The 144,179-nt window shown below is 37.7% G+C and overlaps 1 protein-coding gene and 1 pseudogene across 2 annotated transcripts; one reads left to right on the top strand and one right to left on the bottom strand.

Moving 5' to 3' along the window:
* Positions 1-34,044: 34,044 nt before the first annotated feature.
* On the bottom strand, positions 34,045-34,824 carry LOC113624918 (40S ribosomal protein S4 pseudogene; annotated as a pseudogene).
* Positions 34,825-41,826: 7,002 nt separating this feature from the next.
* CSRNP3 (cysteine and serine rich nuclear protein 3) lies at positions 41,827-128,903 on the top strand. 2 transcript variants are annotated; one of them, XM_027115191.1, is made up of 5 exons: positions 41,827-42,079; positions 59,015-59,185; positions 109,818-110,077; positions 124,605-124,901; positions 126,922-128,903. In XM_027115191.1, exons 2-5 carry the CDS (start codon positions 59,038-59,040, stop codon positions 127,957-127,959), a joined length of 1,743 nt encoding a protein of 580 aa, XP_026970992.1. In that variant the 5' UTR covers positions 41,827-42,079; positions 59,015-59,037; the 3' UTR covers positions 127,960-128,903. The 2 variants fall into 2 exon arrangements, with proteins under 2 accessions (XP_026970992.1, XP_026970982.1); XM_027115181.1 differs by lacking the exon at positions 41,827-42,079 and having other exon boundaries at positions 58,995-59,185.
* The last annotated feature ends 15,276 nt before the right edge of the window (positions 128,904-144,179 follow it).

The following is a 144,179-nucleotide window of genomic DNA, read 5'->3' as shown; positions in this document are numbered from 1 at the left end:
ATGAGGAAATGAAGTTTTAACATGCATGCTTATAGTTTCCCAAAGGTACTTAAAATGCAACATTGTCTTAGACAAAAAGATCTATGAGGATTTATAAAAGCGAGCATAACTTTTCAAAGCTAATGAAATTTTGAGGATAGAGTGTGTTTGTGCATCCCAATTCTACAAGCGCAGAACTTGAAAGTCCTTTAAAAATTCCCTTTTCAAGGAGTTGCCCAGTTTACATATGCACTGGGATATCTGCCAATCAGTATTAATACTAATTGATAGAAGGACCAGAAGTCTAAACCCGAGAGAAAATTCCATTCAAATGTTTGATTACCCTATAGTGAATGACTCTCCTAATTTTAATAAAATCATATTTCTAGTTTTCTGTAATTCCAGACAAAGAATGTAGGGAAAATGTAAAGGAATGTCATCTTCCTGGTTTGTATAAGGACAAATGGTACACAAATGAATGAATAATAAAATATTTACAAGCTGTGTTTTTGTTTTTTTTTTTTTTGCGGTACGCGGGCCTCTCACTGCTGTGGCCTCTCCCGCCGTGGAGCACAGGCTCCGGACGCGCAGGCTCAGCGGCCACGGCTCACGGGCCCAGCCGCTCCGCGGCACGCGGGATCCTCCGGACCGGGGCACGAACCCGCGTCCCCCGCATCGGCAGGCGGGCGCTCAACCACTGCGCCACCAGGGAAGCCCACAAGCTGTGTTTTGGTGTTGTTTTCAGGGAAAATTTGAAAGTATATATCTAAATATAACATCAGATGTTGGAAAGGAATTTTTCTCTTCTAATTAGTTTTTAAAAAATCTTTATGAACATGATGAATAAGGAGGCCCTCTTGGATTTTTTTTTCTTACAAAATGTTATAACTTTATGTTTTCCTGCCCCTGCTTCATTTTAAGTAGAGCTGATCTAATTTAGTTGGTTTTTTAGGTTTTTAACATCAAGCCAAAAATAAACATCTAAAAATTTGTGTTACTCTTGGACAATTATGTCCCACTCTAAGGCATACATTTCCTGAAACTGTTATTTTTATCTCACTCATGATTACCTGTAAGAATCAAAAGAAATGAATATATGGTATGCGGTATTTCTCACATGGCCTCATATATTAAGAAAAAATTAAAACTAACAGATGGAACCTATTTCAGAACACCTAAAAAAATCCCTTCGTTTTAAAGTTCTTTTAGTCTCCAAAATGATTTTTCAGACCAGGATAATATGGTATATCTTGAAGACAAACATTTAGGGAATTTTCTTCAACACAGGTTTGATTTCCAGTTGTCAACATCATATAACTAGTTTCTTTTACAGCCAGCAGAGATGGTAGCTTCAGGCTTTCTGTTAAATATAAATGGGAAGTGTTGGAAAAATGGCTGCAATTTTATGCTTAATTTTATCTCTAGGTATTCTAGTTTCTAGATTTCTAAAGCAATAAATACAGCATAAGTAACAGTCAGAAACACAAAAGTGTAATTATAATGACATGAGTGTTTCCAAACTCTCCTTTTAATCAGCATCACCCTCATGTGAGACTGATTGGGAAACTCATTCTGCTTTGAAATCTACTTTTTGATTCATCCCGTAACAATGCGAATCCCTTATTTAGCCACGTCTACTTGAAAATCAGTAAGGTTAAAGGGCATAACAAAGTGCTAACAGAGGCCAAGCTGCCTCATGCTCACATTATGTGCTCTATGTTGAAACTTCCAGAGGTTTATTGATGCAGTGGGACTAGAAAAATGAGAGCAGAACCAATTTTCTCCCTGGCCTTCACCCTTTCCCACAGACCACAAGATAACCACCATTATCAAAAGGAAACTAAAATTTTCCTCTTCTGTTTTTTGTCAAAGTAAAATAATGGGATTTCTTTTTTCTTCTCAAGGATGTTTCACTAGGTCAAATATAAATCTTAGCAGAATATTGCTTATGTTCAGAACAAGTAGTGTATTTCCTTTTCTTTCCCTCTATTGCTGATATATGAATAATGAGTATTAAAATGAACATATGTAAATGTGAAAGCTTTACACCAAGTTGACAAGAATTTTTAAATTGTATTTATGAATGGGCAAAATATGCCTATGCTTTTTATTGTTTTCAACGTGTCTATTATGAAGATTTATGTTGATGAAGTCAATACCACATAAAATGAATCCTAGATCTAGGAGACAATTAATTCTTCTCATAACTGTAAAACTTGAAAAAAAATGTAAAGAAAGAAAATACAGTAAAAATAACGTGTGGTGAAATGATCTTATCACAAATTGTACTGGTTTCTTTAGTAAAGAACTATCTATGCTTTAAAAGTAAAGAATTAAAACAAACATATTCCATTAAGACAGGGCTGAAAACTGGCAGCCTGAAAACTGAAGATATATATTTTCTGGCTATCAGAGTTGGCTTTTTAAAACATTAAATTTGCTGAATTTCCACTACTTTCCATTTTCTTATTCTGTGCTATTTCACATATTTTGTTATCTCTCTGGCCCTGAAGTCATCTGGGTTTGTAACCCCAGCTTTAAAAAATTGTTTTTGCATGATTTTAAAAACATTAGCAAGTGTGCAGAACAGATTCTCTTATTTACTATCAGTAGACATGTAAATTCTTTACGGTGTTTTCTGAGGGTATTAGGTAATATTTACTAAAACATTAATTCCTTTGAATCTTCTATCTCGCTGAAGTTATTCTACAGAAACACTCATATCGGTGCGTAAAAGATGTTCACTGATAAATTGATGAAGCGTGAAAAATAGGAAACCTTCCAAATACCTGTCAATAATGTATTGGTTTAATAAATTATAGTAAATACATAATGGAATATTATATAGCTCTTTAATAAAAGAATGAGGTAGTTCTAATGGACGGGATATGGAAATATATCAAGCAAATATTATTAAGTAAAAAAAGAAAGTGGCAAAATATTTTTGTGTTTGTGTGAATAATTATCTCATATTATTAAAATGATAATACATGACTATATTGCTAATGTATGCCAAACTGGTAATTGTAGCTCTCTTTTATGGGGTGGGATCATGATGGGTTTCTTATATATTAAACCCATACTCCTGTAACATTTAAATAATTAGAGCAAGCATACATGACATATAATAAAAAGCTAAACTATAGACATCCAAAACACTGCAATTTTCTATAAAAAAATTATCAGTTAAGAAACAATTTTCCTGGGCTTCCCTGGTGGTGCAGTGGTTAAGAATCCGCCTACCAATGCAGGGGACATGGGTTCGAGCCCTGGTCCGGGAGGATCCCGCATGCCGTGGAGCAACTAAGACCGTGTGCCACAACTACTGAGCCTGCGCTCTAGAGCCCAGGAGCCACAACTACTGAGTCTGTGTGCCCCAACTACTGAGGCCTGCGTGCCTAGAGCTCGTGCTCCACAACAAGAGGGGCCACCAAGTTGAGAAGCCCGTGCACTGCAACGAAGACCCAACTCAGCCAAGGATAAATAAGTAAATTTAAAAAAAAAAAAAGAAACAATTTTCCTATATTTATACCTTAGGCATAGCTTAAGAACAGTGGTATATATATGGTCCAGATTGTAAACATTCATTTGATTATGTTTACAAGATTTTTGTTGCTTTTTTTCTTATTTAAATGAATAAAATGCATTGTTAGAGGTATAGATAAAATTGTTAAAATCTAACTCATTCTTAGGAAGAAGAAGAACAAATATTTAGGTACATATTTCTCATAGACTTAAGAGAAGCATATGTGGAGCTTCATGAAAACTTTTATGCTGTGGACCAGGTCTATTCTCAATGCGTTAGATATTTCTTCTTTGACTCACATTTTAAAATTCTGTAATAACCTGTTTTGGAAGGAAAGAAAAAGCATATTCCTCCTGCTGTTGAGATGAAAAATTTGTCATCTCTGTCTTAATCATGAACTAGGCAGTGGGTTACAAAATAAACTTGGCAAAATTTAGATGACCTGTCCTTGTAGACCATTTGGTCTACAAATGGACAGATGATATACAAGATGACCTTCTTGTCATCAAGGATAGGATCAAGAATGAGGCAAGCTTGCATGCAGAAGAAGGAATTTGTGTGCTAGCCTTGAAAAATGTTATGTCTGATCTGATCACAATGACAGGTTTATTGCCAAGATGAGAGGGAATTAAAACCTGGCTGGCCTAAGGGGAACTTGAGAATAAAGAGAGGATGGCAGTTTGGAAAATGAGATCATGGCTTGGACTATTGTCATCATTATCAATAGCAAACATATACTGAGAACCCACTAGATGAAAGACATTGAATTACGTGTGGTGAGGCTGTCGTTATAAAACCCACAGGAGAAGCTGACAGAATGATATATATTTACACAGTTGATTTAATGGTATAGTTAGTCATTCTTGACATCACCAGAATTGGTAACATTCGAAAGTTTCTGTTTCCCATGAAACTATGACTCTTCTCCTTATAAAAATGCACACAGAAGTTTACATGTGAAATCAGAGGTTCATTCATTCACAGATCCCTGATTTTCTTTCAAAAGGATTTTCTTAGGTTAACACTAAAGATGGAAAAGACAATCTGGTTTTGAACTCCAGGGTAATGTGCACATTTGTGAACCAATAATATGCTCTCAAATTTCATTTTAATTAGATATGCTGACACAAACTTTCTGTGCATTTGTCAGTTTAAATATAAAGTGTCGAATATTCTAGTTGCTTGACAAACAGTAGTAGTTTTGTTGTTGTTATTGTTTTAAAGTTAGTCCAGGACGTACAGACTCAAAGTTTTAAAATGTAGATTCATTTGACCTCAGATTTCTCTTGTTTATTTATTATTGATCATGATTAAACAGATTTCTTCAAAGTGAATCTGGGCATGCTTTTTACTTCTTCCCTAAGAATGAACTGACTAAGATTTCCTCAACGTCACCATAAATTTCAGCTGAATACGATTTCACATGATTCCCCCCATCAATGAACATGTCAATATCCAATGACCACATAAAAACCATGCTTTGTCATTTAAAGTATTGGTTTTGTTAGGTGTCGAATAGATAATAACTGTCTTTAAGGCTATATTATTCTGGGTGTTTACTGACCTCACCTTTACGAAATTACTCAGAATTTCTAGAGTGTGTGTTAAACATGTGTTAAACTCTTCAGTGCAACACACCAAACAGAAATGTATATAAGATTGTGCTCTGCTTCTGCCACAGAGACACTGGCACAGACATAGATTCTGGTGGAATCTGCTCATTCTTCCAAAAGTGATATTTAGTCATGATCCACTATAGGTAATTCTTTCCTGTGTGTCACTCATAGGACACATTAAATGTTATATCACAGGAGAACAAGATTTTGAACTGTGTTTTCAATTAGGTAGATGAATAAATAATATGCATTAATATTAATCAATATGTATTAATTAAGATCTGCAAAGAGACCATATGTTGCACTGAATATAGCCATTGTTTCCATATTGTATCAGATGTATGGTAGTCTCCAAAGGGAAATTGAAAAAAGGATCTATAAAACAAACAATCAAGCAGGAAGCTCTGCCTTCCCTTTCCTCTCTCTATCTCAATGGGTTCCCCAAAAGAACTATCCACAGCAGTCCAGATTTCTACTCTTCACATCACTTTATTGTCTTTGTTGCCCCAGGACAGAAGATAAATCAATGTCTTCAAGTGTCAGGAGACAAGGATGGTGGATAACAAACTCGACTGTTACTGACACATTGAGTGCCATGCTGCTTTTTCGTGTTTATGGCAAAGGGACAAAACAAGGGGGAAAGAAGCTACTTACTGAGTGCCAGTGGGTTTACCAGCCGTGACCTCGTGAATACTGAGCTTTTGGGATTTGTTGACCACATGGTAAAGATATTCAGAGACTGAACAACAGGGGATCCAAAGGCCCTTTACATCAGAAACCTCACCTTAAATTTTCCAAATGACAATATCCCTGGATCCTAGACATATAATGAATGATATTTATCTGCTCTTTCACAAAAATGTTACATGAGGAGTAGCTGAGTTTTTGTCATCAATGAATATCTTTTATCAGTATTATAAGTGTACATGTGAGAAAAAATTTATCACTAACTTAAAACTCATTTGTTATGAATTATTAGCAATTGTTCAGAATGTAACATCTCCTCTCAAAGAGCTCATAATTTTTTTTCACATTTCACTTATGGTAACTCAACGAAATATTATATTACTCACTCAGCACTTCCTTTTCTTTCTGTATCCTCTTAATGTTTCCTCACTTCTTTTGCTTGCTTTTCCTTTTTTCCATCCTCCCCTTTCTATTTTCTTCTCTTCTCATTGATCTTAGGGTTTCCTTCCCTCACCTTAATTAAATTTATGACCTAGAACTGCTGTTTGCCTTCCCTTTTTCTTTTTGATTTGTTCAGTTCAGGAAACATTTATTATCTACCACGTGCACAGGCACTGAGAATCCTAAGTGAAGAAGAAATAGCTTCTGCTTTGAGGAAACTATGGCGTTTTTTTCCCTTTGGCTCCTGAGGAGGGGTAAGAAAAACAAAACTAGATTGTTTGTGGATAAAGGGGAAGACAAACCCAGCCTTTATCTTTAGCATCATTAGCAAGAACCAGCTCTGCTTCAACCGGATCCCTTAGCAGTTCAGTAGTGACTACAATTCCTTAAAGGGGCAAAATCTTTCATTCTACACTATAGGAATGTCTATAAGTACAAATACCCCTGAGAGAAACCTAGTTAATTAAGCTCTTCCTATTTGAGATTCCCATGGTGCACTGTTTAATTTATTTTATTATTATTATTATCATTATATACTATCCTGCCTCTAACTGTGCTATTTCCCCCAAAACAGTAGGAGAAAAGTGGGACAGGCCATTTTAAGGCCCTGGGATTCTAATTTCCAGCGTTACCTTCATCCCTTCCCCTGGTATTCTTGCTTCTTTGAAGATTGTATTAGCTGCCTCTTCTTTCTCCTGTCTCCGTAAAGGAGTTAACTAATTCTGTGTTCTACACCACTTACCCATTGCCCCCACTTCCATTCCATCTCTTCCTCCATAACTCTTGGGGAAGACGGGAGCATGTCTAGTCTTCCACTATTTTCATATGGTCTTAAATAGCTATTTCATGGAATTGTTTTTGAAATGGATCATTGACATTTTCAATGACATCCTCCTTAGTATTTTGCCTTGACATTTCTCCCATTTTTTTCATAACCTCTCCAGGAATAGAAATAGTCTCTTGCTTCAGTTGAAGTGTCCCCCTCCCATTCATTAAAGAATAATGAAATGGCTTCTCTTTCACTGAATCTTGACATATTTTCTGGAATGTGACAATACATTTGTGAATGCTATTTTAGGGACACACACCTCATTTATGAAAGATCTAGCGTCTGTTGCCATTGCTAGGTACCTGCCTTAACCAATTTTCAAATAGCAAAAACCGTTATGTATAAATTTCTATCACTTCTTACTTCAAAATCACCCAAATATATTTAGAATTTTCCCCACATTTGGTGAAGAAATATTCTTAATGATGGATTTTAGGAAATATGAACTATCATGGGGTAGCAGGTTGGGAAGGTGAAGTGATATTTAAGCAACCAAGATAGGCTTAAATTTTCTTTGAGTTTTGTCCTTTATCTTTAAAATTCATGCAACTCTTTGTATGCAACTCCATGCTATCTTTATGTTTATTATAATACAGTGGGATGTTTTGATTACTTACAGCATTTTCTCTAAGTTTTTTCATTAAAACTGATAGATCAATATGCATTGTTTTTACTCTGTGCTTTTGTGTTAGGTCTACCATGCCTCCCTTAATAGAGAAACAGGAATAGACAATAATTTGCTTTTTCCTTCACCCTGCCCAACTAGGACACTGAATTTTTATGGTTAATCAACTTGATCTTCTTCCTTGTCATGTACAAACCCACTTTTCCCCTCACTCCTATGTGACGTTTCACCTGACATGATATAAAAGCCTCACTGATTTGTCCAATATTTGGTTATTTTTCCCAAATGAATGTGTATTTTTAACATTTTTACATAGATCCTTTGATCTCAAAGCTGTCTTTGAGAACTCCAAGAAGACAAAAGCTTTGTTTCTTAATCTAATTTATAGTGTGACTTGTACGGCTAATGGATAACAAGATATATAATAAATGCATTTTGATGATGATTTTTAAATTTCTTTTCCACAGCTTTCTTTATATAACCTTCTTGCTTGAATGAATGTAGATTTATATTTGCAATCAACTGGTTACCTTCTAGAGGTATGGTTAATAATAAGGAAGAAATCAGCAATAACAGGAGTGATTGTTGATATAAAAATGGCATAAATTTTAAAAATTAATTTAATACATGCTTGGGCTTCTTTTGTTTTCATGTGAGACTGATTCTTGGTTAAGGGTGTCTGTTAGTGGCTGTGCCAGAGCAAACTGTAAGGAAATTTCTTGACTTAAAACTAGAGGTTCTGGGAATCAGAATAAATCCACAGGTGACGCCTAATTCTTGAACTTGAGAGATCTCCAGAGTTGCTGGTAATATGCCAATAAACCTAAAAGATGAAATGCTAGAAGTAATTGACCTGTAGTCCATCCCCAATGAAACAACATGAAATTACAATACTCTCTGGCCCAAACCTCTAGCCTATTACTATTCCTGGAGAGCAGAGTGCATCGTCTCACTGAGGCAAGGTGCTGGCAGGCAACCAGTTCTCTCTCTTTTTCTGCTCTAAAATGCATTGAATAGGCTGTTGAACTTGTTTATATTATTTGCTTCAGTGGCTTGCCTTGGCAAATTACTCCCTGTCTTTATTGTTAAATTCAGTGTACTGCTAGTGTTTTAATTTTAGTTGGTAGCCCAGTGTTTAACATTTCTACTAGTGTAAACAGTGTTGGATAAGTTGATATTCTTTCTGAGAAAGAAGCTTATAAAATTTATCTCATCCTCTATTTGGCATTCTTTTACCCAGTACCAAGAAAGCCTCTATGTTTGAATTTAAAATTATGTTTATTCTGTGGGAAACATAATTAATACCTATGAACTTGTCCTTTGCTCTACTGCTGGGCAAGGCATTCTCTTCTTTAGCTCCTTCCAGTGCTTAACTGTGAAGTCAGCTTCTCTTCATCATTCTCTGCTCACTAAGCCCTGGAGACACATGTAGACTTTCCCCTCCTATTCCACAAGACACCTCATTGATCTTTCCAGTTTTATTGCACCAGTTCTTTGTTTTCCACAGGAATCCCTGCTGGCTTGTCCCTGCGGGATTCTGGCTGCATTCTGAATTACATACGTAGTCTAAATCTCTAAAGCCTGAACTCTGGATTCTGGTAAATTAGAGGGAGAATTTAGCTGCCTGGCCTGCCTGGAAAGGATAATCCATTTCTGTGGTTGGTAGTTTGTAGTCATTCTGTATTTATCTTTAACATAGTTTCTGTATAATTTGTATAATTTATGCATCTAGAAATAACATCACAGGAACATTTTGCATATATTTTAAAAAATCAAATATTTCTATATGGCAAGGTTTTCTCTGAAAAGCATGCCTTTCCAAAGAAAATGTTGCATTATAACATCTTGTATTGCTCTGACTGCTTGAATTTGGAGTCAGTATTTTATATTCCATCAAACAATCAACTTCTTTTACTTGAATATTCATCTGAAGGATCAGTTAATGTTCAGAGTTCAAATTTCGGCTCAGTCCCTGTCTAGAGCTTCTGGCCTCTTTCTACCTGATTACCTGCTACGTAATTACATCCTCTCTACCAAATGGATTTGTTTAGACCGTGAGAAAAGGTTGTCATGTTCTTTTACTTATTGTGTAATTCACATATTGGAGATTATAGACGTTCATAAAGGAAAAGCCCTTCTGCCTTATTCTCTACCAACGACTTTTCACGTATCTTCTAGAATGCAGGCTCTCAGTGGAAATCTGTTCACCACTCCAGTGTCCTTGCTGATAGTTTCCCAACATAGCTATCACAGCCTTGGAGCAGTGATTAGAATTTTCAAAGATACTTTTTAAATTGCCTATTCCTTTCCAGAACTTCTGATAACTTCATCCCAACACTCCTGACACTCTAGTTCCTCCCCTGGAAAATTAGTTTGCTGAATGCAGAATATCACTGATGGGACTGTTCTGTGCAAGTGAGTGACGTGGAGAAAGTAAAAGTGTTGACTACCAGACCTTTGAAAATTAGATGAAGCTTTCCGGGAAAAAATAAAAAGCCGATACACACAACTTTTTGCATATACTTTCCTAGGACTCATGAATCTCTTAAAACTCCCTATTACCATTTGGTGTTGATCTTGTCAGCATTAGTGAAAAAAAAATATATATATATTATATGTGTATATATATAATATATGTGAGATTTATATTGTGAAATATATATAGTGAAATACAGTATATGTATATGCATGTAAGTATATATGTATATAAACATGTAATACTTAAACAAAAATACTCAAGCAATTCATTATGTGTCATTAACTCCTTTTTTCAGTTGTCAATATATTATGAATCTCTTCTCATATCAGCAGTTATCCAATGACCTCATAATTTTAATGACTGAATAGTATTACACCATAGGTATATCAGATTACATAGTAATCTCTATCTCTATAGTAATCCTCTATTTCCAAACAGTGAGATTGCTTATATTTTTCCACTATTCATAGTGATCCTTAGAGTTAAGTGCTTAAATACATTTATGATTGTTCTCTCTGCATAAATTCTTAGAAATGAATTTTAGGACTTTTGATAAGAAATGCCAATCAGTGGACATTTATCTTGCATATTCTAATTCCAACTGATCATAGTATTCTCTCTTAGTAGTAAAGTTTTACGTTGGAATAAACATGATTATTCAGGAATATTCATAATCTTCAAGATTTCTGGTGACAAGTCTTTATGGAGTATCCAGGAGTAAATCTGAATGACATTTTTCTGAATTTACCGAGGATCTTTGCTTTTGTAAGCAGCAGTAGATTCTCAGACTCCTCTGAAACAGATCAAACAATTAGTTAGCTCTTACTAGTAGTTGAGATATGTTATGTGGTTGTGTCCCTCTCCTGAACACGCTGAGGGTGACAGTTATCTGGCTTCCTGAATTGGCTGAAACATCAATCGACTCACATTTAATTTGAGGCTTTGGGATTTTCTACCTTTACTAGACCAGGTTGTTTCATCCATCTTCCTTAACTATGCCCAGCATCTCCCTGGACTGAGAGCTAGAGCTGCCCTTGTCTCTAGCTGCCCTTATTCTTTTTACTACTGGAATTTTTATCTAACTGATTTGCTTTTTTTTTTAATAGAAGAAAATATTTGTAGCAAAGGGCATGCAACTTAAAAGTACATTTAGTTAGGAAAGATAGAAATAGAAGTTATTTGAAATGATTTAAGTAAAATATTGTGAACATTTCAATTATATTTTAATCAGAATTTGAAACTGGTATGTGACTATTACCACATCTCCATTATCATTTAGTTATAGCTTTAAAAGGTCAAATATGTTATTTTCTATCTGTTAATAAAAAAGCTGATTTACCACGGATAGAGGAGAAGACTTCTCAGTCATCAAGCTCAATTATTTCCTTCTTATTCAGGATTTGTTGATGTTCTAATGAAGGTAGAAGTTGATTAAAATAGTAGGATTTAACTTATTTTGAAGTTGCAATAAAATCAGTGGTTTTAAATCATTCGTTCAATAAATATTAAGTTTCTATTTTATGTGCAAGACACTATTCTAGGGCCTTGAACACATCAACAAACGAGATGAAGATACCTTCCTTACAAGAATTTACTTCCTAGCAACAGAAGATAGACAATTAGCAATTAATGTAATATTATGTTCTGTGTATATATCATGTAATATATATAATATATATATCATATATATGATAATCTATATATAATATAGATTCTGTATATGTAAACTATCCAGAATATCATATAGTAGGTTAGAAAGTGATAAGGAAAAAAGAAAAATAGAACTGGGGAAGTAAGATCTGAAGTGCAGAGTAGGAGGGTGGGCAGATTGTAGTATTAAATAAGGTGGACAGTTTACTGAGAGAAGGAAAGAATTGGAAGAAGTGGAGGAGGTAGTCAAGGGTTACCAGGGGCAATAGTGATCCAGGCAGAGGGGACAACCAGAATGGGGGCCCTTAGGTGGGAGTGACTCCACTTAAAAGACAGCAGTGAGGCCAGGGATGGCGTGAATGATTAAGAAGAATGACTAAGAAAAGAGTTGTAGGTGATAAAGTCAAAGAAGTAAAGGGGTCTTGTTTATACAGACCCTTTTCACTAGTGAAAAACTTTATTACTCTGAGTAAATGGAAGAGCCCTTGAAAGGTTTTGGGAAGAAGGTGCCATGATCTGACTTAGACATTTAAAAGGATCTGCCAGGCTGCTGTATTAAAAACTGTAAAAGAGAAAAAAGGCAGAAGGGAGACCTCTAATGAAGTTTGGACCAGGGTGATAGCAGTGGAGGTGTAAGAAGTGGTCTAATTTTGGATGTTTTGTAGGTAGTTGCAATGGGACTTACTGACAGGTTGTGAAGTGCTAGAAAAAGAGAGAAGACAAACATAACAGAGCAACTGGGATCAAAGTATGATCAGTGGAGATGGAGAAGGCCACGTATAACAGGACTGAGTAGGGGAAATCAGAAGTTCAGGTGAGGATAAAAAGTTTAAAATATCCATTATACATTCAAGCAGAGATAGTGAGGATGCAGGTAGGTATTGCAGCATGGAGTTAGGAGAACAGCCTGGACAAAATATATAGCTTCAGCAGGGAGATGATATGTGAAACCACGAGAGAGCATGAGATCACAAAGGCAGTAAATGTAAATAGAGAAAAGATCCAAAAATTGAGACCTGACCCTCTCCAATTTAATCAAGAGGTTGGGGAGAAGAGGACTACCAGAAAAGGAGACTGAGAAGGACTAAAACAGTGAAGTAGGAGAAAAGACAAAGGATGTGACATCATGGGTCACAAGAACGTGCATCAAGAGAAGGAAGTGATTGGTTGTGTCAACTGCTTCTGATAGGCCAAGAAAAGGCAGATTGCCTTTAATGATACGGAGATCACCGCTGGTCTTGATGAGAGCTGCTTTAGTGGGTCAGTGGAATTAAAGCCTGACTTAAGTGGATTTAAGAGAGTATGGGTGGAGAAGATTTAGTGTATGTGTAGATAGTTATTTCAAGGAGTTTTGCTACAAAGGGGAGCAAAGAAGGGGGGCAATAACTGGATGGGAAGTGGTGTTGGGAGAAGGTTGTCATTTTCTTAACTGGGAGAGACAACAGCATATTTATATGAGAAGGATCCAGTGGAAGGTGAACAATTAATGACACAATGACGTGGCAGAAGGAGAGAATTGCTGGCTCAGTGTCCTTGAGTAAACGAGACGGGGTAGGGTCTAATACATAAGGGAGGTGAGCATATTGGGAAAATTTTAATATACTGTTTTGACACTGCATGACAGTCTCATTATAAATAGTTCAGAGTCCAAGATTCAGAGTAGAAGTGGGTGGCATGTGGATAGGTATGTGGGCTTACTGTCACTTATTTCTAGGTTATTAATTCTTAACCAGGGACCATGAGGATAGTGACCATATCTATCTTATTTATTCTGTGTGCCTAGCACCTAGGATGGGTTCTGGCACATTAAAGAGGTGCTTAATAAATATTTTCTAATTGACTGATTAGGTGAAGGAGATGTTTTATTTTCTGTATTTCTTACATTTAGCATAATTTACCCTTATTACTTTTTTCTCGCAGTTTTATTGAGATATAATTGACATATAGCACTGTATAAGTTTAAAATGTATACCCTTATTACTTTTTAAATTAAAAAATGAACGTTATTAATCTTAAAGAAATGAATGGAACCAGGAATCTATAATTGGTGATTTCAAGTGAAAAGCAATATTTAAAAAATAAACTACCTTGGGCGACTTGCTAAATACTGTGTAATTCTGAACTGTTGACTGAAAAAAAAAAATGCACAATGAGAGTTGTGAGTTAAGTTTTATTTGGGGCAAAATGAGGACTGTAGCCCAGGAGACAGCCTCTCAGCTAGCTCTGAGGAACTGCTCCAGAGAAGTAAGGCAAAGGTCAGTGTTGTATATGATTTTAGTCAAGCACACATGTCAGCAGAGGCTTGTCACGAGGAGCAGATGTCTCCATTCATGATTTTAGTGCTTTTCTAGATATGAGGAGATACAAGAATTTGGGCTCATAAAATCTTCTCCTGAAAATATCTAAATATCTGAAGGCCTGTTCTGCCAGTTTTTCCCAGAGCACAGAGTGCCTCATTCCTGATCTCCACCCTGAATTCCTTCCAGGGTGTGTTGACGGTCAGAGGTTGCAGCAGCTAGTGACTTAATCCTTGCAGAGGCAGATGGCAATGCCAATTTTTAGATGGCAAAACCAAAATAAAAATAATATGTATTGGATGCCAATAATATGGTAGGCTTTTCCATTTACGTAGTAAGATATTACAACTAACCCCATTTTATAGATGAGGAAACCAAAGCTTAGAGATGTTAAGTATCTTGACATAACTCACAAGGTGAAGTGAAAGACATGGACTCAACCAAGGTCTGTCTGACTTCCTGCTCTTCCCTACTTCACAAGTCTGTGTTTTGCAATGCTGGTACCCTGCATAAAAATATTACGCAAAAACCTAATGCAACATTTTCTTTGTATCAGATTCATTCTAAGCAGTTTCTTCACCACATAAATTCAGAATTGTTTCCTAGCAGTATTATTTTGGCTTAAAATGTATTTTAAATTAGTAGCCTTTTAAGAAAGGTAGAAGCACATTTGAACGAGTTCAGAGGATTTTCCTCAAATAGCAAGGTGCAGCCGGATTGCTTTTTCTGATACATACCTGTCTTTCCTCCCAGGGGAAGGTGGGAGAAGAGAAGGAGCTTACAATACAGAAACCCATTTATAGTTTGAGACCCTGGAAAACATTACAAAGCAGAAAGTGAATTATTTGTCCTTTTGTCAAAGTTGGAATTCTAACTGACTTAAAGTACAGAATTCAATTCATTGGATAGGCATCTGGGATTACATTAGCCATATTCTGATTTTTTAAAAATTTGAAGTATATTAGTAAACACTGTGAAAATCTTTTCAAATAATATTAAATATATTAAGTAAAACTGAAAGTTTCTTCTTTATCTCCCTTCTCCTAATGGTAAGCATGGTCAAAGCTGACTATGTCTTTTTTCAAGACTTTTTCTGTGTACAGTAAAAACATTATCTTGGTGTTCTCTGCTTTGGAACATACGTAGGAGCCACACGCATTTTTACATCTGCAGAGCATCCCATGTTATGAATGTGTCAATACTCATTTAACTATTTCCCTATGGAAGGACATTTGAAATTCTTTTCAATTTTTCACTGTTACAAATAGTGCTACAATAAGCACCTATGTATTTCCAGAGAATATGTTCCTAGACATAGAATTACTGGTCAAAAGCATTGGGCATTCAAAAATTTTGACAGATAGTGCCAAATTACTGGGAAAAAAAACTGCTCCGCAACGAAGTAGGCCAAAGCTTGCTATCATAGCCCTTTGCCAACACTGAATATCATCAGTCTTGAAATCTGCCAATTTGAGGTGTGTGTGTGTGCTTTATTGGTGCCTCTGGATTTTAATTTGCATTTCCCTGATTATTAAAGAGGTTGAGCATCTTTTCATCTGTATATTGGCAGTTGGTATTTCTTTTTTCTATTAAGTATCTGCATAGAATTCAAAATATGCCCAGTTTCTCAATGATTTCTCCTTTTAGGTTTGACTGAAATATTCCAGAGAGTACCCAAGTTTTACCCAGGAAATAAGAGTACATGTGCAGATCATTATTTTCAAAATGGAAAGTATATTTCTTTTTGTGGATTTTTTTCTTGACTATAAAAGTAAGTCATGATAATGATAAGAAAAACAAGATCCAGGTGTGCAGAAAACCATTTTTAAAAAACTATTAAGAAGACAATTAAGAAAAATGTTAAAACCTGTTACAATAACAACCCAGAGGTACCCACTATCAACGTTTGGGTGGATCTATACACTTTATTTTTTAGCATACCATTTTACCAAAGTGATAAAAGATGGTAGTACACGTTGTTTTTAAACAATTTAAAGTATTTTAAATTGTAATTTATTTTGTTTTTATTGTGAAAATAATTCACACTCATGATGAAGCACACAAATACCTAGAAAAGTGTAATGTGGAACTCAAAACTTTCTGCTCAACCCTGCTCCTGCACAAGCTAACTTTTTGGTTTGCTAAATTATGTCCTCAACAATTGCCTTATTATTTTGGTGTTCAGACCCATGGAGAAAGCCTACTTAAGCAATAATGAAGTGAAAATTCCCTCAAAATATGCACTGGTATTAATTAATCACAGAATTTTGCTTTTCCTGAAGTATCATGGGTAAAACATAGTCATGGGGTATGAAGATGTGATTGGAGTCCCATTTCTGCCATTTATTAATAGTCTGACATTAAGAACTACTTCACTCCTCCTCAGATGCAAACTGGGATTAGTAACGCATACCCTTCAAGGTACTCTGAGGATTAAGTGACATTACTGCCTGACACATGGCAAAGTGCCCAATAAATACATTTGAATTTGAATTATCCAAACTATTCCATATAGCTATATTTATCTTATAACTAGATTTACACAGGAAATGTTATTTTCACATCATTTATTTATAACCAAGTGTCTTTGACTTACCACAAAGATGGCAAACAAGACTTTAAGTGTTGTGACATAAAACATAAGAGCTTCACTAGGTCATAACATTTATTATTTTCAAGCACAGGGCATCTAAATTGTTTGGAAATCATTACGTCCTGAAAATTGAGAAGCGTAAACACGAGCAAGCACATAAAACCTACTAGTAGCGTCATTTTTTTTTTTACGTGACATTAGAGTAGCATATTTAATCATGGTATCTCAATATTCCTATGAAGAATCTACTGTGGACAGGATAGTCTTTAAATAGAAGGTTTAGACAGAATTATGTCAAAAATTAATACAACCCATATTCATGGCATTTTTCAAAACTACTCCTTTAGGAATTTCTATTCCAGTCTAAATAAAAAGGGAATTAGCTTTTAAAAATATTTTCCCACTACTAACTTTCCTTATCCTTTCAACTTGTTTTGGTAATTGTTTTACTGAGGTTATATATATTTTACTGAGGAGATATATATATATATATATATATATATATATATATATACACACACACACTGTGTATATATAGTAGTGAAGAGTTTTATGGCTTACTTAAGGGAAACTTCTTTTGAATTCTTGAATTCTTTGACTCTGTCTACTTAATCTGCTCTTAGTTATACCGAGATTGCCTGAAGGAATAATTTTGAGCTGGTGTTTCATATTGTGAAGATGATTCTATTTATAATCTGAGCTAATAGACACTGCATTTTTATGAAGTCTTCATCTCAGAGCCCTATTAAATCGGGGAAGTACCAGAAATGGTTGTCACTTTTTCAATGTAAAAATATCAATATGAAAGAAGGCAAAATGTGCCTTTGATATTGTAGAATATTATTGTAAGTAAGGCCTTATTTTAGAGGGCAATTCAATACATCAGTGAGCCTATGGATGAATTATGATGTGATCCTGTGGGAAAAAGAAAAATCAAGGGGAACAGAGTGGACAATTTATTTTGAATAGAGTGGGAATGGTATTAACAGCTCAATTAAGTACCAATGGTTTAGAATTAGCTAAAAGTCATTGTCTTCCTGGGACAAATATATTCTAGCTTTTCTAACTTGCTTTATGTTTCACATAAATGCGAACTAAAATGTGTTTACATTTTTCCTGTTGACAACAGAGCAAGCCAAAAAAGGCTTCACTTGCTGAGTAGAAATGAAGATTCATCCATCTTTGCTTTCTAGAACACTGTCAGGGCACAAATTCTTTAAGTTTCTATATTTAGGCTAACGTAGATACATTTTCACTGGAGAAGTTTGGCCCAACTATTCTGAATCTTCCGCATTCCTCGCTGTCCTACTTTCTCTCTCCATCCCCAGCACACGTTCACCAACTATGTCTTAAGAGGCACCATCACTCCATAGGTGAATAATGTTTTCTCATCAGTCGCTCTGCACTGGATTCAGGCCTCTGACAAGAACAGCTATTTGATAAAATGACAGTGGTCAGCTTTTCCTCAAACATAGTTTCTCTGCATTTTTAGTTTTATCACATAATCTCACTTTCTCCACCTCACCTCCTGAAGAAGACTCCTTTTTTTTTTTTACCCCTGAAGTTGCTCTTTCAGATCCACCTTCTCCTACCTTTTTCTATCATCTGCTTCCAGAGCTAGACAGCTTTCACAGTCCCTTCCTGTGTTCTCATTCTTTGATTGCAAATCTGCCTGAGCTTTAAATGTAATTCCAAGGTCATTCCCCCACAGAGTGTTGAAGCTTCTGTTTCACACTCGCTAGATCAGGCTAATACCCCTAATCATTTCATCTCCACTCAGAACCCTAGGAAAGGCACACTGTTATGTGTTCTCCCTACCCAAGTGTGAACTCTGTAAAAGGATGTTGAAACAGACATTTAAAAAGTTCCCACTAAGAGAAAATGAAGGATCCATCACACCTTATTTCCATAATGCTTTATCTATTTCCCCCCAAATCTTTTAGTCTCCCCCAATACCCAAGTGAATGGTGGGAACTCCTGCTGTTTGTCTCGCTACCACTCAGCTTTCTCTTTCTCTGTTATCCCTGAGTGCTAAATCACAAGTGGAGATAGAGAAATTACACATTAAAAACTCTCATGTGTATCCAGCAATGGCAGAAGTCAGTTTCAAAAGCCCCTGCAGATCTTGATAATAACGATTTCTTTCTAATTCTGGTTGTTCATTGCTAAAATAGAAAAGCTGGGAGCAGGACAAAATTGTATTCCCAGAGAAATCTAAACAGTAGCTCTTCATAACAAAGTAAAAATAATGTTCACTGATCTTTATGGGTATATCATAAAATATTGGGTCACCACTCTGGATCTGGTAACAAAACAAAAATATGTAGATTATTCCAAAAAGAACAGCTCAGAACTCCAAGTTAAAGCCGTAATGTCAACCTGTTCTCAAATGAGACACATACATGGAAAGAAATCTTCAGAGGGCTTTTTAAGAGCTGCCAAAGAAATACAGAAATTCAATAAATAGAAAAAGTGTGGAAAAGCATTCACATTTATTTTCAATGAAGAATCTAGCCTATTCTCATGACATAATGATAAACAACAAGAGAGCCTACGTCCTTGATTTGTGAAGACTTTATGAGGACCATCCTCCAGAATACTGAGGACTCACATTGCTGGGAAGGCCAGTGTTCTGACACAGTCTCTGACCGATTCTCCTGCCCTACATTTTTCGTTTATAAGCATGTTGGGCAGAGTGGCTCAAATGGAAATTTAATTAAAAGAGAAAAAAGCTACCAGTTTTTCTTCAAATAGGTAAATCATGATTTTATGGAATTTCTGATTAATATAAGTGTATAATATACCCAAATCGTTTCATCACAGGAATTCTACTTCTGGTGCCCTTAAGCCCATTCCCTTCAGACTCCTGCAGCCGTCTCCAACAGTAATCTGGACAGAAAACCAAGCATCTGTTCTAGTGTAATACTCATCCTGCATCAGCCAGTGTTAAGGTGAGATATGCTTTGGTGTTTGCAACATAGTTGTCAGCTATGGACTTGGTAGGATAATGAAAGTTAATATTTATTGAGTTCACCATGGACTAGTACACTCATATCTTCTTTAATCCTCAGTAACCTGAAAGGTACAAATTATCATTATCTCTGTACACAGCCATCTACAACCCCCATATCACCCCCTCCTTCCCTGAAAATTTTAGCTTTTGTCTTACTGTTACTCTCCCTAACATCATACCTTCATAACCTAATTCTTGGTTATATCTATATCCATGTAAATAAGCCTTTCAGTGGTAGGTTTCTGACTACCTTCTCCAATAGCTTTATCTTTTACTTTCCTCCTGTGTACATACCATACAACTGTTCATAACCAATAATTGTAACCCTTCCGTGATCTCCATTCTCTAACTACCTCCTATCTTACTTGCTTCCTCCCCCTAGTAATATGATTCTTATAATCCTTCAACCCCATTGGGACCTACCATGCATGGATCCCACCACCTTTCCACTCATGTCTTCCTTTCTTCCCAAAATAAACTAGATTCCATGGCCCATCATTATAATCACTTCCTGAAATTTACCCTCAACTCCCTTTGCCCATCTCTCCTGCTTTATAATACATTCCTGGCATGACCCCACCTCAGGTTCAACCTTACATTGCCTATTTCAGACCGGTTTCCAGCTGAACATGACTGAAGAAAAATGTACAACTATACTGATTTATTTCTATTTAAATTCATAACCACTAATTTCAACTGAGTCTAGGTGGCAGTCACTAATCCTATCTTATTTTCCAGGTCCACTAAGTCCCTTCCCATCCAGAAGACATTCTTTTTCTTCTTATAACAAAACTCCAACACCTCCTCCCCCCATCTCTGTGGTCAGCTTATGATCTTGTTCACTATTTCACTGAGAAAATAGAAGCAGAAGAGAAATGTCGTAGGCGCTCCTCCATATCTCAACCTTCTATTTGTCACTATGGATGAACTGTTTGTGTTGCTATCGAGGCCAGACACTCAACTTGTACACAAGATCTCATTCTTTGTTGCCTATCCAAAGATATTGCTCTGGTATTTACTCTTCTCTCCTATATCATCAATATCTCCCTCTACTATATCACTTCTATCAGCTTGTAAGTATGCTTTTTTTCTTTAAAAGTGAAGTCTCTTTTCTCCCACGTCACCTTTCATCTATGCCTCATTTCTATCCACTCACTTAGCAAAACTCCTTGAGAGAGCTATTTACACTCTGTGGTCTGGCATTGCCCCTACCACTTCATCAAAGCTGCTCATCAAGGTCACAGTGCCCTTTGAGTTTCTAAATATGATTGTAATTCTCAGCCTTCCGCTTACCTGACCCATCACTAGCTTTGGAGAGAGTTGATTACTCCCTCCTGTGCGCCGCCCTATTTTATTTTATTTATTTTTTAAACTTTACTTTGCTGCCAAGAAACTACACTCCTCGTTTTCCTCTTGCCATGTTTGCTGGCTCTTCTCAGTTTCCTTTGTCAGTTATTCCTCATTTCCCCAGTCACTAAACATTGGGGTGCACAGGACTCAGTCCTCAGACTGCCTCTCTCCTTTATCTGCAATCTAGAGGCTTTGCATATTATTTGTTCACTGGAAAATGTTTATCTTTAGCTTAAAGTCCTTCCATAAATTTCAACTCATACATATAGATAGATAGGTAAAACTACCTATCTGACTTCTCCACTTAAATATATAATAGACATCTCAAAGTTAATTTGACCTAACCTAAACTCTTATTCTTATTTATCCCTTGGAAAACTTTTGCAGGCTTTCCAGGCATAAAACACTAACGCCCTCCTTATAATTGCACAGGTGAGAATCCTTGGAGTCCAGGTTGTCTCCTCTGTTTTCCCTAATCCCAAATCAAGCAAGTCTTTTCTGACTCTACTCCAAAATATATTCAGAATAAACCATGTCTTATCACCTTCACCTGATTCAGGTCCCCATCATTTTTCATCTGGTTTATTGTTAACAGCTTCCTAACTGGCCCCTCTTTCTACCCTTACTCTCACACAGTGTATTTTCAACACAGCAGCCAGAGTCATCTTTTTTTTTATTTTTTGCGGTACGCGGGCCTCTCACTGTTGTGGCCTCTCCCGTTGCGGAGCACAGGCTCCGGACGCGCAGGCTCAGCGGCCATAGCTCACGGGCCCAGCAGCTCCGCGGCACGTGGGATCCTCCCGGACTGGGGCACAAACCCGCGTCCCCTGCATCGGCAGGCGGACTCTCAACCACTGCGCCACTAGGGAAGCCCTCTTTTTTTTTTTTTTTCAGAGTCATCTTAACCTTATTCGTATTGTTCACTTTTCTGCTCAAGACCCTCCAGTGACTTTCTGTTTCACTCAAAGTCCTTACAAGGGGCTACAAATGACAGGACTATCTGGTGCTCTTCTTATGCCTCAATCACCTCACACATGTCTCTGCCCTCGTCTCCTCCTCTCTCCCTCCCTTGCTCACTCTTTTCCAACATTCTCACCTCCTTGTTATTTCTGGAACGGGCCATATCCTTTGTGTTTGCCATTTCTTTTTTTCTGGAATTCTCTTCACTGCAGATGCTCTCATGGCTCACTTCTTCACCTCCTTCAGGTCTTTGCTCAAAAATCACTTCTCAGTGAGGCTTTTTCTAACCACTCTCTAAAATTTGCCCACCTCCTTCTCCATCCTAGGACTTCACTCCCTATCCCTTGTGCACTTACCACATGATACAGTGTATATTTTATTTAGTTATTTTCTTGTTACCTATTTATTTTCTTTCTCCCCTTCTTCTCCTATGTCCACTAGAATGAAGTTCCTCGAAGGTGAGAATTTTTTCTGTGCCTAGAAAAGTGCCTGAAACATAGTCGATGTCCCCAAAGTATTTTTTCATGAATGGTTTCCCATTTTAAACAGGACGCTTAGAAAGTATAAGACCAAAACCATAGAGCAAGTAAGCTGTGCTGCTGAGTCTGGAACCCAGGCACTCTGAGTCCCATGCCTTGCCAAGTACTCTTCACCTAGACCTGTTTACCAGATGCTGGAGTAGGACCTGGAGTGGCAGTGACTCATCATCCCTTGCTTACTTATTAATGGTGAAGCTGGGATAGTTACAGGAGAGAAGTTGTACTTTCAATACAAATTGGAAAATAAAATGGAAACAATGAGGAAAGGCTCTTAGAGCAGTTTTATGAATTCAGAGGCTGAATCTTTTTTTTTTCATTCTAATTAAATTCATTTATTTTTAATTTTTTAATAGATCTTTATTGGATTATAATTGCTTCACAATACCATGTTAGTTTTTGTTGCACAACAAAGCGAATCAGCCATACTCATGCACATGTCCCCATATCCCCTCCCTCTTGAGCCTCCCTTCCACCCTCCCCATCCCACCCCTCTAGGTCATCACAAAGCACCGAGCTCATCTCCCTGTGCTATGCTGCTGCTTCCCACCAGCCAACTAGTTTACATTCGGTAGTGTATATGTATCCATGCTACTCTCACTTCGCCCCAGCTTCGCCCTCCCACCCCATGCCCAGAAGCTGAATCTTAACAGATGAGTAGGAATAGCCAGAGAAGAAAAGAGGAGGTATTTTAGGTGATAGAAATAGCATTGCAAATACATGGAGGTGTATAGTTGCATTTTATGTTCAGTGCCCTATTAGTGGGATGGAAAAAAAAAAAACATATAGCATTTGATAGAAGGTAAGACTGAGGCAGGAAGAAGAGTCCATATGGTGGAGACTCTTGGGACCATGCTAAGTATCCTGATAGTGAGTCATGCAGGAGTTTAGAGGGGTGTGGGGGGGGTGTTCCTTGATTACACTTCTGTTTGCGATTGCCCACCCAGTGCCAGTTGTAAAGAGGGAGACCAGGGACTAGACCAGCACAGTGGTCCAGCTCAGTGAAAATGCCTGGGCAAAGACAGCAGTAGTAGGGATGCAGCTAAATGGGCAGAACTAAGAAATATTTGGCGGAGGAGTCAGGGCTTAATTAGGTGGAATTAGGAGTAAGGGCAGGAAAGCACTGAGAGTGATTCCAAGTTTCTTGGCTTCTGCAACAGGGATGGTGTTGCTGGACTAAGATATGGAACATGCGAGAGAAGCAGGTCTGGTGGGGATGACTTCAGGTTCATTGTCTGACACAGTGACTTTGAGATGCCTCAGGGAAATCCAAGTAACAAAATTAGTCTGAAGTCTAAAGAGAGATCAAGGCTGGAGATGCAGACATAGAGGTCATCTGCATAAAAGTGAAAATCAAACCCTGAGAATGGATCAGACTGCCAAGGCAAGAACGGGGAACAGGGAGAAGTGGGTGGAGAATACTGGGGAACACCAGGTGGGAATGGCTGCAGGAAAGAGGGCTGGATGAAGAGGAACCTGCCATGGCAACCAAGAATCAAAAGTCGGAAAAGTGGAAGATGCCTAGGGGAGTTTGATGCAAGTGACAGAAATAGAACACTTAAAAAGGGCTGAAAAATTTTAAAGGGATAGTTTCTTCTGGAAAGGTCAGTTCTAAAGGAATGATGGAAGCAGATGCCTTATGGAAGAATAGATGAGAGATGACAAATTACAATAATTTTCCAAATTATTGGATATAAAGAGAGAAGTGGAGTAATATCAAGATGGCAGTGCAAAAAGTGCTTTGTTTCATTTTTCAAATGAAATGAGAAGGTGTGTTCTGGGTTGGTATTTATCCTATACACATTGCAATTATTCACTAGTTGCTTATGACTCCTACTAGATCCGATAGGCAGATTTACCTATTCTGATTCCATGGTGGAATCTATTCCGATCTATTCAGAATCTAGAGTCAGCAGTCAGGGTCATCGTTAAATATTTTTTATATTCTCCTTAGTGTGATTATAGGCTAAAGGGAAGAAGGTAGAAAAGGAATGGCTGAAGGTATGGAAAAATGGCAATTATTCTTAGCAAAGGTTAGCAAACTATGGCTGAGAGCCAAATGTGGCCTACTACTTCTTTTTGTATGACCCTCAAATAACGGTTTAACGTTTTTTAACGATTGAAAAAATAAAAAGAGCGTTTCATGACCCATAACGATTTCATGAAATTCAAATTTCAGCGCCCATACATAAAATTTTATTGGAACACAGACAAATCAATTTGTTTACATACCATCTACAGCTGCTTTTGCATTGCAACAACAGGGTTGAATAGTTGCAACAGAGACCATATGTCTTGCAAAAGCCTAAAATATGTATTATCTGGTTTATTACAGAAAAAACTTGTTGACCACTGATTTATAGTACAGTTCTTGAGAAGAGAGAGGGAGAAGATGGGATCAAGGGCACATGCAGAGGTATTGGCCTTGAACAGGAAAAAAGATGCTTCATCCTACAAAACGGGGAAAGGATGATAGGATTGTGCAAATATAAACAGTTTTGTAGGGGCTGGAGGAGAAAGAGGTGGGGGCTCGTCCTCACCACATACACCTCACACTCTAAGTGAAATGTGTTAGCTGCCATCGATCATGACATTCTAGAGGACAAAAACTGTGTCGTATTCATCTCTGTCTTCCCCACAGCTTTCAGCACAGAACCTTTCTTTCAGCCACTCTCACTAAATATTTAATTGAATCCCAGGTGAAACTCTATTGTAAGCGCATTCCTAGAAACCTCTGCCTTTAGGGCCTTGCATTTAATTCTCTTACTATCTGAGCCCACATTTATTCAAGTTTGATATGTTTAGAGGTGTAAAGAAAATGGAAGCTGACTTCTTATTCAGTTAATTTCCAGTTCACTAAATGGAGTCCATATAGTCAGAAAGAGTTAATATTCTTATTAAAATTGTTCTGTTTTTCCCTTTTTTCAGCTGGAATAGTTTTGTATATCAGTAAGGTGTTTTAAGAATAAATACAAGTATAAGTCATTAATACAGATTTTTTTTAAAGCTACTAACAATGTAAAAAGAAAATAGGAACCACAGGAAAGTTTAAAAGTTAAAGGGGAAAAATTATTATAGAGTAGCATATATGACAACCCTCAGTTATTTTATTTAGCCAGCATGGTGAGTTTTAAGAGCTTGAATTTTAACACGCTTGGGTATACACTACTCATTCACTGCCATTGTCACAGTTGCTACTGTCTTATACCTGCTCATACGAATATATTGCCAGCCCGGACCTGAAAAGTATTTAAATTTCTAATTGCTAATGAAGAGTTATCTGAAAGCACAGAACAGTACAGATGACCAACTTGAGGTTTATTTTCATCATGGCTTAAATATACATGCACACATATACATACAAGAATATTTACATGAATATACATAAATTCACCCCAATCAGCCGAATCGTCAGCTCTCCCTTGTTTACTTAAAAAGTAACAGCATGACAGTGGTAATCATATTACAATATATAAATATATCAAACCAACACGTTGTACACTTTAAACTTTCACAATGTTATGTGCCAATTATAAGTCAACAAATAAATAAGCACCAAAATAAAAAAAAGTAACAGCATGTTTGTGAAAGTGTCTATTTTACCTGTTAATCTATTGTGAAAATTAATTTTGCAAACACCCAGTTATCTAATGTTCTTTAGCCCCCCAATAAATCTTTCCATCTCCAAAGGGAGCTATACGTGTGATGACCTATAATGATATTCATCTTGGCATGATCATCGTTATAGTAATCTTCTAGTAAGGCATAGATTGCTGAAAAGAATACTCTGAAGTGACTGATGATAGCGTTACAATGCCCAGTGACAGAGAACATATCTATACATTCAAAGTAATAGTAACTAGGCACATTTACACACTCCCAGGCTGCCGCCTCTAATCTAGAAACTTGTCTAACAGATGTAAAGTACAGCACCAACTTGCAGTAAAATGATGTGTCAGGAGCTTTGGGGGAGAAAGAGAGAGAGAGAGAGAGAGGACATATGCAAAGGGAAAAAAAAAGCAAAATATTATGCCTATTAATCAATTCACGGGATATGAGAATTGGAAAATGGGAGTTTTTGTTTCTTCTTTCCAACTGCATTATTTTTCAACAAATACAAAATTTTGGTTCTTTGCCACTTTCTTCAATAAATCACTCTGGTACCAGAAAAAAAATCCCCAAACAAAGCAGTGCATGGTCTGTGAAGGTGACAGAAACATCAATAAAAATAGTCAGTTTAACTGTTGATCTCTATTGATAGAGGTGTACCTTTAAGATCACTTGTTCTAAATGGTATCAAACTCCTCATAGGTAAAGGCTAGGAGGAACAGGATATGGTTGCAGCTGAACATGCTTTTCATTAAGTATCTTACTTTAGGCTTTCTATCTGAACAACATTTAAATGCATTAGACCAGGATAAATGTTGGGAAGCTGACATTTTTTTAAAAAAATGAACAAAACATAATTTATTAGCAGACTGTTCTCTGGAAGGAGTCCCAGTTATTTACAAGTAAAGAAAAGGGATGTATAATAGAATTAATAGTTGTACTAATGAGCAAAATCAGGTTCTATTGTCACCATTTAGTTTTGACACATTAGAATTTAAGGGAATATAACTAAATTGAGATCTATAAGAATAGGAAAAATGTTAAATTTGCATTTTAAGCCATCTTTCTAGTCTCCTGTTTGTCCCATATTATGGAATTACTCTGCATGTGATACTTTTTCAAACCTAATATCATTTTTTATTCATCCTTATCCAAGGACAAAAGGTTAGGTCCTATTTCTTGTCTTAGAGAGCTCACAAACTATTATTTTATCTGAAAATTTCCTCTTGTTAAATGATGGGATCAATGGACTTCTCCCCTAAAAATATATTTTTAATAGGAATGTCAATTTTATATAGTATACATATACTCCCAGGAGCAGAGGAAGTTGCTTAGTGACTTCTGTAAAGCTTTTTTGAAAATGACCCATGGTACTGGTCTATGTAGTAAGAGAATCAGGGAGTTACAACTGCTTTTTAGCACTCACCTTAACCATACTTTTCATAATACCTGTGAACAATCCTTATATGCCCATCTCTTTTCCTGCATCTTCGGCTATCATGTTATTCTATAGCCAACCCAAGCTCTATGCTATCTTTTCTCTCTACCCTTAAGCCACGTGGTTCTCACTGAGTGATTCCATTCATGCCCCGCAGCCTCTGCATCTCCTGTGACAGTGTCTACCCAAACCACCGGAAGCCTGGCTACCATGCTGAGCTTGAGTTATTCAAATCACTCTGTTTTTGATAAGAAGAAAAGCAACACAGTAATCAGGTGATAAAGTACTATTTAAAAGCAAAGCTCAGCGCTTCCCTGGTGGCGCAGTAGTTGAGAGTCCACCTGCCGATGCAGGGGACACAGGATTGTGCCCCGGTCCAGGAAGATCACACATGCTGCAGAGCGGCTAGGCCTGTGAGCCATGGCCGCTGAGCCTGCGCATCCGGAGCCTGTGCTCCGCAACGGGAGAGGCCACAATAGTGAGAGGCCCACATACCGCAAAAGCAAAGCTCAAAATATCTGTGTATAATTTGGTTAACTACTTGATCAGATATGAAATGCAGGTCCGTATGGCAAACCAGACTTTTTCCCGTTATGTGCTTGGCTTGCAGATCTACTCTGTTAGTGATTTGCCTTTAATCTCTAAACTGTTTATTTCACTGGTGTTTATGATATGATTTGGCTCACTGAAGCTTAAACCTTTGAGGGGTAAAAAATGCTATTATTTTTATATTTAGTTATAGCTGTCCACTTTCACACAGTGCATTTAGGAACAGGAAACATCCCCTTAAACACTATCCATTTATCGAACATATAAAAGGAAAGACTTTAATTCCTTATAGTAGTTACTAAGGGCTACCACTTGTCAAATACATTTCTGCAGTTAAATAATAAAAAGCCAGAGTGTTTGATTGAAAAGAGCACTAGTCTAAGCTAAGAAAGTGGCTACTTGAAATATTTATGCCTTACTTTTCCCACCAGTAAAACTTCTTCCTTGCATGGCTACTTAAGGATGAAAAGTATATTTAAAACACCTCAGGAGAAAATTCAAGTCCATCAAAAGATTGAATAAATTCAAGTTACCCAGCAAAACCCTCCCAAAGGCCATATGAAATTGGACTCATAAAGGGAGAATGGTTGAAATGTTTTTTTCTTCCTCTCCAAGAATGATTTCTTACGTTTCCAATTCAGCAACGATTCTTCTGTTTATTCTGTGCTCTTGATATTCAACAAAAAGTCATTTCAATCTTGGCAATATATTCACCGAAACCGAAAATGAACTGTTCATTTGGGTTTCATTCTCTCTGCAAATATCATATAATTACATTTATTCTCTCTTCTATAAATTTAACACCAATATTTACAAAATTCTTGCAATACAGGCCACATTATATTCTCTTTTGTCCTATGAAATTCACCACAATTAAACTGAAATCTTACTATTTTCCATAGCACAGTATGTCCCTTGCCTCAAGAGGAAAGAATAGACAGTTGTGATAGACAAAAACTGAGTAAGAAATTTCTACTTTGTAAACCCTTTTTCCTTCTGGTCCATCTGCTGTAGATTTGATGCAGGAGGGTGTTCTCATCATCAATCAGTGTCTCGATAAGTATTTCTTATGTTAATGGCCATTAAAGTCTAGTGAACTTAATGCTGAAAAAATATAAATACAAAGCTCTTCTATATGTAATATTAGTGTGTGGACATTTTAGTCTATCTAGCATACTTTTATTTAACACATGTCATGAATTGGTAGAAAGCTTCTGTTTACAGAAATAGCATTCTTAAAATAGCTTACATATTGGCAGACATGTTGATCCAAAATGTGAAATGTTTGTGAAGGCCCATTAGCAAAGCCTGAATACCTCTTACGTGCAAGTGTCTGTACTCTAAAAGAAACCTACCTCTGACTTCAAAGAGACTATGTTAGACAAATAAGTACATGCAAAATCACAGGCACTGCTCTTGGACATGGGAACAGTTGAAGCACATCTCTTCTGTATTTGGAAGAAAAGGAGGAAAGGGAGAAAAGTTGTTGGCAAAGAGGGTAGTAATGATGATTGGTACTTGAGGAAAAGGTCCAAGACGTTTTATCAGTTGGAGGAATTTTTAACAAGGCTGAAAATGTGTTACCAGCTGTGGAACAGCTACAAGAGGAGAAAAATTGCAAGGTATCCTGTCTGATCCAATTCTCATAACCCTGTTGTGATGGGTGGGAGGAGGAAGTGTGTACAATATCTCCAGTTTTCATTTGTTTTTTATTGAGACGAGCTCAGAAAACACAAACTGGAAGCTGGTGTTAAACAATAATTCTGTCTTCTGAATAACAACCTGCATGTTGCCAGCATTATCAAACGTTATAAAGACAGCTATCTAAAAGCTGTGTACACCTTATGTCTATATTCTAAAAACATTTTTGCAAGAACTTGTGCAACAGCATTGAGCATATCTGGTGTGAAAGCCTTGTGGTAGGCACTAAAGGTATAAATATGAATAATGTGGAGGCTTTATCTTTGAGATCGCAGTTTATTGGTATCTTTCTAGAAATGTAGACACATTAATACAGTATGATGTTATAAAGTGGATAGTAGAGTACTAAACAAAGGCACATGAAAGAGAGAGAAAGGAATGGCCTTTTCTCTCCATGTGCAAAGGATATGGAGATAGGTTTTAAAGGGAGGGCAATTTTGAGCTAAGTCTTAAAGGGGAGGCAAGAGTTGTTTGATGGAGGAAATAAGAGTATAAGAAATCAGAGGACCATCTCACAGTTAATACTGGCCTGTGGACTGAGAATGGGCTTCTATTCCAGACTCTTCTATTTATAGCTAAAGATGTAGGGGTCATTACAGATTAAAAGTTGCCCCTCAAATTGTTGCCTGGGAAACACTCTCCAACTATGTTATGATTGGTTCTTTTCCAGTATACAATTAATAACTATAACAAAACTGACAATAGTATATTTAGGTTCAGAAGTTTCAGCATCATTTCTCTCTGGGATAGCAAGAAAACAAGAGTTCCACTCCTGGACATTTGCTTTGCAGGCACTCTCCAAGCATAAGGAAAATTTAGTATGAATGCATCAATATTTTCCCATTAGATGTTTTTACCTCAGGCTTTCCAATTTTTCTGCTGTTAAATTTCAACCGGAACTACATAATGCCCAGCTGTAGATTTTTTTTTTTAATTCTCAAGGTCTTCTTCCAGTTTAAACATGTATCTCTTAGCTCTAGTGCCCTTACCATTTTTTGTGAAAATACAATCTCTCTCTTCCAGGCAAGTAAAGTAATTTATCATAATGTAGGGCTCAGCAGCTGGGTCAGAAGTAGGGTTACTCTACTCACTGAGACCTTCTTGTGCCACCTCCAGTCACCCCTTCTCGTCCACTGCCACTGAGAGAAGGCATAGGAGTAGATATGTGAATCTCTTTGCAGAACCTCAAAAGTGAATTTAGAAAAGCAGTGCAGTATGTAGTTCCTTAAAGAAAATGTTGAAAAGGAATCTGTTCATCAATCAAAAGAAATCACATCTTTAACAAAGCTGGTAGACAGGATGGCATCGTGTCCAATCCAGCCTAAGGGTGGAGTGTGGAGGCAGAGTTCAATTTCCTTCATATCTAAAGGCTTAAACTTACAGCAGTTGAAATTGTTTGAACAATATCCTTATTTGAAGAACCTAGGGGCAAGACGGGAATAAAGATGCAGACCTACTAGAGAATGGACTTGAGGATACGGGGAGGGGGAAGGGTAAGCTGGGACAAAGTGAGAGAGTGGCATGGACATATATACACTACCAAACGTAAAATAGATAGCTAGTGGGAAGCAGCTGCATAGCACAGGGAGATCAGCTCCATGCTTTGTGACCACCTAGAGGGTTGGAATAGGGAAGGTGGGAGGGAGGGAGATGCAAGAGGGAAGAGATATGGGGACATATGTATATGTATAACTGATTCACTTTGTTATAAAGCAGAAACTAACACACCATTGTAAAGCTATTATACTCCAATAAAGATGTTAAAAATATATATATCCTTATTTTTAAATGCCTTTCTTACCATTAAATTAAGTTAGCATAATTAATTTTAATATAAAAGTTCTAATGTTATTAATTTTACATTGTATCAGTAACAGGAAACAGAACACTTGTAAAATATAGAAAAAGCCAAAGTCAAAAATCAAAATCACCTATTACCTAACGTCCAAAAGATAACTATTTTTTATGATTTTGATTCTACTTTTCTAATTATTTTATGCTTATAGATACTTAAAATATTGAGCCCGTAGTGTGTATATTGCTTTAAACTCACACATAGTCCCTTAATTCCTTTGATTCCTCTCCAGTCTTCTTCTATACATATTAGTTGTAATCATGTTTCTTTATATTTCTGGGAAATTTCTTCACTAATTATTTTTTAAGCATATGTATTGTTTTTACATAGTCAAAATACTGATTTCAATGGCTGATATTCTACTACATTGATAAATATATATTAAGTATATTTAGGTAATTTAAAGTTGGTTTTTTTGTTTGTTTGTTTTTTTGCGGTACACGGGCCTCTCACTGCTGTGGCCTCTCCCGTTGCGGAGCACAGGCTCCGGACGCGCAGGCTCAGCGGCCATGGCTCATGGGCCCAGCCACTCCGTGGCATGTGGGATCTTCCCGGACCGGGGCACGAACCCGTGTCCCCTGCATTGGCAGGCAGACTCTCAACCACTGTGGCACCAGGGAAGCCCCTAAAGTTTTAATTATTGTGTGATTTCTTGAAATAGCTTTGTATTTAAAAACCTCATTCTTCTTGTAGCCCATTAAACCATAAATTTATTGCTGCCACCTGGTTCCACAGTGGCCATGGAATATAGTAAATTAAAATAAAGGGAAAATGGAATAATGTAGCCATAGGTGTCCTAGGTCAAAGAAATACTGTATAAATAAAATGTAATAAGCATATGTAGACAACCTTAAAGTCACCTCACTGTGAATGGCTGGGAAACAGTAGCAATATAATGTCCAATTTTGTCTCAGCCGTCATAATTGCATGTTCCATAGATAACTATCAGTAATTAAAGAGGCAAAGATCCAAATCTTGCTTTGGCTTCGAAAGAGTAGCAATAGCTGTGGTATCCCCAGTTGTCGGCTAAAGTTATCAGGAGTTATAGTATTCAGATAAAATGTATTTACCGTTCTCTCTATTCTTAATCCCACATAAGAAATTCTTAGAATATCTAGAGTTTAAATGAGACTGTGATCAAAACTTGTTTTTACTGTTTATTTACAAGGCTAATGGCTTTTCTTCAATGGCATGTTGATGTTCTAAACTAAGACACATGTGACCAAGACAAGGTTCTTTAGCCTAACGACCGAATTAAATAACACCACCTTCCAATACGAAGGAACACATATGCACTATGATCGCATGTGTACATAACAATCATATACTAGTATTATAAGGGTGTATAATTTCCTTCCCTCCAGAGATAAAAATCAGAGCCAAACATGCTTGGATCATGGTTTCATGTAATAGTGCTCTTTGATAAAACAGACATGAATAGTGAATACTAAACAGGAAGCCGACTATATGAACAAGGAAGAAAATGCATGCTTCATTTCAAAGAAACCAGTCACTAGCATTAATAGCAAGCCACGGGATTAAGCTCATTAAAAAATTTGCCTAAAGGAGAAATCTCATTTGTTTCTTGTATTTCTTCATGTCGTATGTTTAATATAAAGCACAGAGGTGGATTTTGTGATCTGGATCATGATTTTAATCTGCATAGAACACTTTAATAATAGTTTCCTTATCTGAGTACCACAATTAAGTTCAATTGATGGTATTCCAGATTTGAAGTTTGATTGTGAAGTTGTTTTTCTTTCTTTACCTTTAATCAGGCCACTGAGAGAAATTCTGTTCTCTTAAAAGTTAGCTGTGATGGAGGGAATTGTTTATCTAGGTAATCGATTTTGTCTATGAGCTCCTCTGCCAGGCATTGGGCACTCAGAGGTCAAGAAGGAATCTTTGTGTTCTTAGAACCATGTACTCTTGCCAGGTGCATGGTAGGCATTCAATATTTACCACTGAGTGGCTCCATATCTGATATTCCTCTTGTATTTCTTTCTTTCTTTCTTTTTTTATTTTTATTCTTTTATTTTTTATTTATTTTTATTTTTTTTGCGGTACGCGGGCCTCGCACTGTTGTGGCCTCTCCCGTTGCGGAGCACAGGCTCCAGACGCGCAGGCTCAGCGGCCATGGCTCACGGGCCCAGCCGCTCCCGGACCGGGGCACGAACCCGTGTCCCCTGCATCGGTAGGCGGACTCTCAATCACTGCACCACCAGGGAAGCCCTCTTCCTTTCTTTTTTAATGTATTATTATCTTTGATTAAGTACAAAGACTTTCCCAATCATGTCACCTAGAGATCATTTTATCCAGTGCTCTGTTTGGCCGCCAGTCTCTTGTCTCTCTTCTCAGCAATGGTAAGGCAGATACCCCTTCCCTGGAGAGATCCATGGTTTGTTGTTTTTGCCAATAACAAAAATGTTGGAGAGCCAGATGGCAAAGCTGTTGCCATTGGCATCTTTCACATGAACTGTATCAAAAGAAACAGAATGTCTTTTCTGGTTGGTGATCACACCAATTCTTCCCAGGTTAGCATCTCCAGTCACCATGCTCAGGTTACCAGTGTCAAATTTGACAAAATCAGTAATCTTGCCAGTCTCCAAATCAATTTGAATGGTGTCATTTACCTTGACGAGGGGATCAGGGTAGCTGATGGTGCAAGCACCATGGGTCACCAGATGAGGGATTCCTTTTGTGCCCACAAAGATCTTTCTCATGTTGCACAACTTACACTTGGCCTCCTCAGGTGTAATATGATGAATAGCAAAGCGATCCTTGTTGTCATGGATCAGACGAAAATTCTCTCCAGTCTTGTCAATACTGATGACATCCATAAAACCATCAGGGTAGGTTATATCAGTGTGAACCTTGCCATCAATCTTAATGAAACCCTGCATGCAGATCTTCTTTACTTCATCTTCTGTTAAGGCATACTTATGTCTCTTCCTTAGGAAAATGATTAGGGGGAAACATTCCTTCAGCTTGTGGGGACTTGTAGATGGACAAGGAGCAAACACACTAGTCAGTTTATCCAATGCTTTGGAGTTTCTACACAATTCAGGTGCTCCTTGAGACCATGAGCCATAGCTGCACTAGGCACGAAAAGAGTTCCTCTTATATGTCTATCCATGGTTACTGGTATCTTCATCCATACTGTCTCCTAAATTAAAAATCCTAGATTCAGGGTTCCCCCTCACTCCCACTTAAGTATCTGTTGATTTATTTCCTTAATATCTTTCCTCTCCATCCCCAGGGCTGCCACTGTTTTCATTCAGAGCTTTATAACTTTTTTCTAGGATATTTCAACTGTCTCATTTGGTCTCCTTTCTTCTAGACCCTCTCTCTAATTCATTCTCCTGAGTTACCTAATAAAACACAGTTGTAGTCAAGCCACTTAAACATCCCCTATAAGTACAAATTGATTCTTAGTTGAACTCCAAACAACCCTGCATTACAAATGCACAATCCCATATCAAGATCGAATAACGTTACCATTTTCACAGTGAAATTTTTAGTTTCTTTCACATATACATTAGTCATGCCTCAGAATCTGTATGTATTATAGCTCTTCTTCCCAGAATACTCTTTTCCTTTTCCACAAAAGAACTCCTACTCATCCCTTAAGATTTATTTTCCATGTCACCTCCTCTATGAAGCCCACTGTGACTACCTTAAGTAACATGATACCAGTAGAGCCACACTGCATTAAAGCCATACTAGCTGGATTTGGATACTGACTCTGTCACCTTGGCAAGTCACTTAACCAGTCTATGCCTTAGTTGTCTCATCAATGAAATGGAGATAGTAAAAGTAATTACCTCATAGGCTTGTTGCAATGGTTATGTGAATCAATTAATACACGTAAAGTAAAACACTTCAGTCCTGCTTAAGTGTTTGATAACTGTTAGCTATTTTTATATAGTTTATTCACTCCCGTCTTTATGTTCTTATATAATTTTCAGTTAGAGAATGTATCCCATTATGCTGTATCTATCTCTTTATATAGGTCCCTACCTCTAGATGGAAAGCCACTTAGCTTGAAGACTGTGACTTATTCATCTCTTTAACCTGTCAGAGCACCAAACCAGATCCTGAGCATATAGTATTCAGTGAATGTAAAATGAATAAATGTGTGAGTGAATGAATGAATGAACAAACTCAGGTAAATAATATGCCAAAACTGTTTCTGTATGTGTCTGTTACACAAATCAAAGTAGATTCAATCTATTAGCCAAGTATCTATAGACTTGTATTGGTGAAATAAAATATAGGAAACTCTTTCTTGTGCCTTGAACCCCAAAGCAGTGTCATAGCCCTTCTAGTTATGATGTAACCTTCCCATTGACATGGAAAAGCCACTGGTCCTATTAAATTATTATTTTTTTCTTTTTTACCTGCTCAGTCCACGTTTGCTTTTGCATATGCTGTTTGACTCCATATTTTTGGTCTCTGGTTAGACATCTAATTCATTAATAAGAAGAAATCATTATAATCAGCTCTGATGGTCACTAAGAAATAAATGTATCCTTTGTGTTCTCAGAGAGGAAGTTTGCCTCATTTACTCTTTTCTCTTTATAAATGCTGTTTTCTGATGCCTTTGTGGTGATAAAGAGAATGAAGGTTGGGGGGGAACCTAGATACTTTCTTCTCTGGGTCACTTTGCATAAAGACTTCTTTACAGCCACGTTCAGATGATTTATGTACATATTGTATATGCAGCAGCAGCAGTTATAGAGCTATTCCTACCATTTAACCTGCATCATTCTGAGTGGCCGTTCACTAGCTGCTTAACTTAACATCTGCTACTTTGGTAGTCTAATATCCAGATAGAATGAAGAATCAGAAAAATAAAACTCCAATGGGCTTGTTTACTTCGATAGGTAATGGTGTGTGGTTTTGCGGGGTGGGGTGTGTTTTGTCTTAGTTTGCATTATCCAAAATTATCTATCTTTTTAATCTTTGCACAATTAAGACATGTTTGTCTTTTCCCAACTTAGGAATCAGACAGCAGAAAGAAATATAAATGGTCTCCTCTATGTACTGTATTTAAGGAAGGTCTTGTTGTTTTATAGTCTTTTGCAGCTTCCCAAACACAACATTAACAATATTTGATATTAACAAATTTTCACAATATTTGAAAGTAGACAAACTGAGGCCAGTACAAATCAAAATACCCGTACAATTACTAAATCTGTCTAACTAAACTAGTTAAATGCTCTCTAGTTGTCATATATAATTGGTAACTGAATCATAAAACCATTGACTTTTAAGGCTATAAATGAGATCAGAGCTTGGCTTATCCAACCAATATAAAATTCCTTCTTTCTTTTTGACGAATTCCTTTCTCCTCATTCCTCAATTGTCACCTTTAGTTCAGGCTTTCATCATATCTTCTTAACTCCTCTTCCTCAACCTCCGTGCTGCCTTGGTGCTCTACGAGTCTAGACACGCCTCAACTGCCAAAGTTGCTTTCTTTATTCATCACTTTGACTATACCGCTTTTCCTATGCCTTGGTCACTTCCCAACATCTCATATGTTGCAAAAATCTCCTCACTTCAAGCTTCATTGCACTCCAAGAAGGGGCACCAGACTTCCTTTTCTCCTTCAACCTCCCAACACATGCCTAAATCTCCTGTTACCCAAAACACTTCCTCAAAGTCCTCTCATTGTAGTTAGTAAAGCTCTTGCCCATGTTTCTGGGCTTTTCCCAAAGTACCATTACTGGGAATTCCCTTTTCTCCTGGCTAGTGAGGCAATCTCTTCCCTATTAGTTCAGAAACCCCATTCCTGCAATACAATCTTCTTAGATAAATCAGTCCTTATGTGCTTTGGACACACCCTGAATTTGTTTTTGCTTCTTTCTCTGCCCTCCTAAGTTGTACTTTCTTTTAATGCATCCATTAAATTCATCCATTTCACTGAATATATGTATCAGACAGTCCTTTCATGTACTTTTAGGTTTATTATGTTGTCTCTGTCATACACATGTAAATAGGTTCCAGTTATCAATTGCTGAGTAACTACCACAACACTTAGTGTCTAAAACAGCAACCATTTTATTACATCTTATGAATTCTGTAGGACAAGAATTTGAGAAAAACTCAGCTCAGCGCTTCTCCACATAGTGACAACTAGGGTCACTTCATGATATCCGTTTGGTGGATGGGTAGGTTTGGAGGGTCCAAGGTGGCTTTACATACATGTTAGGCATCAGGAATGGCCGGAACCCTGGGCTCGGTTTGGACTGTTTGAGCAAAGTGCTTATATGTGGCTTCTCCAAGGCAGTCTTAGGGTAATTAATCCTCTTACATGGCAACTCAAGGCTCCTGGAAGACTCAAGAGGCTCCAAGAGGCCCAAGTAGAAGCTTTAAAGTTTCTTAGGACCTAACCTTGGAATTTCTAAAACATCACCTCTGCAGCCTCTATTGGATTAAGCAAATCATTAAGACTAGCTTAGAGTAAAGGCAAGTGAAATTGGATTCAACCTCTTGATGAGAAGGATAGCATAGGAATATGTAGCCATTATATGTAATATATAGATATAGAGATTAAATAAATGATAAAGTCTTTTGATAAATGACTTTAATTATAGTAATGATTTTCTGACTTTAGGAAACAATATTGAAAAGAAATTGTATTGATTGTACCTATAATGCATGTTGTCAACAAAATATTCACTTTAGAAAACATTATCTCTACTTTACCATCCTCCCGTACCTTGCTCAGCACTTTTTTTTTTTTAACCTAGATAGACTACAATCTTCTTGGGTACAATGTATATTTCATTTTTTATATCCCTAGCAACTGTCTCAGAGCTTGGTACACAGTAAACTCTCAATAAATGTTTGCTGAATTGAATTGAATTAGTCCTGGATTTTGAGTCTGACATGGCCAACTTAATGACTTCTCTGAACATACCATAAAGAAAGATAAAGGTAGCAAGAAAATCCAGCCTTATCAAGGGTAAATCCAACAGGAGGTACTGATATATATATATTAATATATATATATATGCCAACTAATACAGTTCTAGAAAACACAGGTGATGGTATCAGTTAATCTTTTCCATCTTCCTTCATGCAGTAGAAATTTCAAGAGACCATCCATTTAGCATGTCTATGCCCAAATTACTGCAGGAGCTGGATAGCAAACATTCTGGATTACTTCTGACAAGCTTTAGTTATTTTGGAGAAAAGGGGGGCAGACAAAATGATTCTATTATGCCTCTTTGTCATTAGAGAAAAGCCAAGCTACTAAGAGTCAATAATAAGAATTGACATATCTTTTTGAATTCGCAGCTTTTAATATACAAAGTAAATTAAAACGTCCTTTTAATCTTGAATGGAATTTCCTTCTTTAAGCTGTGATCTTGTGTTTCTCTGTTGATTTCAAATTTAAAGAACTCTTGGGTGATGAAACTGTTGTATAAGCAGAGGCACTGTTGTTCATTGTGTAATGTGAGAATCAGAAACTCTATTGCAATTGTCTTGTCATGTCGCTGACAGAGTTCCAGAATTTTGATTGGAAGGATGGGTATATTTTATAATTTGTTTTAATTCTGAGGCAATTTTATGAGATTTGTTTCAAATTACTTACTAAATTCATTTCTATTTTTTTTCTGTATGTATTAGGAAAAAACTGCCTCTTGTTTCCAAAAGTCCTATCTACTTATTATACCTGTTTGTCTTGGCTATTAGGATAATGCATTTAAAAATTCTTTTAAATAATCATTAGAATTTTACATCATTTTTTCTCATTTTACTAATATTAGTGGACAATGCTTGAATAAAACCAATTTAGGGAACTGAAGTATAAAAATATTGCTATATATTTCCATGACATGCTTTCCAAAAATTTTTCTGTTCCTGTTTGGCAGACTTGACAAATAAGGCATAAGATGATAAAATAACTCACCAAGGTCATTTAAGATAATAGTAGACCTGGGAAGCTTACTACTGTTTCATGATCATTTTATCTCTTTCTAGGTCTTTCCAACTATGTTGTCCACCTTTAAATACCTTTTTCAACATTAATGAATTTAGTAAGCTTTTACATTTAATACATTGTTTACAGACTATAATCTTTCCATTGGAGACATTATTTTACTAATTTGTTTTAATTGCTAGCTATTTCTATATCCCTTGTATTTATTTATAGTTCTTTCTTACTGTAAATTATTTCTTCACATACATTCATACAAAATTCACATATATGGATTTTTATTTCTAATTTCACACCCATTGCCCCTCCCTATCCCAAGAATTTGGAAGTAACAGTTTTCTACTGATTCTTTCCTTCCATTTGGCAACCATTTTATTTCACTGTTTTTGAAGTGATGCAGTAAGAGAAAAATGGCTGCCTTTTGTTTATTTCCTTGTACATTAACATGATGACATCATCAAAGATATTAGCTAGAATGTACATATCTTTAAGAACCCAGAGGTACACTATAAGCCAGAAACACTCTGTTTTCCTTTTCCTCTTAATGCCCCAAGGTTTTGCAGCTTTAGTGTAGCTCTTGTGTGCAGGGGGAAAAAGGAACTTGAGCATTTTGGAACAAATGCATTAAAATGGTGGCATTTAAAACATATCTGAATATTTTTTCAATGTTAAGAAAAATCCATGAAAAGGCATTTATTTAAGTCATGAAACATTCTAAATCAATGCTACCACTACAAAAAATATTATAAAGCATGATGTTAAATCATTGTATTTAGAGACTGGCTAAAATATTTAGCCACATGTGCCTATTCTGGCTTTAAATTATTTTTAAAAATTTCCATTGACACAAAAAATTTTGTTACAATTATTTCCAAAAAATAACTTCTCATTAATGGAAGGTTTAAGCAGGTATACAGATTTACTATTTTTAAGATTACTGTATTACTTACAAACACTATTAAAATGTACTATATAACTGTACAGAAAATTTATTTTCTGATCTTCATTTATGATGCTTCTGACTTTTCTTTCTGTGCTCTTTGTTGCACATTGCATGTACTTGTCATAGGATTTCCATTGAGATTAACAAGCAACAAGCTTTCAGTTACAAATTCAATTTAGATTATTAAAGAGATAAGTTTATTTTTTTCATCAACTTCCAATTATTAAATAGCTTTTTCATTTGGAAATACACAATCCATTTTCAAATTTTGAGAAATAATTTTAGGTAATTATTTTTAAATGTATTTTAGAAAGATAATCTGACTATACCTATGTGTGTGTATGTATATGTATTAATTCAATATTTACATAGCAGAAAATTCCTGTAAATGTTGAGTACTCAGCTCTGAAACTACTTGTTAACACTGAAATCAGATAAGGTAAACCATATGCTTTATTGAGGTAAGCGGTCTAAAATAAGTTACTGAGATTTTAAGAATTAATATGAACCACATGTCCTTTAGATCTTTAAATTGAAATCTTCATTGTTCTTTTAAGTCAGCTGTTCTAGGGATGTGTCATCTTTTGAGAAGATAAATTAATCATCTACCTCACTAATATACATCAATAAAAGAGACTCACCCTCTCATCTACTTTATCAAAAATAATTAGAACATCCATATTTTTATTCATATATCTTATTTTTATTCATATATTGTATCTATTAGTGATTGAGATTTTCATTGAGGAGATTTTTAGGGAAACAGCCACTTATCCTTTTAGAGAGCAACCTCCTCCAATAAAAATAAACACCAGCAATCTAAAGGTTAAAACATACTGTCAAATCATTCAGTTAAGCAAGGCTCTTTAATAACATTTGTACAACAGTACTTTCAGAAAGCAGAAGGTAGGAAATAGCTCTTTGCTAGTTCCCCTTCCTTAAATTATTATCCAGCCTCTTATTAAAATAAAATCTAGTGAACTTCTTTTGAATGCCTGCTCAAACGCTTTCTATAATAAAAAAAAATCTTGAGAAGGGATTTCCATAAGTTGTGCTGCATTAATGACTTAGAGCAGCTTCCTAATCTGTTATTCCTTCCTCCTAGCAGACCTCAGCTGATAAAAATATCCATACACACAGTGAAGTCAGTGGCATGCCTGGCTTTCTCAGACAAAACTCCCATGTGATCACATATAGGCAGCCTCAGTGAGGCTGATGCCGTGCAGCAAGCAGTAGGTAATGAGTCTTTGTGCAGAGTGAAGCTCTTGTCGCTGAACAATAAAGCATACGGTACCAGCAATAAAACACAGGGCTGGCAAATTTCAGAAGATTCCGCTGAACCAGGAAGAACAGTGCCTTCGGTGATGCTGACACACATTATAAAATGATAATCAATTTATTTTGGATTCTAATGAATAAAGAGTGCAAGGACTAAGACTACAGCTATTTGAACAGGTCAGTGATTTTATAAATTACTCCTACACTTCCTTGTGTTTGATTGGATTTAAATTAGGATGGTCTGATGTGTGTTTTGCCTTAAACAAAAACTTTGCAAGATATTTACAGTGTGTAATATGAAGGATGCACTTGAATTGACCCAATTCAATTAAATGGCTGATGTAGTCAGATGTGATAGAGAAACGTTTATATGATTATAGTAAACTGAAAAGTTATTTATTCTATTTAAAAATTTATGGGTTAAAAATCATTCAATAATTTCTAATCTTCTATGATTCAGAAAGAACATAAAGCAGAATACTACTAACAAATAGCTCAAATAAAAAGCTTCACATTAATGTTTCCGGTATTAAAAAATCCTGTATTGCAATAGTTTGTGTCTTATGATTTGGATGATATAGCCTTCAAAATTTATTGATGTCTTTCAGTGCACTGCAAGAGGTTTAGTATATTTAATTATTTAAATAAAAAATTTTAAAACCAAGAAAATTTTGAAATGTTAATAATGCTATCTCCCAGAATAATGCATTTTATATTTAACTATAATATAGTATATATCTATAGTAATCTGTTGTGTGCCTTTTATTTTGCATGTTATATTTCTTTTGATAGATGGAAAATATTATTGCATTAAACCTTTTATTTCATAAATATTCACTCATTAGTGGAGAAAACAAATTAGCTTAATTTAAAAAAGAAGAATTGATTAATTATGTTATGATGCATATTTCCATTGACTCACCATTTAGAAAAGAAGAATATGTGCCTTCATGGGTATTTATAAAAATATGTACACACATGACCTTCTGTATCTAGAAAATAACCACTTCTTAGGTTTATGAGCAAGAGAGTTTATGTTTTAAATAGAGAGATTGCTGTGTGTAGGAAGACAAGGAAGAAGTAACTCTAGCAAATAATAGCACAACACTGAACATCTCTGTCAAAGACATACAAGCATTACTGCTGCATGAATCTTTACATTAAAACACATAGTTTAACTTTGCTCTGCATTTTTACTGCTGTATTGTTTTAAAGGCATCGTGGGACCTAAATTCTTTACAATTAATTTCTTGGACACCATTTAGGATGATCTTCTCTAAGGCACTAGAGTACATTTAACATTTTATAGAATTACCGGTGACTTCATGTATTTGTATAGTGACTCAAATAATTGTATGCCTGTAAGATGCTGTTTAAACCACAACAAAAAGAAATACCCTATGTCCCTGATTATGCGTGTACTATGTATTCGAAGGGGAAAAAAAATAGCTATGTTTCAAAAACAAGAGAAGTTAATGAAAATTTTAAATTGGCCTTCCACATGTATTTAAATGAAGTATTTGACTATTTGAGTTTCCTTGGTTACCACTGTCGCTGCTGACAGCTTCTTTTTGGTGGGGAGGGGGGAAAGCAGCACTCCAAAACAAAGAGTTAAAAAACACTTATCCATTAATAGACGCGGGGGTGGGGTGGGGAGGCGGGAGGGTGTGATGCGGACAGCCCGGCGCAGTTGGTGCCCACTCCCCATCGCGTATTCCAGCTCTCGGGCGATTCAGGTATTCTGGCAGAACCGCAGTTCCACAATTCCTTACCCAGCATTCCGTTTCAGCTGCTGGAGGGCTGCCTGAGCCTTATGCAAATGAGACCAGCTCCGAGGCTTTGACTGCAGAAGCGAGAGGAGGGGGGCAGAAGGGAGTTCAGAGGTCACAGGGCTGGTGGAAAGGCTGGATCGGTTGCCCGAAAAATAAATGCACTGGGCTCCTCTGCAGCAGTGTTTTGCAGCAGTTACATAAAGTGTGCTTTATTTCTCAGAGTGAAGATCTTAACAGCGTGTGTGCCGTAGTCGTTTAAAGTAAACGCAGGTACGGTGACAGATTTCATGATGCGCCTGATTTTATTTCTATAAAAGACACTGATGAGGATTGGCTATTTTAACTCATTGTGGAAATTGGAAGGGTGTTCGCGATTTTCAGCTTCCCTTAACTAGTTTATTAAATCTTCTTAATGTTGTCTCAATTTGAAACGTAGGTGTTTTGTTCCAATGGAATAATGTCATGAGAGAAAAAACTGGTTTGGGGCTTCTAAATAATTCCATTTTGAGGAAAGTTTTTGATTGCAGAGAGGTGTCTGGGTTGAAACATCTAGCTGAATATCAAGACTTTCAACTTTTTGAGGATTTTCACATTTTTAAGAAATGTATTTTAAATGAGGTATCTGGAACTAAATAATGGAGTTCTTTTGTTCATACCCCACATGATATCATAAGGACAGTTTTAATAAGTTATATTTTCATTTCATTTTAAGAGAGGGTTTCAGTTTTGAGATTCTTCTTTCTATATTTCATCGTTAAACATCTTATCAAAGAAATAATTTATTTGGGGGTCCCATCCTTTAAATACTTTAATTTTCATAATTGTTATTAATTTTCTTTGGAACTTTTTAGACAATGCTATTTTGAACTCAACATGTTCAACTTCCTATGACTTTTCCTTTCAGTTAAATCTGGATTGTGAAGTGATCCTCATAAATGTCACAGGCAGGACAAAAGTCTTCTTTTTCCATGCACGAAATTTCACACTTTTGTAAAATGTGTGATCACATCATAGAAAAGTCTGACCTGAACCAAACAAATGTGTACTCACTTTTATTGTTCATATTGCTTTTTTATTTCCAAAGCATATTTTTAAATAAACTTAACGCATCGTGATCAGACTGTTTGTCTATATCATTAAAATTTTAAAATATATCAATTCAGCAGTTACAATGCTGATGGGAAAAATGTTATTTTAATTTGCATCAAGTGTGCATCTGTCTACATTATAGGTTGTACGTGTATGAAAATAAATTGGAAAGATGAAGAGGCAAAATAATGTTTAGTCATGAAATAACTGCTTTATGCTTTCATATTTGCATAAGATATTTTGGAGTGAATTTTATGCAGCTTACGTACAAAGAGCTAGTACATGTTTAGATAAACTTTCTTTTGCATTGAAAAGGGGGTGTTTATTTTATTATAATGATTAAGGCTTGGCAGTTTGGCAACAATATCTTTTATTTTTAAATGGGGGGTGAGGGGGAGCATGGAAGGCAGACCAAAACAGGAGGATGGCCATTTAAAACAGTGATTTAAAACAGTGAAAGACAATTACTTGAAATATTTATGAAATCACTTCATAGTAGTCATCCAGGGCCAGATTCTCACCCTTTATCACTCTATGGGGACATTGTGACATTTATCCAGGATCCCGAGATTAATTTAGGAAAAGAAATTCATATTTTGGTATGAGTTTTTAAAAAACAAATAAACTGCCATTTTCTTCTAAATTCTCTTTTGAAACTTTCAGTAATGACTGAAGCTTAAGGGGGTATATTTTAAGTCAATTGTTTCCTTTTTATGTTGAATGGAAAATGCTGTCCTCTGTCCTCTGGTCCAAACAACGTATTTGTTTACTTTTGTTTTATACATATGTATATAATTTATATATATATATAAATTATATATAAATATATATACACATAGGTTATGAAATACCTATGTTTACATATATTTATATATGTATATATTGTTATGCATACTATAAATTATATATATTTTGTATGTATACATACACACATATATTTCAAACAGCCAAATAAAATCTTTCTTACGGTCAACCATATTTAATCCAACAATTTTGAAAAGCAAAAACTCTTTATTTCATTTTTAACTCAGGTAGTGCCCATAGTTTATACCTCCCAACCTCTGCGTGTGTCTAGGCAGGGCACAGGGAGGAGGAGAGAACTGGGTTTAAAATTCATTTAGCTTGTCCAATACTATTAACTTTGTAAATGCAACCGCTACCCGTTAGCACATTCTGAATATAGAAATAAAAACAGTGCGGGCAAAGAAGGAGAGCCTGTGAAGATTCTTGGAGAAAACGTGGTAATAGACAAATGTGAAATAAAGAGAATTGTTGTGCTTCCGTGAGCCACGAGAGAGCTATATATGTCCTGCAGCAAATTTATGGCTTTGAATATCCTGGAGAATTTATGTCTCTATGCAAATTCACTCAGAACTTTGAAGTCTTTTTTGCATTTGCTTGAGCCATACTGCTTCCATTCAAATCTCAGCAGCGTGTACCTAGTAAGTTCATGGTCTGGATAGTTGGGTGTATATAGAAAAATGCATTTGTGTAAATGCAATTCAAATTAAATTTAGAAAGTTAAAGAGTAAATAGAATAATGTAAAAACAAATCATTGAAGGAAGTGCAGTTAGTGTACTTGAAGAGGTGATGTTACATCAGACTTCAAAGGAATCTTTAAGGATTTTTCAAAAATTAATTTCCTGCTTTCTGATTACCAGTCTGTCTTTGTCATCACTTGAAACTAGAGACCATATTGTAAGCTTGGAAAAGATGTTAGGGCAAACATGTCGTACTCAGTCTAGCAGTATGGAACATAGTCTAAAATCTACAAATAACTGTTGTCATCTCAAAATCGCATGTGTAGGTTTTAGGTTGTATTATCACTATATGTGTCCTCCTGAACTTCTGGTGCCTATGAAATAGAAAAAAGAAGAAAATAACTTATAACATATAGCAGGAAAATATTCAAAATAATTGAGTATTCAAAACAATCACATTTCTTCATTTTAACCTGGCATTTCTTAGGAAACAAAACATATGATTGCATTTTTATCGCCTATTCTAAAATTTAAATAGAATTGTATCAGTTTTATTGAAGAGTATAAGGACGATAAAATTACAAAATGATTTTAAAGGTCTTATTTTTATTCCATAGTATTAGACACATGGCAACATTATAGTAATACTTTGTCTAGGACAGTTGGAAAATAATCTGTACTAAATTAACCAATTTTCCAAACAGGTAAAGTTTATGACTTAAATGGCCAGTTTTTTAAAATGTGTTAATTGCTTTCATGGAAGCAAAATACAGTGCATGCCATTCTGCCTTATTGAGCAAAGTAGAAATCCATTTAGCTTTTCTTCATGGCAAAAGAATCATTATTTCCATCGTTACATTGACTTATTGCAAATGATAACACTGTTCGCCAACTGTACACCAACACTAAATGGTGTTCCTATTGATATGCTTTTTGCATATAGTTTTATATGTTTTTTATATACTTTATATGCTTTTTATAAATTTACTCCTTCTTTTCTCATGTTAATATTTATTTTAATAGTTAACAATTATTCCTTATCTGAGAGTAATTCGAAAATCAAGTTTGTGCACTTTATTTTACATTAACTTCTCAATCATTTAGACTTCAGTGGGCAAAGAGAGAGAGATAACATCCCTCTATACTTCTCCTATGTACTGAACTTCTGACACGTACATGTATGTAGTATACTGAGCATAGAAACATAGAAAATAGAATTTGTTTTAGTTTTCTTATGTTCAGGATATTGAAAATCATGTTTGAGCTCTAGATAAATGAGAAATTGGTTCTTGTTGCTACAGTGAGAATCTGTCATAGTAAACCACCAACAGAAATTTGAAATTACTTTGTCTAATAAGGAAATGAGGAATCTCTAACAGGTATACCAAAGAAAACACGCAGACCAATTGTTTTGGTGGTGTTTGACTAAACATTGGTGTCATATACCTATTCTTGCCAATTTCAGGAATTGTGTCTATTTCATTCTTAAATCCTGGGGCTTTGTGATACACCATCACCATGCTAGTTAGGCAGAGTTGTTACTCAGGCAATCTCTTATTTCCATGCAAGCTTACGAATCCACATATTCATTTAGAAATGCATTTAGTCGTGTGTGTGTGTGTGCGCGTGTGTGTGCATGCATGCACGTACGTGTGTGCATGCATGCACGTACACGTGTGCACACCTAACATTCTCCCCAATCACATACAAGAAAAGTAAGACAACAGAGCCATCAATCCCCATTTCTTTTAAAATTCACTAGTATAATGCATGTGTAAAGATACACGAGGTGGCTAATACCATAACAGCTAATAGGTGGTCTCTTACACTTTGAAGACCTTTGAAAAGCTGAAGGAATATTGCTTCTCATTCTGTAAGAATTAGAATAGTCCAAACTATTGGGGAAAAGCTCCATATTCTGGTCTTTTTTTGCCCATTAATATTTAAAAAGGCCTGAGAACTACTTTAACAAACCTGGGTAACTTTGTTTAATACAATAAAACGTTGTAAACTTAGGGCAATTCATGAACAATTGAAAAACCAGGAAAGTATTGTATATTGTTTTCTTGATAAGTAAGTGCTTTTATTATGTAGTTTATTGAGTGTGTGAGTTCAAGCTATATCATGGAGTGTGAAAAGACTGAATAGGACAGTGGTTTGGAGCTTACCTTCATGTTCCAACCCTGGTGTCACTTCTAAGACATGGTCTGCAACTTACAATCCATGTGGCCTTGGACAGGGTACTTGAAAACTCTAAGCCTCATCTTCATCTGCAAAGTGGGGATAACTGTCTCTATATCAAAGGGTTTTTATGAAAATGAAATGGCATGATGCATGCCTGGCACAAAGTAAGATCATTTTAAGTGATAACTAATATTACTATTTTTCATCCCACAGGGGTTGATTCCCTGGTGCTGATAAGACAAGTTCAGCTTAAGCCTATAGTTACAGATAATCTTGATAAAACATCTTAGACTTCAATGGATGAGGAAAAGCCGTGTTTTCCAAAAATAGAAACCCACTAAGAGTTTATTGGAGGTCATACCTAGGAGGTACTAAGCAGCTGATATCTTATAATCAGATGGGACAAGTAGAGAAGGCAGTCACCAAATTCAAACTATATGTGGCTTCATAGATAGCTTAAATCTTACCAAACAGAAGCATAATAACCACAAAATCCTCACGTAGGATGTAGTAATATGTGATTTTCTGAGCTCTCTTGTTTTATATCACTTGTTGCTTTAAAATGTTTCATCTTTGGGCCTTTGCCTACTATTTTTTCTTTTCCATGTTGACTTTGTACAATTAAGGCATTAGTAGTTCATTCTATTCACCGCAGTTCCTATCTTATCCATAGACTATGGACCTTTCAATTACAGAGGGAGCCTGGCTCATGTTAGGTGCCCAAGCAATGTTTGCTGAGCCAGTGCTGTTGTGGAGCATGAGTCCAGTTCTACCTCATGACTTAAAAGTGCTAATTTGTTTGAATCATGAAACGATCTCTATTCATGGACGTACTGCTATTTTACACTTCCTTTGTATCAGAATGATGTCTAGAAATATTACATCAATTGATTTAGCCACAAGGTTTTTCAGAAGAAATTTAGAAAATATACCTACATTTTTTTACTTAAAAATTATTATAATAGTAGCATACCTAGAAGTGATAACTATACATTGGTAACAAGTGTCGGATAAATTGGTTGGGGAGGAATATCATGACTCTGCTTTTGTGAAACTTGTTTGAATGATGAAACTTTTCTAAATAGTGGGTTTCCAAGTTTTAAAAGATTGTATGAGCGTGGTGTGACTTTTTTCTATTGTGAACCAGTTTTAATTTATGCCAGTAGAACCTTCACTGAGACTTGACAATCCAAGTATTAATCTTACTCTCTAAATTATTTTTACTAATTGCTGCTTAATGTGATGTCAGCTGAAGGTTGAATAACTATTGTTCTCTGCCTTAGATAGTAGAAATCTATATCTTGCCTAAGGTAGTAATCATTTTAAAGAACATCCAAAGTACTTTCTTCTACTTACTCTAATTTTTAAAATCTTCTTTATTTTTTTGCACAGTATCTTTGGTAGGATCCCAGTGCTTAGATGGGTATAGTCCTAAAGCTTGACCATATTTTATTCTGATGTCCACTTTAGAGTACTTTATGAGGGAAGCGTTTTTAAATATCCTTTCACTTCAGACTATTCTAATGATTCTTCTGAATGAAAAGGATGTCATATTTCTTACATACCTTTTGAGCTACACTGACTATTATTTAGTCAGAAACTTTCTAAAAGACTGAAGAGAAACTTCTTAAGTGCTAAGGAGAAAAAAATACGTTATCTTCCAGTGCTGCAGTAGTAATTCTAAATTCTTCCATGTCTGTGTGGTCTTTTTTTTTCCTTAATGTGGTAAGTCTTGCCAATCTTCCAGGAAACTAGGCTAAATACTCCGCTTTAGTCGTAATAGCAAGCACATCAAATAAATTTTTCGTTGGTACTTTTGTCGTTGGGGTAGGAAAAATAGGCTGACAACAGACACTTGATCAATTTTCAACAGTTTTAAAAGCCTTATCATGTTCTTGGTTGGGTCTCTGTACTCTTGCTAACTGTAAACACGTCCTGAAAGTTAACGTTGGGGAAGGACTTTTGGCTTTCAGTTCACATGTATTCTGCTATATCATGTTGACAAATAACAAGTAATGAACAATGTTTAGGGTTAAGAGGCATTAAAAACCAAGTTCTGGGTATCTTATATGGATCCTAATCCCAATGACAGGTAATATGGAAAGCTTCTTGGGGTCTCCCCAGCCAGACATTCATAAAGAACCCCTTTACCATTAGTAAGTGGAGTAGCCTTCCATCCCTTTGTCAGCAGGGCATAAATCAATTTAGCCATTGCAGTTTGCACACAGTGAGGGAAGAGGTATGGACAGTTAGAGGCACCTACCTTTGATGGAGAATCCATGGGTAAATGACGTGCATTTGTGCACTGTTTTCAGGGATAAGCACTCATTTCTTTAATCAAATTCTCAAACTGCAAATCATCAAGCTGCAAAACTGTCGAAATCCAAAGCACATAAAGTAACTCAGACCTCTAACTCAAGGTCATGGGCAACTCCGGCACAAGGAATTCATACATAATTGGGGAACCCTACAATCATTTCTCCAAAAAAATATTCATTAGACAAGAGTGCTCCCAGCATTTTTGGCTTAAGCAGACACCTAGACAAGAGAAGTGTATTTGGCTAACTTGTACTTCTTGAATTGGCAAGCCACCAGTAGCATTTTTCACATTGGTGGTGCCCCATGGAAACACCTTGCAGGATTTTATCTTGTGAATTAATTGCCAAATCCCTATCTTCTTGGCGGCAGATAGGTTAATTTCTTGCCAAATGGGTTAAGGCAGAAATAGCCCTAGTATTGTGAAAGAAGTTATCCCTTTTTTCTTTTTTAAGAGAAATGCATAAGCATTCTGAGACCTGTGGCGTGATAAGTGTTCAAGGCATTGAAATCTGATGCCGACTTCTTAAGATAATGATTATCTTATTTAGCAGAAACTTTAGCCAATAGTCAGTGTTTGATTAACATAACAGTGTAAGGGCAGTAGCAGTGTGAGTGTTAGGGCAGAACAAAGATTACTCAAATTCATGGTGTAAAAAATTTGAGGAGGAAAAGGATTGAATATAAATTAACTCGTTTAAAATTGTATCCTGATAGTTAGGAACACATCTGGATAACTAATGATATCCCACCAGAAAATAAAAATAACACAGTATGATGTTTTTTTAGCCAAGCTCTCTTTTGTTGAGTATTGGAATAAAACCTACACACCACCAATTGAGCAACTGTCCTCTTCATCCTCTCTCTAGCCCTGTAGACAATCTGGTTGATGAAGTGTGACATTGTGAATAATCTTGCTTTTGCCAACTCAACTTCTCCCACCTGCTATCACAGATGAGCCACACACGAGTATTTTCATCAACTTGTTTGCAGTACTTCTCATCTCATCATTTGAATTTGGTGAAGCAACCAGAAGAAACATCAAAATTGTTTTCCATTCTGCATGAAAGTAAAGAAGAATAAGCTTCTTTTTCTATGCAACTTAATCCTGACACTGGTGTTTGCTGTTCAAGGCGAACAGCCTGAGCTTATCAAAGTCGTTGGGAGAGAACAGTCATGGTTTCTTAGCTTTTTGTGCTTGCTGGAAGAATTTGATGAAGATGTAAAATAGATGATTTTGTTCTTTGACAAATCATGAAAAAACGTCCTTCATGTCAGGTTATAATGCAGTTAACATGCTCCTTTGATGTATGCCATATCACCAAGGCAGAAGGGTGTTTGTTAATGACCTTTGCAGTTAAAGGTTGCTCTCATTTTGATCAACTACAAAACTAGCAAGCAAGCAATGCAAAGGATATACGCAGACTCCCAGGTAAAAGTGAACAGAGGGGCTCTAGACACCCCCCTTGTTCCTGAGAGAGGACCATGTAAAGCTCCCGGTTTAAGCAGCCTCCATTGGAACTAAGGACCTGCCAGGTCAAATGAACCAGGAACTCACAGCTCACCACCCTTTCTTTTATCAGGCCAGGGAAGAAACAGCATCTCACCAAAAAGACCTCCTCATTACCATATAAGGAAATTCTTGCCATGCCAGAATTACTTCCTTTTAAATTCATTTTTTCCTGTGTCAGTGACAGGCCATGCCTGCCCTAAGCCTATTAACCGTCTCCCACCCCCTCACCTTTTTTTCAATAGTTTGATAAACTCTTGATTCACCCTAATAACCTTACATATTTTATTTACTGGGTTTTGTCTGATTGGTAAAGGACAGGAATATTCACGTATGGTATTTCCAGTTGGTAGGTGGCATTTTTTTACGTAGATGTTTTGTTGATTTTATAGTCATTCTACTTTCTCACCAAGAGCACCAGTTAGGGTTGTGAGAAGAGATGCAGGCTGCCCAGTTAAATTTAAATTTCAGATAAGCAACAAATAATAAGTAAAATGATATCTCAAATGTTATTTATTTTTTTATCTAAAATTCAAATTTAACTGGGTGTCCTGTTTTAATTTGCTAAATATTTTAATTTGCTAAATCTGGCAACCCTAAAATGATTCTTCTCCAAATCAGACAACTTGCTCTTCAGAACTAGGAGATTGATGATGCTCTTAAGGCGTTTTTCCTGTGGTCATTTCCCTATAATGCAGAGCAAAACATTGGGAAATAGGGACAGAATGTAAGAAGAAAAAAGGATTAAACATTAGATGAATATAAATGTATAGTAAGAACTCAATGGGTTACCTGGGAAAGCTATGAAATGTTTAGGCAGTCAAAAGAGAGGGATATGAACCAGGTTCTAACAAATACCCAAAGTTTAGCTTCAGTAGTTCTTCCAGAGGCATTAAAATGTACATTTTTATCCAGTGTCTTACTTATCTTCACCCTGCAGCCTTCTGGTTTCCAACACTTCTTCCAGAAATATATTAAATAAAATAATTGTATTTACTTATAACCATAGAAAATCTAGTGTAGTTGATCAGTATCTTTTTGAGGAGAAATGGAAACATTTATACTTTTCTACTACTCTTTCTTTAAATGTGTCCAGAGACTTCTTACATCTAACACAAATATGAAATAAATAGTATATGATAATTAAGAATAACAGGTATCCAAAATTACAAGATGTTTATTAGAGTTTTAAAATAAAGTAGTTCAGGGCTTCCCTGGTGGCGCAGTGGTTGAGAGTCCGCCTGCCGATGCAGGGGACACGGGTTTGTGCCCCGGTCCGGGAGGATCCCACATGCCACGGAGCGGCTGGGCCCGTGAGCCACGGCCGCTGAGCCTGCACGTCCGGAGCCTGTGCTCCGCAACGGGAGAGGCCACAGCAGTGAGAGGCCCGCGTACCGCAAAATAAATAAATAAAAATAAATGAAAAATAAAATAAAGCGGTTCTTAATTGAATTTGGCAATAGAAAGGGCACTTAGGTGTAGGGAAAGAGGAATCCCAAACTGAGAAGCCGGCCAAGTGTTGAATTCATGGATGTTTTGCCGAAAGCCTTACTTTCGGTTTCAAGGTTTGTAGGATTCGCTCGCAAAATAACCTCTCTACACTCAGTTAAACAAGAATTTAGAGAGAGTTTATTGAATTAACAAATAACAGTATACTAATTAAGAAAAGAATAGTATAACTAAGAAAGAATAGTAAAGGCAGAGGTATATACAATCACCGAATTGGGGAAGCACCTACATCCAGGTCCAAGCAGCGCTGGGAAGTCCCTTGAACAGCAATCTGGAGTCCCAGCTGAGAAGGTCCCGGGCCGTGCGTCCACCCCTCGGGTGAGACTTCAGTTTGCCACTCGAAGGAGCCCAGCTTTTAGCACCAGGCCGCAGGCCGCTAACAATCAGCCTACTTGCAGGTTTGCAGCTCTGGTTGTTGTCATAAATGCCTTGGTCTTAACTCATAAGTTTTGGAATGTTCTTGATCCCCAGGGGCTGGCCAGACCCTCAAGGTGAAAGAAGTCCCATGACTTACGCTCTATCTTATCTAGGGGTTTATTATTGATTCTGGCCTGGGTGTAGCTCAGCAGTTAGGCATGCAGTCAGCTTTAGCATCATTATCCAGTCGCCTCTGAAGCCTGAACAAGACTACTTTACTAGCTTCCCCAACAACGGACTCTATTAATAAGTGAAAAAATTAGATAAATCAGTGTTAGACAAGGAAAGAATATTGGCTTTGAAATGCAATTGAACTTATTGAAGCCTCTGAGTGAGGTTCTCTGAGGTGATAGCAAATTGGCTGGCTCCTTGTCTACTGGCCACGTAGTCGAATGGTCGCAGGGCTGACACCTGACCCAAAATGGGCTAAAAGGTTGCTCATGCTTTGGAACATTAAACTTGAACTGTGAGACGTAGAAGTTGTTGGGCTTAAACCTGGTAACTGTGGTGCTCTAAAAAAAAGGATCATGGAATTTCTACAACCATAATCCCAGAAGCTGTCCTTATTCCTGCAGTTCCTCAATTTTTCATTTCAGCTCTATCTTAGATTGCATGAACTAGTTCAGTATTTTTCCAACAGATGTCTTTGTGCTTAAGTTAGCTAGAATTGGCTTTTGGGTTGCTTGCAAGCAAAAACAAAAAATTATATGACGCTTTGAGGTCAATTTCATCTCATTTTAATTCTCATCTAATCAAATATGCCAGATATTTTGATAGGAGAGATAGAGTGGTGAATGAGATGTACATGATTCTGCTTACGGAGCTTTTAGTCTATCAGAGAAAATAGACACTGACAAAATAATTAAAGTATGGAAATAGAAGGGTTTCATTCATTCATCAAACACATATTTACTGAGCCTCTATTAGATATAAAGCATTGTTCTAGACCCTTGGAACATCAGTTCAGAGATCCCTGCCCTGGTATCTTCCAGCAGTGAGAGGCCCGCGTACCACAAAAAAAATAATTAATAAAGCTAAAAATACATAAATAAATAATGTGGATTTAGGAGGTGATAAGTGCTGTGGGAAAAGAAATCAAAAAGTAGATCGGAAAGAATCATGCATACATCAAAAGGCTTAGAGTCCAGAGAGAAAAAGCAGGTTAGAGAAACTGAATTATTATTAGTGCTGAAATATTGGCAAAAAGGCCAATGGCTCAAAAAGAAGATGAAGTTAGCCAGAGTTAGCCAGAGTATATTGTTAAGGACTTTATAAGCCATTTTGAGGATTTTGAACTTTATCCTAAGGTAATCCAAAGCCACTTAAGAGTTTTAAGGGGCTGACCATGATCACATTTGCAATTTAAATTTATCATTGTTCCTCCAACCTGGAAAACCCATTGAAAGCAAAGAGTAGTGGATGGGAGAGAATAATTAGGATGTGGCTGTCCCAGTCCAAATGAGAAATGGTGATACCCTTGACTAACATGTGTTTCTTGAATTGGAAAATGGTAGCTGTGTTTAAATGGCTGATAACGAGACTTAGATTCTCAGCTTATCATATTTAGAGTAAATTAATGCCTGTTCAGGTTTATCTTCTGTTCTTTGAGCTTTGATGCTGTTTGCCAACTTGAAATGTTGACCACTTTTTCACTGGCTTCATACCTACCAAGTTTAGTTATGCCTCGTCTTTGGGAACAAAAATATATTATTAAATGACTATTTAAGGAGCTATGGCAGCCACAGGACAAGCATTGATTCTGCTCACTTGCATCTATACCTAGCTAGCCACCTATTGTCCTCAAATTCTGAGAGAACCAATACAGGGTACAAGCAAACCAAGTATATACAACTCCTTTATTAACAGGGTCTTTTCCCTAAATTCTTTTTTTTTTTTTTAGTATTTGTTTAAGGATCTCTTTGTTTTTCTTTTTTTTTTCTTTCTTTTATTTTTATTTTTTTTCCCTAAATTCTTGTATTCTTTTCTTTCCTAGTGAGCTAGTATAGATGCTGTAGGCGAAAACCACATGCTCCCATTACCATTCCACTATTAGGTCTTGATCAAGGTTTATATACTTGTAAGCAATAGGTCATTTGGCCCTCATAATTCGTTAGGACATCTTGTTATGCTCACTATGTTTTTTAAAGGCTGTGAAACTAGACAGGTGTTTCGCTTGGTTGCTGCACGAGCCATTTAGCACTTAACCAGTTTCATGGGTATAAGTTAAAGTTATGCCCACTTGTAATTATTTGAATGTTTAATTTCCAGCATAGATACTAATCCCACCTTAAACAGTCAGTTCCTTTGTCCCTTTGACCTGGGAATAGCTCAGGCTCTTTCAGTCTCAAAGATGTAGACAGAAATTACAGCCAACCTTCAACTCCATTGCTTCAAGTCTTGCCAGTACAAATGTAATAACAAAGGGCAAAGAGACTTTTGAATTCCCTCATCATCCCTCCAAAAATTTCCCCTCTCGTGCTTGAGGAGGTGAGAAAGGAAGAGAAGAGTACCACGTACCACATTTTGCCATGTTTGAATATAGTTTCCTTTGGGCCTGTTGGGTATCCTTGAGAAATCTGCCTTTCTTAAGGAAGCTGGGGGAGGTCAGATGGGAAAGTAGAGCTTAAGGACATGGTTTTTAACTGTTCCCATTGCAATATCTTATTATAAAAATGTACTTTTTAAACATGGATTTCCTTTTTGTATTATTTTGTCTTGGTGTCTCTCCCTCATGAATTACTTTGCATCTTGTTTGAAGTGAACAATTTTAAAATTTATATCCTGTCCTACTTTTCTTTCAGGAACTTTACTTAAAATATCTGTTTTTCTCTCCACCCTCTCAGATATGCATGAACATCTTATGCATTTCACACTCTTTAAGATGGAGAAAATAATAAGCTAATCTGAATAGTGGTGAAATCGGTCAGAGTAGAGATTTTATTCTCAAAAGAATAGACAGTGTAGTGTCGTCTTATTGCTATCAGTTATCTCTATTGTTAATATAAGTCGTGAAAAAGACATAAATTAGTAAAACAAGGCAGTAGAACATGAATTTGCAGGTTATTCTCAATTCCATGCAGCCCAGCATAGTGGATGCTTGCTCCTTGGGAGCAGGTAACACATTCTACTCCTTTTTGTATCCCCTACTCCGCCCAAGGAGGCAAGCATATGCATACCAGTTACTAAACACGTGAATAGATGAGTAGAGTAAGTTGAAATTAATGATACTTAACAGACATCTAATACTGTACTTATAGAATTCACACCAGTGACGGACCAAGAAGATTTTGACTAGGAATTGAGTGCTGGGTTATATAACTCTCTAGGGCTGGTGTGTGGACACACCCAAGGAAGGAAAAGTCCAAGGAAGGAGAAGTCCAAGGAAGGAGCTACTGGAGAACAGACTAGAAATTAGACAAATGGCCCTCCAATTTGAGGATGTATCAGAATCACCTGGAGGGCTTCATGAAGCAGAGTGCTAGGCCCTACCCTCTGGGAGTTTCTGATTCAGTAGATCTGGAACGAGGCTTGAGAATTTGCATTTAGGGGCTTACCTGGTGGTGCAGTGGTTGAGAGTCCGCCTGCCGATGCAGGGGACACGGGTTCGTGCCCCGGTTCTGGGAAGATCCCACGTGCCGCGGAGCGGCTGGGCCCGTGAGCCATGGCCGCTGAGCCTGCGCTCCGCAACGGTAGAGGCCACAGCAGTGAGAGGCCCGCGTACCGCAAAAAAAAAAAAAAGAAGAGAGAGAATTTGCATTTCCCTCCCAGGTGATGCTTATGCTGCTAACCCCAGTAGCAGACCTTGAAAACTACTGAATTAAAATTTGGAAAACTCGCCCAGCTAAGGGGACCTGGTCAGGCTGCCTGCTCTGTGATCTGCACAGAGAAGGGGTTATTACAGAGATTTCTGAGGGCAGTGCCTAGATAATGTAACTAAGAACTCAAAAGAGAGTTAAAATCAGCTGACATAATGAGATGGAAGATAGAATGCATGGAATCAATTTAGCAATACTTTCAGCTAAGTTAAATTAATTTAACAATGTAAGACCATCACATATATCTAAGCTAATTTATATATAAGTTATTCCTGAAAATATTCTTACACTGCAAGGAAAGTTTATGCCCTTCAGCTGACTGTGTATATGTCAAGGTAAATGGGGAAGGTAGAGAAAGGGCAGCTCAAGGAAAGGGGAAAACCCATTCATCCTAGAGAAAGGATTTAGGAGAAACCGTATCCACTACCCACACCTCACTCTTCCCACCCAACTAGTGCTACGTCCCAACTAACTAGCCTTAGGAGGTTTCCGAAACAGTAGCAGCAGCTTCAGCAACCAGGTGTCATAGGGACATACTTCACCTTATTGTAATATTTCAATGGAAACTACCTAAAATTTAGACCTGATTTCATATAGTGCTCAGCTAATTAGGTTTCTTACATTTTAAAACTTGAGTACGAAGTTTTTGCATATTTACATGTGTTCCTTCCAGCAATCATTTAGGACTTTGGGGAACATTGGCGTTTATTTTTCGATACAGAATCTTATGGACTTAGGTGGATTTTCTCAATTTGCCAACAAAAAGGAATAAAGGTATTGCATTAAAATGAACTATGTCTAAAAAAGTTGATACATTTTGGTAAGCAAATGGTCAACTGCTCATATTTAATTTAATTTTTGTTAATTTGAAAATGTTTTTTAAAAAATTGCTTAGTGATCCTTTCAAGGGAAAGCTCAGCTCATGTATAAAAAGCCACATAAAAATGACTCCGGGACCTTGGCTGCACATCCAGCGGTCAGATATTTCAATGCTTCGTTGCTCCCGTTCCTGCTACAGGTACATGTGACAGTGCTGCAGCGATGAGTGGAATTTTAAAGAGGAAGTTTGAAGAAGTTGACGGCTCCTCCCCCTGCTCCTCTGTGCGGGAATCAGATGATGAAGTTTCCAGCAGTGAAAGTGCTGACAGTGGGGACAGTGTCAATCCATCCACTTCTAATCATTTTCCCCGTGAGTATGGAAACTATACCTGAAACCGATTGTCTGCTTCTACAGTGAAAATAATTGTATCATCTTGGTCATTTTTTAACTTTTATTACTAGTTTGTTTTTGTTTTTACAGTTGAGCTAAAAACAAAACATGATTAAGTAAAAATGAAATATTTCTGAGGCATCAGTGGGTTCCTTTATTTAGAATGCTTTTGGGAGTGGATTATTTGATTGTGTTAACCAACTGATTCAATGGAAAAAATGACATTTTATTATTATTACTTTTCAAAGGAAGCACCCTACTCCAACAGTAGATGGGGAAGGACAAGTCCAGGCACAAAAATATGTATCCTCCCATAGCTGAAATGATATTCTAGGAGGAAAAAAAAAAGTGGGGAGGATGTATTTGGCAGTGGAAGTTCTAGGTTCAGTGGGAAAGAGCATAGCCAACCATGCGTTAAGAAATGAAAAAGCAGCAAAACTCTCCCAAGTGTGCGAGTGCAGTGTATACCTCTTTTCCACTCATCCCTTTATTCTCTTATCCTTAAGAATAATATTTAAAGCCCACAAAGAAAAAAAAGGTGTACGCTTTCTCTTTTTCCTTTTTCTGCCACACTGTAACATCACTCCTTCCTGTCAGACAAGGTGAGGTTTGAAGGACTGACAGGAAGATTTTGTAAGGAAATACAATCTACAGGCTAAAGGAAACTGACTATTAATAGCTAAATAATCTTGAATTTATATTTACAACAGGAAGATTTTAATATATTATGATATCATGATAGATAACTAGTCTTAGTTTTTTTATTTTTCAGTTAAGTAGCTGATTTTATTAATATGTGATTCCATAACATAAAATTTATTTTGGAAATGTGACAACGCGGAAAACCAAGAGAATTAACCATATTTTTAAGAGGTAATAAGGAACTCAGTAAAACTATTGAACACAAAACAAACATACAAAATAGACAGCATTCCTTTAAGCAAGCAAAATTAATAGAAAATATAATGAAAGGGCAACTACACTTATTATAACAGGAAAAAATCATCAAATATTCAGGGACAAGGTTATTGTGTGATGTAGGTGATCTTCAAATACATTTACATATATCATTATGATGTGAAATGAGCTTGTGTTTTGATTCAAAAGAAGATATATGTTTACCTATTTGGCCTTAATATTAACAGTGATAATAACAACAACATCATCATCTGACAGGGTTCTGTGAAGATCAAAGAGCAAGTGAGATAATACATATGAAGGAACTTTATAAAATGTCAAGTACTAAGCACATGTTATATTAAAAATTATTCTCATAGCTAACATTTACTGGGTACATGCTGTGATTCAGTAGTTTTATATACATTATTCCTATTCTTTATAGCAATCCTGGAAGTACCATTACTTTCAGTTTACGAAGGAAATGACTGAGGATCAAAGAGGCTAAACATCTTGCCCAAGATCACACAGGATTAAAGCCTAGACATACATATATACACACACACACACGTATATATATGTCCATATATTTATGTGTTCCACCCCATAGCTTTCACCTTTTCCATTATCTCACTCTGCCCTTTAGTTATGTAATATTGGACATATCTTTAAAATGTGATTTATTGTGAGTTAGAAAAGAATACTGGAATTAATGAAGAGACAGGTTATGTTTCTGGTAAACATTTATAAAGGTAAATCTGTTAAAGCTTTCCACATTAATTTATGAATATAAAAGGATAATCTCAATAAAACCCTCAACTGGATTTTCTTAGAAGGTGATGGAATAATAAAAATCCATTTGGAAAAATAAGCTAATGAGAATAAAGGGATATTTTTTAAAAGAAGCCATAAATGTTGAAAAGCCACTCCAGATATCAAATAATAGTAGAAAATTATATAGTTTAACATTTTCGGTACCATGTTAGATCTAGGAAAATAGAGAAAATCTCAACATAGTATAGATAAGAATTTTTTATATATATATGTATATATATATATATATATATACACACACACACAAGTGTATATGAATAGGGCATTATAAAACAATGGGAAAAGGAGTATTTAATAAATGGTTTTGGTATTAGAGTTTGAAAAAGAAAAATTTAGATAACACATCTCACAACATTGCCAAAATACATTTCAGATGGATTAAGTAGACAAATATTTTTAAAAATCAAATCACAGGGGAAGTTTCATATTTGGTAGGATTGTTATCTGAGTGTTGAAGTAACATAAAAAAGTTACACTGCAAAATACTTAACATATTTATATAAAAATATTAAACATACCTGATCCCCAAAAATCCCAAAGTAAAATAATCTATGTTGGAAAAAAAATATTTGCAGTTAATATGGTAAAGCGTTACTGTCTGAATAGCGAATAAAAAAACACATAAATTTTTATATTAAATTAAGATACACACCCCCAAACATAATCTACATGATAGGAAATATGATTAGCAAATATTTTGAAGCATTTAACACCAGTAGTAATAACAACACAGATTAAAATAATACTAATGAGATTTCATTAGTATGAAATCATGGAAATTTCATCTCCTTGAAATTAGTGTTCCTCCCTTCAACAGAAAATACTAATACCTAAGTGCTGGTGAAGGTCGCAGTACAAATTTTGCATACACCCATATTGCTTTTGATGGCAATGAAATTTATAAAAGTGTCTGTTTAGCACTTTGGAAATATAAGAGCCATAATGATATTCATATCTATAAGTCTGTACTTCAGAATTTATCTGAAGGGGGAAACATCAAAAACATGGGGAAAAGTGCATAACTGAAAATGTTGGTTCTTGAGGGAAATAACAAAAAATGGGAACTGGGGCAGGGAAGAGGAAGGTAACATGTCTAAGAGTGGGGAAATGATGCATTAAGTTATGGTAGCTTATACAATTAATTAATTTACATGATAGGTATGAAGACAGGAGATAATGTTAAGAAAAGCAGAACACAAAATTTTACCTACACTGTCAGGGAAAGTCTCTGTATCATAATGGCAAAGAATGGTAAGGTGCTTTAAAAACTGAAAACGATTTGATTTGTTGAAGTATTAGAATGATAGATTAATTTTCATATTTATTAATTTTTATTTCAGTTAATATTTATACATCCCACAACAAAGAAATTTTAAATTTAAACTAAAATGATAACTGTAGTTCTGATTGTGTTTATGTAAGCAAATGACATGATCAGCTAAATCATGCAATACTTCAGCTAACTAGTAAAGGGTTTTTATGAGTTATGTCCAACAGATGTTATTTTTCCTATTGAAGAAAATAGAAATATTTTGTGATGCCCAAGAATTTATTGAAATTTTCAACTCATTATTTATTATCAGTGGTAGTTGGCAATGGTTAGTTTATGAAATTGCTGATTTAACTTTGTATTAAATGAAATCTGGTGGAGATTTTTCATGATTTTTAAAGATAATTAAATGATTGATTTAATAAAAAGTGCCTTTTTGATTTAATAGTCTGTTTAGTTCACCATATTCACATTATAGAGAAGGAAAAAAAGAAAAAGAGAAAAAAACCCCAAAAATCAAAAAACAAAAATTCTCCCTCAAATATTTGCTGTATAAAAGATCTGAACATGTTAACCAATGTAAAAGAAATAGTTTAAAAGATTTCTTGTTTCTAGAAATGTATTTCAGATTATTTGCTAGCCCCAAATTGATGCACAAATTTTTATAAAATGTTTTATTTATTTTTTCAGCTAAAGTACAGTGATCTTATCTGCATATGAATCTATGAACATACATTTTTAGAAATATTGTTATTGATGAATCTTATTTCTTTAATATATTTTTCTGCTTTCAAGAAAAAAAGTAGTTACCTTAGAGTAAAAAAGGATTTTTGATGACTATCAAATTTGTATAGTATTAGGAAACCAAATTTAGCTTCACACTGAGATCTTTTAAGATACAGTTATTTAAATCTCACTCATCAAGAGCTCATCTTTCAAGTTTAAAATGTCAGATGCACTCAGTGCTTTATAAGCATTAACATATTGTATAACATAACATTTTGTTATCATTGCAAATATAGGAATTGATAAAACTGTGTGGTACAAGTCAGCAGCTATGGTAGTAGAAAATTCCATCTATCCTAAGCTTTCTATAAGCTAGCTTCGAAATATAAATCAGTAAAGGCATATGGCTTTTACCTTGGACTTTTGAGTTTTGCTAGGCAACTAGCATACTTACCAGCAATGAACCAAGGTCATATCTTATACTTCCCTTGAGATAGAAGTAGCTGGATTCTGTATTGCTGTGGAACACTTTGTTTCATCAAATCCCTGTGGCTCTATAGCCAATCAGCCTGTACTTGAGCGCTGTCAAAAGGAGAGCTACAGAGAAGCTGGAATGATTTTTTTTTTCTGCCCTCTCAAGGTTCCTGGCACTTCACACGAGTAATGAGAAGCTGTATGATGAAAGGAACACATTTTTCCTGAAACAGAGTGTTTCTACAGATAAATATATAGTATTTAGGAAGTGGAAATATCAAAAGGCAAAATGATAGGTATTCTAAATTGCACACGAAAACAGGTAGTGTATGTCTTATATAGGGATAAGAGTTTCTAATTTACACTTTCACATTCTTGGGTTCATTTGATATCCTAAAGTTGTTGTGTGATTAGGAGCCATTATTGTACCCATTTTATAAAAGTAGAAATTAACATTCAGAGATATATTATTAATTTATCCAATGGCTGAGATTTTAATCTGTTTTCCTCCCTCCTTCCTTCCTTTCTTTCTTACTTCCCTCTCTTTTCTCTCTGAATAAACAGGCATAAATACGCTGCCATGTACACCCAAGTCACAGTCTTCCTCCAATGTCATTTCCCTCACAATGACTGCACATTTCATAGTGGGATTAGAGACAAAAAATCAAAAGAAATCAGATCTTGACATGAAACTTTGTAGTGGAAGTATGACCGAAACATATCTATTCTCTTTACAGAGCAGTTAAAATGCATTGAAAATCTAGATTCAGTTTTGACAAATATAGTGTATCTTATGTTACAGTCTCTGTGGTAGGTGCTTTCAGACATGTCAAAATGATAGACTACAAGTAATAAATACAACTCAGAGATACAGTGACAGATCATGTCTACTCAGCATTGTGGTATTAATTTGAGAACTTACTATAGCAAAGACAAACATAGCAATCTATCCCTAGATCAGTGATTTTTCAAACAATGGAGGAGTGTTAAGGCAGAAACTGAACATAGAAATTTTAGGGAAGTCTTTGAGCAGGACTTAGGACCACATGACCCTCAAAAGCTCCTTACTACCCTGTAATAATATGGTTCTAAGAACAAGGATCAAAATAGCATCTTAAGTTAGAGCAGACACCAAGTGGGAAAAGATAAGCAGCGTAGGTCAAGGCACCTCTGATGAGCTATTAAATTAAGACATCTCCAGACTCTGACTCTGCAGCTCCTTATGTTGGAAAAGAACCAAATAGCCTGGCCTTGTGAGATCAGACCTGGAACCAGTTGCAGATCTATTATACTAGGTCATGTCCCTATCTGAACACCAGACATGGACCAGTTGAGTCATTAAGTATTAAGTTTAGTTTAGTGGAAATGTGGGAGTTTAAGTAGTTGGCACAATTACGAGTGGAGGAAATAGATACGAGTTAGTGGTCCATTTGGAAAATACTCACTTGAATGTACTATAAAAGCTGTTGGCTGATACAGTGGAATTATTTTCAGATCATTTCATCTTAGAGATGAGAGATCCAGTATGATAAATCAGAAATAGTCAACCATTGCTGCCTCTTCTGACCTTACTTAGACCATCCTTCAGGTTGAAATGTCTTCTACTCTGCCTCTCAATCTCTAACTATAAAGTTATGTACCTGCTACAAGGCTCATATCAAATATTTCTCCATGAACACTTTACCACGTCTCTCATGATACTCATCCTCTTTGCCTGAATCTCCTGGTATTTCACCAACATTCAAAACCTTTGGCAATGGTTTTCTAACTTCTTTCCATCTCAGTTTTGCCCACCAAGCCATGATGTCAGTAGCCATGTGATGGCTCATTGAACCATTAGCCTCATGTTTCCTTGACCACCTCTATTCTGGAGTCTTCCATTCCATTCACGTCCTTTACCTCCACTCCATATAGCTGCTTACATCCACAGCTTCACCCAGGATAGTTCTATAAACTAGTACAGCTCTATCACCGAAATATCAAATTTCAGTGTTCCAAACTCAGACCATAACCTGTTTTCCTTCCACTTCCTTTCTCCCCTACCCATTTTTTTTACCTCATCCTGTTTTCCCCCAACATAACACCCACGTCTTGTCTTTACATATCTTTCCACTCCACCCTTTACATTCGCTCCATTATTTCAGCTTTTTTTTTTTTTTGGAGTCTTGGACTCAACCATTTTCCTCCCATATCCTTCACTCCATATTTCCTTTTTATTCAAAACATCCGAACACTTTAAGGAAGTTTTGGAGAAAATGACGAAACTGTATGTTTTCAAACTCAGCTGCCTGTTACTGCCACAAAACATCCTCCTAAGGTGCCCACGGTCGTTTTCTTTTCTATCTCAAAGAGCAGAGTGTTCATCAGACTCATCAAGTCCCTCCACCTCCTACCTCATATTCAACAGATCACCTTGCCTTCACTGTGAATGCTACCTTCCTATTTGTCCTTATCTGCATGTCCTTACATTCTACCTTTAAGCAGAGCCGTCAAAATGAGTTTTAAAGGAATGAGTGTAAGCTCATCAAAGGCAGGAACTCAGTCTTTGTATGCCTAGTATCTAATAGGCACTTAATAAATATTGGATAACAGATTGAACTGAAGAGCCAGGTTTATATATATGTATACAACGTACGTGTGTGTGTGTGTGTGTGTGTGTATATATATATATATATATATATATATATACACTGTTGAGTGAAATACACAAGTTGCAAATAAGACAGTACTTACATAATTAAAACACACAGACAACACTCTATTTTATGGAAGTAAAAATATACATAGGAAGGGCTGATACACAACAATGTGGGGATTGGTTCCTCTAGAGAGAAAGGATATAAGAAGGGGTGGTGGCTGCTTTAGCTGTACTTTCTCACTTTCACTTATATTTTAAAAGGAGCAATCTAAAATAAGTATGCAAAATATTAACACTATACACTGTTACAGTGTATATACAGTAAATCCCACATAACATTTTTGCCTCTTCTATGGTGTTAATATAGAACATTGTTTCTTTATTTATCAGTAAAGTAGCTGCTTGTGTGTGGGAGCTATTGTAAAAGAAAAATATTTAGGTTTGCTATGATTTTGCTTTCCCTAGTGCATCAGGTGAATTTGTGAGAATGAGACTCTACTGCAAATTCCTTCAATTTGTTGTAACTGAAAAAGCCACAACCAAGGAGCCAGAAGATCCTCAATCTAGTTTTAGTTCTGTTACAAGTAGCTCTGACCGTGATTATAGCATGTTTTTTCATTTGAAAAATGTGAAAAATGTGAAAATTTTAAATTGCATAAGATTCAGATAATCCTTTTTCCCTCCAAATATAATATGCCTCTGGTAGTCTTTTTTGCTTGAGTTATTTATAGCATTGTATTTGAGGACATCTTTGTGTTTTCAGTGTTTGTGCTTGTGTACTATTAGTGTACCTATATACAAGTCCAATAGAACATTCCATCTGGTGCTTTTAGTTTGTAGGTTCCACCCCCCAAAAAGAAGACAATCATGTGGGTTATTTTAATTGATGACATTTTGGGCTGTCTTGATTAAACAGATAATGCACTCAAAGAATAGTACATTAGAACTGTAAAAAAGACAGTTTCATAAGGACTGAGTAAAATTAAGTAATGATGGTTGGAATAAGGAGTTGTGTATGTTGTTCTGTTGACAGTGAAATGTTGGAGAATAAATAGAATATTCATGTACTTACAATTTTAAAAATTATCTTCAAAGCTGTCTTTATCTGAGATGTATAAGTGAACACTCCAGAACATCTCATTACCACAAAGGAATATTCTAACTAAAAATTTCTAAAGAAAGCTGCAAAAGAATGATGCATTGGAAGGAATGATTTATCTGGAATATGTTTAAAATGCATAGTCATTTGAAGCCATGGAATGTTATTTATAAAACTAAATATCTACATTTGTCTCATTTATGTGCTAATTGTGTTTTAATATTGATAGGGTCAACCCTACTTGTCCACAGAATGTACAGGCATTTAGGCAGTATACTTTAAGAGGCTTTTCTGTCCTAAAATATCTTCTACCACATAATTGGAATTCCCACCATTAATGTAATCGCTTTGGGATGATTCCTTTGGAATGTCTATTGAAATCCACAGGGCTTCCCTGGTGGCGCAGTGGTTGAGAGTCCGCCTGCCAATGCAGGGGACACGGGTTCGTGCCCCGATCCGGGAAGATCCCACGTGCCACGGAGCGGCTGGGCCTGTGAGCCATGGGCGCGGAGCCTGTGCTCCGCAACGGGAGAGGTCATGGCAGTGAGAGGCCCGCGTACCGCAAAAAAAAAAAAAAAAAAAAATTCCACATATAGGTGGCCTATGTAGTCTATCTAGTAGTTAAAAATGTAATGTCTATACTCAAATTGCTTATATTCTCATCAAAGATTGTCTACTCAGGGGCAAGTAAGGTAGTATCTCTGATGCTTAGTTTCCTCATCTATAAATACCAATAAAAAATAGTATCTACATTATAAGTTTAATGGTGGCTTAAATGGGCGATATAGGCAAAATGCTTTACATTGTACTTCATATTTAGTAAGTGCCCAAGAAGTGTTAGCTATGATGATGATAATGGTTCCAATGAGGGACAACACAAATTTTATTAACAGTTATTTTGGAAAACTACCTATGCAGAGAATAACTCTCCAGAGGGAAGGAGACACATGATAGCTGTGGTTTTGGTAGGCTGGGAGAGAAGTCTGGAAAAGATATAGATTAGAGATGCAAATCCAAATATCTTCAGAACCAGGCAAGTCATAGAACTGTGAGAAAGCATCCAGGTGTATGACATGAAGGTATGGCGGATCTAGAGTATACCTCCCTAAAAGGAATTAGACTTAATGGTAACAATAATAACAATAAACCTGTCTAATCCAATGAAATTCTTCTTGAGGTTGTATTCAGTTTACTAACTACCTGTTTGCTACTCCTGGCCTAGGCATTGGAACATTATTCAGAGGATATCATGAGATTCAACACAACAGCTATGGAAGTAAGAATTTCCAAAGTATATTCTCCACTCTTGCTGGCATTAGTCCTAAAAAGTCATAAGGGTTCAGAATAATAGTCATAGCAGTACTAGCTGCCATTTATTGAACTTTCATTAAACACTCAGTGCGAGGGACTGCACTTACATTTTATGTATGTTATCTTAATTAGCATAACCTATGAAGCATCTGATGCTGATTTTAAGTAGCTGCTCAGAATCACAAAGCTAATATGTAGTGGGGCCAGCTTTTAGTCTTTATGTCAGTGTGACTCTGGAACCTGTACTTCTGTATTATTATATCATATTGTTTCCCATAATTATTGTTGAAAACAGCATTAACAGTCTTTCTCATTCGAGCATCACTTCTCAGACTTCTGAAAACATCTCCTGTTTAGGAAATATAGTATAATCTACTGTTAATTAATAAAATAGCACATAGATTCCATTTCAAATGAGAGACACTCAGTAAATATTACATGGGTTGGGTTCAAAGTAAATAAGCTGTATTGGCTGACTAACTCTTTCCTTTGTGTTTAAATTGCAGAGCAGATAGTCAGAATTTTGTCCTCTTAGGTTTTTCTGAAGCTGAAGCACTTAGTCTTTTTCTGAATGACATTTTCTTTTTAGAGTAAAAGGAACAGGGAAGAAGAGTTGCTGACGTTGTTATGACTGAGGGTGTAAGGCTGGGCATTGTGGCACCTCCCAGCCAGGCCCACTTCCCCGCACGAAGTGCTTCAGAGCTGCAGAGAAGAGGGTGTCTTGTCAGCTGCCTCCCCTTTGATTGACCACATCAGGCTTTAAAAATATCTATGATCTCATTAGCATCAGCCATTTGCAGAGCTCTCTTGTAGACCGTCTTAATGGAAACGTGAGAGCTTTTATGAGTGCACTCTAGGATAGGATTTACGGGAAATAGTCACAGCAGGTGTTTGATGTCTTTTGGACTTATTCTCCTGAATTCTAGATACCATCAGAACATCAAGAGAGTGTGACTTTTGTGTAAATACCAGGACAGAGAAATAAGTGTTGGCACAGGTATTTCTGGAAAATTTTCTATAACATTTATCAAGGACAATTTACTAGAAGAAATGGATAGTAACTTGAGGCTTAAAAGTCAGAGAGGGAAGGAAGGAGGGGAGAGGAAGGGAGGGAGAAAGAAGATAATGCAGCCGATTGCACTGAAAATGTATACTTATATACTCAGAATATGGGATTAGGAAAGGAAAAGGGTAGTAAGCAGGAAAAGCATCATAGGGTAGAGGCGTGTGCTTGGCTCAGGCCCAAAGCACAGACAGCAAACAAGTAATAAATAAGAATGTGTATTAAAAAACCAATTGCTACTGTTCCAGTTAGCATCTCTTAAAGTTTCCAGTTAAGAGGCAGAGTCCATTGCAACCTGGCAAGAAGGGTGGGTTTCCTTTCAAATGGTAAAAGAAATGCGAGATTAAAAAAAATGATGTTTACTGCTATACTTTACATGCATTTATACGGTTAATGCCTATTACTTTTAATCCTAATTTTTCACATGAAGGAACTGGAACTCAGAGAAGGTTAGTGACTTTTTTCAGGGTCCTGTTTTTTTCTTTTTTGTTTGTTTGTTTTTTTTTTTTTGGCGGTACACGGGCCTCTCACTGTTGTGGCCTCTCCCGTTGCGGAGCACAGGCTCTGGACGCGCAGGCTCAGTGGCCATGGCTCACGGGCCCAGCCGCTCCACGGCATGTGGGATCTTCCGGGACCAGGGCACGAACCCGTGTCCCCTGCATCGGCAGGCAGACTCTCAACCACTGCGCCACCAGGGAAGCCCTCAGGGTCCTGTTTTTAATAAGTGGCAGAACCACATTCAAACCCTGGCCAGCTTCCTTCCAGTGCCTCCACTCTTAACCATGCACCTTTCCCTTTCTATGGAAGCCTCAAAGGACCTGCTCAATGAAATCTTTTTCTTCTCTGATTTGCTTCTTAATCTAGGCTTGAATTTAACCCTTGCAGAAATCTATGTGGGTGTGATTTAATTTTCTAAGTATAAAATAAAACCATTAATTCAAGAAAGTCTTCATTGTACAGCTTTTATTAGTATTGCCTAAAAAGTAAAAACATTTATAATTTATCCTATATGCCCTTGCTTTTAATAAAGACTACCTTTATATTGTCTGTGTAATACTTAAAAACCACAAGATCCTTGCCAAAATATTAAATACAAATTTGCCACATGCAAAGATTTTTTAAATATTATTTTTGTGGTTATTCTTGGTAATCATTTAGTTCTCCAATTTTCAAATTTGTGTTTTGTATAGAGTAGCAAAATCAATTACCTTAGAATTCTTGAATAATAGAACTATGCATGTGTAAAGGAGTATATGTCAGAGTATTATATAAGCTGCATTCATTTGTCCAAAGTTTTGAGGACATATGGGTGAAAATATTGCTTGTAGTGGTAACCAAATTTTCAGAAACGGAGACCTGATTGAAATAAAGAGGAATTTATTTGGGGTTTGTTAAGACTGCAGCCTGGGAGACAACAGATTTAAGAAGCACTTGAATTGTGTTTGCTAGGACTACAAAATGGGGAAGGCTTACAACGGCAAAAAAACTACAAGGTTCCATAAGTTGTTTGTCAGTAATTAGGACTGGAGCTGGCAAGAACTAAGGGTGCTTGTTAAGCAAGGATTTGTTTGGGGTCTGAAATGATTACATAGTTGCAAAGGTGGAGGTGGGACTTTGAAACTACAAGGTTGCAGCTAGCAGCTGCTAGCAGATATTGTTTTGAAAATGGCTGGTGGTGTCCTTCAGTTTGATACAGTTTAGAGAAAATTCAAGTTCTCAGTGATGCAGGAATGGGTCTGAAACCACATCTACAATGGTAACCCGGCTCCATTTTGGATGCCTGAATCATAGTTACTCCATTTTGATTTTTAAATAATCTTAAAAATGTCACCATAATCATCAAAACAGTGAAATTCTAACAATACTGTTTTACACTGTTTTGATGGTTATCATGAGAGCTGTTTTGCTTTTGCTTGTATGTTTATTTTGTACTTTGAGTTATTCCCATAAATATTATATTGAAATAAAATTATATTTACTTGCCAGCCATGATGGAGTTATTTACTCCACAGAAATTGGCAAATACCACACATCAGGGCTATGCATTTATTGTTTTGTAGATTGTGCAATGGAAGAGCGATGGAAAAAATGTGAAAAATGCAAATTAAAATTATATCATTTCTGTACCTTTTACATTGTGAATAGCACAAAAACGTGAATATTCTTCTAGTCATCAAAAATTATTATTCTACTTAAGAGAGAAGTCATTCATGTCATTGATGAATGAGTGAAGTTTCAACATGTTTTTGATATTTCATTTTCCTTTTACCCATTTACTTAAATGAAAATATCAATCAGTATTCATATCTAACTACATTCATCTATCAATTGCAACCAGAAGTTGGTGATAGATACAAAAATTAGGCAAAAGTCAATTAATAATTGATTCTGTGAGAATCAATTGATTAAATAGAATTACAATAAAGAATATTTATATTTTATTATTTGCAAATCATGGGCTATGCATTCTTTATATAAATAAATGTATTTTTATGGAGAGCCAGTTGTTAACTACTTGGTTAGCTCTATGATTATTGTTAAACCCAGCAGTTTTTTGTGCATTTAAAAATTATTTTGCACTTTTCCTTTATCCTTTTGAATGCCCTGAGTATAAAATTTTAATGTTTCTTAACTGAAAAAATGGTATTTTGTTAATTTTCATAAATATTGACTCATTACAAATTCTTAAAACTGTAAGAAATAGAGGGGAAAGCCACTCATTACACTAAAATGAAAAAATAATCTGGGCAATAATTTATAGATATTTAAATATTAAAAAAAATAATCCGGCTTTTCTCTTATGTTTCTCAACCATTTCAGGTCTTTTTATGCTGTAAGCTTTTGTCTGATTTGTGGTCAGTTAGCTCAGTTAGAATTTGAGTGTGAATATCAGGCACAATTCCAGACTGACAACTGCATCAGCTTCCGTCTCCTCCGCTGACACAGGCTACCCCCAATTCTGATCATATAGCTACACTGTCTATTCTCCAATTCTACAGAAATGGGCTAGAGGACAAATAAATGAAAATGTTCCACAGCAACAGAAAAACAGAGTTCAAAGTGTGTGGTGCTCAATGATCTTTGTACACAGATCATAGTCCCATATGATATACCAACAAAAATGATCCATCTGTGAGTTTTCAGCACAGTTGTGATAGGTCATTTGCTATGCTATCTTTAAGCAGATGCTTGAAAAACTAAGAGTGTCTTTTTCCCCCTCTTGGAGATTGAAGTGTGTTATCTTATTAACATAGCTCTCATTGTCATCAGTGTTAGCGAATATTTACTAACAACACCTAAACAGTTCTTTCATTTCATTGGACTCTGAAATTCACAAAGTTAGGCACTTTTGTTATTTAGGGGCAATAGCAGCAGAAAGACAGTATGAACCAAGAACTAAACAAATTGACATTTACACAGATTACACCATTTCATATCATTGTGAAGCCAGCATCAGGACATGTTTGCTATCCATTCACCTCTTTGCCTTGTGTACAGCCCATGCAGAGAAAATTATATATGTGGAAGGATTATGGAGTGCTAGAAATAATAGCCTTCACAGGGATGGGAAATGCTCTGAGGTTAATTATAAAAGGTTTATTAGGAGACCCAAATTTTGAGTTGGGCTTAAAGAATGATTTGGTAATGTATTAGAGGTGGAAAAAGAAGTATCCAGTAGGATTATGGTGGATTATCCTTATGAATGTTGTTATTTATGTGGTATGAGTTTGGGAGGCTGTTCAAAAGTGCCATAATATGTTAGGAACACATTCCTTTTCATTTAGACCCACCCTTCACATTCTTTCTTTGGGGATGGTTAATATCAGGGCTTTAAAGCCATAAAGCTGTCAATCACAGCCAGCATAGTGAGTGACTTGGTTTCTAAGAGAAGGTTTGTGGGGCCCCAGTAGTGTTCTACGTATATGAATTAAAGAAGAGCGCCAATGAAATCAAGCAAAAGAGCAACAAAAAGAGAACTAGAGCCGAAGCTCTTCTAATTTATAATTTTACCTAAAATTATTCCTAAAAGAATGCAGAGTAGATGAGGGATTGTAGGAAAATCCCCTCTTCTGTGTCCTAATTTTCCACTTACTGAGTTGTGAAGTGAAAAATTACGAGGTATTTTTTTTCTACTTACCTAAACTCCTTTCAAGTCAGATTCACACAATCTGAAGATTACAACTGACCCTTTTTGCTACCACAAAATATTTCATTACATTAGGAGTGAGCCTAGGGAGTAAAGAGTGCTTCTTGGTGAGTTAGTTGGTTAGGGCCACATGTGATTTTCCCCCTATAGTGTACCTCATAGCTGCTGGCAAAATCAAGAAAGTGTCAAAAACAATGAGAGAACTTATCTTTTTAAAGCCATATGATCGGGCTTCCCTGGTGGTGCTGTGGTTGAGAGTCCGCCTGCTGATGCCGGGGACACAGGTTCGTGTCCTGGTCCGGGAAGATCCCACGTGCCGCGGAGCGGCTGGGCCCGTGAGCCATGGCCGCTGAGCCTGCGCATCCGTAGCCTGTGCTCCGCGACAGGAGAGGCCACAACGGTGAGAGGCCCGCGTACCGCAAAACAAAACAAAACAAAAACTCATATGATCATCTCAATAGATGCAGAAAAAGCTTTTGACAAAATTCAACACCGATTTATGATAAAAACTCTCCAGAAAGTAGGCATAGAGGGAACCTACCTCAACATAATAAAGGCCATATATGACAAACCCACAGCAAACATCATTCCCAATGGTGAAAAACTGAAAGCATTTCCTCTAAGATCAGGAACAAGATAAGGATGTCCACTCTCACCGCTATTATTCAACATAGTTTTGGAAGTCCTAGCCATGGCAGTTAGAGAAGAAAAAGAAATAAAAGGGATCTAAATTGGAAAAGAAGTAAAACGGTCACTGTTTGCAGATGACATGATACTATACATAGAAAATCCTAAAGATGCCACCAGAAAACTACTAGAGTTAATCAATGAATTTGGTAAAGTTTCAGGATACTAAATTAATGCACAGAAATCTCTTGCATTCCTATACACTAACAATGAAAGATCAGAAAGAGAAACTAAGGAAACAATCCCATTTACCATTGCAACAAAAAGAATAAAATACCTAGGAATAAACCTACCTAAGGAGGCAAAAGACCTGTACTGAGAAAACTATAAGATACTGATGAAAGAAATCAAAGATGACACAACAGATGGAGAGATATACCATGTTCTTGGATTGGAAGAATCAATATTTTGAAAATGACTATACTACCCAAAGTAATCTACAGATTCAGTGCAATCCCTATCAAATTACCATGGCATTTTTCACAGAATTAGAAGAAGAAAAATGTTTTAATTTGTATGGAAACACAAAAGACCCTGAATAGCCAAAGCAATCTTGAGACAGAAAAATAGAGCTGGAGGAATCAGGTTCCCTGACTTCAGACTATACTACAAAGCTGCAGTAGTCAAGACAGTATGGTACTGGCACAAAAACGGAAATATAGTTCAATGGAACAAGATAAAAGCCCAGAGATAAACCCACACACATATGGTCACCTAATCTATGACAAAGGAGGCAAGAATATACAATGGAGAAAAGACAGTCTCTTCAATAAGTGGTGCTGGGAAAACTGAACAGCTACATGTAAAAGAATGAAATTAGAACACTTCCTAACTCCATACATGAAAATAAACTCAAAGTGGATTAAAGACCTAAATTTAAGACCGGACAGTATAAAACTCTTAGAGGAAAACATAAGAAGAACACTCTTTGACATAAATCACAGCAAGATCTTTTTTGACCCACCTCCCAGAGTAATGAAAATAAAAAGAAAAATAAACAAATGGGACCTAATTAAACTTAAAAGCTTTTGCACAGCAAAGGAAACCATAGACAAGACGAAAAGACAACCCTCAGAATGGGAGAAAATATTTGCAAACAAAGCAACTGACAAGGGATTAATCTCCAAAATATACAAACAGATCATGCAGCTCAATATCAAATAAACAACCCAATCGAAAAATTGACAGAATACCTAAATAGACATTTCTCCAAGGAAGACATACAGATGGCCAAGAGGCACATGAAAAGATGCTCAACACCACTAATTATTAGAGAAATGCAAATCAAAACTACTATGAGGTATCTCCTTACACCAGTCAGAAGGGCCATCATCAGAAAGTCTACAAACAGTAAATGCTGGAGAAGGTGTGGAGAAAGGGAACCCTCTTGCCCTGTTGGTGGGAATGTAAATTGATACAGCCACTATGGAGAACAGTATGGAGTTTCCTTAAAAAACTAAAAATAGAACTACCATATGACCCAGCAATCCCACTACTGGGCATATACCCTGAGAAAACCATAATTCAAAAAGACTCATGCACCCAGTGTTCACTGCAGCACTATTTACAAAAGCCAGGATATGGAAGCAACCTAAATGTCCATCAACAGAGGAATGGATAAAGAAGATGTGGTGCATATACACAGTGGAATATTACTCAGCCATTAAAAGGAACGAAATTGGGTCATTTGTAGAGACACGGATGGACCTAGAGACTGTCATACAGAGTGAAGTAAGTCATAAAGAGAAAAACAAATATCATATATTAATGCATATATGTGAAATCTAGAAAAATAGTGCAGATGAACCTTTCTCTATTCCTGCTTTCTTGCAAAGCAGAAACAGAGACACAGATATAGAGAACAAATGTATGGACACCAAGGGGGAGAAGGGGGCATGAGATGAATTGGGAGATTGAGATTGACATGTATACACTGCTATGTATGGAATAGATAACTAGTGAGAGCCTGCTGTATAGCACGGGAACTCTACTCAATACTCTGTGGTGACCTAGATGGAATCCAGAAGGGAGAGGATATGTGTATACATATGGCTGATTCACTTTGCTGTACAGTAGAAAGTAGCACAACTCTGTGAAGCAACTCTACCCCAATAAGTTTTTTTACAAATCAGTTATAAAGTTCTGTACACACAATGTAAAGCATTATCAGAAAGAGGAGAGTTGGAGGCTCAGAAATGCTTGCCTTGTATCCTAGAGTTTATTCACTGGCAAATATGCTGGTGTAGGTAATTTTGACCTGTGCTGTTTCTCTACTCGCTCAATCTGATGAAGTTACTGAATTGCTTATACAACCATCTAAGTCAGAAGGACTTAGAAGTTCCAAGGAAAAAGAATTTAAAGAATTCTTTTAAACTTACTAGTGAAGTCATTCATTTGATTATTAATAAGACTAAACTTACTACTCTGGTTGGAGGAGTAGATGCTTAGTAAGAGCAAGGCTTGGAAATCAAAGAAAAATTCTCAGATGAAGGGCATGTATCTGAAGTGGGCACCCACAGGAAATGCAACCTTTTTTCTTCTCTTATTTTTAGAGATTTTATATATCACCTAAGCAAAAATATTTAATTGCAAAATTTTTAAAAAGTTGAATTAAAGCAGCTTTGTATTTAGTTAATAATTACTTGATACATCATTTTCTATAAATGTTATTGGATAAAGCATATAAGCACTTTAAATTTTTAGTTTTTCTTTTTGATCAATTTGATCCAGCCAGAGCTTATATAACCTTCTAAAAATTATCTAAGGTATCTGGTCATCTACTGTTCAAAAAAAGAAAAGAATGAAACCTTGTAAAGTTAATAAATATTTTTAATTTTCTTTGTTTTTTTTTGAAATCTATGCTGTCGTAGTTGAATGAAATGTATTCACTTAAACTGATTACAAGTACAAAGTGGCTTTTTTGGTGTGTATTTCGCAATTAAAAGATAATGTGGGGAATGGTAATATTGATATTAAAAGGGATCCTCAGTGTTGAAAACATTGAAAAAACATTATTCTAGATCCTCAAATATGATTTATTCAGAAATAAGGGTATGTCCAATGGGGTTGATAAGGTAGACCATTCAGCACTTATTAGTATCGCATAGTTGCCTCTGTTGCTTCCAAATAGATTACTCTGTTCAAATCAATACTACATAAATGTTTATTTTAAGAATTATTTAGAAGGATAATAAAGCAGAAAAGACTTTTATTTAAATATTGCTATAGAGGGTTTCCCTGGTGGCGCAGTGGTTGAGAGTCCGCCTGCCGATGCAGGGGACACGGGTTCGGGACACGGGTTCGTGCCCCGGTCTGGGAAGATCCCATATGCCGCGGAGCGGCTGGGCCCGTGAGCCATGGCCACTGAGCCTGTGCGTCCGGAGCCTGTGCTCCACAACGGGAGAGGCCACAGCAGTGAGAGGCCCGCGTATCGCAAAAAAAATAAAAATAAAAATAAAATAATAATATTGCTATAGAATTTGCAAAATACTGCAAGCACACCCATGATATATTGTGACTCATTTTCCATTATATTCTGTGATATATGCTCACAGTGGGTAGTATTGGTATCCCATAACTGTGGTGGCTGATATCTTACGTTTGGTATTTGTAAGGTGCTTTTTCATTCAGTGAATGCTCACATATTTTCATAGAAGGAGTTTACCTGAAGGATATTACATTATAATTCCTTTTCTACAACAAAATGTCAGTGTTGCCTATGGCTTAAATGGCCTCAAGCTTTGTTTACCATTCCTTAATTTTATCTTCTCTTTCATGTGTGTATGTGATATATATGTATATATATACATATATGTATATAAAATGATTCATATATAATGATATATAATGATTATATTATATAATTATAATTGTATTATATATAATTATGTATATTATATATATAGTATAATATATGTAATGATCAGTTCTTTAGCTGACCTCTTTCTAGTCTGCTTTTCTTCAAACTTACGCTTTTAGGAGAGCAATGACCACTATATAGTAACCTCAGTTTTCTTTCTTTATTTCCCCAATGTTTGAAAGAACGGAAGGGTATGGTCCCATTATGATACATCTTAAGCTGGAAATCAGAAGCCAAACTAAACAAATACCAGTCCTTGGTAAGCAATTGTGGATCATTGTAGTCCTGGGTGTTACGCTGAGTCTTTTCCAACCACAGCTGTTCTTGGCAGCTTTTACTGCAGGCGTCCTACCAAAATATTTTTATTTGTGTTCCGCTTGCCTTCTTCAATCCTTTTTTTGAAATACCATTGATGCCAGCTCTTTTCTGGCTTTTCATCTCCCTTTCCTCCCAGCAGGCAAAATTGTCCTCAAGTATTCTTTTATTCAATATGCTAAGAATGGAAGACACTAGGAAATAAAACATGGTTTGGCCCTCAAGGAACTCCCAGTTGTAGTGATGGGAAAAGAAGATGCAAGCAGTTTTCAGTAGAGCATAAAATGAATCGGTAAAAGTAAGGAAAAGTGTGTGAAGCAGCACAGAGCAGAATATTTCTGTTGAAAGGGGTATGGACCAAGAAGGTCTTACAGATGAGGGGATATTTGAGCTGTTTTGTTTTTATTTAGTTGAAAATAATAACATTTCTTTATTAAAGAGATTTTAACATATGTTCTCATCAAATTCTCTATCTTTTCTTGTTCTTAATAGTTTGTACCATTGAAAAACAATCTATTTTAAATAGTCTCAACACATTTTGTCTTTATGCATGCTTGAAAGTGTGCACACGTGCGCACACACACCCACACAGGATTTATCTTGCTTCCCTATTGCCTTAGCCTCATTTACTCCTTGCCTCTTCTTATTTTGACTTCTCACTTGATATTTCTACCTAGGTGTGCTATTAAATGTTCTCACAGGGGATTCGAATGTTTATTTTGCTCTTTGGAGACATCAGCTTTACCACGTAGGGAATTTTCTTCAGATCATTTAACATGCTCGCCTACTCTTACAGATCTTGAAGGTCAGGTAGAACTTTCCTCTTTGTGCTGGTCTTTCTATTGTATTCTGAAATGTCTCCTTTCTAATAGGCATCTTACTGTATATATTTCTGCCATATTTTCCACATTGAAAAATAATTTCTGAAGTTACTGTGGCAGTCAGAAAAGAGAGTATGTCTCAAATTGAATTCAAAAGGTTCTTTTTTCTTGGCAAATCAATATTTTTAATTCTAGTAGCCTATTTCCCTTCTTTCATGCGTGTATTTTCCACCATGTTATTATCCAGCTAAGCCTCCTTAATTCTCATCTGGCTTTATAGATCTTTGATGGGTTAGTTCTGGGTCTGTATATTTTTGTAAGAATCAAAATATGTATTTTAAAAATAGTATACTAAAGAGAGGCATATATTTAAATAGCTTTTCTTTAGTATCTATGTATTAGTTTGGCTGATGTAACAAAGTAATAGCTGCTTTAGCTACATTATAGAATATAGCTTATGATTAAGGTTATTATGTAGCTTAAAGAAAATAAAGTTTATCTCTAAACATAGGGTCTAAGCATAAGGAGCCCACTGCCCGTATGGCAGCTCCCTGGTTGTGGGAACTCAGGTTACTTCTATCTTGTTGACCTTTGATATTTCACATACAACTTCCAGGTTGGCTGTTTGGTCTCCTGCCACCATGTTCACATTCTCACTCGTGGGTAGCGGGTAAGAAAAGAATGGTGGGGAGAAAGACACTTCTCTTAAAAACAAGACCCGGAAATTGCACATATGATTTTTACTCATACCCATGGGTCAGAACCTAGTCACTTCATGACCCCACTTAACTGCCAGGGAGGCTGGGTGACTAGCTTGAAGATATTAGCAGAGAAAAAGTCAAGATATTGGCGAAAGAACTACCAGTCTCTATGCTAATCTACACCTGTACATCCCACTTTCTTCTCCTCCAACCCAGACCTACTGTCTTTAAATCCACTTGTCCCTCACTTTTCTGAAGAGTCTCCATGCCCAAGCCTTTTGACATACCAGGCTTTTGTATGATGTTTCATGTATTTGTTCTTTGACAACCCTGCCCAGCAGAGCCTTCAGCCGTCAGATATTGTGATGGTGTGCGGTCACTGATTGTCTCTCTCCCTCCCTTCTGATTCCTACTTTTGATTTCTCTTTCAGGTGGCTGTTGTCTTGGCTTTTTGTCTCCTACCATTACTTTTTCTAACACTCTTCCTTTCCGTTTTTAGAACAACCTCAAGTGAAGTGACTCTTCCTGTCTCCTTTTCTCCACAAACGCAATGTTCTCCTTCTCTGGCTTTTCCCGGGATTCCACAGGAAGCCTGTCAGCCTCATTTCTCCATTCCTCTCTGGAGCTTCCTCTTGCCAATCCCCAATCCTTACAAACAATAGCAGAAGAGTCCTAGCTACCCTGCACTCTTACTCCAGCCCAGTTATCTTGTTTCTTCTTTCATCCTGGACCCTAAAGATGATTCAGGAAAGCCATCCTGGAATTTGGGGGGTGGGGAATAGTTTCTATTTTATATAATTTTGGCTTTTTAATAAAGAAATTTTATTAAATATTTTATTTTTCTTAAGCTTTTCCATATATATTCAGAAGCTAAAGGGTACAATAATCTTTATCAAAACTGTATTGGGATTCTGAGTATATATGCCCCAGCCTGGTTCTGTGGGACCTCCTGAGGGAATGAACAAAGGCTTCCGTGCCAGCTCTGCAGAATCACATAGAGGGCTTCCGTCAAGCCAGTCCTTTCTTCTTCCTAAAACGGCCTCCAAAGGCAGTCTTTCTTGTTTTTTTTCCTTTGATGTAAGCTCACAATTTTCTCACTTTCAGGGATTTAAATTACTACAAATGTTCTGGGGGTTCACCCATTTTTTTTTTCTCCGTGTATTTTTTTTTTCCATTGAGGTGAAATTCACATAAAATAAAATCATCATGTTAAAGTATACATTCAATGTAGGATACATTTTTATTTTTATTTTTTTTTAATGAATTTATTCATTTTATTTATTTATTTTTGGCTGCGTTGGGTCTTTGTTGCTGTGTGCAGGCTTTCTCTAGTTGTGGCGAGCGGGGGCTACTCTCCCTTGCGTGGGCTTCTCATTGCCCTGGCTTCTCTTGTTGCAGAGCACAGGCTCTAGGCATGCAGGCTTCAGTAGTTGTGGCACGCAGGTTCACTAGTTGTGGCACATGGGCTTAGTTGCTCCGCGGCATGTGGGATCTTCCTGGACCAGGGCTTGAACCTGTGTCTCCTACATTGGCAGGTGGATTCTTAACCACTGCGCCACCAGGGAAACCCAGGATACATTTTTAAAATTTCACCTTGATTTTCTCGCTTTTCCCTTGAAGGGTCAAGATACACCTTTCATTTTGTTTTTTAAATTTTTAAATAAAAATTGTATATATGTAAGGTATATGACATGATCTTTTGGTATACATATATAGTGAAATGATCACTATAATGAAGCTAATTAACATTTCCATCTCCTCATATAGTTACCGTGTGTGTGTGTGTGTGTGTGTGTGTGTGGTTACAGCACCTAAAATCTACTCTTTTAACAAATTTCCAGTCTACAAGTACAGTATTATTAATAGAGTCATCATGCTGTACGTTAGCTCTCCAGACTTATTCATCCTGTATCACTGCAACTTTGTGAAGGTTCATCCATTCCGAGGTACCATAGTACCTACAGAGTCCCTTGCTGGCTAGCTGTTCTCATCCATTGTCAAGCTGGTGCCTCATACATTTCCCCTTAGAGGTCCTCCCTCTTCACAAATGCTGCCTGGTCTCCTCTTCTTTTTTTTTTTTGGAAGATGTTGGGGGTAGGAGTTTATTAATTAATTTATTTATTTTGGCTGTGTTGGGTCTTCGTTTCTGTGCGAGGGCTTTCTCTAGTTGTGGCGAGCGGGGGCCACTCTTCATCGCGGTGTGTGGGGCTCTCACTATCGCGGCCTCTCTTGTTGCAGAGCACAGGCTCCGGACGCGCAGGCTCAGTAGTTGTGGTTCACGGGCCCAATTGCTCCACAGCATGTGGGATCCTCCCAGACCAGGGCTCGAACCCGTGTCCCCTGCATTAGCAGGCGGACTCTCAACCACTGCGCCACCAGGGAAGCCCCTGGTTTCCTCTTCTTAACTAAGAAGCCTTCTTTCCATCCTACCGCCCTCAAGGAAAGCCAAACACACCAAGATTCTCACCTTTCCTCCCCCAGCCTCTCCCCATTTCCTCCTCCTTCCTAACATCTCATTCCTTTGTTTATTCTGTCCACTCCAGTTGTCTCACCTACCATTCACTAGGAATCGCTTAGGTGCCAGACGTTATACTTGTTAATCTCCACAACCCAGTGAGGTAGATATTCTCATTTTACAAAGAGGAAACAGGCAAGAGAGGTTATAAAGCTGGAAGAAGTTGGGAAACTAAATAGTGGCTGAGTTAGGATCGAAATCCCAGTCTGGCTCTGAAGCCAACACTGTGTCACACTGCCATTCAGACATACTTGTCACGTTCTGTTTTTAAAGAAGTCGCACAGAGTCATTGAAACAATGTGACAGTCCAAAAATCCAATTTCAAATCCTGACTCCACCATTTGGTTTGTGTCCTAGCCAAGTTACTAAACTTCTGAGTTCATTTTCTCACCTGTAACATGGGGCCAATGATCCTTTCTTTAATTCAAGAAATATTTACGGAGCACCTCCTACGTGCCGGCCACAGTTCTAGGCCATGAGGACACGGCCCTGACTAAGACAGACGTTACCCAGCTCTCAAGGAACCAACATTTTAGTGGGAAGGCAGATAATGAATATACATATCATGTAGTTGTAAGCACTCTAAAGAAAAATAAAACAGGGAAGAGGAGAGAGTGAGACAAAAGAGGGGAAGAAAAGACCATTCCAAGAATGTGAAACTTAAGCAGAGACTCATAATAAGAAAGGGAGGGAGCAACATGCATATCTGTTATAAGAATATTCCAGGCAAAAGGAAAGGGCAAAGGACCAAAGGCAGGATTCAGTAGTAACTAACTCAAAAGCTTGTTAATGATTAAGTTAATCCTTACAGTGTGTACGGATTGGTATATTTCAGGCACATAAATGTCATCTTTTCCCCTTCAAAGTTTTCACGTATTACCAACACTCGATATTTCTTGTCCAAATCATATGTGAGAGCTGCACACGTCTAAAGACTTCCTGTTTTGCTCCACTGCTATGGTGTGCACTTTCTTTGTGCCTTCTGCCACCACCTTCCACTACCCCTGGTCTCTCCTCTTTGTACCCAGTGGCCAAGTGGCTTCACCCCAGTGTGGACCAATCTCTCCCAGTGTGAAAGCTCTTGATTCTGCCATGCTTTTAAACATAAGATTAAAGTTACTTATATTTGTCCCCAAACCAGAGAAAATCCCTACTCCTGCCTCTAGTTTTCCATACCCCCCGTCACATCCCACTTCCCCACGAACACAACGAACTGATTCTTTTTTTCTTTCTCCAGTGGCACTCCCCTCACCATTGTACAGGCTGCCTCTCTGGCTTCCTTGTTTCTGGTGTGATATGTGTTGCTTATTCTGGCTTTAGGCTTTCACGCACTTTAGAGAAGAGGTTCTTCATGGCTTCCTTTGAACCCCTTCACCCCTTATTTGACTCTTCTCTTTTACTCCCTGCTGGTTATCTCAAATATTCTCTTAAAGACTCTTCTTCTCATCCACTAGTTGACAACATTGAGAGCTTGTGGGAGCCATTTAACTAGGCTGGATGTTCCCCTCCATCGTCTCCTTCTACCCTGAGAAGACCTCTACCTCTGATGTAAGCCTACCCATCGCCTCTCTTCAGCCGGTGCAATCATTTCCCTTTCATTTTCTTGATTTCTCTATTGTCCAAGCCGGCCTAGTTTGTTTTGCTTTCCATTGCCTGAAATCCTCTGCCATTTCCCCTGCAAGCCCTTTTGCACTAGCTGCTCTTTCTATGCTATGATAGCCACAGGTAGCTTCCCTGAGTTCTATTCTCTTTCATTCCAGACCCTTGAAGTAGGCCTAGCCTACCTTTACTGAGAAATGATTTGTGGCCATCTGCAAGAAATAGCATTTTCTCCCTCTTTTAAAAGAATTCACTGATAGTCTCTCCTTTTGGAACCCCTTTTCTCCCTTCACGTTGTACTGATTGCTTGAACCACATGCAAACCATGCTTTTGGTGCCCTTTCTTGGAGCCATTGTAGAATTCTTGAAAAAGAGAATGGGTAGTTTTTAGCCTCAACCTGTTCAACTTGATGAATACACATTAGAGTTTGATACGCATTAAAGCCTGAGAACATTTTCACAGATCACATGTGACCCTGCTAGAGGCATAGTCTGCTCCTTCAGGCCCTCACCAAGTTGTTCTGACATCCCTCCCTCCTTCCTGCTTGGGGGCCCAGGGACAGATAGAGGACTACCGTGTGTGCTCACTGTTTGCCTCCTGCTGACTCATTAAATAACATGCAACAACAGCAGATTCCATGACCCTGGAACGCTCCCATATCCATTTCACTTGGAGTAGCTATGCTTTCTCTTTCCCCGGTTCGTACATCTCATTCACAGAGGTAAAGCTCCCATGACTTTTCTCCAAAATGCTTTGAATTCAGGAGTGTGCTTATGATCTGTCTATCTCTGTGAAGCGGTTGAAGCATCATAAGGCCATTTGGTTACCTGTCAAGTCAGGAGAAGGCAGAGTCAGAGGTAGGGTGTAATCTTCTCCCTCCAGATCGCCGTGATTTAGTCTACCAAGTGAGAAATGAAGCTGTCTCTACCTGTTTGATTTAGAAACCAAATCAGTAAGCTCCAGAACCATCAGATTTCTGTGCTTGTGAAAACCTGAAGCATCAGCTGAGCATTAATCCTATTCAGTCGCCCTCTCTTTCTTCCGTTTAAAAGTTTTCATCTTTATTTATCTTCATTTTGCACTCTACCATTCATTGATTCCCTCTTTTAATCCCGGACGCCCTGCCTGGTGTATTCAGCAAACTCTTCCTTCTCTCAGATCTAGAGGACGCTGAGCTGATTTCCTGTGGTTCGGTTCTCAACCACTTAAAAGAAAGGTTGCAGCGTTTTCTTTTGTACGCAGGTGAGTTTGATTGTTTGAAACAAGCTTTCTTTCAAAGAGTCTCAACAGACTGTACAAAAGCTTAATCATCGTATCTGTATATAGACTAAAATAAGACCTGGGGGGGCACCATCTGAGGGTTCCTGTTCTTTGATTTTTGAAGAAATTTTTGAAAGCTCCTTTTTGTTTCCTTTTCTGCCTGAAAAATTAAATTCTAGTGAACAATGTATTAATCATGCATACATATTTTGGATTGGTCTTTTCTTTTTTTACTAAGATGACATTTAGAATTGCGAGTTTTATTTCTTCTGGTGCTTTATCTGACTCCTTTTCCTTCAGTGTTGATTCACCCGGCTTTGTTGCCTTTCTTGCTTTACCCATTTGTAATTCCTCCTCCTTAATCACTTTGAAATCCACCATATTTTCTCCTGTTCGTTAGCCCACAATCTCCCCGGGGCATTAACTGTAGTGAGTGGTGGACACGTTTCAGGTACCTGTGAGAGCCTGCCATGGGGCGTTGTCCCTTCAGCTAGATGCCAACAGTTTCTGCAGCCTGGGTCTCCAGTATCCTCTCCAAAACTGCTCTCACACTGCATCTCTTTTTTTTCCCAGATATCAGATGAAAGACAAGGTAGACATTTTATATTTACCTTGTACATGGATATCTCCCTCATGGTGAATTTCAGCACCATTTCAGGAAACATTGACTTTGTACAGCTATCCTCTAGTGGGAATTTTATCAGAAATTCTTTTATTTCTCTTATCATAAAATTGCTAATATTCAACATGTTCAGAGTCAGCTCTTCAGTTCTTCAAAACTGGTGGAGCAAAGGCCTATTGCCTTCATTCATTCAACAAACATTTATTGAAAGCCTACCCCAGGACACACAGGAACAGGTGGATGCCCCAGGGAGGCTAATCGTTTGTTCCACATTCTCTTACTAGGGCCAGGGTTTTCAATTATTTGTATACCTTTTTCATTATGTTCAAAATGAGAGATTTATTACCTGTACTAAACATTTTGTAACATTATAACTTAAACGTAATTGCCTTGCTGCTGCAATTTTCTGAACTAGATAACTTCTGAGGAGGCATATAAGAGAGTTTGAAATTTAAATGATAAAATAAATCACGTGTTCCTGGTAAACAATAGTTATGCCATGCATCAGGTGCTTTCAGAATTTCATCTCCCGGTGACCATGACTTCAGGTAACTGACTAGGTGCTGGGCAGCACGCATGCAGGGATGTGGCTCATTCCTGTCCTTGCAAGGAGAAGCTTGGTGTGTGTGCCATGCATATCCTCAACAAGGATGACTGGTGACAGTGAAGGCTTTTTTATATACTTTGTTGGGAACGAGACCAATTTACAAGTTGCCAGTCTCCTTTGGAAATCCAGCTATATTGGCACATATATTTTATTTATTCCAGTGATATTCTAATATCCCGTTACGGACGCCCTAATAGGAACGCTTGGCAACTGCCCAGCTGTCCTGCCCTTAATATATCAGGGATATTAAGGAAAAGCTAGATGCACTCCATGCTCTGAAATACCTCAATCCAATAGAAGGAGCAGAATTGGAAACAGATAAGTTACACAAACTGGTAATTAGACAATCAGAATATGTCTTGTTTTAAATGATATTTTTACAGCAATAATCTATTTTATAATTCAGAGTTCAGCAAACTACAGCCATTGCAAGCCAAGCCTCTCCTGTCACCAGGTTTCGTAAGTAAAGTTTTACTGGCATACAACCGTCCTGGTCCATTTACACATTGCACATTGTCTGTGGCTGCCTTCGCACTGTAATGGCGAGTGGAATAGTTGCAGGGGATGGAATGGCCCACAAAACCAAAATGTTTACTATCTGGCCCTTTACAGAAAAAGGTTTGTTGACCCCTGCAATAAAATATGCATGAACCTATTTCAAAGTGTTGGGTTCAAATACTATTGGCATTTAAAGCATTTGACTCAAGAATTGTTTGCAATATTTTCACACTTTCTGTGCTGTGTGGCCAAACCTAGAAACAATAATGAAATATGACCATCCTCACACTAATGTTGATAGAAAACCATTAAGCATTGTATAAGTGCTTAGAATACTGCCTAGGTACTAATTCTGAATTTAGTGAGAAAATGTTCTTTTTATTTTCTTATCAATGTCACAAGTCTGACATCCTATTAAGAAAAAAAAAAAGTGAAATAAGAAGAACCAAATGTTGTTTTCACTCTCTTCAACAGTCTCTCCCTGCAATGGGAGTTTAGAGTCTTACATTTACATTTTAAAAATCTAAATCTAGGAAATCAACAAATCAAACCCATTTGTGTTTTAATAAATTCTCCAGCAGAATATTTCATTGTGATTCATAAAAAAACCTTGGATTAAATGAATATCTCCTCATGGCATAGTTCCAATAAATATAATTGTGGCATACCCCGTGATTCGCCCACATTTTTACTTTGCTTCTGTGTTTACCAGAATTTGCACTCTCCAGTCTAGCTGAACCACATGGACCAAGCGACTTAGCGGCTGTCAATTTCCATTTCCTATCTGCAGAGTAGAAGCCCTTTATCTTATCTGTAGGGCTGTGCCGAGAATTAATGATATAAAACCTGAAAAACATTGAGCACTGTGGTAGATGTGTGAAAAATGTTATTTTCCTTCCCTTTTTTTGATACATTCTGTGATATTTGACCATTCTTTCATGTCATACTTAATGCAAATGTTCCTGTCACCTTAAACTTAGCAAAAGGACCACCCAAGTGAACCAAATGCTGACGGAATGGTGAAGCTGGTTTCTTGTCTCTGAAAGCCTTCATCTCCGTCGTTACCTGATAAATACCATTTCAATTGATTGAAACCTAGGGATGCTCAACTCCAAAGGACTAATAATGCAATAATATTGTTGAAAAGAAGGCAGCCAGGACTGTCTTTTATTGTTTCTTTCTATCACTTAAATCACCTGTAACTATGTTGGAATATAGATCATTAACCTCCCAGAGTCAGCAGGTTTTGAGTTTCTATTTTTTTTAATAAATTTATTTTATTTTTGGCTGTGTTGGGTCTTTGTTGCTCTGCGCTGGCTTTCTCTAGTTGTGGCGAGTGGGGGCTACTCTTCATTGTGGTGCGCGGGCTTCTCATTGCAGTGGCTCCTCTTGTTGCCAGCACAGGCTCTAGGCACACGGGCTTCAGTAGTTGTGGCACGCAGGCTCAGTAGTTGTGGCTCACGGGCTTTAGAGCACAGGCTCAGTAGTTGTGGTGCACAGACTTAGTTGCTCTGCAGCATGTGAGATCTTCCCAGACCAGGGCTCGAACACACATCCCCTGCATTGGCAGGTGGATTCTTAACCACTGTACCACCAGGGAAGTCCTTGAGTTTCTATCTTTAAGGAAGAATGTAATGGTCTGTCATCAAGCCTCAGCTTTCTGGCATTGACTGTATTTTGATCTTGTTATTTTTCTAAGATTTCTTATGAAATTGACCAGGAAATATTTACTTTTTAATTACAAAAAGAAAGAAATCTCTTCTGATAATTGAAGCTTCTTTAGTCTTGCTTTATTCAACATTCTAATGCCTTTCTTTGTTTTCCACATAATAACTTCAATCCCCCAGCTTACAAGCTTTCCAAGACTCCCCACTGGGAACAGACTAAAATCCGGTCTCCTGATCACAAGATTTGAGTTTAAAACCAAGCTGGTCTATTCTATTGTATGTTGGATTCTAGGGCTTGTGTCTAATTCCTCTGTTCATTTCTTCAGTGCTGAGAATAGTGCCTGGCACATAGTAAGGTGCTCAGTAAATATCTGTTAAATTTAACTAGTAACTGAAGTATGAACAGAACTGCAACCATCCACTCTTTGTGGATCCCTGAATGTGTTCTGTCCCTGGCACCCTTGGGGTTCTTTTCAGTACCGTTGAAATCCTACCCACACTTTCAAGGCCCTGCTCCATTAAACCTTTCCTGATCCTTCAGCAGCCAAGATTAATTTCTCCATCGAGTTTTCATAGCATTCCCTACATCTGGTACAGTATTAAAGCAATTCGTTCATTCTACAAGTATTTATTTGTTGTGAAATATTATTTATAAAATATGTATTGAGCACCTATTCTGCAATGTTCCAGGCACTGAAGATACAGTGGGGAAAAGTCTGATAAGGGCCTTGTAAGTTTATATTCTGATGGTCATAATGAAAACAAACAGACAAATGTATCACATCAGGCGGTGATGTGGACTCTGACAAAAAATAAAGGAGGGAAAGGAATGGAGAATGAGGGATGGGCCTCTCTGAGGAAAAGGCACGTGAGCAGAGACCTAGATTACACAAGGAAGTGTGCAAGGCTCTGTGCTAGAGGCTGAGAAGATAAAGACTGTGAAGCATGCTCCTTGCTCTCAACAACATGAAGAAACTTACCTGTTAGGTGATAATAATTGCACTCTAGTGTCTGGAAACAATGCCAACACAACCTGTAGACGAAAGCCATTCTAGCACCGATGTGTTTGCCTTGCTATTTTAGATGCTTCTGTGTTCCTTATTATATTGTCCTTTTGTCTAGGAAGAAATCATGGGTTGTTCATCTTGGTGTCCCCCAGCATGTTCACAGTGCCTGGTGCCTTCCCGGCCCAGCAGACTGGTGGGTTTGGCCAGTGCAGTCCTGAGCAGAGCCTTCCCGGCACTGAGGCTGGAACTGAGGGAGGAGCTGCCTGGAGCTCCGTCTGGGTGTTCTCCACAGAGGGAGCTGATTGCTCTCCCCTATGAATTACCGTCCACATTGAGAAGCCCTCGGCAGCGGATCTGATGAGTGGGAGAGCTGCCAAAGCAGTGCAGCCAGGCTGGGCCCCCGGGGCACCTGTGAGGTCATCCTCTTGCTTTCTGTTTGAAAAGCTTACTGTGATCACAGTGGAGGTGAGTGGGTGGAACTGGGAGAAACTCTTACTCTTTTCTCTCTATATATAGATATCAAAAATGTACCCCAGTACCACACAGGGTAATTTGATTCATCCAGGTTGGTAAAAGCCTGCCTCTATTTTCCTCCCAGGAAAAGAAGGAATTTTAAATAGAAACTAAATTCCAAAGTCTTCAGAAACCCTAACCCTCATTCTCAGAGGCACATCTGAGACTTTACTCTCTGGGATAATTGTTGGCTTTCACAAGGAGGTTGGCGTTCATTGAAGCAGAAAGAAAGAGAGCAAGTGAGAAAGTGCAAGTGAGTGATTTGTACGCAGGTAGAAACATGGCATCATAGAATGTTGGTACACCCAGGACAGGATTTTGAATCCTTAATCTTATTTATTATACTATTTATTATACTATACTATATATATTATACTATTTACATATGAGACAGTATTATCTTGTCTGCACACAGTATCTCAATGGTGAGACTGGTCGGGACTGGTCTAGATTTTGTGACAGATGACAGTAGTCATCTCGATGTTGTGGCCATGGTCCAGTGCAGTTCACCAGGATTGCAGATGAGAATGACATGATTCTGTAGAAATGAAAATCTGTTTCAGAGTCATAGGTAATCATTGCATAACAAAATGCGTAACCTTGCTCCTCTCCCTGGCTCTACTCTTCCTCACTCCATACTCTCTTTTCCCCCTGAATTGCTCCCCTGAGAGCTGCAAGGCACATCCTTTCATTATGCAGAACCATTTAGCTCCCTCCAGTTTCTGCTCCCAAACATTCAAACACAGCATGGGAGTGGCAGACTAAAGAGTAAAGAAACCTGGTTTTTGTTGTAACTCAGTTTCCTGAATCTGTGTAAACACCTGACACTGTTTTAATAGTATTCCTATAGACATTAAGAAAAACAATGTCTTCCATTGGGTCAAATGAACTTCCTTGTCTTTATCGGCTGTGGCCAGTGGCACACTCGTTTTGTCAGCAGATTGGCAATTTATGCAGAAGCCACTTAGAAATTGCCTGGGTTATAGGTGCTTAATATATGTTTCTTCAGTGAATGAGTATGAATGCATGCCTACATAATTGCGTGCATAAATTAGGAGCGTATATGTGAGGAACTCCTTGAAGGAGTGAATAACATAAGAAGATGATCTGTGTGTTTTTAGAGATCAGTGTATGAGGAAAACCATTCTAAGTTCATTGATAAGACATGTCTTGAGATGCTTTCCCAGTAATGTTGATGTATTTTCCTTACTCAAGTTCATCTCTTCCATTTAGTTCTCATAACTGACAGCATTGATGTACAAGACAGGACAGGTGATTACTGTTACCATGTACAACCTTGGCTTCGCTAGAATCAAATTAGCAAATCAACCAGATACTAATCACAAATGGATATATGACTATAAAAACATATATCTATGTTACTTGTATTGGGTTAGCCAAAAAGTTTGTTTGGGTTTTCCATAAGACGTTACAGACAACGCCGAACAAACTTTTTGGCCAAACCAATATACGTAAGTCACATGTATATATGAATTCTAGCAAAACTTAGACTCTTTGGATATTTTTTCCACCCATTCCAAAATTCCATCATGCTAATTCTCCTACACTTGTATTATTTTTTAAATAATTAGAGAATTAAGCATTAGTTGACTCATTACCTACAAATTCTTCTGGTTTTTACCAGTGCTGGAGCAGAGCACACAGAGATGTGGTTTATGATTGGTAGATTGGGATTGAGGGCAGTGACTGGGCAGTAGGGTTGACCCCTATGTAAGAAAATCAGCAGTCCTGTTCACGATACCACAGGTATCATGGCATATGGTTCTGGTCTAGGCCAATTTTTTGTTTTTAGCTAAAACGTCTGATATGGTGAAAAGAAGTATGGCAGAAGATATTGTGGGATCAAGGAAATAGGCAGGTCACAGAGCTAAGATTCTAAGTAGATTCAACAAGGCCATATAGCACTAACTCATAAAATAACTTGGAATTGAAGGAATAAGACCAAGTCCTGAGTAGGAGGAAAGAACTAAAAGAGACCAGGGCTCTGATAGGAAAGCTTCAGCTCTAACAGGGAAATGGAATGTGAATTCAGAACCAAGAATGAGGCTGCTTTAAACTGTCTGGGTCTTTATATAGAGATCTGGCAGAAACGCTACTCTCCAGTGGATGTCGGTATGCCCTGTGAGGAAGAACAGACTAATTGTATACCTGGCATGCTAATGGAGATGAAGTTATTAATATATTTCCAGGCTCATCCTCACTGGCTCCAAATTAGTACTCACAGCTGGTTGTGATGAGACAGGCAAGGAATAACATATTCATAACCATTATGGAGTAGTTTAGGCTCTTAAACATGCTATATGGAATTCTATGTATAAGTACTTGTGCTTATATTTAATGGAATTTAGAAAATGTGAAACATATGGTCATGAGTGCTGGGGTATAAGATGACTCATTTATAGTAATGCCACTTCATGAAGGCACTAAACAATTTTATTGTCTTATGTTCAGAAAGCTATAGAAGTGTTTTTAAAGGGCACAATGGAGATTTTACAGTCTAAGTTTTCAGCTTTTTGTGATGTTCATTGTAGAAGAGTTGGAAAATTCAAAACAGCATAAAGAAATGGATTTTTAAAAACTATAACCCTATCACTCCAAAATGATCAATATTAGCATTGTGGTATATTTTCCCAGTATTTCTTTCATGTATTATTATATAGCTGCTCTGTATTGTTAAGCATTTTTTTCTAATCTGCTACTGTTTTTTACTGGACACTATATCAGGCATTTTCTAGTATTATTAAAACATCTGCACAATCTTATTAATCTTGTTGGCTACAGAACTATCCCTTCATATGGACAGAGGCTTGTTTTAACTCAACCGTTTCCATAGTGTTGAGCATTTAGGGGTTTTTAGTTTGGCAGTATGCATAACTTGAACATGTTTGGACATAAATAATTTTTAAAATTTCTTAATTTTTTAAGATCAATTTCTAGATTCAGAATTATTTTTATTCAAAACAAGATGAAGATTTTCTAAGGTTCTTGGTATACATTGAGAAATTGCTTTCTGAAAATGTTGCGATAATTTATATACCAATCAGTAGTATAGAAAAGTGCTCATCTCTTTGTACTGTTGCCACAATTTAAGATTATTAGAATTTTGTATTATTTGCTAATTAAATGGGAGAAAATTGGATTTTGTTATTGTTTTGATTTTTACTTATTTGATTATTAGTTTGAACACTTTTTATATATTTTAATCATTTAAATACCATTTTTGTCACTTTTCTATTTATTAACTTTGCTCAGCTGTCAATTGTTAGAAAATGGCCCATGAACAAAGAAGAAGTACAGCTGATTCTCATTATTCATGGTAGTTGTGTTCTATAAAGTTGCAGCAAACACCAAATGAGCAAATACTGAACCACTGCTCCTAGGAGAAATACAGGGCTAGGTTTCTAGGAGCCTCTAGTCCTAAGATTTTCATTCACTGATCAATACACACCTTGTTTAGTGTGTTTCTATTTCAAAACACCTTATTTAATATTTATTGTTGATTGATTAACATTAAACTCATGGCCAAAAGCACTGTGACTCACGCCCGAACAAAGCTCATCTAACACGTGTATATTTTCTCTGTAAGGCACATCACAGCCTTGCACTTAGGAATACTAGAGAACATTTCAGCACTACGCTTTGGGGCCATTTTAAACAGCAAAATGACCAACAAGAAGCCCCAAAGTGCAAATCCTGTGGCACTAAACGTACTACGTGAAGGATGCATGTTTACACTAGGAGAGCTGAAACAGAGAGGCAGGCAGTCCCCTCGTTCAATCTCAGCTGAGAACATGAGGCTACTCAAACTTTTCACTGCTCTGGGCATGTCTGTGAATGACCACGAACGTGCCATGAGTATTGATTGGAGGTTACAAATAAGTTTCAACAAGTAGGCAAATTCACAAATACAGAATCCATGAATAATGAGGACTGACTGTATCTTCATATCTTCGTGATCTGGCCACAGATAAATGGTGATAAATATGGGTGAGTAAAGAAATGAATAGACGGATAAATGTAAATCAATTCATGTTGAAGGGAACAAGTAAAAAGAAAAGTGTTCTTTAAATCCTATAATTTTGAAGTATAGACAGGAGTTGCAATACCCACAGCAAGGAAAGAGCAAAACTGAGAATGGCAAAGCGGGTATGTTGACACCTGAGGAGAAAGAGCAGAACAGGGCAATGCAAAGGGCACCAGCGAGAAGCCAGATGGAGCTGAACGTGAGGCTCATTTGCCAGCTTGTGACCTTGGATGAAAACCACTCTGAGCCTCCATTGTCTCCTCCACGAAATCAAGATTAAAATATCCTCCTTAGACTAAATGTCCCTTAGGGGTACCTTTTGTCTTTTATTCAGTTACAGCCCTAGGACTTTGCATAATTCCCAAAATATGTATGTCAGCTATGTCAGATATATGTATGTCAGATACTCAATGGCCAAAATGTACCAGAAATGAAAAGAAATATGTTTAAAGTTCAGAATATTCTACATTTAAAGTACAGAACAAAGCATTTTCATTGTAAAACACTTGTCATACAGGACTAGTCCCTAACAATGAATAGTTAACAAACATCGATCACTCCATTTCAGACGCTCTACTGCTCTATATAAATGATTTATGTGAATTCAAATTATATGAATGATTTATTAATTTCTTTATTTTTATTTAACAAACATATAGTACTTACCATGCGCCAAGCTTTGTTTAATGCTTGACAAATGTTAATTTGTTTAATCCTTGTAACAACACTATGCAGTAGGTTTTATTATTAAAACTATTTTATACATGAGTCATAGAGGGAGTAACTCGTCCAAGGTCACACAGCCAGTAAATGGCAGACCCAGGATTTGAACTAAGTGCTTTGGCTCCAGAGTTCATGGTTATAACCTCTACTTTGTCACAGTGGCCCTGGGAGATTCGAGATAAGGAAACAGGGGTTAAGTAACTGACCTAAGTTAGCAATGAACCTGCTGGTGTGTCTGACTCTAAAGCCTGTGTCATTAGGATTTATAGCTCAAGGCCACTAGCATTCTGGTGATAAAACAGCAGAGGCTTACAATGGTTTACTACCTATGTTGCTTCTAACGGCTTCTAAAACACAAACAACTTGCTTTCTCTCTTCCTGGTTTCTTAATAATGCGGCTAGATTATCATTGCCCTAATTCTAGATTTTTTCTGAGTCCTGAGAGCAGGTGTTCATGGAATATAAGAAGGAAAAAAAAAGAGTATTAGCCCATTCCGGAACTAAGGAAGGGAGGCAGGATATTGTCAAGATTAACAGCTTGAGCTATGGACTGACACTGTCTGAATTCAGATCAGGCTTCCCTGCTACCAGCTGTGAGGTTTTCGTAAACCACTTCACCTCTCCGGACCTCAGTTTCAGCCACAAAATTGAACAGTTCTACCTATTCAAACCATGCTTGTATTGGTGTGAGGATTCAATGAATTACTACCTATAAAGCAATAAGAAAGGTCCTTGGCACACGGTGAATACACAAATAAAACTTCAATAATAGAAGCAACATTTTAAAATTATCCAAGTTTGTCTTTTCCAATTTCACCTCTTATGTACTAGTAAGTTTCCAAACTTTGTGATTACACACCTTTATCATTAAAATTGGCATATGTACAAACATCCTTACTTTATGTATAGATTATCGAAATGTGTAGCAATAGATTGTAGTAACAGATTGCATGAAATTTTAAACTAGATAACAGCAACAGTTCACCAAGTCCTGGTTTATCTTTTCCTAATATGCCTAAGCTGCCCTGGGGCACCCTGGATCCTTGTACCCAGACCTCCCCTCCCCAAAGAGTTCTTTGCTCAAAGCTACCTATGGCCTCCTCTAGTCTTTCTTAATTTCAATGACTTGTAAAAGAAAAAGGGGTAACTTCTTCTGTTGATGGGAAGTAATTATATCCATTACCATCTGGGAACAATAATAGTCCCTTAACTCTTCCAAGATTATTCACATACTCAAAAAACATCCTACGTTATCCCTACTGAATTCTTGATCAAAGGCCAGAAGTCTGGGGGTCAAGGCAGGGTCTGCCTCAAATTGATTCTGCTTCTCACATTTTTCCTTTTGCCAACTCCCAGCACCAGCTCCCTTTGGTGAATGAATTGGTCTGTGGCAGGGGTTGGAGATGAGTATTTTGCTTGTGAAAGTCACTTAAAACTTGGACTTAGCGACATTGAAGACCACATATACATGAGAGGGAGGTCAGGGAACCGGTTAGTGGAAGATGCTGAGAACCAAGATTCCAAGTTTGAGTTCACGCCAGACAATAAAAGAAACATAGAAATCATTGAGAAGTGGTGTGCTCTTGAAGATAGAAGAGGCTGAATCCTGCTTTTATTAAACACAGTATACTCATTCCGCTCATTTTTTCTCTTCCATCCCAAGGAATATAAAATCCTAAAATGTAGAAGGAAAAGAAACCTTTTTACACCTTTGCTTCTCCCTTACATAGCCCGAACCTGAGGTCACATTTAGCTTTGGAAAAAATATTTCTTGTAACAACCCATATGTCATAAGAGTAGCATAGGAAAGGGAAAACATAGATCCCAAAAGGAGGACTGTTTCTATACCTCCAGAGGTACCTGAGAATATATATGGATACACACAGTTGGCCCCCCCATATCCATGGATTCTGCATCTGCGGATTAAACCAATGAATGATCAAAAATATTCAGAAAAAATTCCAGAAAGTTTCAAAAAGAGAAACACGAATTTGCCATGCTCTGGCAACTATCTATATAATATTTACATTGTATTTGCAATAATCTACATAGCATTTACATTGTATTAGCTATTATAAGTAAGCTTGAGATGATTTAAAGTATACAGGAGGATGTACATAGGTTATGTGCAAATATTATACTAATTTATATAAGGGACTTGAGTATCCATGGGCTTTGTTTCCATGGGGGGTCCTAGGACCAATTTCCCATGGATACTGAGGGACACCTGTATTCCCTTACATGCCCCATAGATGTGATAGCAAATCGTAACTGGTACCACTCCTGGGGGCTGCCAAAATCATTCCCAAGAACTTTGGACTTATTCTCTCCTTTGGCAAGATGTTTGCAAAGGGAGGTATCTGTGAGCTATGAAGAGACCGAGAGGAACAATGCTATACTTTACAGGAATAAAAATACCTCACGAAGCATTCTCTAGGAAACTCTTTAGTTCATAGACTCTTTATAGGGAAAATTGTTTCTTTCTGTGTTTTGAATATTGCTTTCACATACTAAGTAATAAATAGTTATGATGTAGGTGCTTATGAAATTTTTATTTTGCAAGAATTACAGAGTTTAATAAAAGTAGAACCCTATCAATAAATTCCACTCATTCATTAAAAAACTGTGTATTAAATATATCCCCACACTATTCTAGGTGCTTGGGATATATGAATGAACAAAATAAATAAAAAATCTGTCGGGAGACCCTTGCCAAGAATGCACTGCGCTGTCCCCTCTATACCTGGGCCATTTCTCAGTGTTGCATTTGTAGCAAGCAGCCCTGAAGGATGAAGTAATGTCTCCTTCCTTCCAGACGAAGAGCAGGCTTGCTTACTGCTTACTAAAAAAACAGTGGGTTCCCAAACTTACTATGCTTTTGGTACAATGCAAACCTACTATGCATGTAGCATCTATTTGACACCTCCACATTGCCCCCATAGAATCTGGGGGACAAGGAGTACCAACAAGAACAAGATGCTCATGCTGCTTGCTGTACTGTGAACAATGCAGTAGTTTGTTTCTGATCCAGAAACTCATGTTTTTGCCCCCATCTGCAAAACGTTAACAAGATAACTCTTTAGTGTCAAGGTAAAATCGTCCCAGAGAAGACAAATCTCTGCCTTCATTCAATTTACATTCTAGCCCATATCGTATCAATTCTATCTTGCTTTCATATTTCAATAAAAATTTAAATCCAGCCTTCCCTGGTGGTGCAGTGGTTGAGAGTCCGCCTGCCGATGCAGGGGACACAGGTTCGTGCCCCGATCCGGGAAGATCCCACATGCCATGGAGCAGCTGGGCCCGTGAGCCATGGTCACTGGGCCTGCGCGTCCGGGGCCTGTGCTCCGCAATGGGAGAGGCCACAACAGTGAGAGGCCCGCGTACCGCAAAAAAAAAAAAAAAAATTTAAATCCTCCTTGCTTGCTTCTGCAACTTTTCTCAGGAGCTCATCAACCATGGTTTTTACTTATGTTTAATCACCACTATCAACAAAAAGAGAAAAATTAGATGACTTAGAATATGGATGTTATTATAAAATTTCATAGGAAATTATAAATCTTGTGCAATATGATATTTTAAGGTAAGTAACTACTTTAAGGTGAAGATAACAATTTAAATACTAAGAGACAGAATTGTTTTGTAGATCTATCACTAATGAACTGCTAAAGGCACGAATTTCAATCCTGTTTTTGCCAGAGGTCAATATCAATTAGTGATATATATATATATGTACATATGTGTATATATATATATATATTTTTTTTTTTTTTTTGGTACGTGGGCCTCTCACTGTTGTGGCCTCTCCCGTTGCGGAGCACAGTCTCCGGATGCACAGGCTCAGCGGCCATGGCTCATGGGCCCAGCTGCTCCGCGGCATATGGGATCTTCCCAGACCGGGGCACGAACCCGTGTCCCCTGCATCGGCAGGCGGACTCTCAACCGCTGCGCCACCAGGGAAGCCCCGTCCAATTAGTGATATTTTATCAACAGGATTTCTCTTTCAAAACCATTTTATAATATTCAGATAACTCTTTCCCTGGCCAGCTACTTGCTTTTTAGAGATGGGTTTACCAACTCATTATTAATGGATTATTTAGACGTTTATTATGGTGCCAGGGTTTGTTTTTTTATGTTAGGTCTAGTGAAATGTAAAATATAGCATATTTCAAATGGTTTGTTAATACAAAAGTTATGTGTACCCTCAAGCCATGAGGGCGATGTGTCCCCTCTTCAGTATATAATGGTTTTTATTGAAAGGTGTCTCTAGAAAATAAAGTGAATAGAAATTAGTGAGGAAGGAAGACACTGACCATGAGGCTTTAGGGGAAAACTGTCAAATGTCATCTTATCATTTAAAATTAAGGAAAATATATTTAGGAAATGTATATGTTTACTTATTTAGCCCATAGTTCAGTTATTCATTCATCGAATTTAGTGACGCAGACATTTATCAAGTGAGTCCTCGGTGCCCAGCTCTGTGCTGTACGCTGAGGGTTCCCCAGGGAGCAAAATGCAGTCGTTGCCCCCTAGGTCCTTACCAGGCAGTGGAGGAGAAACGCATACTCATCTGTATCAAGGCAGCGATGTTCTGGAAATGTGTAGAAAGAGCATTTACCTCATCTTAAGGATTCTATGAAAGTCTTCCTGAAGTTGACATTTGAGCTGAGTCTCAATTTATTTTTCTGGTATTGTTAGGTATTGGGTAGTAATTTTATGCCAGACGTGATACTTCAGAGATTTCCTTATTCGAAGTTTTAAAAAGTGTTAAAACAGACAAGGAGGAGATTATGAGAACTTGAAGAATATGCTCAATCAAAAAATATGTATGTTTGTAGAAAAATCATAAAGTTTTTCTTTTCTTTTCTTTTCTTTTTTGACGTTTACAAGCCTCCCAAATCACTCATTGACAACCAGGAAACAGAAGGCACCTCAGTAACCCCAGCTGCCCCCCTCCCAGCTGCCTTCCCAGCCTCTGCTTTAATCCCAACTCTGCAGCCCTGGATCTCTTTTTGAAATTTAGCATTTCTAACATATGGAGCCAATAATACAGCATTGATGAATTCCTTCCTTTTATGTTTTTAACGATTTGGATTTTTATTGGGGGTAAGTATAATAAAGACTTTTTAGGCCTAAAGGTAAAAAAGAAAAAGGTGATTCCAGATTTCATCCTTCCTGGGAAAGTTCAAAGTTCAAGTGTACTATCTTTGACCGGGTGTTGTTCTGCAGAATGACTTGCTCTTAGAAGAGTTTTGTTGCTCTTGTTGTTTTAGAGGATTTTGCTTTGTTTGTTGTCATTATTGTTCAGTGATGTTCTGACCTGGATTGTCGAGATATGTGAGGCTTGATGGGGCTATATTGTTGGATCAGATGAGATACTGTGTGGGAAAGTCATTGAGCAGGTGGGAAGTGCTGTTTAATCCTTCTAACAGGAGAGGCTCATGGTGGTACTGAGAAAATGTAAAAAGCAGCAAAACAGGTTAGTAGAGCCAAAGAATAGCAAATGTCTCCTTCTGTCACCGTGTGAGCATTTTAATCAAATGACCTGCCTCATGCAGCTTTATTTTGCATCGAGATATTCTATATCCTCAAAATATTTCTCCAATGGTGGTAATGAATTGCATTGCCCTCTCCGTTGTAAGAGCGTGGGTATTCTGCTGCGGAGCCATATGGTTCCCATTTATTTTAATGTGTCTTTGACATCAGGAGAATTGCTGAGACAGCAGAGGAAAGTGCTTACAACTTGGACTGCAGCCAGAACTGCGAATATTTATGTTTAGTAATGACTACCTTTTTTTCCCAATTAAAGAAACGGTATAGTCTTAAGATGGTATCCATGTTGAGATTTTAATAAAGTGAGAGTTTAAGTTTATATATTTTGGAAATAGCTGTTACTTTAGTAGCAGAGAAATGTATTTCTTAAGCATGAAGTTTTAGGGTTTAATTGCACATATGAGAGATTAAAGGAACAAGCTGGGAAGTAGGTGGTACTTATTTTCTCACTGATAATAAAGAAACACACTTTTTGCTTGGTTTAACAGCAATACCAAGATAGTAGTCTGCATATGTAATGCTTTCCATCTGTGATTCCTAAGGCTTTTAACAAAGATAATTATTTCTGATAATACTCCTGTGAGGTAGATAAACATAATTCTGAAAATACTAATGACTGAGAAATGAAGGTGCCCATTAATCTAATCTGTATAATGGAGATCAGCAAGTTTAGAATTCAGATTTTGATTTAAGTACATTATCTAACAATTTACTATTTTCCAGGTATCAGGATAGGATAATATTTTCTCTAATTCATTAGTAATACTGTATGCTTATAATAAAGAAGCATTCTTTAAAAATGAGAAGACAGTAAAGACCTCAGTAATAATGAATGTTCCATATGTAAATGTTAATATCAGCTCTGTTGAAATCTTAGGTTCCTTGTAAAATTTTAATGTTATCTAAAAGAATATACATAGTGTGAACAGAGAAAAGAGGTGATAATAATGTTGATCACAATTCTGTGAAATTGTTCTCACTAGTAATAAGGTCAGATGGCGAGTTGAATATATGGAACAGGAAAGAAATTTCCCAACTTCCAGTCTGTTTGGGGCAGAACTGAACAGAATGCAGGGCCCAGATTTAGCAGAACACTTTAATATTATACTGTCTTTCGAATATTTTGCTTAAGGATTTTAATGTGCAAACTTTAAGTGATGTATCATATAAACACACAATTTATCATATAAAGACCAGAAGGAAGACTTCATGTCAAATATAGAATTAAAACCCCAAGATTCGTGATGCCTAGTACTATTTGATGGATGAATTGATGAAAAAGGAAAATTAGAATGAAACTTGGTAGATCGCTCAGTTAGTGGTGCTATTTTAATCTACGGTTTAATCTAAATTTCTTTTAGTTTAACAATTCACCATCCCCAGTATTAACTGCATTTGATGTTGATGGCTAGCGCTTTCTAAGTCACATCACATTTTCAGTGGAACAGCAGTTTAATGTAAGCAGGAGAGGGTCAGTGCTAAGTCAACTATATATTAAGATTATATAAAAGAGAGAACATGATTTCTTTTTAAAATTTTGTTCTTTCCATTTTTAAAACAATTTTATTGGAGTATAGTTGATTTACAATGTTGTATTAGTTTCAGGAATACAGCAAAGTGAATCAGTTATACATATACATATATCCATTCTTTTTCCATATAGGTTATTACAGAATATTGAGTAGAGTTCCCTGTGCTATACACTAGGTCCTTACTAGTTTCTCCCAATTTTTTAATTTCAAGTTTATAACTCCAAACTATTGTATTTATCCCTTTTGTCCTAACAAGTATGAGAACAAAATGACCTCCTCCCTATTCTTTTAGATCACTCACAAGAATTAGGGGGAAAGTGCAGGGGGCACCTTTAATAAATAAAAATGTGTGAATGAAAAACAGCTAGTTCTGAGAAATGACCAACCACTCCTTGTGAGTTAATCATCTTAATTATTTATGACATCAAAGCTGGAAAGTCGAAGCTTGCACTTAATTTTTATATGCCGCTTTCTGAATTTACATCAAAATCCTGGGCAATAAACCTTATTTTTTTTCAAGCTGAGGACTGTAAGTAGATGATTACACTATTAAACCACCCCTATAATTGCAGTGTGCTGAGTGGCCTGGGCTGTAGCTGTCAGGAGAGACTCAGGAGAGAGCTGGTTCCCTCCACGCAGATCTCGTGCTTGCTTGTGTGGACGTAGCTGACAGACTCAGTGGATGACGACGTGACATGAATGTTCATCATCCAAAACAAAGCTTTAGCCTCAAGGGTCATCTTTTTATATTATTTCTCTTCTTGTTAATTTTTTTTTGCTTAAATGCATATACAATATTTTTACATATCTTGATAGAAAATGTATTATCACACAGTCTTATGTGAGAGGGTTTTTTGTTTTGTTTTTGTAAACTAAGGATTTAACCCAAAGGGTCTCATCTTGAATTATTTCACTCAGAAGCTGCAATGAACAAAAGACATTATTGGTCTCAAAAGTAATCCATTGGTGAATATTTTCATCTTGTTATAGGATGGAAAATACTTATGGTTAAACTACCTAATCTTGTCTACAAATTATAAACCTAGTCCTCTACAGAAGGACTGACATCAGAATGAAGACGACTGGTTCTTATGTATGTCTATCATATTTTATATTCTCCAGTCTATTTGCTGCTTTACTAATACATAAATTGGTTGGTTGGTTCGAGATGGGGAAGAATGGCATTTAGGAGCTGGAGAGACAGATGCGCTACAATTTGAAAAGCATTTAGAGCTATCATTCACACTGTAGGAAACCAAATACAAATTGAGACTTGATAACTTGAGCATCGCTTCAAGTCGGAGGTACTCTTCCTTGATTTTTGCTTTTGAATGCTGCTTTCATAGAAATAAAGTCAGTAGTAAAAGAAAAACAAGCCGCTGGTTTGCTCTTTGATGGATTCTGACATTTTCTTACACTTACTGACTGTCTCAGTTCTGATGAAATTTTGGGAAATGCAAAGCACTTCAATTCCAAAATATTGGGAATACCCCAATATTGTCTCTAACATGTTCAGTGTTTGGGAAAGTCTCTTTCTTTCCTTTGTGATTGTTTTTGCCTGCGTTATATCCTTCATAACTGAGTATAAAGTAACATACTGAGTATAAAATACCATAACATTGATTTGGCCATCACTTTATGTTACATACTTAGGGTAATTTGGATTTTGTTCATGATTGGAAGGAAAATATTCCCAATTAGTCTTTACTTTCATTTTGCCTGTCATCTACCCATGCCTTAAGATATTTCCTTCTTATCAGTCTTTTGGAATTGCTCCCACTAAAATGATTTACTGCGGCCCTAAGTACTTTACTTGAGCAAAGTAACAAAATAAACACAACTGGGGCAAATATATTTGAGAAACTTGAGAATGTGACCTAAAGGAATAAAAGGGGACCATTAGAACAAGGAGGGATTGCTTTTGATAGCAAAATTGCCTTCATATTCAAAGGAACTACTCGTATGTTTCTTGGTTACTAGATCCATTTTCACTCCTTACTTGTGGTTAAGATTTGAGACCGTGTGTGTGACACCATGATCAAGAGGGGCCAACCTTGACGATCACGTCAAGCTGGAGAAGATGTGAAAATATGATCACAGGAAATTTTCAGAAGTCACTTGTGAAGACTGAGGACATTTTTTTTTAGTCTTAATAATTTTAAACATTGGAAATTGATTTAATATCTAAGCTGTTATGCTAATTTCTATGCAAAATATTTTCTGATGAAACTGGATTTTCTGTTTGAAAGCTAGTTTTCATGCATGATTTCGTAACTGATTTGATCTTGATTTGTTCTTCAAAAGGTAAGAAACAACATGCATACTTTCAGAGCCCCTGACTAATTTGGTCTGTATGATGCAAAAACACAAGTTTTTATTGCCCAGGATTTACCAAGATAAACAAATTAATTTCAGCAATCTTACTTTGCTTCTACGGAATTTCCTCCAAATAAATGAAAAATAGACTCAAAATATTGACTTACAAATCACCTGGTATTTTCCTTTTGAGCATAGCGCATAGAAGTATGCTATTAACTTCAGACCCAAATGGTAGAGTTAATATTTTCCACAATTTACCCCTTGTTTAGCATCAGACTGGACCATAAACTCTCAACCTCCACGTGCCAACTTTAGTGCCAAAATACATAGTTCTGTTTACTGCTTTCTGCCTTTCCAGCTATACCAGGGCTTTGCTGATAGCTGTTGACACTAAATGAGCCAGGTGTGCCTTAGGAGGGTAACTAGATTGCTGCTCAAGCATTGGCCCCAGAGTGGCTGCACTATGGCTTCCATTTTTTCTTAAGTTATTTTATTGAAGTGTAGTTGATTTACAATGCTGTGTTAATTTCTGCTATACAACAAAGTGGTTCAGTTATACATATATATATATATATATTCCTTTTCATATTCTTTTCCATTATGGTTTATCGCAGGATACTGAATATAGTTCCCTGTGTTCTACAGTAGGACCTTGTTGTTTATCCATTCTATATATAGTAGTTTGCATCTGCTAATCCCAAGTGGCTTCCATTTTTAATCCACTCTGATCATGAACTCTTTATTATAATATATGGTACAGCTTACTTTATTTTATCTACTTACATTCTGACCCTGCCATTGTGAATTAGTCAGTTTCTCAACTCTCTTCTTCACTTATTTTTAAAAGCATTTTTTAAGGTTGGGTAGCTTCTTCAGATGGCTAATGTCAGTTACTCTGTGCTTTTTATTCCTTTAATTTACAAGGGTCAATATTATCTCCATAATATGTGATCATTTTACAGCAACACCAGTATGCCCTGTTGGACCACCATAATGGTGGTCCCAAAAGCTGTGTCCTGGGCAGGATATATAGTACTGTTGCATTTAGACACTTCTGCTTCAGGATGGTAATGGTGAATGGGATAAAAGAAGAGGAGCTGAGAGGCAACAAAAACTTAGCCTTGTGTATGAAAACAGACTAGTTCTTTTTCAAAGCAGTAATGAAAGCCACCTTCTTCTTCTTTCTTCTTGCTCTTGACCTCACGGTAGTAAAATGAACCCCTGAACTCTGTAGAGACACAAAGTTGAGTTCAATCATTCTGTAAAGGGCACAAATTACTAGGTAGATATATCAGGGAGGTTCGGGATTCCCTAAGGCAGTTGTGCTGAGTGAATTTAATCTGTTTTTCCCAGGCTTGAAGAACACAGACTCCTTTTTGATAACTTCATTCTGTGATGTTAGTTAAATCGGGGCCTGGAGACAGGAGATAGCCCACAAGAGCCCATTCTGGGACTCCAATTCAATCATCAGAAGAGAGACGTGAGTGGCTCCTAAGTTTAGGAAAGCCACACTTAAAATATCCTTCATGGGCTTCCCGGGTGGCGCAGCGGTTGAGAGTCCGCCTGCGGATGCGGGGGACGCGGGTTTGTGCCCCGGTCCGGGAAGATCCCACGTGCCGAGGAGCGGCTGGGCCCGTGAGCCATGGCCGCTGAGCCTGCGCGTCCGGAGCCTGTGCTCCGCAGCGGGAGAGGCCACAATAGTGAGAGGCCCGTGTACCACAAAAAAAAAATATATATATATATCCTTCATAAGGCTGATCTTGTGGCATTTCAAAGCCTTCCTCTTAAATATATCCCATAGGCTTTTTGATCATTGTTTCTACAGTGCTATTTATAACATGCAAGTGCTAAAACAAGTATAAGCACATGTTTGAATTATAAACCCTAGTGGATAGGAGGAAGCACTAATCCTAGTGCACTTTGACAGTGTTAGAAATGCCAAGAGCCCAGGTAAAGGGCTTCTGCTCTCTGCAACTATTGTCTTCTTCCAAGCCTTGGAAAAACATCTCTTAACTGTCTTTTGGGGAAAGTGTAATCTGGCTTTTTGTGAAAGGATGGTACAATAGATTCATCCAGAAGGTTGAAGAATTTTTTTTTTTAAATAAATTTATTTTTGGCTGCGTTGGGTCTTCGTTGCTGCACACAGGCTTTCTCTAGTTGCGGTGAGCCGGGGCTACTCTTCAGTTCGGTGCACAGGCTTCTCATTGTGGTGGCTTCTCTTGTTGTGGAGCATGGGCTCTAGGTGTGCAGACTTCATAAGCTGTGGCATGTGGGCTCAGTAGTTGTGGCGCCCAGCCTTATTTGCTCCGTGGCAGTGGGATCTTCCTGGACCAGGGCTTAAACCCATGTCCCCTGCATTGGTAGGCAGATTCTTAATCACTGCTCCACCAGGGAAGTCCATGAAGAATTCTTATAATCTAAAAATACAGGTACAAAATCTAAGTAAATTTTTTTAAAAGGAAATTTGTCTAGAGTACTATGAATTGTCTAAAAAATAAGTAATAAAATTATCAGAGGTGTTTATAGTAATTATTTTAAATGAGTACATTAAAATGTTTTTATTTCATTTGTAAATTATGGCCTTGAAAGATAATGTCTTCAGGGCATCATTTGTATGATACTAAGAGTAAATTAGGTTGAAAGTTATCACCCAAAAAGCAGAGTCTCTAGCCTGCTGTAAGGTGGTGACGGATGAGGCTGTCAGATAGGGTAGCAGATTACTGGGCAGATTATAGAATTTTGCTTTTTACAGTGATCTTTTACATTTTGACAAATTCTTCTCTGTTTTGAGATGATTTAAACATACAGTTATGAAGCAGATCAGAGCTTCTAAATCTAAGTTGAAAATTGTCACTGCTGCCAGGAGTACAAGTATTTTGCCGTGAACGTGTACATAAATAAATGGGAGAACTACGTACATGCTTGAAAGCATTTGCTTCCTGGCAATCTCTTCTGGAGAGGTAAAGCAATAAAGAGGAGAGAAAGTTGGGAAAGCTAAATTCTTGCCCAAATGTCCTCCTTCTCTTGCTCTGTAATCTTTGAGTCTGTTTCTTCTGTCTGAGTTTCTCATCACTGGAAGTGGAAGTTCCATACAGGCAGGGATCACCATCTGTTTTTTCCACCAGTATGTCCAATCATTTAGAAAGTGCCTGGCATATAGTAGGCCCTTGGTTTATATTTATCGAATAAGTAAATCCTTGAAATGAGATGTATCATAGCACCACTCTGTATTTGGCTTGAGAGAAAATGAGATAAATGAAAATAAATATGAGATAAATGAACTTGAACCCCTTGAAAGAATATTCTTATATAAATCCAAAGTGATGCTGTATTCACTTTTCCTTCATTGCTTATACAGCCTTCCAAACAGAAATCATCTTTGGTCTACAAATAACAAATTTTGGGAGGATGTGGAGAAAAGGGAACCCTTGTACACTTTTGGTGGGAATGTAAATTGGTGCAGCTACTATGGAAAACAGTACGGAAGTTTCTCAAAAAAAAAAAACTAAAAATAGAACTACCATATGAACTGGGTATATATCCAAAAAAACCAAAAACACTAATTCGTAAAGATACATGCACCCCAATGTTTATAGCAGCTTTATTTATAATAGCCATGGTATGGAAACATCCTAAGTGTCCATCAACAGATGAATGGATAAAGAAGCTGTGGTATATATGTATGATGGAATACTAGTCAGCCATAAAAAAGAACAAAATGTTGCCATTTGCAGCAACATGGATGGACTTGGAGGGCATTATGCTAAGTGAAATAAATCAGACAGAGAAAGATAAATACCATATGATATCACTTGTATGTGGGATCTAAAAAATACAGCAAATTAGTGAATATAATATAAAAGAAGCAGGCTCACAAATATAGAGAACAAACCAGTGGTTGCCAGTGGGGAAGCAGGGAGAGACAATAAAAGGATGGGAGAGTGGGAGGTATAAACTATTGAGTGTAAAATGGGTGCAAGGATGTATTGTACAACGCGGGGAATATAGCCAATATTTTGAAATAACTGTAAATGGGAAGAAACCTTTAAAAAGTGTATAAAAATAAAACATTTTTTAAAAAGAGATATACACCCCCCCCCAAAAAAAGTCATCTTTGGAGTCTGCAGCAGTTGACATCTACCAGAAGCAATGTGACACCAAATCTCAGCCTTGTTCAGCTCCCTTAGCATGACCTCAGCTCTACTGTGAAATGATGGTTAAAAGACTGGGCTCTTGAATACTGAATCCCAGTTTCACCACTACTTATGTGACCTTGGCCATGTTATTTAACCTTTGGTGGATTGGTTTCCTCAAATGGAGACATGGGTAATTTCAACACAAGGAGTTATATAAGGATAAGATGAGATAATTCATGTAAAGTTCTCTGCATAGTCCATAAATGTTAGCTCATATGTGTATTTTTTTATGTCCAAGGAGTCCATTATTTCTTTCTGTCTGTTTCATTCATTTCTTTCTTCATGAAAGAAATAGCTCCAATTCTGTAAGACTGGGTTACTTCACTACAAAAGAAAAAGACTGGGCTAGATGATGTCTAGCATGTCTTCCAACTCCAAAAGGTCAGGATTATAACGTGTAGCTCTCTTTTCCCTCAAATACAGTGTGTATCTCAACGTTCCATCGTGCTCTGTGCATCTTGATTTCCCTGTAACTAGTAATAAAAGTTCTGATATATCTCATGACGTTTTCAATTTTCTCAGTGTATACTTGGATTAAAATCCCACTGTCTGTAATGTTATTTATTGGAGTTTTCATCAAATGAAAGCTTGGTTAGATTTAGGTTATAAAAATACCTAAATGGTGCCTTTGAGCCTTTTTTGGTGTACATTTTTACTGCTTTTTGGAATTTTCTAAAATTTAGAAACAGACATGTTTTTCATGCCAGATGCCTTCCATATCAAAATAAGAGCCAAAGCGTTTGTAGTATATGTCTTTTCTGATTATAGTATGCTACGGCTCATGTGAAAACCATAAAAGTAAAACTTAAAAGGTTAGGGGAAATGAGAAATTAAATTGTGCCACTGATCCACAGACTACTGGCAACTTTCCTAAAAGTTTGCTTAGACTACCATTATAGAAGGACTTAAAAGTCTACTCTGCCACAGCTGGAAGAAAATAGAGGAAAGGAAAGAGAAATCGGTGCCAACTCTGAGAGACCACATTTTTAGTGTCTCCCAGCCAGAAAAGGTTGACCATAGATTGAAGATCATCGAGTGACACTTTCTAATTCTTCGCCTCTTCTGAAGACTGCTGCCCTGGCTGTTCACTGAACTGTCTCTTTCCCTTTCAGCTTCCTCCATCCTTAAAAGGGAGAAGCGGCTGAGGACGAAGAATGTACATTTCAGTTGTGTCACCGTGTACTACTTCACCAGGAGGCAGGGCTTCACGAGCGTGCCCAGCCAAGGCGGCAGCACCCTGGGCATGTCTAGCCGTCACAACAGCGTGCGCCAGTACACCCTGGGCGAATTTGCCAGAGAGCAGGAGAGGCTCCACCGCGAGATGCTGAGAGAACACCTCAGGGAGGAAAAACTGAATTCTTTAAAGCTAAAGGTAAAAAAACCTTAGACGCTCACTTTTTTTTTTTGCCAAACCCCCATCCTTACCTCACTTTGGTTGCATTAACCATTTTCATATTTAGATCCACAGATTAAACTGGGCATTTTCCACAACAGACTGTCTGCTGAAGCTTTTTAAAAGCAAAAACAGTATGGTCGCCTGAAAACAGGGTGGAAAACTTACCTGACATTGTTTACTTATTCATCCTATGAATATTTCTTTAGATCCTAGACCCTGTGCTTGGGCTGGGACTATGTAGTATGAAACATAGATGTGATTCCTTTTCTCCTGGGACTTACGTATCAATAGGAAAGATAAATATTAATCATGTAGACAAAATAAAACCACATCTTCGTGAAGTGCTGTGAAGGGGAGTTGCAAGGTGCTATGAAAGTAAGTAACAGGGAATTGATGTGGTCCAGAGGTCAAGGAAGGTTTCCTCAAGGAAGTGATGGTTGAACTGAAATCTGCACAGATAGACAGGAAGTGTTGGCGAGAGTGGTTCAGGCGGCAGGGAGAGCTGGAGCTGCCTCATGGCAGGAGGAATCACGGTGAGCACACAGAGCTAGCATGGCTGGAGCAGAGTTGAAGAAAGTAGAATAATGCGGGGGGTGGTGGTGGTGGTTGGGCTTTGTAAGTCTGGTTGAGGCATTTGTTTCCTCTTCATCCTGATGCCATCAGAAGTCATACAGGAGTCCTAAGCATGGGGTTGGGGGTGGCAGGGTAATGTGATTCAGTTCATGCTATGATGTGAGGATAGTTTCGGGGCAGGGGCAGCCATGCTGGGGGAGCTTATGGAGTCAGACCAGGTAAGAGGCTATTACAGTGGTCCAGGAGAGAGATGATGGTAGGTTAGATTAGACTGATGGTAGAGAGAGGAAGAGAGATGGACAGAGGGAGTAATTTAGGAAATAAAATCGACAGTCCTTGATGATGGGTTGGATTAGGAAGGGAAAGAGGGGGACTGTCAAGAATGACTCCTGAATTTCTGGCTTGCAAAACTAAATGGGTTGTGGGTGATATTACTTTTCTCAATAACGAGGATACGACAAGGAATCCAGGAAGAGAAGCAGGTTCAGGCCGGGGGGTGCGGGCGGGCAGTGCCGTGGTGGTTATATAATGAGATCATTTTTGGAGATACTGCTTTTGAGAGGCTTTTGAGTTATCAAAGTGATGTCTGGGAGAGGTCCAGGTGGAGATAACTATTGTTGTGCCACCTTAGAGATTAAGTGGAGAGAAACACAGCTCAGAAAACCTTTTCCTCAACCGGAGACACTCTTTATGTTTGTATTGAGCCATCAGCCTATCAACATGTAGAAAGTGCTCTCCCATCATTATCTAATGAAAAAGGAAATCTTTCTTAGGAAATCCAGAGTGCTAAACATAAGGGATCACTGGTTAAATAGCAGAAGCACCATAAGCACATCTGTGTTACCTGTACCTTTAGTTTCCAGTATGAAGTCAGTTGGCAGAGGTGTGATGTGTGTTTCAAAACACCTTGTTTTTATGTATTTTGCAACGTATGCATGTGCTTTGTTCCCAATTTACAAGAAGGCAGTTGCTTAAATGAAGCTAGACACAACCTAGCCTAAAGTGTGCCTTATATTTTCTTTGGTGGTATTTTTGACAGATTTCAATGAAAGTCTCTTCAGATTTTTTGGTAGCCAGACACTGTTACTGTTGTTCTCCATGATTGCTTTGCATGTAGCCTAATTTAATGATAATGCTCAGATTTGCTTCTGAAATCCACCCTCTGCCTTTCTAACCCGCTGCAAACCAACTCTGCCCCCTACCCAAAGGGTGAAGTCATTCTCCAGATTCAAATATTGGCAGAACAATAGTGATGGCTGCTCTTCATTAAGTGATTTTTATTTGCCAGGCATTTTATAAACATTATTTAACCCTAACAAAACCCCACTGGTAGGTAAATTATGAGACCATGTGTACAGCCAAAGAAGAAGAAGCACAAAGATGTTAAGTAACTGGCTCACTCAATAGAAAACTGGTTTTGTTATCCTGTTCCTTACTATTCTAAAATTAATTGATTATTCCCTATAGGCATTGGGAAAGACAATCTCTGTACCTATAGGGAGTTGTCCCTTTCTGGGGTTTGGTACTGTGTGCAGTGGTTTTTTAACAGCTGGGGGACTGTAATTCTATCTGAGAGAAGATTTATTGTGGTGACCTTTGAAGCACATTGTACATTCCATGACTATTAGGGGGAGCTACACACCTGCAGGGTCCTTCCTCCATACCAGGCAATGATATATTCTAATACTATAATTTGTATTCAGTTACTTCTACCCTTTTATTTTTAACAAGCTAAAGAAGAAGCAAAAAAGAGGCTTCTATTATTGATTTACTTTTGTCATTGTGCTTAGTTTTGGAAGTTGGGAAGACATTCATCCGAGTGGGTGTCATGTCTTGGTTTGTCATTGATAACCGAAAACATGCAGCTTTCCCTTTTGGTGAAGATATAAACAAAAGGCATTAGGACATCATCACTCCTTCCAAATGAATATCAAGCAAAAAGATAATGGGATTCTAAGGTGATCTGATCTAAGCCTCCCTATACTGAAAGTATTCAAAAACTCGGAAACACATGTCACATAAAACGAATGAAAGATCACGGCAATGTGGACTCACTGGCTAAAAAAAGCTGAGGGAAATTAATGAAGGAAAACATATATTTTAATTGTGATTCCTCTAGTGTATTAACTTTTATGAGTTTTTAAATATCATTGACTATGCTTGTCTAAGGTTTAACTACCCCAAATCTAACATTAGCTATCCAAAAACATTACCTATCCAAAAATTTCACTCTGATACTTGAAATTTCACTTTTAATGTGACGTTTGTTTTGAAATATACCTCTGGCATAAGCAACGAAATGTGACTAAATTGATTCCATTTTTTGGCTGGAGCAGCAAGAGAGGGTCAGTAGCTGAGAGAGGGGTCCAAAGAGGAAAGGGAGGATTATTAAAGACAAACTTTGCCACTTTGGTTTTGCCTGGAGGTGGCCCTCTGTGGGTGACAGCGAGCTGCCCATTGAGTAAGGAAAGAGAAGGCAGCATCTGACAAAAAACACTTTCCAAAGCTCTCAGCACCAAACTTTTTCCTAAGCCCTTGCTAGGAAACTCATTGGACTTGGAACTGGGTAGTTTCCTTCCTACTTACTTCAGAATCAACAGCCCCAGAAGAGTAAGAAGTTTCTCTTTCCATTCTATCTGTGTGTCTTTCCAGGGTGTCTCTCTAGGTTCTAAATAGTGAGCCCATTTATACAACACCACCTCCTCCCATGGGGCCCTCATAGTGAAAGGTTAGTAAAAAGAACACAGACACGCATCTTGATGTTTCTTGATGTTTCTTTGGAAACAAAATAAGATAGAAATTTAGCTCTTCATTGTAAAATGTCTTCTTATTTAGTGATTCATCTCTTAATCAAATTATGAGTTAAATATATTAAGAAATAATATATGCAATTAGATTTGTAGAACAAATCCAATTTTATTTGGGGGGTTCAAGTGTGTCTTTTTTGTTGTTGGCATTGGTGTTCCAAACATTGCCTAGAAACAATTAATAGAGAAAGCTTATTGAATAAAGTGCATGTTTCTAGAAGAAATAACTAGCTTTAGATTTCTAAATTACAGCGCACAGTACTTTTTCCCTGTCAAGCCCATTCAGACATGTTGTACTCTTCACAGTAATCAATGCAGTCATCTTAATTCTATACTTTTTTCCAAATTAAGTACTTAGATTTCATCATCTGCACCACATTGTTGAACAATTACATTAGACTTTATTCCCATTTCACATGGGTCTGTAAAATGCATTAGGGGGCTATTTATATGTTTCAAAAGAGCCTTGGCATTCGAATTGCCTCTGGGGTTATATCTTACTGGATTCTACTACCTTGGTGTAGGAAATGTACCTTAGTTTTCACAGCTTTCACTGGACTCCCTTTCTCAATGTTTTTTCAACATTGATTGTTTTTCCTCTCCTTTCTAAGATCAAGCCTTTCTCTACTCTTGTACCATTTCCAGAGGCTTTCCAAAGTTATACAGTTTTCTCATGGGTCCCTTGACTAATGCTTGGTTGTTTGCTGTCTTTCTTCATAAAAAAATTTACCAGATGGTGACTCTTCCTTTAAGGAGCAACCTTGAAAATATCTCTATCTAAATCTCCTTCGCCCCAAATCTTAGTTTTATGACTGTGTGTTATTCATTTAGAAATTTACCTGTACAATATTATAATTCTTCCTCTTCACCCCCAGCCCTGCCCCTTGTATCCTCTTAAGAGTCTTGTGATTTAACTAACCTACAGGTAAAGTTCTTAAATACCTAGAAGATAGGTGGGATTAGAGATTTGTGAGAGGTGGTTGACACCGAATATCTCTAACCTATAGTTTCAAAATTTGGGGATGTGGTTTTAACTATTTCCTTATACCACAGTTCTTATCAGACGGGTCAGAATCTGCTGATCTTGGTAGTCTTAAGCTCCACTTATTCCTACAGAACTTCTTTGTCAGCCTCTGTAGAGATTACTCAGGAGCATACGTAGTACCAGTGCTTCCAGAATGCAACCCTCAGTGGAGGCCTGCTCCAACACTGAATGCAAAACTTTGATTTCCATTTGCCATGTCACATGTACAGCCTATTTTGACAAGAACAGAGAAGACACACCTAACCAAAGTGATGCATCCTGAGAGACTGGGCTTCAGCCCTGAGCAGATGCAATATATTTAAGAATAGGTTCTTTCAAAATATTGCTGGCATTTTCATTTAAATGGAAAACTTAAGCATATGTAATCACATCTCTTCATTCTTCCTGTACAGTAAACATTGATCTTCTCATTGAGGAGAAATCTGTTGAACTGATTCTCCTGGTTAAAATATGGGGTTCATGCAGCGGTGTGCTGTAGCCAGCTTGTAAAAATTCTTCACTAAAGAGGATTGTCTCATCTCTTCCCCATGGTAGCTCAAAATCACCCACGATGGGAGTATTCACACCGTGCGACTTGCCAAACACAAAACTAACAGCACAATTAGACAAACAAATTCGACAACAAATTAGAAACACCCCTCCCTTTTTTTTTCAGAGACCCAGTTGTTAAATATTTATCAGCCACACTCTTGGATTCATTTAGCTTATTAGCTGCTGCTAAAAGAGACAAAGTTTGTCTGAACCAGAAGGGAGGATAAAGGAATGTATGAAAAATTTATATGTCTTATTGTTGATATTATCATCTTTTCTGGTGACTTTTGGGGTGATATGTAAACCAAAGACTCATTGTAAATTCAGGTTGTTGAAATATTTATTAGCTGACAAAACAACCTAACATTTCAAGGACATGATTAATCTGGTTCCAATTTGCCACCTGCAATTAACAACTAATGAGCCAAAGAATTATACTATAAGATTTGACTGAATGTCAAAATGATATGAATGTTTTACTTCAGTTTGCCAGAGACCTTAATGACCAGGTTATCTATCCAGCTCGTAGCATGTAACCAGGAATTCCTTTCATCAAATACATATGCAGATTTGTATATCCAGCCCCTTACTATACATCTCTGGCAACCCAAAGCACACTGATTTTTAAAAAATTTTATTGTAGCATAGTTGATTATGGTTACCAAAGAGGAAAAGGGGGGAGGGATAAATTAGGAGGTTGGGATTAACATATATACACTACTATATATAAAAGCACACTGCTTTTTGAGAAAGCCAATTCCATTTTGTAGCTGTAAATTGTTAGAAAGCTCTTCTTTCTGTTGATCAAACTGCTATCATCTAATTGTACCTTTTGACCCTAATTCTGGCCTCTAAGGACATAGAATAAATCTTGTCCCAGTTCTCCAAACTCCAAGTGTTTGAAAGCAGTGTTGATGGACACGCAAATATTTGATAATAGGCTATATGGATGGGCTCCATGTGTCTCTGTTCTATAAGATTAAACATCCTTAGTTCTTTTCACTAATCCTGCTGTTTTTCAGACACTTTATGGCCTTGGTTACCTTCTTCTGGATATAATGCTATTTATTTATGTCCACCTCACAATATGGTACTCGATCTGGACATTGTACTCCTAGTGAGATTTGTTCAGTATGTTACATTACATTCTCCCAAGTCGTGGATACTCTATCCACAGTATACACTAAAGGTACAGTAGCTTTCTGGACCTTAATCAATTTTTTTGTTCATATTATGCTGGTGGTAAGTAAAACAACAACAACAAACAAAAAACAAGCAAGCAAACACACAAAACCCAGGTAAATCAGGTCTGCATCATTACATAAATGAAAACATTTTAACATCTCCTGGGCAAGAATCCTCTTCAGCGCTAGACATGGTGTACAGAGAAGGATCAATAAAGTTTTGTTTTCTATTTTAATGAACCTAATCTTGTCATCTGAAGATGTGATTAGCCTGCCTTTTAGTTATCCATCCAATATATTATTTAAAAACTATATTTAACAAGACAGGGCCAAGTTCAGGATACCCTCTCAGAGTAGTGGCCCTCAAGAGGAAAAGGGGGAGACTTTCCTGTCACCACCCCACAGCGACCTCCCTGGAGATTCCTTGCCAGGTGGGTCACTGCTGCCGATAGGATGTGTGGGTGCCACATCCCTCATTGGTGGTGCAAAGGAGCCGAGCATCGCTGTTCTTTGAAACATTTTCAACGTTTCAACTAACTAAAAATCCATGCATTCAACCATACCCTTATTAATCATCTTGTATTCCATCCTTCCATGTACAGAACATAAGAAATTTTGCCAGAGAATCTCAAGACTAGATCACTGGTTTTCTAATTATGTTCCATGGGGTCGGGGCTCTGGGTGCCTCACTCTTGCTTTTGTCTGTTTTATATGTTAAGATTCTTCACGGGCTTTAATTTGACAAATGGACATTTTCTCCCTAGTGAGCCCAGGCAACAGTCACTGTTCCCTCTTTTCACATGTACAGACCATCTGTTTAAATCATCTTTTCTGGAATTTTATCTAGAATTAGCACTTTTTATTTTTATTTATTTATTTTTTTTAGTTTTCTTTTTTTTTTTGCGATACACGGGCCTCTCACTGTTGTGGCCTCTCCCATTGCGGAGCACAGGCTCCGGACGCACAGGCTCAGCAGCCATGGCTCACGGGCCCAGCCGCTCCGTGGCATGTGGGATCTTCCCGCACCGGGGCACGAACCCGTGACCCCTGCATCGGCAGGCAGACTCTCAACCACTGCACCACCAGGGAAGCCCTAGAATTAGCACTTTTTAAAATAATAATTCACTTGCATTTTGATTACCTTTTAATTCCTTTCCCTATGACTCTTCACAGATATTTGACTGAGCAATCATAACTTTAAGCTTTTTCATTGCTCTAAAACATGAATACCCTGGGCCTGGGTATTCTTACATAAAACAGCTGAGTACTCTTTCACTCTCTCCCACCTCTTGTTTTTACATGAAATCCTTCCTAGCTGTTTTCCCATTTCTTGTTTAAAGGTTTTTCTCCTTGATAGAGACTGTGGAATCAGAATAAGAAGTAAATAATTCTACTTTGTGTCTTTGTACCTCCCCTCCCATTTTATTTGTCAATCATTTCCTCCTTCCCACTGCTTCTATAACTTGCTCATATATTTTATTGAACTTACCACACTGTATCATATTTGTTACATGGTCATCTCCCCAGCAGACTAGAAGCTACTTAGATGGAAGCACTGTTATACATGTGTAAACCCTGATACCTAATACAGCGGCTGGCAGCATAGCATAGTGATTAAGGATATTCATTCATTCATTCAAAAATATTTATTCATCAATTAGTATGAGGTTGCAGTTAACACAGTGCTGGAGACAGAATTATGAGCAAGACAGATATGGTCCTTGTTCTCAATGTATTCACAGTAGAATGAATGAGGGAGGTATACATAAAACCAATTACCAACACTAATATATTACTACAAAACTAGGCAGCATACTATGCTGATTAAACGCAGGCCAGGGTAAAAGAGTTAAAAGTCAGCTGAGGAAATCAAAAGTAACATTATTTCAACAGTGGTAGCTGTCACTTGGACCAGCTTCTTTTGCTGGCATATCTATTAGAAAGAACACCTCCGCAAGCCCACAAAATAAAAACTCAAAGGAAATGCTAACTGGTGAGAATGTCATATCTTCAGCTGGCTTCCTGTCTTCTTTTTTGAGCTCCTGTTCTCTGTATATGAGTCATATATTTTTTTATTTCTGAATGAGCTAATTATAAGGAAGCTTGTCTGCTCTTTGCCTCCTGCCCTGCAGTGCTGAGATCAGCTCTTAGAGCGTGGCTGCAACCATATCCTTTTCTTCCATACAGGTTTCCTGTTACTCTAAGAATTTTCACTCCAAACTGGTCTCGTGAGCCTGGCTCAAGCTTTGGAGTCAAATAGACCTGAGTTTGATTCTCAGTGCAATCACTAATTATCTATGTAACTAGACTTTGGCAAATTATCTTCTCAAGGCTCCAGTTTTCTCCAAATACCATATTCTAAGGCATATAGAGAATGGACTTGAGGACACGGGGTGGGAGGGGGAAGCTGGGGCCAAGTGACAGTAGCATCGACATATATACACTACCGAATGTAAAATAGTTAGCTAGTGGGAAGCAGCAGCATAGCACAGGGAGGTCAGCTCCATGCTTTGCCATGGCCTAGGGGTGTCGGATAGGGAGAATGGGAGGGAGGCTCAAAGGGGAGGGGATATGGGGACATATGTATGCACGTGGCTGATTCACTTTGGTGTACAACAGAAACTAACACGGTATTGTGAGGCAATTATACTCCAATAAAGATCAATTTTAAAAAAAAGAAAAAAGCACTGTTGCAAAACAAAACCAAAAACAAAAGCTCCAGTTTTCTCAACTGTAAAAATACTTCCTAAGATTGTTTGCAAATCAGGTGAGATAATTTATATAAAGTATGGAGGGAATTCAGTACCTGGTTTTCAGTATATGATAGCTTGGCCCACTCATTATACATATCATCATCATTATAATAGGCAGGAATCAGTGTTTGTGGAATTGAATTATTCTTTCACATTCTTGTTTCCACTGTCATTGTTACATGTGTTAAGAACTTTGTAATAACCAGGAGATTTTATTACTAAGAACACCTTTTAACCACTGAAGGGAAGTGTTTTTATTTCTGTGGGTTTTATTTTGTTTTGTTTTGTTTTCAGCATTATAGTCCATCCACATTTTCAGTGTTTCCCTCTCCATAATCATTTTGCACTAAATTAGTTTCTTCAAGCACTTAATTCATCAAAAAGTTCATCTTGTAGGAATTTACAGTGGAATATATCCACTACATGCTATAGCCAAAAAAACCCACAAAAGATTGAATGCTGAGTTGATAATCCCCTCCCCCCCCCACTCACTCACTCCCCCGCCTGACCTGGTACTTGATTCAGGATAGTCTGAGAATCACTCCGCCGATTCTGACAGTAATGTGTAATGTGTCCCATCCCGCAAATGTATTTAGATGGGCAAAGGTTTTACTCTGTTGCGCTTTGGGAACTGTTTACTCATACGTAACAGTACATATCAGACAGATTTGCAAAAGTAAGATGTTTCAATTCTGTTTAAGAAAAGTTATAGTCCTTTCATTTGTAGAGTGAGTCTGGACAAGTTTACACAGTGGCTCAAGAACTAAGTCCTATCTTAAGTAGCATCGTTGGAACAAAGCAAGTACACACACACACACACACACACCCCCCTTAAGATACTTCCAATACAGTATAAATAAATGCACATATATGTGAGATAAATATAAAATAAGATAAGGATCACTAAATCAAATTATGAGTTAAGTCATTACTTTTCACCTGTAAAATGGCTAAGGCAGGGGAAGGGAGATGCTACTTTCTGAAAACCTAATCTTTATTTACTTTTTTGTTTTTTGCTTATGGATCAAGACAGGAAGGGATGCCACAAAAGTTCAACCAGTCTGGCCAATTTGCAAACCAATGAATGCATGCTCTGTCCCATCTCAGGCCTTTGAAGCTGTTGTTGCTCAGTGGGGAATACCTTCTGCCTCCACCTGTTCAGCTAACTGCTACTCCACCTTCAGATTCAAGCTTAGGTGTGAAAGTCTACCCTCCTCACCCCATCACCAGCCCCACCTCAAGGTGGCCCTCCTGCATGGTTTCAATGCCTTGTGTTCAAGCTCAGCTAGGAAATCCTTACAAATTGGATTGAAATTACTAGATTCCTCTTCTCTTTACTCTAATCCATTGATTTCAAGACCCATGTCTTGTGCACCAACACACTTAGAGCCTAGTGTAAAATAAGCACAAAAGATTACTGAATATATATTCAATATATAAAAAGTATGTCTATATAATTATCAAGACAGTTAAGAACCCAAGCTGTAGAGTTAAATATTTAGGATTCTGATGTGGTACACACCTCACTGCTTATGATCTTGGACAAGTTATTTAGCATTCCTGTGCCTCAGTTTCCCCATCAGTTAAATGGATAGAATGCTAATATCTACTTCATGAGATTTTTGTGATGGTCAATGAGTAAACACAGGTAAAGTGCTTGCAGCAGTGACACACAGATTCAGAACTGTTACTATTATCATCTCATGTCTGATTCTCTCACCTTTCTTTCACCTCCAATCTCTCTTCTTTTCTCTCTCTCTCTCTCTCTCTCTCTCTCTCTCTCTCTCTCACACACACACACACACACACACACACACACACACACACACAAGCAGGCTTGAAGGTCAGGATCCTTTGGTGGTCTCCTTAAACCACATTTTTGGCAAGATTTGTTTGAGCTCTTGGAAAGGCAGTGTTCTTTGGGGAAAAGAACACTGAGATAGAAATGGTCCAAATCCCAGACTGGCTTCTAAGGAATCTACTTCAAAAGAGAGCATTCCTTTGAATATGCTGGTTACTCTGTATGTATTTATTTTGTAAACAAAGTAGCTTGTTAGACACATTGAGGTTTAACTCCACATTACAGTCCCTGTACTGCATTAGGTACCATTGAAAACTTGGAATCTATCTGTTTTACACAGGGAAAAGCATGCTAAAATAGGGGTCAGGGAATTAGGTTCTATAAGCATGTCTTGGAGGGGACACAATTAATCTGAGCCTCAGTAATGCATAAAATAAGGAGGCTGTATTTGATGAACTAACATCTGAAAATTCAATGATTCTATTTTGAGATAGGAAGAAGACATTTATAGGTATCACTCATGTCAAAGAGACAAAATGTACAAAATAAATATTCTTGTGAAGATGGGCCAATGGGGTAAAGGAGTCAGCAAAAACAGATGAGGAAATCATGGAAGACTCCCTAGAGTTTGTTGTACAAGATCTTGAAAGCATGATGAACATGAGTTGATGGACAGAAATAGAGAGCTCATTGACTTATTGCCCCGTTGCTCTAATATAGAAAAATGCATTTGAAAATAATGTATGTAATACTCTGATTTAAAGGAGCATTTAAACTCGATAGGTTTGGTCTGCGTTTTAAAGGGGCAAAGGGGCATATCCTGGAGGAGAAGGCTGGGGAAGGACTTCCAAGGGGACAGCAGAGAATAGTATCTGTCAGTGGTTACATAACCAAACCAGGAACCGTGAGGACAAAGAGATAAGCCAATTAACCGGGTTGAACTAGAATATTTCCAGTCTTCACTAGAAATGGTAGAGATGATATTGGATAGATGAGGAGAAAACCTTGCCAGATCACTTCAATGATAATGTGAGATTTTTTTGAAAATCTAAATTAGGGCCCTTGTGGGTTCTTGAACAAGAGTAAGAACAGTATGTAGCTAGCTGTGTATCAAGGACTTTTAGATTCTTAATTGAATTTTTATTTAAAAATGAAACTGTTTATTGTAATTTAAGTGTGGGAATAAGAAATGCAAATTTTATTTCTAAGGGCTCTTATATTTGTTTTTTTATGAGTGAAGAATTGTTTTATTGTATTTTTTTAATTTTTATTGAAATATGGTTAATTTACAATGTGTTAGTTTCAGGTATACAGCAAAGTGATTCAGTTTTTATATATATATATATATATATACATATATATATATATGTAACTGAATATGTATATATATCTTCATATATATATGTATATATAGATATATCTTTTTCAGATTCTTTTCCATTATAGGTTATTACAAGATATTGAGTATAGTTCCCTGTGCTATATAGTAGGTCCTTGTTGGTTATCTATTTTGTATATAGTAGTGTGTATATTTTAATCCCAAACTCCTAATTTATCCCTCCCCTCCCCTTTCCCCTTTGGTAATCATAAATTTCCTTTCTGTCTGTGAGTCTGTTTCTCTTTTGTAAATAAGTTCATTTGTATCATGTTTTAGATTCCACATATAAGCAATTTCATATGATGTTTGTCTTTGTCTGACTTCACTTAGTATGATAATCTCTAGGTCTATCCACATTGCTACAAATGGCATTATTTCATCCTTTTTCATGGCTGAGTAATATTTCATCACATATATGTGTATGTATATATATGTGTGTGTGTGTGTGTGTGTGTGTGTTTATATATATCTTCTTTATCAATTCATCTGTCGATGACACTTAGGTCGCTTCCATGTCTTGGCTATTGTAAATAGTGCTGCTGTGAACACTGGGGTGCATGTATCTTTTCGAATTAGAGTTTTCTCCAGATATATGCCCAGGAGTGGGATCATACGGTATTGGAATAAGCATCATCTGTAGTTTATTTGAGATACAGTTGTTTCTTTTTCATTCTTAGATACCATTTGGTTAGTCATGTTGCCTTAAAAATTGTCATGTTTTTAAATGTTTGCTGAAGTCTTACTTTTTGTTGATTTTTAGATTTCATGTATTATATGACAGCAACCATTATTTTTTAAAAAATCAAACCCTGTTGATATGAAATGAAGTTTTTTGTTGTTTTTGTGATGTTACCAGTTACTGTTGGTGGACATCACAGAAAAATGAAAACAGCTTAACCAATACATTTATAAAGAAATTCCAAGGAAGGAAATAAATTACAGATCACACCAAGAAACAAAACCCAATAAAAGGAAATGCCCAACTCTATAGGAACACAGATTTAAGCTCCGAAATATAAAAAAATACATAAATTAGTAGCTTTTGACAATGCATTTCAGGGACCCTTTGCAATATATTTTAATATACACTTGCTACTGTGTTGTTTCCTCTACCTGAGGGCAAAAATCAGTCTTCTGTTTGTTTTTCAATACATTCAGAGTTGTCCAGGTTGGGATTTTTGGTCAGTAATAAATATTCTTATCTAAATATAGGATTTTTCCTAGGAAGATAAGAAACTGATGTCTGGTGTCACCAGGGTATTTTAACTGTGTAATAACTGAATTGTTATTAAGATCAAAAGGCATAGTAATAATTGCAGTTAATGAAGTTCATGAAGTGATACATATAAAACTTAAAGAATCAAAAAAGCTTCCCTATCTAGAACTTCCTTGAATAATCTCTGAGTTTCTTCATTTATTCCTGTGCTGCTTCCCAGAATATAGTTCTTGCTTATATTCAGAGGAAATGTCTCTTTCTAAATGTTTTTTAATGAAGAAAATATATTATGTGGTGATATGGCAGTAAGAAGTGAAATACTGACTCAGGGTTTCCCGATGGGTGAAATTAATTTAGAAGAGAAATATACACAGAAGCAGAAAAGTTATGGGTATGAGACACAGTCGTCCACAGGTGCTATTATGTGGAAGGTATTGCTCTGGGCAGTTTCCTATGAACTCCTTCGAGGGAGGAGTTCATTGTTTGGGTTGCCTGTTGGCAAGAGCCTGCCACGCTGCCCTCTGCTCCTTGTCTTATTGAGAGCACAGTGACCTAAGTGCGTCATATCAAGCTCTCGTTCATGGAACATTCTGTAGGGAAACCGTGTTTGTAATCCCAACAGCACAGGACAGCAAAACTTTACTTCCTAGTACATAGTTTCTCTGGAGCCCAAAAGACAGGGTTGTTATTTCAAGGACGTGTTTGCTTATTTAGGTGGCAGTAGCTTCCGCTGAGATGCTATCACCTCTGAACAAGGACACATTTATTCCAACATCAAATCTGTCCATCACAAACTGAGTCTAACAATAGCTTTCACTGATGGGCATCTGTAACCTCTGGCCTTTTTCACATCGCGCAGGCTGAAAGCTCCAGCAACTATACCTCCTAACATTAAGAGGTTAAGAGTTCCAATTAACAAGTCTTGTGTCCATTTAAAAGCCTATCATTTTGATGCATTCATTTTCCTTCCTGTAATTTCTCTAAAGAGAAAAGTAAAAGGAAATGATTTGACTCACAAACATGTTCTTCATCCCTATGAATCATTTATTTTGTAACTGGAAGTTTATACCTCTTAATCTCCCACACCTATCCACAAACACTTATGGATTATGGGGACATAATGTTATATAATAGCTTCATTCTTACCAAGTGCAGAAGTAGGGATTTTAGACCCTGTCCATGCTAAGTCTCTTTTTTGCTGCTTTGTATTTCTAGATGACGAAGAATGGCACCGTGGAATCTGAAGAAGCTAGCACTCTTACAGTGGATGACATTTCTGATGATGATATCGATTTAGACAACACCGAGGTAGACGAGTACTTCTTTCTCCAACCCCTGCCAACAAAAAAACGGAGAGCACTGCTGCGGGCCTCTGGGGTGAAAAAGATTGATGTGGAGGAAAAGCATGAGCTACGAGCCATCCGCCTATCTCGAGAGGACTGTGGCTGTGACTGCCGGGTGTTCTGTGATCCAGAAACGTGTACCTGCAGCCTGGCAGGCATTAAGTGTCAGGTAAGGATTGGGGTTTCAAGGAATCCGAAGGCATGACATTATACACCAACCCCTAAAGAGGCAGTTGTGTTCCATGTAATGAAGTTTCCCACACGTGGAAGAAAATTCTGGGGTAAGGCAAGACACATGATTCAAGAAGAGAGAAATACTAATTCAATGACATTTAGGGGTATATGTAATATTTATATATATATGGTATAGTGTGAAAGGCAATCCAAGCTGCAGTTGTCAGTTGAAATTGTTTGCTCTTGGATTCATTTATTATGCAAACTTATTTTGTCTTCTTACAAGCATTCAGGGAGATCATGACATCCCTAACATTTAAAGTTTGTATTCTCTGATCCATCCATGGGGTATAAAATGATGATTGCTTAGAGGTAGTGTAGATTAGTGGGAAAATTACTAGACTGGGACTTAAGAAAACTGAGTTTTCCTCCTGGCTTTGCCTTTTGCCACGATGTGAAATTGGCAAGTCAGGTAAACTTACTGGGTTCAGTTTTCCCACTTCTAAAATGAATGGGCTGGGCTGGATCAGGGGTTGGGAAACGATAACTCACAGGTCAGATCTAGCCTGCCGCCCTGTTTTTGTAAGTAAAGTTTTATTGAAGCACAGCCATGTATTTTTTGTGTGTGTTTACATGTTGCCTATAACTGCTTTCATACTTCTACAGCAGAGCTTGAGTAGTTGTCGCAGAGACTGTATGGCCCACAAAGGCTAAAATAATTATTCTCTGGCCTTTTTACAAAAAAAGAGCTTACCAACCCCTGAACTAGATGCCTCTCAGGTTCCTATCCATCTATATCATTGGTGCGCCATGATTAGTTAGGGGTTTTTATTGTATGCAGAAACTCAACTTTTTCAATAAGAGCCTCTCAGGCAGACAAAAGGAGAGGACAGTTCTTATCAGCTGAACAGTTGCTTGAGGTAGATTCACAGAAAGTGGAATCACAGGTAAGAAAGTAGCTATAGATTCTGGCTCGACATCTGCTACTACTTTTTGTGGGGACCGGGATGACTGTGCTAGAACCCACTTTCTCCTCTCTTGCATGGGAAATACCCCATGCTTGGATAAGGTGGAAAGAAGGGCAAGTTCTTTCTGGTTGCCTGTGCTCTGGTCTGCATAAAAGTGGAATCTAAGCCAGCAAGTATCTTCGGAGTCCCTTAGATTGCCCAGAATTCCACTCATCACCTGAGTGAAGAGCTCAGTCCAACAACACTTGCTGAACCTAATCACTCTATCTACAGAGTCCAAACACTCGAATAATCATGGGATATTGATTAAATGAACATCTTCTTCTCTCCAGAAGCTTGTAGTCTAAGGGAGGGGTAGGGAAGGCCGGGGAGCCAGCAACTAAACAGAAATCCACCAGTCACCGTCATGAATGTGCGTACGCATCGCAGCCTGCAGTTGCATACGTGCGTCACCTACCAAGGATCCAAAAGAATGAGAAGGTACACCAATGAGAGTGAGTTATCACACTGCTTGATACTAAGGTGGTGTCAATCTGGACACTTTGGGCAGAGAAGTTCATTTTATAATAAGCAAAAAAAAACTCCTGGCTAGAATGAGAAATGTCATGTCATTTAGACTAAAAATAGCAGGTGGGGATGAGGGCAGTAAGTTTGTTTCAAACTGAGCCTGTGAGCTGGCATGCAGCAGAAAAAAAGGGAGCTTGGGGAAAGGACAGAAGCATTGAAAAAAATGGGAGCAAAATTAATGGGATGGAGAGAAGAGGGAAACGGAGAATGGCGACAGAAGTAAAGAAAGCACAGGAGGGATAAAGGAACAAAACTACACACCATAACTCATTTTTATTTTGAGTATGGGTTTAAAATTAGGTTAACTCATGTTCTAAGCCTTCACTTCCCTTTTTGTTTCTGTCTGCAGTTTGATTGTCGTTTGTTCTGGCATAAGTGGGTTTAAGTCATCCCAGATTTCAAAGGCTTTGCCCTGAGGTACTGGATTTTTATTTGATTTGTAAGAGTTCCAGGGGGCTAATCTGTGTTCTTCCCTCCAAGGTGGATCGAATGTCTTTCCCATGTGGCTGCACTAAAGAAGGATGTAGTAACACAGCAGGTAGAATTGAATTTAATCCTATCCGTGTCCGGACTCACTTTTTGCACACAATAATGAAACTTGAACTGGAGAAAAACCGAGAGCAGCAAATCCCCACGCTGAACGGCTGCCACGGGGAGATAAGTGCCCACAGTAGTTCCATGGGCCCTGTGGCTCACTCCGTCGGATATTCCATCGCAGACAATTTTGAGATTGAAACGGAACCCCAGGCTGCAGTGCTGCACCTGCAGTCGGCGGAGGAATTAGATTGCCAAGGAGAGGAAGAGGAGGACGGTAGCAGCTTCTGCAGCGGAGTCACGGACTCCAGCACCCAAAGCTTGGCCCCCAGCGAGTCAGACGAGGAGGAAGACGAGGACGACGAGGAGGAAGAGGAGGACGACGACGAGAAAGGGGACAGTTTCGTGGAAGCTTTGGGTCCCCATGCCGAAGGGGTCCCTCTTCCTTCCGTCCTTTGTTACTCCGATGGCACGGCCGTCCACGAAAGCCACGCGAAAAGCGCTCCCTTTTATGCCAACTCTTCTACCCTCTATTACCAAATAGACAGCCACATTCCAGGAACTCCCAACCAGATCCCCGAGAACTACTCGGAAAGAGAGACTGTGAAAAGCGGTGCCCTCTCGCTGGTGCCTTACACCATGACCCCGGAGCAATTCGTGGACTATGCCCGACAAGCGGAAGAGGCGTACGGCGCCTCCCACTACCCAGCTGCCAACCCCTCTGTCATCGTTTGCTGCTCCTCTTCGGAAAACGACAGCGGTGTGCCCTGCAATAGCTTATATCCCGAACACAGGTCCAATCATCCTCAAGTGGAATTTCACTCATACTTGAAAGGCCCCTCCCAGGAAGGGTTTGGCTCTGCATTGAATGGGGACAGTCACATTTCAGAGCATCCTGCTGAAGATTCTTTGAGCCTCGCAGAAAAGAGCAGATTGCACGAAGAGTGCATCAAATCGCCCGTGGTGGAGACTGTCCCTGTTTAGTAGCTTAAGTTATTCTTGGACCAACTCTTCTCCTGTGTAAAGCACTGTATTTAATTGGATTTCCTGGGCTCATCGTGGTTTCAGCTGAGGACCAAGAAAACTTGGACCGTGGTGAATCTTCCAGACTGTATTTTGTTTTCTCCCTTCTAGCTACGTGACTGTGCCGTTGCACAAATGCAGTCTCTATGAGGGTTTTAAACGATTTCAGACTGTTTTGATAGAAAATGCTAATTTTAAAAAAGCATATCTCACAGTTGCCTACCTGTGAAACTGTGTGAAGCCTGCCAAGCTGTGTAGATCAGAGCTCCAAGTTTTGGATTATCGGGCCTGTGCAAGATTGTTAACTAAGACTGGGAAATAATAAGATTTAGAGTCCTAATTTTCGATATATCTGAAGATGATGGTGACTTTTTAATGTAAAAGTAATTATTGTAAGAAAAAGATTTAATTGTTCCATGCGTATTTTATTTATGGTAGTTAGAAGTCATGTTTTGATGAAAACGAACAGCAGCATGTTCTTTTAAGCTGAAGACACATAGTTAGTACCACCGAGCATGCCCACATGGATTGCCTCTGGAATCCATTCACATTTTTATGATCGTGTCTGATCAAATTTGCAAATACTTTCTTAAGGGTGAAATAGGCCTATTTTTGCTATTTTGGACAAATAAATGAGTCTATATGTGCAGGTCCTTACACAGTTTTCTCTAAAGTTAACAGTTAGGACAATCCTCTGGTGAGGGTCTAGTTCATTGCCCTCCCTCAGTTGACTCCAGAGATGGAGGTAGAAGGAATTGCCTTTCTTTTTTAAACAGCATCATCTTGGTTCTTAGCTTGGACAGCACCTTCAAACTCTACTCCCCTGCATCAAAATGCACTTTAGTGCCCCTTCATGGTACCTTGTGAGGGGTGGGGACTAAGAACTCTTTGAGATGAAAAATTTTAAAAAAACATTTTTTAATCTGTAACTATTATAAGGTTCATATAATTAAATAGAGGAATCACCCAGTGATACTTTATGAAGGAAAAATGACCTGTTTTCCTTCACCACTCTCAAGACCTAACTCGGTAAAAGCAGAGGAGGCCGAGAAAACACGGAAGAGACAGAACCTCAGCAACCAGCCTTTTTCTACAGCGCGATCAATCCATCTCTACACAATGAGCGTATAATGAAATTTCCATTTAGTGACTAGCTGATTGAAGGGGGGGCCTCTACCCAAATACTCAACTAGGCCTTACTTTTCTGAAGAATTTTGATTTCTCTTGCCTGGGACAATTAGCAGAACAGTCCAGAATGCATTGAATACTTTCTAATTACCTCATGTTCTCTTATTAAAGGGGACAGATAGAAATAAAACATGCACTCCCCACCTTTAGATTATCTGCGCTTGGTTCGTCGGAGGACTTCTAAGATCCCGTTTTCCTGTAAATTAATTTAGGTAACTAAATAGTGTGTTCTACTTTTTTTTTTTTTCCAATGCAATATGACTATGCTAAATCTGTTTCATATTTTTGACCTTCTATTATATCATTTCACATTTTATGCCTCTTTGAAATGTGGACATGCCTTGCTATTCAGTGACTGCATCGCTACTTCTTTTTTATGTCTTTTAGACTTGGATGTTTGGATATATGGATATAAATATATTGTAGATCTCAAGTCCTTAAAAAATACTATTTTATTTCACTGAACTTAAAAAATGTTTGATCTAGAGAAAGTCCTCCAATGGAAAAGTTTCTACTAAGACTTGATTTGGGGAAAACATGTTTACTTGGCAGCTCTTCCACTGTGCAGTTGGTTCCTGCCCCTACTCTACCCCACCACTGGGCCAAACGAGAACCATTAGTATTAACAGTACAGCAGCTTTGGGTTGGTCCTTATGGAGGTAGCAGTAATGAGGGCAGGGATGTTCCTTTTGAATGACAAGCCCTTTGGACTAATCAGATTGGGGTTTTGCTCAAATCTTGATAGTATATCCCATGTTGTCTCCAAAGTTACAGTTTTTAGTGCTTGATCTCCAAATTTTTCCCCCTATTATATAATCTAAAGAGCACAGGCCCAAAAAGAAAATGACAGGAGGCTATGGTTCCTTCATTTGAGCACGTGAAAGAATCACGTGTGCCATATTGGCTGGGCCATTACAAGCCTTGGAAGCAGCTACGTGTGAAGTATTCAGCTTATTCTTGGAACACAGTGTGGCAGAGTGGGGCAGAGGTGACTCTGGCTGGGCAGAGTTGAAGGGTAGAATGCCAGTCCAGATTCTGAAATGATAGATATTTAATTTAGTTTAGCTTTATTTTCACGAGAAGGTTGACACCTACTTGTTTATGTTTGGCTGGGTCTCTGTTTTGTAGCTTCATTTCCAAAAAGATGTTTAACCTAGAAACAGGCAAACAAGCAAACAAAAACAGAGCTTTTGCCCCTATCTGTCCAACTGGGGTGGAAAGTCACTGCTACACAGAAGGATTAACCTTCCAGCCACAACAGCTTCTATTCCAAATGTTCATATACATAACCTAACCCCTAAACGTCTCCCACAAACTACACACACAGATTACCTATTAAATCACCCCGGGACGTTGCACATGCATGCACACACACACACACACACACGTACACACACACACATACATAGTAGGTGTATACCACACATTGGAGAATGACAGATTTTAGGCAATGGCCAGTAATGAGTACTGAATTTTTCCCACCCTAGCATCTGGTTGGGTTTTATGATCTAAAAATGTGGTTTAAAAATAAAGATAATTTTTAAAGCTTTGGTTTAAAAATATTGGTTCAAAGTTGCAAGTAATACTAATGAGGGAATCATTTCATTGTCACTTCCTTTCCCAGAAAAGCTGAGAGAGCAGTGTGTGCCAATGGACTTTTTTTTTTCCATTAATAGACCTTCTATTCAACAAAAACTGCCCACATGCCAGGAAAGCGCTACAGTTTTTCTAAGGTTTTTAAATGGGGATCAAGCTGGATGCAGCCAGTGGATTCTTCAGATCTTTATACCAAGACACAGTAACCTGACCTGCAGCTGTTGTATTGCCCCCGTAGTATAGCTAACCAAATTATAGTCTTTTTTGACACACAGCTTTTTAGTCATTCACTGTCAATGGCAAAGCTTCGTGCTTTGGTCCCTGTTGTTTTAGCATCAGCCCTCTACTTTTTATTAGGGCTTAATTTCCAGTTTATAATCCAGGCCAAATTGATTTGCAAGTCAAGTGGCTGGAGCAGCTTGCATTTCCTTTGTCATTTTAGGTTTCTTCTGGGAGATAGAAGTCAATGAAAGAGAATTACTTAAGTTTTTCCCATCTCTTGATCATTGATTATAAAGACGTTAGTAAAATCCATTTGTCTCATGTCTTTTGGTTAATTGAAGAATATGGTTACTTTTTGAAAGCCAGTCTTTTCTTTGTGATGAAACTATATTTTTCCCAGAGTGCCAATCACATATAAAATGTGAAATTAACACTTACTAATTAAATTTTATTATTAAAATCTTCACAATCGTATATGGCCCAGCAATACCTCCCCCAATAAAAGCTGAATTACAGAAACACTGGCCGCAAATTAATCAAGAAAAAAGAGGATTATAAGTGATTGTGCTCTTTAAATTTTTATACTCCAACAGATGACTTCTAGGCAACATTCTGGTTTGGTTATCATTCAACAGGAAAATATATGATTTATTTTCTATAAACATATATCACTGATTCTTTGTTTAAACTTCTGAGATTGTTGTACAAGTTAAAATCCTTTGTTCTTGATCTTTAGAATGTACTAAGTATCACTTCTTTCTTTTAACAAATATTTATTGAACACCTACTATGTTAGAGGAACTGTCCCAGGTGGTTAAAAAAGAGGGGGAAAACACTACAAATTCTAAGGGATTATGATAATGATGAAAAATGGAATGAAATAATCAAGCCCCATTCTAATCGTTTTAATCTGTGATTTTATAAAGTGATATTAGAAATAATGACATCAATTCTTGTCTAATTACATTCAAACTGCGACTAAAGAGAGAACTTCTTTTGCCTAAATTAATGGAACTCAATGGACCCTCCTTCTCCCCTCTCTCCCCATCTGAAATTTATGAATTAAATCTGGATTCAGCTAGAAGAACTGTAATCCAATGAAAAAGAGATTGTCAGATAATTGCTTCTTCCCTGTTAGACCTATGTAAGTGATGCTAAATTTATACCAACAAACTCCTACCCGACAGTTTCAAAGGCAGGTTGACTCACACATAACCCAGGAAACATTTCAGGAAACCTTTGAAACAACAATGTAGAACACCATCACTCTTCCTTCTGTTTATAAACAGCCTATCAAAATAGCTAAGCCTGAGTTCCTAGTTCCAAAGGCATTGCCTTGCAGCTTGTAGAAAACACATTGGTCATTCAGCGCCCTCACTTTTAGCCAGGGATACAAACCATTGAATTAGTAGGTAGAAAATTAACATCCTCAGAAGTTGAGACAGCCTTTTTAAAAGGTGCCATGAGCCTTCCATTTCTCCAAATACAGACTTAATCTTTCTCTTTAAAATGGCATCTGCTCCTTGTCTCCAAGACAGTTTAGAGTATATTATTGTAGTCAGTGTATGAAATACCAACCTTAAATGGGAAGTACCTTCATGCTTTCTTAGGCAAGACTTAACTGTAATTCAAAACTGGAACAAATCTATGTATTCTTACCACAACCAACACCAAAAGCTTAAAGCCTTGATCACTCTTAGTTCTAACACAAATTTGCAACTACTGATTACATTATTCTTTCTGAGATCTGCTAACTTGAGTGACTTAAATGCCTAAGCCAAATGCCACAGCTTTGCACAGACAGCGCAGCTCATCAGATGTTTTCCGTAGCATTAAAGAATGTAATTGACAATTTAACTGAATATCAGCAATTTGAAAACTCACTAGAATTATAGACATGTCGGGGGGTTGAGGATGGAATATAAGCTTAGTAAGTGGTGGTGTTTCCTAGGAACCATAAAGTTTCAACAGAGCTGACAAACGAGAATTTTATTATACTGGAAAAACTAGATTCATAAATGGCAGCCCAAAACCTAGAAGGGTCAATTACAATGTGGACACTCACAGCCCAGTTGGTGTTCCCATCTGTGACCTACTATCCCCATCAATTTCACCTTCCGATCTAAAAATCATTTGATGCTTAAAAAAAATAAAAACACAGAGCTACAGCATGCTAAAGAAACTGTTTTAAAGATTTAAACACATTTTATATTAAAAAGACTGATAGACTCTCGTCAAAAGTAATGAATATGGAAATAAAAGAGCTCTTTAATATTTTACCTGCCAAATCTGTATATTCAATGTGACTGTTTAAAACAGTCACTTCTAAGTTTTATTTCAACTCCTCTCATAGAAAGGGGAGCATGAGGCTCCCCTCCCCCTTTCTAACCAATGCAAGTGTTTTGGTTTTTTTCTTTCTTACCAGAAATTCAAATTCAAAAGTTTGATATGAACTGGGTTTTACCTGGTGAGCAGTCCTGGTGTTAGTCTAACTTTGTGCTGTCTGGATAGTAAGTGTAATAATGCCTTGATTTCTGTATCCTGACAGTGGTGATTCAGACCGAATGATGGGAAGCAGGAAGGTCTATACAACCAGATTTAAAGCCTAAACCAGTTCATCTATTATATGCAATTTTTGTAATCTAACTTATAGCCTGGGATTTTAGTAAATACAGGTACTTGTTACATTCATGGAAAATGAATCTCGAAGATTTAAGTCAGGTTGTTGACTACTTTCTTTCACTTGTGATAAATATACCACTATACAAGGTAGTTGTTTTCACTTGATACTTGACACTTGCTTATAATTCAAGAAAAGCCAACTCTGGTGTGTCATTTTATTTCATCTCATAAAAGTTTCTGGCAGAAGTGAAGTTTCAAAAGAGTATGATAGAATGTATTTTGGACAGTATTTGTATTCAACATGCTAATGGTGGCATTCCTTTCTTTGCATTTCTTGTTACCATGGTGATAGTCAAGTCAGTTCAATGACTCTCATTTTAGTGACATGTGTGAGGCCACTTAAATATTTTTAAGATAATGTATATTGATTAGAAGCATTTAGGAAAAGACAAATTTATGGTAGAAATTAGCCTTGCCTTTGTCTAAGTTAATTTATGTGACCTTGTTTGAATGGTTTTAGTTGCAATTTTGGAATACTTCTTTGCTAGGTATTCCTCTCCTTTCTCTTGTGGCTTTCTCCCAATATTTTTATCTGGCTTAGCAGTATCTTAAAAGTTATTTATTGATGATCATTAGGAAGGAAATTGATATAGAAAATATCTCTTTAAAAATTGTCTGGGAGCTTCTATCACCAGAGATCTTCATCAAGCCCTCCTGCCACACTGGGTAAGACCTGAAACAACCTTGTCAGGGATGTGGCCTCCTAATATGATTTTGCTGTTGTCTCTAAATAGGGAACCTATAAAAAATACGGTTGAGGGGCTTCCCTGGTGACACAGTGGTTAAGAATCTGCCTGCCAATGCCAGGGACACGGGTTCAAGCCCTGGTCTGGGAAGATCCCACATGACGTGGAGCAACTAAGCCCGTGCACCACAACTACTGAGCCTGCACTCTAGAGCCCGCGAGCCACAACTACTGAGCCCACGTGCCACAACTACTGAAGCCCGCATGCCTAGAGCCTGTGCTCTGCAACAAGAGAAGCCACCACAGTGAGAAGCCCGCACACCACAGTGAAGAGTGGCCCCTGCTGGCTGCAACTAGAGAAAGCCCGCATGCAGCAACGAAGACCCAACACAGCCAAAAGTAAACAAATAAAATAAATTTATTTTAAAAAAAATAAGGTTGAAATTTCTAACTTTGTAGCATAATTTATCCAATTTTGTTTTGCTCTTCCTTTTTATGTTGGCCACCAAGCTTTCCTCCTTAGCCATATATAAAGTGCCCATCTTTTAAAAAGAAATCAAAGATCTATATACCATTTTGAAATGATACTTAAATATGAAAGAGAAGGAAGAAATAAAATAAAATCCAAATCTGAATTCTCCTGAAGAGGAAAAATCTAAATACTTAAACCTAGAAAATAAATTGCCTGCGATTTGTTGGTTTTGTTTTTAATCTAGTGTTGATCCTTGGATGGTTTAACGATACCCAAATTATATCTGAATATAATGGATTTTAAATTTTAGTAGTTGGCAAAGTCATTTCCTTTGTACCATAATCAAATAGGGTCCACTGCCAAAGGTTACTGTCTGAATCTTGATTCATTAGGCACTAGTCATGCCAAACGGGTATCTCAGAATAGTTTCATCTTTTCAAAGATACTCACAATGGCCAACTGTGTGTGAATAATGGAAAGTTTGAGATTCTTCTGTATTCTTCAAATTTTATAGCCCTGAGACTAGAAGAGATCTCCAGAGGTCATCTGGCTCATCCATCTACCTCCAGGGAGGACAGTCACTCAGGCATGCTCTACAGGATAGACACCCATCTATTCTTAACATCTCTAGGGAAGGCAGTTTCCTTGGCAACACAATCCAGTCCTCCTAGGTTTTTCTCACAGTACGAAAATATCTTGGCCAGTCTTTGTGAGTTAGGCACCTGGCAACAGTTGTGGTGATTTGGGCCATTGTACTGGGAGAATCGGAAAGTTAGGTTTCCCCTACCTTTGATGTTTGTTACATTTGATGATTCCATAAGTCTCCTAAGAAATCAGAGTTTTAAAAATAAAGATGTGGGTATTGGGACAGTGTTCAGTAACGTGACCTGCTCTCAACAAATATGGCTGTAGTTTTTGTTCGTTCGTTTTTATTTTCTCTTTTGTTTTACCATTGCTATGATGTCAGGGAAAGTGACTGTTTCAGATCCCCGGTGACAGACATCAACACTAGGATCGAGTGACTCAACTTTTTAACTGTTCAATTTTCTGAGAAGTTACAATTACAAAAAGTGAGCATTTTCCACCTTCTTGCTTCTAAATAAGTACCTTCTTATTCATCTTTCTATACCCTAAAAATGACAAATGAGAATCTCAAATTTTTCCACTTTTTCTGGGGAAGTGACTGGTTGTGGCGAGTCTGGTGTGGAATGAAACGACTCCAGAGAATTACTCAGCTACCATTTGATCCCAGCCTTTGTCCCCATGTTGTTAAAACAGTGGCTGCTTGCCTTCTCAGGGATCAGCAAAATGATTTAAATATTTGTCATCTTGACAAGGCCTGAAAACGAAAGGAATCCGGGAGGGTGGTGATTTTTTCCTGATTACATCACTCGACCCAAGCACCCCCTGCAGAGAGCTTCTTCTGTTTGTTCAGAGTTGCCTCCAACTCAGAGTCAGAACTAACCGGAAAATGAAGAACACCCTCAAAATCGATGTTTCCTTTCTCCATGGGATTTTTTCCAATCTAGGTACAGCTGCTTATGCCCCCCAACTCAGATGCTCTTGTGAAATGACAGCCACATCAGTGCGTGGTTGCTCCCCACAAATAACATTAGGGGAAATAACCTTTTTTGCTTTAAAAAAAAAAAAAAAGCTATAGAATGCTTATGTAAAGAATGTTGAATCATTTGGCCCATGTTTTAATTGACTCTAGACACCTCTTTGGAAATAAGTCCGAGGCGTAGTTTGTGAAACATGTTTCAAAAGTGTTTGATGTAAAATAAACGCTAGACATTTACAGTACAGAAATAGTTTAAAAAAAAAAAAAAACCTGTAGATTACAACTCCGTTCCTGAGAACCTCAGCCTTTATCGTGTCTTAGTAAAGTTGATCTGCTTTCATTTTAGTTTATTGCATTTCTGGTGTAATAGCCTCTTAAGATAGAACTATTAATACATATGTACTGGTTAATGCCTGTTAATGCAGAAAATGCACTTTGTTATTTCAATGTGTTTCCCTCAATGTCACAGGGTATAACAATTTGATAGGAAAAGGTCATTTGACATTGGTCAAAAATGCATTCTCCCCATTTAAAATGTATATGTATAATTGGTTGCATAGACAAATGTCACCTTTTGCAGTATCTTTATCTCCATCATAGTCTTAGACATCAACTGTGTGCCCACTTTCCAGCTGCCGTAGAAATTTGGTACATTTGCAAATTCTGGTGAAATCTAGTGAGCTGAATGTAATGGTAGATCAAATGATCCAAAGCACTTGGGTGTTATCTTTCAGTCTACATTGAACCATTCGGACATTGGGAATGGTTTTTACACAAGGGAAGTCTTTTGAGAGTATTTGTGGGGGGGAGGGGGTTGTTTTGTTTTGTTTTGTGTCTTTTGGATTTCGCTGGCCAAAAAAAAGTAATCTAAAACCAGTGAGATCAATCCGCCGTAACATTTTCAACATTGTGATTGGTTTTATCTTTTAGTTGATTCCTATTATGAGTTTTACTCAATTTCAACAGTATTTCAATAGATGTTTTATTACTGTTATGTTCAATATAATCATTTAGAAAGGTTGAAAGGGAAGAGAATCAAACTACAATTCATACATAACTTCACTTTACACTAAGTTGTCATGTTCTACGTCACGCAGTTTCTAGATTGATTTCTCTTGTGTATAAGTTACAACATCAAAGATGCCAAAGGGTATATAAAATAAGCTACAATAGTATTCAACAGAACTTAACCTGGACCTTATGTTGTAATAATTTATTCATATTAGCTGTAGTCTTCTGTATTTATATTTTCAGTATTTATTATGAATGACATGGAAATTCGTGTATTTATTGTGGCTTTTTATTGCAGTGTGTATATATATATATATATCTATTACAAATAAGCATTTTTAAGTCTGATCCTTAAGTTTCTTTTATTAGTGGCACTTGTATTATGCTGTACTTTTTATTATATATTGTACAATATCTTGTCCATTTGTTTGCAGCAGAGTAAAACCGGTTTCTAAGTTGTATCTACTGTTGCATTTTTGTTGCATTTTGTGTAAATCCTTTGTTTTTACCTTCTGAGCCATCACACACACACAAGAATACCTCCCTCCCCTGGTGCAAAAGATACATTCCTGAAAAGTTGTGTGTGAAGCCAGTTCCTGTGAAATGGCTCATTACCTTATCATCTCAAAGATGTGCTAACTTTATTATGATTCATCTCTAAGTGGACATGCTTAATAAAATGTTTCCTCCTCAACTCTTCAACCCTGTCATCAAGTAATGACATGTAAACAAAGATGAGGGCCAGAGAGGAGCATCTTATCCCAAGGAAACTGGGGAGGATATTTTTACCAAGACAAATCCAATCCTTTGCAAGTAGTATCCTGCAATTCACCTGTTCAGTAGTATTTGTGTTTTGCTTTGCTTAAAGCAGAATCTGTGTGATTTGGGGTTTAGAATATATATGTACACATAAGTACATATATATGCCTACCTATTTGATAATGCCGACTTGAGGTAACCGAACTTCTTTTTATTGGCAGTAGAATGAAGAGAAAAGAAAATGGATCCTTCCTAATCTCCTACTATGTGCAGGTCACTGTCTTCAAACAACTTGTTTTTCTTAACATCTGGACACTGGTCTACATTTTTGAAAGTTAAATAATAATATGTGATTGTGTGATCATCCCCAAAGGCAAATTTGATCGTGTTGCTCACTTAACAACTCTTCTGTACGCTTCCTTCCTCATTGCCAACAAGATAAAACCCAAACTCTTTGGAATGCCCCCACGAGATCACTTAAGATCTGGGTACAGCAAACCCCCCCAGCCATTTTGCTCATCAGGCTCTCTCTTTGCTTCGCTTGCCCACAGACAGACCACTTAGACTTTGCCTACGACCCTATTTTTTTTCTGCCTCCCTTTTTGCCCAGAGTATACACTCCACACCCCATCCTGACAACACAACTATAATGACTTCTTATTTTTCAAGAGAAAACACAAATGCCCCTTCCTTTATGTTGCCTTTCTGATTTTCCTGAGGATTGATTACCTGCTCTTTTATGCCTAATGCAGACGTTTATTAGCGCCCCTCCCTTCAAGTCTCACTGCACTTATTTAGGTACCTAATCCCTCTACAGAACTCCCTGAGAACAGAAAATGTGTCTTCTTACTCGCCATGTCCTTGGCATCCAGCTTAGCGCCCAGACCATAGTAGATGCTTAAACTATGTTTACTGACGTATGTGCAGTACAAAACTGAGTGGTGCATTTGTAGGAGTTCAGATGAGGGAAGGATGGGTGGCTGAAAGTGTGGAGAGGGTGTCAGATTCAGGAGGAGGAAGAAATTCAGCTGGTAGGGGACATTCTAGGTTCCACGTTGTGGAACAGCTTGAGGAAGGGCTGAGTCAGGACCAAATCACCCACTTCTGTGTAGGGTGGAAGGAAGTTGCTAAGAGCAGATGATTTACATTCAGGAACAAATGAGCATCAGGTGAGGAGAATCGATTCAGATATTGCAAAGCTTTGAAGACCAGTCTAGAGAGTCTGACTTGTATCCTTAGGGAAACAGGGAAATCTTGAAGGGATTAGAAGAGGAAGATTAGATTAGATTAGAAGGAACCAAAGAAGAGTGATGTTTAGCAGAGTGGAATCACTGTGATTGCAGGACACAGACAGTTTGGGAAGATGGGAACACCAGAGTAAAAATCGTCCTTGTAGGTATTGCAGTCATTACTCATTCAGAAAATCATTGTCAAGGACCTACTCTGTTTAGGACACTTTGCTAGATTACAAGGGGGCAGAGCTGAGCAAGACAGGCAGATCCCCTCCAGACAAACAAAGATAGGGGTCCTGATGATGATGACAAAGAAATGTTGCTTATTTGAAAGCCTACTTAGGTGTGAGAAATTAAGAGCAGCAAAAAGATGATGAGCTTAAAATACGACAGGTGGAGTACAGGGAAGGACTTAAGAGAATGGCTATATCGTTAACAGAAATGACGATGTTACAAGGAGGAAGAGGTGTGTTCATTTTGGACATTGAATTGTGGCTGGAATACTCAGTGAAAATACCAAATGGACAGAAGGAAATATGAATCTAGAGCTTAGATGAAGATGTGAGATTGGGAATGAATGAGTGTTTTAAGAGGAAACCAGAGAGGGAGAATGAGAAATGTACAGAGGAGAGGACTGAACCTTTCAAAGGCTGGGGTTGCAGGTTGTGCTCTCAGGCAGCGGTGCTGAGACGGAGTTTAGCAAGCAGGATTTTCGTCAGGGACCAATACTCATGGAAGCTGGAGGAGGACGCAGGTGAGGAAGAGGGAGAACTCAAGCTACAAAACAGATGCAACAAAGCCCCGACCAGCCATTCCCACCTGGGTGCTCTGAAGCATAAAGGGCTCCTCCAAGCCTGGGGGCTGAAAATGGCTGGGCTTTTATAGTCACCCCACAGTCAGTTACTGGATATGGTCCCCTGGGATGGGAGTGCTCTGGGGCGAGTTGGTACTCTGTAATAGAAGAAATGCCCAAAAAGAGCCAAAGACTGGAGGCTGTTTGCTAGGAACACTCTCAGAAGCTGGGAAAGTCCTTCCTTGAAGGGGAATCCTTGAAGGTGGCACGGCTCTGTGTCTTCCACAGTCCATAATTCAGACCCACTTCTTCATTTGAATTTCAAGGAGCAGGCCCTCCAGGATTCAGGAATACTTAGAAGAGCTTCATTAGTAGAATAAACTACAGCTCTTGCCACTGCAATTGGCCTTAGTACCACCACTGATATTCATCATCTCCCCAGTTCACTATAATTTCTACATTCTCCTCATCTTCAGCAACCACTTCTGCTAATCTCAGTGGCTTACTTGGTGGTATGACTCAGACCCAAGAGGCATCTTAGTGCACTGATATTCCTTCCTGGCCCCCATCGTGTAATAGTAGACCCATCTCTTCCTGATGATCAAGATGACGACTCTTAGAGCTTCCCTGGTGGCGCAGTGGTTGAGAATCCGCCTGCTGATGCAGGGGACATGGGTTCGTGCCCCGGTCCGGGAAGATCCCACATGCCGCGGAGCGGCTGCGCCCGTGAGCCATGGCCGCTGAGCCTGCGCATCCGGAGCCTGTTGCTCTGCAACGGGAGAGGCCACAACAGTGAGAGGCCCGCGTACCACAAAAAACAAACAAACAAACAAACAAAAAAAACAAAGTGTGCCTCCTTTGGGAACTAGGGCCTTTAACCCAGAGGACCCTATAGAGTTGTGGAATAGGATGTACAGTTTTCCCCAGTGGGTCATGTTAAGTGGGGCCACTTCCTTCACCCCATGGAAGGAACACTTGGGTTCCTAGACCCGTGTGTTCTTTCTCCTGGGGATGTAATAGTATATAAAGGTTTTTGATCCAATGTGTATACTGCAACCTGAAGCACGGTACCCCATCCTATAGAGCAGCGGTCACCAACCTTTTTGGCACCAGGGACCTGTTTCGTGAAAGACAGTTTTTCCACTGACAGGGGGGTGAGGTGGGGTCCAAGGGGGTGTTCAGACAGTAACGCGAGCCATGGGGAGCAGCAGATGAAGCTTCACTCGCTCGCCCAGCACTCACCTCCTGCTGGGCAGCCCTGTTCCTAACAGGCCACAGGCTGGAAGTGGCCTGCGACCCAGGGGTTGGGGACCCCTGCTATAGAGTATCACCTCCAAACTTTAGCAGGTCAGTCAACACTCTGTCAGGCTGGTGGCTACTGAGTCCATGATATGACCAGTGGATCTTGTGGTCATGGGCCCACTCCATACCTCCTTTCCTATAAGTTAGTTCACGGCTCTGATATGATGTTAAATGGGACCCCATATGGGCAGATCATATATACTGTAAGCCCTGCAGCTAAGAAAGGCAAAATCAGACTTAGAATATATATTTTTTTAATTAAAAGCAAACAAACAACAACAATAGTAAAAAGCAACCTCTTTCCATCCAGGATGTAAGAAAGTCCAATGTAATCAATTTGCCAGCAAGTGTCTGGTTAGATTTCGGAAGAACAGTGCCATATCGAGAGCCCAGCATGAAGCTCTATAGATTCGGCAGTAGTTGTAGCTTCATCAACCTTGGTAAATTGGAGGCCATGCTCATGGGCCTAGCCTTCCTATCTCCCACTGCCACCCAATTCGTGTGCCTATCACGGCAGCACTGGAGTAGCCAATGGCTGAGGCTGGCTGCTGTCAGCTGGCCGAGTTCTTCTGCCTACACCAGTACTTATCCCTCTTCATGGTGGGAAGTGCAATCATTTATCTCTACTGTGAAGGAGATGTCCTGGAATGCCCCAGACCACAGGGTCCCCAACGATTATACTGATGTGGCAGGCTTCTGAATCTTCAGAGTGTTTATCTCCTGCCCTTTAGAGCTCCTGTGTTTTACCAAGGCCTTCAGCATTCATGATGACCATTTATTACTCATCTGGCCTGATTAGCATAGTATCATAAATGGGGTGGTATTCTGCAGGATATCCAGAGAGTCAAGATTTCTTTGTACTGTATTATGACAGAGTACAAAACTAAATACATATTGTCACCCATTCCATGTGAAGGCAAATAATTTCAATCCTCTTTTCTAATTGGAATCGAAAGGAATACATTTGCCAAATCAATGGTCTCACCCATGTACCTGAGGTTGGTTAGCCTTCTCTAGCAAAGATATTACATCTGGCACAGCAACTGCAATTGCGGTTACCACTTGGTTGAATTTGCAGTAAAATACTCTCATTCTCCAGGATTCATCTGCATTCTGCAGGGGCTCAGGTGACTTAAATGGAGATGTGATGGGACCTACACCCCTGCATCCTTAGGTCTTTAAGGGTACCACTAATTTCCACTATCCTCCCTGGAATGCAAACTTGTTTTTTAATTTTACCTTGATTAGGGGGAGGGCACAGGAACGGTTTCAGAGATTTCCTCTTGGCCTTCCTCACTATTATAGCCTTTATCCCACAAGCCAAAGGTCCTATGTGGGGATTGCATACATACCAAATACGCCAATCTCAATTATGTAGTCGGAGACAGGGGAACTGGCCACTGGATGGGTCTACAGACCCAGTGGACTTAAGCCGGACCTTAACTAGGTCACTGTTTATTTCCTGGTTCTTATAGGCCCCCTCTTGAACAGGGGGCTCATAGTGAGGCTTCAGTTCTCCAGGTCATTGTCAAGTCTAATCCAGTGTCAAATAGTCCTTAAATGTTGGGATATTCCCCTTTCCCTGGTGCACAGGCATCTGAGTAAATGGTTGTAGGTCCCTTTTCAGGAGGACTGGGGGAACCATTACCATGTATACTTGTATGATATAGCTGGGTCCTTCCTCCTAGGGATCTGGCCTCCTCTTGGGTCAATCAGCCTGAGTCTGAAAACTAACCCAGGTCTAGAAAATGGGCAAGAGATATTTGATCTTTTATTGGGGTGATTGCCTTCAGGCTCCTAGACATCCATCCTAATTTCTTGTGATGGTATAAACTGAGTAGTACTTGTGTTGGCTGCCCACCTATTTTTTGTCTCAGGACCCTTCACTGCCACTCTGACTCTGCCACTAATTATGATAATTGCAACCTCCCGGTTTTTAGCAGTTATGTGCCACTACCTGTCCTCTATTGTTTTAGAGTTCTACCATCCCCATTGGACTGCCACCTTGGGCCAGGAAGTATCTGTCCTCCATATATAATATCATCAAATCATCAAGGTCTTTGTATGTCATATTTAGGACTTTGGCTATTAAGCAGTGGCGAGTTTTATTCCACTCAGAGTTTTAAAAGGGTACGTCTGACAGCAAAATAGAATGGATTAAGAGAGGTGTACAAGACAGGAAGCAGAGAAACCGATTAAGAGTAGCCATGATCGGGGGCTTCCCTGGTGGTGCAGTGGTTAAGAATTGCCTGCCAATGCAGGAGACACAGGTTTGAGCCCTGGTCCGGGAAGATCTCACATGACGCGGAACAAATAAGTCCGTGCACCACAACTACTGATCCCGCGCTCTAGAGCCCGTGAGCCACAACTACTGAGCCCACACGCCACAACTACTGCAGCCCGCGCCCCTAGAACCCGTGCTCCGCAACAACAGAAGCCACCGCAATGAGAAGCCCATGCACCGCAACGAAGAGTAGGCCCCACTCACCGCAACTAGAGAAAGCCCGCTCACAGCAACGAAGACCCAACGCAACCAAAAGTAAATAAATAAAATAAATAAATTTATTTAAAAAAAAAAGAGTAGCCGTGATCGATGGAAGCAGTTCTGCCTTGCTCATCATTGTATTTGCAGTACCTAGCATGGTGGCTGGACATGGAAGAGCCTCCATAAATCACCA

Source organism: Aethalodelphis obliquidens, unplaced genomic scaffold, assembly GCF_003676395.1.
Source record: "Aethalodelphis obliquidens isolate GAN/ISIS:26980383/991018 unplaced genomic scaffold, ASM367639v1 scaffold2, whole genome shotgun sequence".
NCBI lineage: Eukaryota > Metazoa > Chordata > Mammalia > Artiodactyla > Delphinidae > Aethalodelphis > Aethalodelphis obliquidens.
The sequence above is the reverse complement of the archived record's forward strand: the minus strand, read 5'-3'. Positions and strand labels throughout refer to the sequence as shown.

Excerpts from the sequence above, each read along its gene's own strand:
- CSRNP3 (XM_027115191.1), top strand. The coding sequence starts at position 59,038 with ATGAGTGGAATTTTAAAGAGGAAGTTTGAAGAAGTTGACGGCTCCTCC. Across the intron at positions 110,078-124,604 it reads TGAATTCTTTAAAGCTAAAG|ATGACGAAGAATGGCACCGT; the intron begins GTAAAAAAACCT and ends TTGTATTTCTAG. Across the intron at positions 124,902-126,921 it reads TGGCAGGCATTAAGTGTCAG|GTGGATCGAATGTCTTTCCC; the intron begins GTAAGGATTGGG and ends CTTCCCTCCAAG.